This window comes from Sorex araneus, chromosome 4 (genome assembly GCF_027595985.1).
Source record: "Sorex araneus isolate mSorAra2 chromosome 4, mSorAra2.pri, whole genome shotgun sequence".
Lineage (NCBI taxonomy): Eukaryota > Metazoa > Chordata > Mammalia > Eulipotyphla > Soricidae > Sorex > Sorex araneus.
Window position 1 is genome coordinate 221758648 of NC_073305.1, and position 123764 is coordinate 221882411.

At 64.6% G+C, this 123764-nt stretch overlaps 11 protein-coding genes across 20 annotated transcripts; 1 reads left to right on the forward strand and 10 right to left on the reverse strand.

Annotated features, from left to right (window-relative positions):
• Positions 1-5612: 5612 nt before the first annotated feature.
• ZG16B (zymogen granule protein 16B) lies at positions 5613-7198 on the reverse strand. Its single transcript, XM_055137141.1, has 4 exons — positions 7175-7198; positions 6494-6569; positions 6272-6377; positions 5613-6164 (listed from the first exon to the last, which is right to left on the reverse strand). The coding sequence occupies exons 2-4, from the start codon at positions 6543-6545 to the stop codon at positions 5771-5773; spliced, it is 552 nt and encodes a 183-aa protein (XP_054993116.1). The 5' UTR covers positions 6546-6569; positions 7175-7198; the 3' UTR covers positions 5613-5770.
• Positions 7199-7403: 205 nt separating this feature from the next.
• Positions 7404-27425, forward strand: PRSS27 (serine protease 27). The gene is made up of 7 exons (XM_055136817.1): positions 7404-7645; positions 8289-8437; positions 24956-24982; positions 26113-26275; positions 26354-26625; positions 26716-26885; positions 27070-27425. Exons 1-7 carry the CDS (start codon positions 7404-7406, stop codon positions 27355-27357), a joined length of 1311 nt encoding a protein of 436 aa, XP_054992792.1. The 3' UTR covers positions 27358-27425.
• LOC101558138 (brain-specific serine protease 4) lies at positions 10971-14348 on the reverse strand. Its single transcript, XM_055134943.1, has 7 exons — positions 14279-14348; positions 13926-13949; positions 13420-13591; positions 13071-13348; positions 11908-12065; positions 11460-11832; positions 10971-10996 (listed from the first exon to the last, which is right to left on the reverse strand). Exons 1-7 carry the CDS (start codon positions 14346-14348, stop codon positions 10971-10973), a joined length of 1101 nt encoding a protein of 366 aa, XP_054990918.1.
• A 2516-nt stretch (positions 27426-29941) lies between the features above and the next one.
• On the reverse strand, positions 29942-34135 carry KCTD5 (potassium channel tetramerization domain containing 5). Its single transcript, XM_004604392.2, has 6 exons — positions 33880-34135; positions 31791-31899; positions 31415-31506; positions 31178-31273; positions 30958-31083; positions 29942-30846 (listed from the first exon to the last, which is right to left on the reverse strand). Exons 1-6 carry the CDS (start codon positions 34108-34110, stop codon positions 30817-30819), a joined length of 684 nt encoding a protein of 227 aa, XP_004604449.1. The 5' UTR covers positions 34111-34135; the 3' UTR covers positions 29942-30816.
• Positions 34136-34344: 209 nt separating this feature from the next.
• Positions 34345-67209, reverse strand: PDPK1 (3-phosphoinositide dependent protein kinase 1). 2 transcript variants are annotated; one of them, XM_055135456.1, is made up of 14 exons: positions 67105-67209; positions 48443-48703; positions 47481-47523; positions 47170-47307; positions 45222-45366; positions 44741-44838; positions 43456-43531; positions 40902-40970; positions 40684-40780; positions 40290-40463; positions 39702-39919; positions 38991-39048; positions 38662-38814; positions 34345-37919 (listed from the first exon to the last, which is right to left on the reverse strand). In XM_055135456.1, exons 1-14 carry the CDS (start codon positions 67126-67128, stop codon positions 37803-37805), a joined length of 1671 nt encoding a protein of 556 aa, XP_054991431.1. In that variant the 5' UTR covers positions 67129-67209; the 3' UTR covers positions 34345-37802. The 2 variants fall into 2 exon arrangements, with proteins under 2 accessions (XP_054991431.1, XP_054991432.1); XM_055135457.1 differs by lacking the exon at positions 67105-67209 and adding an exon at positions 61768-61925.
• A 325-nt stretch (positions 67210-67534) lies between these two features.
• On the reverse strand, positions 67535-75004 carry AMDHD2 (amidohydrolase domain containing 2). Its single transcript, XM_004604175.2, has 11 exons — positions 74800-75004; positions 74584-74720; positions 74367-74506; positions 72400-72454; positions 72095-72307; positions 71919-72007; positions 71703-71847; positions 71515-71622; positions 71365-71433; positions 71152-71250; positions 67535-71006 (listed from the first exon to the last, which is right to left on the reverse strand). Exons 1-11 carry the CDS (start codon positions 74880-74882, stop codon positions 70918-70920), a joined length of 1227 nt encoding a protein of 408 aa, XP_004604232.1. The 5' UTR covers positions 74883-75004; the 3' UTR covers positions 67535-70917.
• A 42-nt stretch (positions 75005-75046) lies between these two features.
• On the reverse strand, positions 75047-78274 carry ATP6V0C (ATPase H+ transporting V0 subunit c). Its single transcript, XM_055135501.1, has 3 exons — positions 78062-78274; positions 75758-75941; positions 75047-75677 (listed from the first exon to the last, which is right to left on the reverse strand). Exons 1-3 carry the CDS (start codon positions 78138-78140, stop codon positions 75473-75475), a joined length of 468 nt encoding a protein of 155 aa, XP_054991476.1. The 5' UTR covers positions 78141-78274; the 3' UTR covers positions 75047-75472.
• A 2266-nt stretch (positions 78275-80540) lies between these two features.
• On the reverse strand, positions 80541-92040 carry TBC1D24 (TBC1 domain family member 24). 5 transcript variants are annotated; one of them, XM_055135451.1, is made up of 10 exons: positions 91998-92037; positions 89489-89564; positions 85695-85804; positions 83178-84219; positions 82863-82880; positions 82528-82686; positions 81981-82044; positions 81703-81798; positions 81413-81635; positions 80541-81325 (listed from the first exon to the last, which is right to left on the reverse strand). In XM_055135451.1, exons 4-10 carry the CDS (start codon positions 84140-84142, stop codon positions 81171-81173), a joined length of 1680 nt encoding a protein of 559 aa, XP_054991426.1. In that variant the 5' UTR covers positions 84143-84219; positions 85695-85804; positions 89489-89564; positions 91998-92037; the 3' UTR covers positions 80541-81170. The 5 variants fall into 5 exon arrangements, with proteins under 5 accessions (XP_054991426.1, XP_054991428.1, XP_054991427.1 ...); XM_055135453.1 differs by lacking the exon at positions 89489-89564 and having other exon boundaries at positions 85665-85804; positions 91998-92040; XM_055135452.1 differs by lacking the exon at positions 89489-89564.
• Positions 92041-92128: 88 nt separating this feature from the next.
• NTN3 (netrin 3) lies at positions 92129-95073 on the reverse strand. 5 transcript variants are annotated; one of them, XM_004604394.2, is made up of 6 exons: positions 93911-95073; positions 93653-93841; positions 93401-93550; positions 93269-93319; positions 93121-93195; positions 92546-93039 (listed from the first exon to the last, which is right to left on the reverse strand). In XM_004604394.2, the coding sequence occupies exons 1-6, from the start codon at positions 94836-94838 to the stop codon at positions 92696-92698; spliced, it is 1737 nt and encodes a 578-aa protein (XP_004604451.2). In that variant the 5' UTR covers positions 94839-95073; the 3' UTR covers positions 92546-92695. The 5 variants fall into 5 exon arrangements, with proteins under 5 accessions (XP_054991410.1, XP_004604451.2, XP_054991412.1 ...); XM_055135437.1 differs by having other exon boundaries at positions 92546-93195; XM_055135438.1 differs by having other exon boundaries at positions 93269-93550.
• Positions 95074-97073: 2000 nt separating this feature from the next.
• TEDC2 (tubulin epsilon and delta complex 2) lies at positions 97074-100035 on the reverse strand. The gene is made up of 10 exons (XM_004604395.2): positions 99980-100035; positions 99798-99896; positions 99597-99667; positions 99221-99515; positions 98904-98957; positions 98546-98633; positions 98356-98452; positions 98178-98279; positions 97917-98095; positions 97074-97756 (listed from the first exon to the last, which is right to left on the reverse strand). Exons 1-10 carry the CDS (start codon positions 100003-100005, stop codon positions 97610-97612), a joined length of 1158 nt encoding a protein of 385 aa, XP_004604452.1. The 5' UTR covers positions 100006-100035; the 3' UTR covers positions 97074-97609.
• Positions 100036-100482: 447 nt separating this feature from the next.
• CCNF (cyclin F) lies at positions 100483-114349 on the reverse strand. Its single transcript, XM_055135439.1, has 17 exons — positions 114284-114349; positions 113415-113569; positions 112467-112573; positions 111062-111129; positions 107800-107993; positions 107678-107731; positions 107469-107573; positions 107205-107282; positions 106570-106721; positions 104364-104528; positions 103769-103892; positions 103508-103688; positions 103297-103384; positions 103087-103171; positions 102882-103009; positions 102396-102565; positions 100483-102154 (listed from the first exon to the last, which is right to left on the reverse strand). Exons 1-17 carry the CDS (start codon positions 114297-114299, stop codon positions 101736-101738), a joined length of 2289 nt encoding a protein of 762 aa, XP_054991414.1. The 5' UTR covers positions 114300-114349; the 3' UTR covers positions 100483-101735.
• Positions 114350-123764: the final 9415 nt, after the last annotated feature.

Genomic DNA, 123764 nt, shown 5'->3' on the forward strand with positions numbered 1-123764 from the left:
GGGGAGCTGCCAGTGCCCCTCAGGGCCCGCGGCCTGGACGCGAGGACATGCCAGGCTCGGCCTGGCTGCCACCTGCCCCCAGCACTGCCCCTTCGCCAGCGGCTGAGGGACGGAATGGCCCCGGCGGGGTCTGGGCTCTGGAGGGGGCCCCACCCGTGCCCCTTGTGTGCCGCGGAGAAGGCCCGGGGGTGTGGGTGCTGCCCCTCTGCCCCCCTAGGCACAGCTGAGGACTCGGTGGGAGGGACGAGAGACCCCAGGAACCTGGCGCCATCCCACCCCGAGCGCGGGGCCTGCTGATGGGAGTTGGGGCGAAGGGAGGCCTGACGGGCGGGATCGGGAGGCTCTGGGGGCGACCCTGGGGGCCCCTCCTGTGAGTGCTGGGGAAGATCGGCCACCCCCCGTCACACGTGCTCTGCCAGCCATCGAACGAGTGGGACAGATGGACAGGCCCAGCCAGCATCCGGCCCCGGGGCCGCAGCGCCAGCTGGACTGAAGGACTAGGAGCGAACCGGGCTCTGTCCAGGCGTGGGGCAGACCCGGAGCTGGTGCTGACCACCTGGAGCTCAGGCAAGGGGCCCCGAGTCCTCTGTCTCTCCAGACCCTCTGGCTCTCGCCAGCGCCCACCTCAGGCCTGGCCAGCCCAGGGTAACAAAGGAATGGCCACGCCAGGCCCCGGCGCCTGGGGAGGGGTCTGGCCTCCTGCAGGGACCCCCGTCGGAGGTGGGGATGGACGTGATGGGACACGGTGAAGCCGGAGGCCTCGGGATGCCCAGTGCCCGAATGTCTCGTCAAGGACAGGGAGCAGGACGGCTCAGCAGGGGAGGGAACAGCAGGCTGCCCGCGTGTGGGGACCAAGGCTGGGCTTACGTCCACCTGGCCCCGGACTCGGTGGGTCAATGCTCCTGCCACCGGGCGGCGCCCTCGAGCCACCTAGGAAAGTCCCGCGGAGGCTCCGCCCCGCTCGGGGCCAGCTGTGGAGGACTCAGCTTTGCCACTCGCCAGCGCTTCCCGCCCGCCCACATGCGGTTCATCACCCCCCCCCCCCATGGCGGTCCCGTCCGGAGTGGGGCCGGGGAAGGGGCCGGCAGGTAGGAAGGAGCTGGTGGGCACCTGGCCCGCCCTCTGCTGCCTCGCCCAGAGCCCGAGGGACAGGAGGGCCCTGCGGGCCAGCGGGCGCCCTCAAGGAGGTCGGGTCTCTGCGCTGGGCACAGCAGGATGACGGGGCACCCGTAAGCCAGTGCTCACCTGTCTCGTCCAAGCCCGCCAGCCCCGGGGCAGGCTGTGGTGCCCGCGCTCGCCCGAGCCGCACGCTGCTCCTTCCTGAACCCCCGGCCCCACTCCCTGCAGCTCCTCACCCTCCAGTGCCCCGCCCGCTCCTAGGGGTCCTCTCTTTCAAGCCCCATGTTCTGTCTTCAAGGACACACGCAGACATGCCTCCTCCTCCACGCTGGCCCCCACCTTGGAGCCCGACACTGTGCCATCAGGTTCTTGGCACAGTGGCCTCGGGCATCTCACACCAGACCCCCGATGGGGCCCTATTCTGCTCCGGAGAGTGAGCTGGCCTCCGTCTCTCCTCCCTCAGCAGCCCGTGCTCCTGGCGGGAGCACCCGGGGACTCCTGCCTCAGGGCCTTGGCTCCGATCTTCCTTCCCTCCCACCCCCAAGTCCTGCTCCTCAGGGCCAGGAAGCCCCTCAACATCCTGTTTACCAAACCTGTTGCATCCTGGTGTGACCCCATGAATCTTTTGTTTTGGGGGGCATCTGAAAACACCAGGCAGTGCTCAGGGCATAGTCCTGGCTCTCTCAGGGATCGCTCCTGGTGGGGATCAGGGGATCATATGGGGTGCCGGGGATCGAACCCCAGTCTGCTGCGTGCAAGGCCAGCGCGCTGCTGTCGTGTGGTCCCTGCCCTGATGGCGGGGCTGGCCCCCACGGTTGTCTCTGCGGGACAGAGACCGCACAGTCTTCCTCGGGCTGCCCCGCTTCCCTCCCGCTTGCTTCCTTCCGGCCTACAGAGAATGCTGTCGGGGCCGAGAGCGCACCCCTTATGGTGCCCGGAGCACCACCAGGGATGACTCCTGAGCACTGCCAGGTGTGACCCAAACTAACAAGAAAAGGATGGAGCAGGCGAGCGGCCGCGCACTGGCGTCAGGCCCCTTCTCCGCTCCCTCCCCACACACAGCCCACCAGGACAGGACGGGCTGAGAGGACCCCACCTGCCGGGAGAAGCCGGGCAGGGCTGCTGGCCGGGGGACCCAGCTCAGGGCTCACGGTGGATGCGCGTTCCCAACCTTCCGAGCCGTCACGCGGGGTCCCAGTCCTCGGGCGCTCCCACCCACTCTGAGGATTCACCCCTGAATCTCGGAGGGAGCCAACGCAGAGATGGACCTTTCCAGCCCGTGCCGGGGGTCAAGGTCAGGGGTCAAGCTGAGAAGGGTCTCCTGCCCTGTCTGCAGACATCCCGCCTCCTCCCAGCCAGGCCTCCCCGCTGTCCGCAGACCTTGGGGTGCAACACCTTTGGGGTGACAGTGCCCCCGCACAGAGGCCACTGCCTCCCGCCCGCGCCCACTCCCGGGCCTCCCCGTCTCACTCGGTGTCTGGGCGAGGGCAGACACCCCGTTCTTTCACTCTGTGTCCTCCAGGGGTGGCCGGGAGGGGAGGGCGCACAGGGAGGCCCTGCAGGGACAGGCCTGTCCCCCGTCCCGCCCTGCTGACTGCGCCACGGGCTGACCTGGCTCTCTGAGGTGTGTGCTATTTTGTTATTTTTTGGTTTCGTTTTTTTTTTTTTTTCTTTTTGGTCACACCCGGAGATGCACAGAGGTTACTCCTGGCTCTGCACTCAGGAATTACTCCTGGCGGTGCTCAGGAGACCCTGTGGGATGCTGGGAATCGAACCCGGGTCGGCCGCATGCAAGGCAAACGCCCTACCCACTGTGCTATCGCTCCAGCCCCTGAGGTATGTGCTGGACTGTTCCAGAATCCCTGGCTCCCTTCGGACACGACGAAGGGGCCGCTGGGGCCGAGGCTGGGCCAGCAGCAGCTCCTACCAGCACCCACGCCTGAGGGTTGTGGGGGCATCCACGCGGGCTGCGGTGGCCGGCAGGATCTAGGGCCATACCCGCCCCACGTTGGGCGCCACCTGTCCCAACCCGAGGAACCGGATAACGGGGTTCACGAAGAGAGGGTGCGAGAGTGATAGGGAGAGGGGAGACACACACACACACACACAGAGGTGAGCAAAAGCAAAAGCTACTTTATTGTAACTCCACAGCAGTGCTTATGTATGCTTAGGCCTCAGTCTACTTGCGTCACGGCCTTAAGGTAAAACTAGAAGTAACTAAGGCACCCGGGCAACTAGGGGAGATAACAGTAGATATCCAGAAGGCTGATCTGTCTGTTCCTGTTGGCTAACCATCCTGCTCTTGTAAAAATGTCCCAGTCCTCTGGTTCTTGTAAAATGGCTTTCTCCACCTGTTTATGCGAATGTCTGACCGCAAGCTACATACTGAAGGCCCGCTCACCACAGTCCCCCAGGAAGGACGGGGTCTGGGCTCCCCACTTACTCCCTCCTTGGAAAGTTTTTCTGGAACATTCCATGGAGGAGGAAGCCAAGGGGCCATTCTAGCCCAACTTCCAGAGGCAGAATCCTGAGCCTTGGGGAGAGGCCTGACGTAGGGCGTGGCGGTGGTGGTCCCCGGTTCCCAGGAAGAAAGATAAATGCTGAGGAATAAGGACGAGCAGACGCAGCATTAGGAAGAAAAAGGACTTTCCTGTTTATTTTTTTAAAATTAATTTCTTGTTTTGGGGCCACATCCAGAAATCAAACCTGAGTCAGGAAGAAAAGTTTTGGGGCAGGTGCAATATACAGCAGGTGCTTGGTTTGGTCCCCGGCCACCAGATGGTCCCCTGAGCCCTGCCAGGAGTGAGCCCCGAGCAACCCCGGGTGTGTCCCCTTGGGAGGCACAAGACGCCACCCCCGGCCCTCGACCCCCTCGGCCTCCAGACGGCCCAGACCCCCAGGAACTGCGCCCGGGAGAAGCCGGGGGCCTGGGCTGCCGGGGCGGAGCTGCACCCGGCAAGGGCGAGGCCTCCAGCCCAGCTCCCCTGCAGGCCGCCCTCCCGGCCCCTCCTCCTGCGCCGCCCCTTGTGCCCCTGCACCGTGTTCGCCTGCGCTATCGTGAGCCCCACAGCTCCGGCTTTGTCGCACCCGCTCCAGAACAGAGGAGAGGCACAGCTGGCACCCGGGTCAGCGGTCAGCCGGCCCCTCCCCACTGCACCCGCCAGGCCCAGCCACTGCTCTGTCTGCCGGAGCTGGTGTGAGGCTGGCCAGTGTGTGACCCCCAGTGTGACCGCCAGTGTCACTGTGTGAGTGTGCGAGAGAGGGATGGCTCTGTGTGTGTGTGTGTGTGCGTGTGTGTGCGCGTGAGCTCATGGGGGTGCATGTGACTATGCACTTGAGTGATGCCGTGTGACGCCGTGTGTGACGCGTGTGATGCCCTGTGTGACACCGCATGTGTGCACCCAGGTGCGTGCGTGCATCTTGGCCCACAGGCATCTGTCTCACCTCCCCGCTGGGATTCTCGGGCCAGAGCAGCTGCGCCGGGACACAGCCCCTTTGTGTCACTGTGGCTGCAGAGGCTGCCCCGGGATTAGGGTTCTGACGTTTCTGCTCCAAATCCCACCCAAGGCCGCCAGCAGGGGCCAGCGAGGGGGTGGGGCTGCCCTCAAGGAGCCGCCCCACAGCCTGGGCTGTCCAGGCCCTGTGGCCCTGCTGCCCCTGGGTGAGTGTCACTGCGGGCAGAGTGCAGGAGAGGGCGTTCCCGGCCACCCACAGCTGTACCCAGCCTGTGCCAGAACTGTCAGAAAGTGGCGCTCGGCCGCGTGGCAGAGACTGCGCCTGATTGGGCCCCCGGCTCTAGGAGTGGGGGACCAGGGATGGGCCTGCGTCACCTGCGCAGACAAGGGCCCCACCTGCTGGGCTGCGGCGCAGGCAAGGGCCCCACCCGCTGGGCTGCGGGGGCTTCTTTTTGGATTTTTGTTTATTTTTTGGGCCAGACCTGGTGATGCTCCTAGTCCTGTGCTCAGGAATTACTCCTGCCATGCTCAGAGGCACATATGGGATGTTTGGGCTTGATCCTGAGTTGGCCATGAGCAAGGCCAACGCCTCCCTGCTGTGTTTGCACGAGAGAGAACAATATTGTTGTTTTGTGTGTGTGTTGGAGCTCACCCAGCTGTGCTCAGCGCTTACTCCTGGCTCTGCACTCAGGGATGACTCCTGGCAGGCTTGGGACCACCCAGGGGGTGGGGATTAAATCCGGTGGGCCACGTGCAAGGCAAGTGTCCCACCCACTGTACTGTCTCTCTGGCCCCTGGAAAATAGTATTTGACACTTCCCTTGGGAGGCGAGTTGGCTCAAGGGTGGAGGCCATGGGGGCGGGAGGCGTGGGGGCAGGTTCCCCAGGCCCTGCCTGGACGGACTCAGGAGGCAGCAACCGGAGGGGCCTCCTGGGCCCAGTGCCTGGCCCCCGCTGGCGTCCTGGTGGCCTCCCCAGCGCCCCCGCAGCCTGCCTCTGGCTGGACGACCAAGGACGTTCGTGGAGACGCCGCGTGCGCTGTGCAGGGTTTGTTTATTGGCGCCCGGAGGGGCTCCTGGACATTCTGTTTGTTTCGTTTTGGGGTCGAAGCCGGCAGTGCTCAGGGCTTCCTCCTGACTGCTCAGGGGACCATGGTGCTGGGCCCCCTCGCCGTCCTAAATAGTTCCCTGCTAGCCCTCATTCTCCTGTGGTGCTGGGCTCTTGGTCGCCATCGTCGTTGTTGTTGTTGTTGTCGTTGTTGTTGTTGTTGTTGTCGTCGGCCGCGGGCTGCACCAGAGGGTAATCCCACTGGAAGCCAATGCCGGTGATGCCCAGGAGCCGGTGCTGGCCGAAGACCCCCGTGAGCACCTTCCCGCTCAGGTCACCTTGGGCTGTGAAGGTGTTGCCCTCCTCCTTCCCGAAGGGGAACCAGCGGCCCTGGTCAGTGTAGAAGACCAGGTAGCGGATGAAGGCCTTGCCGCTGCCGTACACGGAGGTGACGTGCTCCCCGGGCTGCAGCACGAACGTCTGGGTCCTCCCTCCTTCCACGCCGTACTTGGGGCCCCAGGCGCTTCCGAACCGGAGCCTGATGCTGCGAGAAACGGCTGCTGACAGGCGGCCCCTCCCCCAGCCCTGGGCCTGCCAGTGGGGTTGGGGGTTCCCGGAGGAAGCAAGCGTGGGACCCCCGGGCCGCCTCACCTCTTCATCAGGCCCGCGTCGCCGAAAGACGCCTCGATGGCGGTAATGTCGTTCGTGTTGTCCGGGGGGCTGTTGAAGTACCAGCCCCCTCCGGCGCCCAGCAACTCTGCAGCGGGAAGAGCAGGCGCGGGTCACCCACCCCGACAGGCTCCTTGGGGCCCGGGCGGCAGCCTGGGGGGGCCTGGCCTGGGGTGGGGGTGTCAGGCCTGGGGTCCAACTCACCGCCAGCCCAGCAGGCTCCACTGCAGAGCAGCACACTCAGCCACAGAAGCATGGTCGGTTCCTGGGAGTGGACAAGCTGAGGGGGACAGGCCTGAGGGGGACAGGCCTCAGGGGGACAGGCCTGAGGGGGACAGGCCTGAGGGGGACAGGCCTGAGGGGGGACAGGCCTGAGGGGGACAAGCCTGAGGGGGACAGGCCTCAGGGGGACAGGCCTCAGGGGGACAGGCCTGAGGGGGGACAGGCCTCAGGGGGACAGGCCTCAGTGGGGACAGGCCTCAGGGGGACAAGCCTGAGGGGGACAGGCCTGAGGGGGACAGGCCTCAGGGGGACAGGCCTCAGGGGGACAGGCCTGAGGGGGGACAGGCCTGAGGGGGACAAGCCTGAGGGGGACAGGCCTGAGGGGGACAGGCCTGAGGGGGGACAGGCCTCAGGGGGGACAGGCCTCAGGGGGACAGGCCTCAGGGGGACAGGCCTGAGGGGGGACAGGCCTGAGGGGGGACAGGCCTGAGGGGGGACAGGCCTGAGGGGGACAGGCCTCAGGGAGACAGGCCTCAGGGGGGACAGGCCTCAGGGGGACAGGCCTCAGGGGGACAGGCCTGAGGAAGGGGGTCAGGTCCGAGACGGGGAACAGACCCGAGACGGGGTGCCAGGCCCCACATGGGGACAGGGCAGTGGCTTTACCTGGACGGAGGGTGCGTGCCCAGCTCTGGCCCGTGCAGTCCGCGTGCTGGGGGCTGTCCACGGCCCTTTATACCCGCCGGCCCCCCTCCAGCAGGAAGCAGTGAGGGGTCACCCGGGAGACAGGAAGGAGCCATCGGTGGGGCTGTCCGGGGAGATCCCCAGCGCCTTCCCGGGGGAGGCGCCGGACGTGCTGTCCCTGGCCCCGGCCTCCACAAACAACAGGGCGGGCATGGCGCCAGGCCCGCTCCGGAGTCTCACGAGGGGCTCCCTGAGTCCTGGGGTCACTCTGGGGCCTGCGCAGCAGGGACGGGTGGATCTCGGGCCTCTGGGCACTTTCCTTGGCCGTCGGACGTGGCAGGGGCAGACTCAGGTGCCCACGGGGCATCTTCGGCAGGAAGTCCACGCTGGCTGCAGCCCCACACAGCCGTCTGCGGGCCCCAACTCCCGAGGGCCCCAGCCCGGGAAGAACCGGCAAGGCCGCACTGGGGGCCCCGCCTGGGCAGGCCTCGGTGTCCCAGGCCGAGGCTTCCCGCCTGTGTTGACACGGCCTGGACCAAGAACGCTTTCTACAGGAGAGCACTGGGGACTCAGCCCGGGTGTTCGGGTGCCCTGAGGTCCGAGCTGAAGCAAGCCCAGAGCGCCCACCCTCGGCGCTCTCTCTCACTTAGGTTTTTTTTGATTTTTTCCTTCTTGCTTTTGTTTGGTCTTTGGTTTCTGGCCCACACCTGAAAACGCTCAGGGGTGACTCCTGCCTCGCACGCAGGAATTGCTCTTGGCGGTGCTCTGGGTACCGTATGGGGTCGGGGATTGAACCCAGGTCAGCCGCTTGCAAGGCCAATGCCCTCCCCGCTGTACTGTCTCTCCACCCATGATGTTTTAATTTTCTTTTCCTTTTTGGGTCCCACCCGGCGATGCTCAGGGGTGACTCCTGGCTCTGCACTCAGGCAGTGCTCCTGTGAGAACTCAGGGCCCATATGGGATGATGTGGATCAAATCCGGGTCGGCCACGTGCCAAGCAAACGCCCTCCCCGCTGTGCTATTGCTCCAGCTCCCAAATGTTTTGGTTGTCATTTTGCTTAGGACTGTTTGAACCGAGAGCCTTTCCCCCCCGCAGTGCTCAGGCCGCGGGGCTGCCCTGGGGAACTCAGCCTCTGGCAGTGCTGGGAGCTCCTGGACCTCACCGGGCAGTGCTCAGGCCCCCGAGCGGGGCTGGGACGGAAATCAGCCTCACGCCTGGCGTGCTCCCCCTTTGCACTGTTGAAGGTAGGAGGCCGGGGACATGGCCGACCGAGCGTGGGCTTCTCCGAGGCCCCTGGCCCGTGTGAGCATGGCCGAGACAGGGTCCTGGGGTGAGGGGCGGAAATGGGAGGAAAGGAAAGCAAACACCACAGGGCCCAGGAAACCGAGACATGCCCAGAAGCAGCCCGAGTGGGCCAGTGGCGGTGACTGCGGGAGGCGGTGGGCCCGGAGAGGCCGCTGGGAGGTGGGGCCACTGTCCCTCCGGTATCCGGGTCCGTGCCCTGAGAGCTGAGGCGGAAGCGGTCGTGGGTTTGGCAGACGGGCCGGACCCGCACAAGGAGGCATTGTTCCCGCCCCGGGTGGGTGAGGTGCCAGGAGCAGGCGTGTGCGGGCCGGGTGGGGGGAAGGTGAGGCTGGGGGGGCACCAGCCACAATGTCAGTCAAGGGTGGGGGCGGGGCTGCCCGCAGGCTGCTGGGCCGGCCCGACTCGGACCCCTGCAACACCCTGATCCCTGGGCACGGAGGCAGGAGGGACCCCTGGGCAGCACTGGATGTGTCCCTCGTCCCTCAGACAAAGCACCAGCAAAGACACACGGCCGCCCACCCCATTCACGCACCTGCTCACACATGCACACGTGTACACATGCATGCACACTCACACATGCACTTGTGTGCACATACACCGGCCCACACACAGCCATGTGCTCGAGCGAGGAAGCCCTGAGCCCGGCCACCCCGCTTAGGGCTGGTCATGAGCCATGACACCGATCCTTTGTCCCCGGGGCTCCCGGGGTCACTGAGCTTCTGCAGAGCCCCGAGCCCCCCACGGGTGCACCCCACCCTCCGGCCCCCAGAGCCGGGACTCGCAGGGTCAGCAGGTCCGGGGCTGGCCAGGACACAGCCGACGCCTCTGTGCCAAGCCCCAGGCTGCCAGGGCTGGACGCTGTCCTGGCTCAGGTGCGACTGAGACCCCGGGGCCTGCACGGGATATGCTTCCTGCTTCCTCCAATAACAAAACACAGGAGGTGAGGCCGGCTCGCCCTTCCCCTCCCTCCCCCTCCCCCGCCGCTTCTCAGTCACCCGCATCCCTTTTCTCTTTGGTTTTGTCTACTCAGCAGCTTCACTTCCTCCTGTTGCACCACGGGGGGAGCACCCCAGCAGGTGACCTTCTCAGGGGGTGCTTCCGGCCTCAGGGGGTGCTCCCCGACCTCTGGGGGTGCTCCCGACCTCTGGGGGTGCTCCCTGCTTGCCGCTCTGGCGTTGCTTCTGGCCAGGCACAACCCCGCCGGCTGGCCTGAGGGCATCTCCTCAGCCCCCTGTGACCGACTCAGGCGCCCCCAAGACTCCAGGCAGCGGCAGTCTTCTTGTCGAGCTGGGCTGGGGGTCTGGGCCGGGGGTCTGGGCCCGCCCGCAGAGCCGGCCAGGGTCAGGGGCATCTCATGAGGCCGCTGCCCCCGCTTGCACTGTTGGGGGCTTTCCCCACGCTGCTGGGCAGTGCTGGAAAGGGCAGCGCCCTGCTTGGTCCAGCTGGGCCCGCCCCCTCCCAGGTGCAACGCTCGGGTGCCCCTGCGGGCTCTGCTGTGCTGCGGTTGCAGCAATCAACAGGGGGGAGAATTGTTTTTGCTAATAGTCTCACATGCCAAGAGCACTGAGCACAGAGCTGCTGCTTCACACAGTGGCCCCGAACCTGGGCTGCTCCTCCCTCCCTCCCTCCCTCCCTCCCTCCCTTCCTTCCTTCCTTCCCTCCCTCCCTCCCTTCCCTCCTTCCCTCCTTCCTTCCTTCCTTCCTTCCTTCCTTCCTTCCTTCCTTCCTTCCTTCCTTCCCTCCTTCCCTCCCTCCCCTCCTTCCTTCCTTCCTTCCTCCCTCCCTCCCTCCCTCCCTCCCTCCCTCCCTCCCTCCCTCCCTCCCTTCCTTCCTTCCTTCCTTCCTTCCTTCCTTCCTTCCTTCCTTCCTTCCTTCCTTCCTTCCTTCCCAGGAGCCCAGGTTGTCACCTATGTCAGGCCTGAGCTCCGTGCCCCCCGGCCTGTCTTCAGTTTGATTTTGGGGGGTCATCTGGCCACACTGGGCTGTACTCAGGGCTAACTCCTGGCTCTGGCCTCAGGGGATCACTTGAACCCATGTCTTTAGCTTTTCTTTCTTTAATTCCTTATTCCTGTTGCTTTGGGGCCACACCTGGCAGTGCTCAGGGATCACTCCAGGCGCTGCATTCAAAAGTCACTTCCAGAGATGCTCGAGGGGCCATCTGAGACCCTGTGAGGTGCCAGGGACCAAGCCCGGTGCGGCCAGTCTTCAGTGCCCTGAGGACGTGCCGCCCCGTTGCAGCAGTGGCGGCTGGTCCCCTTCAGGAGCCCTGGGTGGTGGCTGAGATCTGTGTGCCTCGACTGTTCCAACAAGGGGGGTGGCCGCGCCCTGCCCTGGCCTCTGGTCCACCCCCCACCCCCCCACCCCCGCCCTGCAGGGTGACACAGTGGCCCTGCCCCCAGACAGCCCCCGCCCCACCCCCTGCTCTGGTCGCCCGCGGCTTCAGGTGGGATTTGGAGCAGAAACGCCAGAATCCTAATCCGGGGCGGCCTCTGCGGCCGCTGCAGCACAAAGGGGCTGTGTTCAGGCCCCAGCGGACCTCGGTGTGCACGGCGTCACACACGGCAGTACACTCATGGGGGTGCACACATGGCAGCACACACCGTGTCACACATGGCAGCACGCATGGCTTCACACACAGGTGTGCGCACACGGTGTCACGGCGGCACACGCGCGCGTCGCCACGCGGCCCTCGGAGGTGGGCAGGCTGCCCAGCCGGGAACACACCTGCTCCCGCCTCCCCCCTCCCCGCCCGCCCCTGCCCCACACTCCGGAAAAGACGGGCGCCAGGGAATAAATAATTTATTGGAGACGGGGGAATAAATAAGAGAGTGCAGGTTACAAACGCGTAAAAATCACGAGTCCGCCGCCAGCCCCGCGCTCCAGGCGCGGGCGGGGCGGGCCGGGGGCGGGTTGGGCCGGGCGGGCCGGGGGCGGGGCCGCGTTGGGCCGGGGGGGCGGGGCGGGCCGGGGGGGGGGGGGCCGTGGGGCGGGCCAGGAGGGGGCCGTGTTGGGCCGCGTTGGGCCGGGGGCGGGCCGGGGGGCGGGCTCCACGGGGCGATCCTGCGCGGTTCGCGGGCGCCCCCCGGAGGCCAGAGGCGCAGGTGCGCGTCAGCGGCGCGGTCCCCGCGCCTCCCGGGGGCGCCCCCCGGCCCCCGCGCCGCGCCCGCCGAGCTGCGCGCCCCCCCACCACCCGCTGCACCCAGGCGCGGTGCGCCGCCAGGCTGATGTAGACGCCGGGCCGGTTCCGCTCGGCGCAGCCCTCGCCCCAGCTGATGATGCCCGCCAGCAGCCAGGTGCCCTCCACCTGGCACATCAGGGGTCCCCCGGAGTCGCCCTGCGAGAGGGGAGGTCAGGCGCGGGCGGGGCGCGCGGGGCGGGCGCGCGCGCGCGCGGGCGGGCGGGCACTCACCAGGCAGGCGTCCCGCTGGCCCTCCAGGTAGCCGGCGCACAGCATGTCCTCGGTGATGGCCCCCTGGCCCGCGCCGCGCCAGTACAGCCGCCCGCACACGTCCGCGTCGATGATGGGCACCCGCAGCTTCTGCAGGGTGCGGGGCGGGGCCAGGGGCACTGCGGGCGGGGGGCGCGTCAGGCCGGACCCGCCGCCCCGGCCCCCCTCCGACGCTCAGCACCGCCAGGGCAGCCCTGGCCGGCCCGCTGGTCACTGAGCACCTTTCAGAGAAAACGCCTACGGCTCGCGGCCAGCCCGCGCGGCTCAGGGCTACTCCTGGCGCGGTGCTCAGGGAGCACTCCTGCAGGGTGCAGGGGATCGCAGGGGTGCCCGGCAAGGCAGGCCCTGCCTGCTGAACTCTCCCTCCGGCCCCCTGTTTCGTCATCACACATGGTGGAACTCAAAGGCTACTTCCAGCTCAGTGACCTGGGTCGCCCCCGACACAGTGCTCGGAGGAGCAGTGGACTGGGTGTGGGAACTGGGACGGGCCTTGGCCAGCTCAGCCCTCTCTGAATCTGTCCCCCCTCCCTCCCTCCCCCCTTCTGTCTCTATTTCTGTTTCTCTGAGTCTCTGTCTCTCTTTGTCTCTGTTTCTCTGTGTCTGTCTCTGTCTGTCTCTGTCTTTTGTCTCTCTGTCTCTGTCTCTTCTGTCTCTGTCTCTCACTTCTGTCTTTTCTGTCTCTCTGTCTCTGTCGCTCCTGTCTCTGTCTGTCTCTCTCTTCTGTCTCTGTCTCTGTCTCTCTCTTCTGTCTTTCTGTCTCTCTGTCTCTGTCTGTCTCTCTTCTGTCTCTCTGTCTCTGTCTCTCTCTGGGTCTCTGTCTGTCTCTCTGTCTCTGTCTCTGTCCCGGTCCGTCTCTGTCTCGCCTGTCAGCTCTCTCTGACCTGCTTTGCGTTTCCAGGTGCTGCTTTGCGGGCGAGGCCAGAAGTCCGTTGCCCTCCGCGACCTCCTCCGGGGCCCCTTCCCGCCGTGCCGCGTCCTGCCAGCAGGGGGCGCGCGTCCCGCGGGGCCCGGCCCGGCTCAGCCCACCCGCGGGCTTCCCCGCGCCCGGGACGCCCGTGCACCGGCGACAGCGAAGCTGTCGGGTTCGCGCTGTCCTTCCGCCCCTGCGCCCCCGGCCCACGCACCTCCGTCGCGGACGCTGCCCCAGCCCGCGATCCAGCAGTCGGTGTCGGGGGCGAAGCGGACGGCGCCGTCGGGCAGGCAGATGGGCAGGACGCGCTCCGAGTAGTGGACGGGGCGCTCCAGGCGCACCAGGGCGATGTCGGCCCGCGTGGCATCCCTCCAGGAGTAGACGGGGTGGGGGTAGGCCCAGGCGACGCCCACCTCCTGCGCCCGCGGGCCGGGGTTCCCCAGCTGCCAGGCCCCCAGCAGCACAGAGAACTGGGACGGCTTGTTCAGGGTCCTGGAACAGAGGGAGGGGGTGTGAGCGGGACCCCGCGGCAGCGGGCGGGGGCGCGGGCGGGGCACACGCACCCTTTGAAGCAGTGGGCGGCGGTGACCACCCAGCGGCGGGTGAGCAGGGAGCCTGCGCAGTGGTGCGTTCCGTTCTTGCGGATGCTCACGACCCACGGCCACTCGGCGTCCCTGCTGTCCTCGCCCCCCACGATGCGGTTCAGCTGCTGGGGCTTCCCGCAGGCCGGGGGCGCTGGCAGGGGAAGGCCACGTCGGTCCTCGCCTCCTCCTGCAGCTCTGCCTGCCCCTACCCTGCCTTGCCTGACCTATTTCTCTTCCCACCCCTCCAGGCTGCCCTTTACACTCCCCTTCCAGCCTCACCCCTCCCGCCCTGCCGTGCCCTGCAGACAGATCCAGTCTCCGTGTCCTGGCAGCACCCCCACTCTGCAACCCCCCTGCAGTAACCCCCACAGCACCCCTCCCTGCAACCCCCCTGCAGCACCCCCGTAGCACCCTCTCCCTGCAGCACCCCTGTGGTAACCCCCACGCGCACCCCTGCGGCCCTCCCACACACCTCCGCTACTCACCAGGCAGTTCAGCAGTGCAGAGGGCTGAGGGCAAGAAACAGGGGGTCAGAGGGGGTGGGGAGCTGCCAGGACATGGAGACACTTATGGGGTGCAGGCCAGGGGTACCCCAGGCCTCTCGTCAGCCTCCCTTCTGAGGCACCAGCGAGCACTGGCTCAGGAGCAGCAGGCCCGGGCCCTCCCCCGGCCCCCGGGCCCAGAGGTGGCCCCCCAGAGCGGAGCACAGCCACTGGAGTGAAGGTGCTGATTGCCAAAGAGCGTCCTGGCGGGAGCAGGCAGGTGACAGAGCGAGCAGGTGCCGGAAATGAGGGAACATTCTGGAAAGGAGGGGCCTGGGTCACGAGCAGGGGCTCACCTGTGGGGCCCAGGAGCATCAGGGCGGCCAGGAGCCGGAGCCAGCCTGGGGCTCCCGCCCGGGGCGCCATGGCCCAGCTGAGGTGCGAGAGTGGCTGCGGCCTGCAGCTCAGCGGGTTTTATCCCCGGGGTGGGGGTGGAATGCCGCCCGACCTGTCCCCAGTGACTGTCCCGCCACCCCCGGGCTCTAGGTCACAGGGGTGGGGCTGCAGGGAGGAAGTGAGCCGTTATGGGTCTGGGGGGCAGCTGAGGGTCCCAGTCTGGGGGTGGTCCAGGGGGCGTTTGTCCTGACGCTGAGACCCCGTGAGCAGGGGAGGGCCCGGGCCATGGCCCCGACATGTGCTGTGCAGCTGGCGAGGGCAGAGGCAGGCGTCCTCACCTTCCCTGGGAAGGGGCTGGGCGGGGAGTTGGGGGGAGGCCTGCTGAGTCCTGCTAACACCCTCCGCCCCTGCTGTGGCTCCTGGGACCCCGCCCCAGGGCCCCTTCCGGGAGCAGGGGGCCCTGAGTCCGCACCGCAGGGGAGGGAGGGGCACAGCCTGGTCAGGCCCCTGGGTGGAGACCCTCAGCCTCGGAGAGTTGGGGTGGGGTGGGGGGCCTGGCCAGAGCACAGCCTGCCCCTGGTGGGCACGCCCTTGGCCCCTAGTCCTGCGGGCCAGCTCCGCACCCTCCGCCATCCCCCCTGCTGGCTGCCTGAGGTGCCCCGTGTCGAGGCCCCAGGGATGACTGTGCCGATGGCGGCGATGTTTGTGGAGTGAATAAGGGACCGGGGGAGGCTGCAGCCTCGTCCCCTCCAGCTCCGCTTTGCTCTGTCGCTGGACCCAAGGTGGGCTGCCAGGAAGGCACCCTCCGGGCCACGTCCTGGGCAGGGGCCCCAGAGACCAGCTCCCCAACTTCCGGAGGGGCCTTGGCGACCAGAGCCACCCACGCACCCTGGGGTGTCCCCTGCCTTCAGGGCCACAGGAGTGGAAGGGGCCAGGGGCTGGGGAGGCTCCAGCAAAGACAGTGCCCTGGACACGCCACATAACTTCCCGCGTGTGCAGTGTGTGTGCATGTGCATGTGTCATACTGTGTTTGCGTGTGTGCACGTGTGTATTGTATTTGTGTGCGTGTGCATATATTGCGTGCGTGTTGTGTGTGTGTGCGTGTATTGTGTATGCATGTGTGTTGTGTGTGCACGTGTGTTGTGTGTGAGCATGTGTGTTGTGTGTGCACGTGTGTGCACGTGTGTTGTGTGCACGTGTGTTGTGTGTGAGCACGTGTGCTGTGTGTGTGCACATATGTGCATGTGTGTGCACGTGTGTTGTGTGTGTGCTGGGGTGGGGTGCTGCTGGCAGGGAAGGAGCAGCTTTTCCCAGCAGTGCCGGTGCCAGGCGCTGACGGCTCCCGGTGAGCCTGAGATGGAGCTTGCAGCACCCAGATCGGCCTTGGCCCTGCTGGGCTCCATGTGTCCTGGCCCTGCTCTCCTGAACACACCTCAAAGCTCCAAGTTGGGATCTTGTGTTTGGGGTCACACCTGGCAGTGCTCACAGTGCCCCAGTGGAAGCTGGAGCGGGGAGGGGTGTCCAGTGCGATTCTGGGATGTGCTGGGGCGCCTGAGCCTCCCAGGACTTCTGCTGACCTTCGGGGGGCGGGGGGCCCCCAGCCAGTACCCCCAGCTCAGGGAGCCCCACGGGACGCTGGGGACTGGACCTGGGTCAGCTGCATGCAAGGCAGGAGCCCGCCCCGCTGCACCACCTCCCCGGCCTCTTCTGGTGGCTATTTTATTTTATTTTTATTTTTTTATTTTTTGGTTTTTGGGTCACACCTGGTGATGCACAGGGGTTACTCCTGGCTCTTCACTCAGGAATTACCCCTGGCGGTGCTCAGGGGACCCTATGGGATGCTGGGATTAGAACCCGGGTTGGCCGCGTGCAAGGCAAACGCCCTCCCCGCTGTGCTATCGCTCCAGCCCCTTGTTGGCTATTTTAATGGGAAAATCAAAATTCACACTGGAGAAATCTGACTCTGGGGAGTGGGGGGCGTGCACACGTGACGGGGGAAGCGTGCACACGTGACGGGGAAGCGTGCAGGTGGCGAGGAGCGTGTGAGCTCCCAGGCTCAGGCGGTGGGAGCACTGCAGGAGGGGGAGCACCTGCAAAGCCTCCCCCCGAGTGCGTGCGCTCAAGAACCAACACGCAAAGCGTGGGACCGCGTGCACGGGGCCGGGGCGCGCACGGCCCAGACGGTGGACCCCCAGACCCCCAGACCCCGCGCCCTGTCGCAGTGCGTCTGCGCGCCCGGGCCTCGAACGCGGGGTGTCCGTGGCACTGCCGGGTGCAGGGTGGAGCGTTCTCAACGGTTTGTCGGGAAGCGTGTTGTGGCAGCTCCTGCGTGGAAGGACGCGAATGGCGAGGTGCCATCCTGCGGCCCCCTCGGACTCGGGCCCAGAAAGGCTGGCCAGGCCCTCACGGCACCTGCACAGCTTCTGGCCCCGCTGAACCCCAGGACAAGCCGGGGGCAGAGACCCGGGCAAGGCAGGCCCAGCCCTCGGTGGTCACCCCGAGCAGTCCTGACGCCCGCCTGTCCAGGCACCCCCTGCCAGGCCCCGGGCCGCCCTCTGCTTCCCACCCGGGCCACATCAGGTCTCTGCCTTGTGACGGCGGCGAGCGCCCCTTTTCCTGGTCTCGGGGACCCTTTCTCAGACCCCTTCTACGTGCCCAGCTCCGTTTGCAGGGATGCACCGCTCTGGCCCGGGCCCCTGCTTCATTTCTTTGCAGGGGGAGGGGCACCCAGAAACACTGACCCGGAATTCTTTACGTCCTGGCAGTGCTTGGCCCGCGTGCTCCCACTGTGCCATCGCTCAGCCCCACCCCTGCATTCGGAAGCTTTTGCAGGGGCACCTTTGGGTGCAGGGACCCTGGGGTTAACGCGCGTGAGCTGGCATGTCCCCCCCAACCCGCTGCCTGGCCGAGTGTGGGGTTTCGGGGTCGCTGCCACTCTCAGGCCCCCTAGAGGCCCGGGCACACTGTCCCGGCCGCCATCCTTCCCCAGGCTCTCGCCCCCCCACACACTTAGGGGTGCTCACGCGTCACCGTGACTGGGGGTTCTGGTGGGAAACAGCTGCTGGGCTGGAAGCTGGGAGGAGGGTGCCCCGCCCTCCCGCAAGGGGCCCCTGCACTGCGCCAGACCCCTGCTGCTTCCTCAGGTTGGCGGAAACGCCCACCAAATCCCCTGTGAACGACGGGAGGTTTGGCCAGGCCACGGCTGAGTCTGCCTTTAAAGCGTGTTCACTGGGGGCCGGAGCAATAGCACAGCGGGTTGGGCGTTTGCTTTGCACGTGGCTGACCCGGGTTGGATCCCCAGCACCCAGAGGTCTCCCAAGCATGCCGGGCGTGATCCCTGAGTGCAGAGAAAGCCCTGAGCTCCACTGGGTGTGCCCCCAAAACAATAACAAAAACGTTTACTAGGGGACTGGCGCGATAGTCCGGCAGGGAGGGCGCTTCCCTCGCACGCCCCGGACCCGCATTCGATCACATACGGCCCCAGGAACAGTCCCTGAGCACTGCTGGGAGTGGCCCCCAAACACCGTGTTTACTAAAGGGGCCTCTCACGGCAGCACCTGCTGGAATCTTCCAGAACACGGTGAGTGCAGGCACCACGTCAGCAGAGGGCTGGAGGATGCACTTCCGGCCCACAGGGAGGTGGCTCCAGGCCTGGCGGGAAGCGCTGAGCGGGAGCAGGAAGTGGGCTCCCCGTGCCCGTCGCCTGCCTGGCAGCTTCCAGAAGTTTCCGTGACACATCAGTGACGGGCACACGGGAGAGGGCAGAGGTCACGGCCCTGCCAGGCCCCGGCCGGGCAGTGTGCGGGGCTGTACTCAGCTCCGGGCCCGGCTCACCCCCGCGGGGACCCGGCGTCCAAGTCAGGGCCTGGCCAGGGAGCCTGGAGAAACCAGTCCCGCCTCCCCCGCTGGGCGGGCCGCAGCCTCCCCCGGCCTGGGGCTGCGAGTGGCTAATTACTGCTAATGAGCCACAGCAGGGCTGGGTGCTCGCCAGAAGATGCTCTGGGCACAGGTGCTGGGGTGCAGGCACCAGCGGCGGGGAGCCCTGGCAGCCGGCTGCCGTGATTCACCCCGCGGGATCTCCCCGGCACCCCTTTGTTCCGTGCCCAGCGACAGCTTTCCGAGAGCTGGGCAGAGCCGCGTCCCTGGGGCGGAGGCCCGAGCCACTCGGGGATGAGTCGGGGCAGTTCCCGGCTGACACGGAAGCGTGGGGGCGAGCGAGCCGGGCGTGGGCTGGGCCTCCTGCCCGCGGACCCCAGGCTGGCCCCGTGTCCGTCCGCGTGTGTGGGCCCCGGTCCTGCGTGGGGTGCGGGGCGTGAGCCTGGACGTCAGCCTTCGCCTTGCACGGGACACACGTTGGCGGCGGTGACTCAGCCCGCCTGCCGCCCACCGCAGGGCTGCCTCCTGGCCCCGCCTCCCGGCCCCACCTCCCACCCCCCTGCCCCCTGCCCCTGGCCCCCCTGTCCCCGGCCCCCCTGCCCCCCGCCACCCTGCCCCCGGCCCCCACCCCGGGAAAAGAGCCGCAGGTCCGTGGGATGGGCAGGTGCCCCCGTGCCCGGGTGGGGGACGCTCGGGAAGCTGAGAAGGCCACTTAGTGGGGAGCACGGGACTCGGGGGTTGTGGGCGCGAGGGGAAGGCAGGGAGGCGAGGGCGCAGGCCGTGCTCGTGGGCGTTGCGGGCACTCCTGCTCCCAGCAGCCTCAGAGCCTCTCCGGCTCCTGTTGCTGTTTTTCTGGGCAACTCCCTGCTGTGATCAGGGCCAAGTCCGGGCTCTGCACTCGGGAATTACTCCTCTGGGTGCTGGGGATCGAACCCAGGTCAGCCGCGTGCAGGGCAAACGCCCTCCCCGCTGTGCTCTTGCTCCGGCCCCAGCACAACGGTTTCTAAAGGCGATTCCTTCTCGGCGGAGGAGCCAGTCTGGGCAGCTCGGCGGGGACCCAGGCCTGGCCCGAGGGACCAGCAGGACCTTCTTCAATCTCAAGCTCCCCGCTCACCCACAGGAAGGCCCCGGGTGGGGGCGCCCTGCCTCTACAGGGGAGCAGATGTCACACGTAGAAAGTGACAGAAACGCACATCATTCCTCCCTGACCATGCTGGCCGCCCGTCAGCCACCTCAGCCGACTCCTCCCCGGGACGGGCAGCTGCCCGCTGGCGTCTTTGGCAAATTCATTTCAATGTTCCTGATCACGTGTGGTACGCGAGACCCCGTGAGCAACTGCTCTCCCCGGGCCGGGTGTGGGCGGATCATTCCTGACGGCCCCAGGAAGTCACACGCCCCGCGCATCCTGGCCCTGTCTCTGGTCAGCCACGTTTAGGAACTGGCTTAGATGAACCTGGCCAGGGGGCTGGCCACCCAGCAGGCTGTGTCCTCTCTGCAGGAAGGCCGGTTCTGGGGGCAGGCGGGGGTGCCCAGCGGTCAGGGCTGTGGGCCCAAGGGGCTCCCGAGCACCGCAGGACTAACCCCTGAGCATCCCCAGGACCAAAAGCCCAAAGGAAAGGAAAAGAACAGAGGAGAGACTGCCCAGGAGCAGGGGTGCGGCCACCCCGAAACGCCATGCACTGCCAACGGTCAGGGGCCTTGCGGTGCTGCCCAGGGCAGGGCAGGGCAGGGCTGGGGCCCGCCACTCCTCACGCTGGCTGACTCCTGGCTCTGAGCGCAGGGGTCGCTCCTGGTGGGGCTCAGGGAAAGCCGCAGTGCCAGACCGAGCCCGAGCACGCGGCCCAGGCCAGGGGAGAGTGCGGCATCCCCAGAGGGTGCTCCGGGCCGCCCAGGAGAGATCCCTGCGCACCACTGGGTGTGGCCTGAACCAAACACAATAAAACCTGCCACCGGTTCACTTACTCGGGCCCCGGACACGCATTCTCTCTACTGTTACATGTTAAGTCTCATGCCTCCTTGTCCGTGACCTTTGAAAAATCCCGTTTCCTTGGCTAGGACAAAGGTCACAGACTGAGTTCCACTCTCAGTCCGGCCGTCCCTCCCCTCTGTCACCCGCGGTTCCTGTCAAGGCACTTCCTGCCGTGAGGAAAGACGCCCCTTCCCCACTGCTCTGAGGTCCGGGCGTCAGACCCCGTGAGGGGGACAGAGGCGCGGACCCCCGGATGGAAAAGGTGTAGGAGGTGGAAGCCCAGCATGGGCCCTGGAGGTCCCTGGAGCCTCTGGGCGGGGAGACCAGTCCCCAGGGAGACCGGCCCCCGGGGAGACCGGCCCCCAGGGAGACCCCAGCACCCACCCCCGGAGAGCCCAGCCCGGGCAAGGGAGATGAACTGCCACCAGCCACCACACCCAGTGCCCCCGCGCCCCGTTCTCCTGGAGGCCAGGCTGGCCCTTAGCTAGGGCGGAAGCCCAGATGAGTCACCTCCCAAGCCCACACTGTCCCCAGCCCTGGAACCTGAGTGGTAAGGCAGGGGCAGCGCGGGGGACGCTCCCGGGCTTCTCTCTCCCAGTCCCCCCGGTGCTCCCGCCCGTTCAGTCTGTCCTCCAGGACACGGGTCCCACCCGGGCCTCCCCAGCCACCAGCGCCCCACAGCGCACAGCCTGATGCTCACAGCAGCCGCCCTCCCCCACCCCCTCCTGTCCCGCTCTCACAGCAGCCTGTGGCCACTTCAGACACACGGGGATAGACTGGCCCAAGCGGCCTCTTCCCGGAAGCAGCCGGCCTGCAGGTGTGGGGACAGTCATTGCCCGGGGCTTCCCTGCCCTGGGGACTCACTCACACCCAGGAAAATCACATGAGGCCTCCGGGTCAAATAACAGAGGCGTGTGATAACAAGGTGTTGTGGGCCGCCTCCTCCAGGAAGCACGCAGGACAGCTGGGCTGAGCGAGATCCCTGGCACCCCCTCCCCCAAGATACGGCTCCCTCCCCCACCCCCTCGCCCCCTTCTGTTAGTCTGCCTGTTAGGTGGTTAGGTGTCCGTTAGGTGTCTGTGTGGGTCATCTCGGGAAGATCCTTGCACCAGGGCCGGGTCCGTGATGTCCGGCTGCGGGGGGGCATGACTGGCCAGAAGGGGCAGGTGTGGGGGCCGACACCGTCCACCGTGGCAATCACCAAGGCGCGACAGGGTCAGTGCTGTGCCCAGGCCCACGCAGATCGCCAGGGCACAGTCAGGCTAATTGCTGGGCAATTAATTACTTCCAGCCTCTCAACAAGCCAGACTCGCTGCGGCGAATGGGGTGGCGCGAAGGACGCCGGGAAGTCGGCGCGGGGCGACTTCTGCCACCCCTGCCGTCGGGGCAGGCTGACTTCCGCCACCCCCGCTGTCGAGGCAAACCGACTTCCGCCACCCCCGCCGTCGGGGCAAACCGACTTCCGCCACCCCCGTAGTCGGGGCGGGCCGACTTCCACCACCCCCGCCGTCGGCGGAACCCGGGCGCCCTGATCTTCTCGCGCCACGCGGGGGGTCCGCTCCGCGCCCCCGGCCCTGGCCGCCGCCCGTTGGTCTGGGATCCGCTGAGACCTAGTCCAGGCAAAGCGTCCGCGACGGACGGCCCCAGCTGCGCGCCGGCCTGCGTCTGTCGCCCCCTGGTGGCCGCGGGGCGATGGCGCCGGCGCACGGCGCGTCCCGCGGGCCCGGGCCCTCTCCCGCTGCTCCCCCGCGGGCGCAGACGCTCGTCCTGGCGGGGCAAGCGCTGCTCTCCAGGCCCCAGTCGACGCGTGCCAGGCTAGTGCCCTCGCCCCTGCAGCGTCCCGGGCCCGCACCCTGCATCTCACCCCTGCAGCCACAAACCGGACCCTGCTCTCCCGGGGGACGGCCTGGCGTGGGCGTGTCCCGCGCGTTCCCGACGCGAGTCTGGCGCAGGGACGACGGGCCGTGCCCGCCGAAGGGCAGCGCCAGCTGCAGGCTCGGGCTGGCAGCGCTCCTGCTCCGTCACGGTGCCACGCGGGGCCTCCCGTCTGCAGCCGCCCGCCCGCGCTCGGCGCCGTCCACGGCCACGGCGCGCTCCGTCTCGCGCGCTCACCCGCTCTTACAGTGCTCTCACAGTGCTCTCTCTCATGTGCTCTCACAGTGCTCGCTGTCTCTCACAGTGCTCTCATGTGCTCGCTCTTACATGTGCTCTCACACGTGCTTACTCTCACTCACGTGCTCTCTCACGTGCTTTCGTGTGTCTCTCACACGTGCTCGCTTTCACAGTGCTCTCACACAAGTGCTCTCTCACCTGTGCTCTTTCTCACATGTGCTCTTTCACATGTGCTCGCTCTCTCTCACACGTACTCTCATGTGCTCTTTAACACGTGCTCTCTCATGTATGCTCTCACACGTGCTCACTCACGTGCTTTCGTGTGCTCTCTCACGCGTGCTCGCTCTCACAGTGCTCTCACACAACTGCTCTCTCACTTGTGCTCTTTCTCACATATGCTCTTTCACATGTGCTCGTTCTCTCACGTATTCTCATGTGCTCTTTCACAGTGCTCTCTCATGTATGCTCTCACACGTGCTCGCTCTCTTGCTCTCACACGTGGTCTCTCACAGTGCTCTCAGGTGCTCTCTCGCGTGTGCTCTCACATGTGCTCGCTCTCGCTCTGATGTGCTCGCTCTCCCTCACACACGTGCTCGCTGTCTCGCTTTCTCACGCACGTGCTCACTCTGCTCCCTCGCAGTGCTCGCGCTCTCCCGCACACTGTTTGGGAAACCCATCAGCTCCGTCCTCCAGCTGGCGCCCTAACCGGCAGTGCGTCCCCGACCCTCCCTGTGCTGTCGCGGGGTCCCCGCAGCGTCTCCCCGCGGGCAGGACCACGGGGGACATGTGTTTGGGGCCCGAGGGCCTAGGGCGGCGCCTGGAAGTCTCCTCCCCCCCCCCCCCCCCGCACTCCGCCCTTCCCGCCCGCCCCGAGCCGCGGGGGGCCCGACTTCGGGGACCGGGAGGGGTGCGGGCGGCGCCCCGCCCCGCGCCCTGCCCGGCCCGGCCGCTAGGGGGCGGTGTCGGGCCGAGCAGGCGTCGGGCCGCCCGGGCCCGCTTCGCTCCCCGCCCCGCGGGACTGGCGCAGGGGGAAACTGAGGCCGCCCGAGCCCGCCGGGGAGCGGCTCGGGGTTCCCGCCTGTGACGTCAGCCCCGCGCCCCAAATAACTTCCTCCCGGAGCCGCTTCCCGGGGCACGGGGCAGGGACCCCGACGGCCACCCGGGCCCGCCCCGCCCCGCCCCGCCGTCGGGGACCCTCGGCCCTGCGCAAGGCGACCCCGGCCTCGTGGGGTCCCGCGGCAGGTCCGAGCCGGGAGCAGCGGTTCCCGGGAGCGCGGGCGGGGGAGGCGCCGGGGCCGGCCGCGGGGTCGGGGTCAGGGGGTTCGGGCCGGGTCACCTCAGCCCGCGGAGCCTCGTTCCTGCTGGGCGGCCGCCGGGCGGGCGGAGCACTGGGCCGACGGGTCCAGCAGCATAGCAGGGCGGGCGGGCATAAAAGCCCTTTCGCGCCCCGCCGCCGCGCCCGGCCAGCGCCGTCCACGCCATGAGGCTGCTCCCGGCCCTGCTCCTGCTGCTGCTGCCCCGCGGTGAGTGGGGGGCGCCGGGTGCGGGACAGCCCCCCCCCCGGGGCTCCAGGGGGCGGCCCCGAGGGGGAGGGCCCGGATGGGTGGGCGCAGGCCAGAGAGCGCGCCACCCCGGGCCCCCAGTGCGGCTCGGGTCAGAGGCCCCCTGGGGCTCAGCGGAGGGGGCTGGGCGGGGCTGGCGCGGGCAGGGTCAGCAGGGCCAGCCCAGAGGTGCCTGGAAACTCCCGCATTCCTGGGCCCGCTGGGCCAGCCTGGCCACCTCGCCTCACTGTCCTGATGTCACCTCCCAGGGCCAGGCCAGGCCGTCGGGGTGCCAGGCTTTACTCCCCGGAGGAGGACGCCCGGGGGCCCCCTGCCCCTGCAGGCTGGTCAGGGTGGGGACAGCAGCTGGGACCCTCCACACTGTCCCCCCCTCGCCCCCAGCCCCAGTGCTCAGTCCCGGGCCTGGATGGAGGGCCCACCACCCCTCACCACCTCATCTCTCCGCGGCAGCCGGCCCCCCGCGCCCAGGCTCCATTCGCCCCTTCTGGCGGTCTGCCACCCAGCTGTGCCCCTGCTGCCCCTCTGCCCCTTCCCGGGGCCCTTATCTTAGGCAGAGCTCTGGGAAGCCGGGACAGTGCAAGCACGGAGAGCTGCTTGGAGGTGGCACTTCCGCTGGGCCTTCGCTTGGATTTGGGCTTGTTGAGGGTGGGGAGGGCCTCCAGGGGGAGGGGTTGTGCACGAGAGGACTAGGAGGTCCGGGAGAGGGGGCTCGGGGGACCAGGATGAGGTTCTGGAAGATTGCCCCGGGGCAGAGTGGCCCAGGACATGCTTGTGGGAGCTCAGGGTCCCAGCCGGTGAGTGGCCGGGCCGGCGGCCCCTCGGGGACAGCAGACAGCAGCTTTCCAGGGCACAGGCTGGGGGGGGGTGTGTGTGTGGTCCCGGGTGCGACCCCAGGAAGCAGCTGGTGCGGGCGGCACCCGGGCCGAGCAGGGGGTCCTTAATGCCGAGGAGGAGGGGACGGCTGGGTCCTGGGCACTGGCGGGGCCCTGCGACGGTGGGGGTCGGGTCCAGAGGGCACTGCTGGCTCCTCGCACCCGCCCTCGCCCCCCCGGGGCTGGGATTTGCAGGGCGCCCAGGAGCAGACAGCAGGCGGCTGACGCCCCCTTTCTCATTTCCAGACACTCTGGGGGCCAACGCATCGAGAGGTAAGACCCGGCCCAGGGACAGGGACAGGGCAGCAGGGGGCACTGCCCTGCCGACCCACAGCGTCCCCTGGCCACTGAGCACCGCTGGGTGTGACCCAGAAACCAGGGTGGGAGAGAGAGAGAGAGAGAGAGAGAGAGAGAGAGGGAGAGAGAGGGAGAGAGAGGGAGGGAGGGAAAGAGAGGGGGAGAGGGAGAGGGAGGGGAGAGAGGAGGAGATTCCAGACACTTGATGAAGGGCAGCTTCACTGATAGGACACCAGCCCCTCACTCCACACCACACACACCACACACACCACACCATACACCACACACACCACACCATACACCATACACCACACACACCACACCATACACCACACACACCACACCATACACCACACACACCACACCATACACCATACACACCACACCATACACCATACACCACACACACCACACCATACACCATACACACCACACACAACACACCACACATTTCACACACACCACACCATACACCACACACACCACACCATACACCACACACCACACACAACACACCACACATTTCACACACACCACACACACCATACATCACACACCACACACACACACACCATACACCACACACACACCATACACCACACACACACCACATGCACACACCATACACCATATACACACCACACATTTCACACACACCATACACACACCCCACACACTGCACACAACACACCACACATTTCACACACACCATACACACACCACACACAAACCATACACACACCACACATACCACACACACCACGCACATCACATATACACCACCCCCCACACCCCACAAACACTACACACCCCACAGACATACCACACACACACCATACACACGCACACACATGCACACCACATAGACATCACGCACACAGCCCTCGCACACACACACTCGGGACGGCTGTCAGGGTCCCGGGAACAGAGCACAGACAGAAGGGCCAGGAGCCGCTGAGGCGGGGGAGGGGCAGCAGGGACCCGCCCAGAGGCTGTCTGTGTACCTGAGTGCCAGGCCCTGGAGGTGGCGTCGCTGATGCGGGGTCCCGGGGGCGCCCGAGCTGGTGGGCGGCAGGGACGCCCCCTGAGCCGCGCTGTCCTGGCAGTGTGCGGGCGCCCCCGGCTGCTGGCCCGCATGGTGGGCGGGCAGGACGCCCTGGAGGGCGAGTGGCCCTGGCAGGTCAGCATCCAGCGCAACGGGAGCCACGTGTGCGGCGGCAGCCTGGTGACGGAGCGCTGGGTCCTCACGGCCGCGCACTGCTTCCCCAAGTGAGCGGGGCCTGGGCAGGGGTGGGGCCTGGGCAGGGCCGAGGGCCGGGCTCTGCTCACCCCACCCTCTCCCCGCAGCGCCTCCGACACAGCCCTGTACCGGGTCCTGCTGGGGGCGCGGCAGCTGGCGCGGCCCGGCCCACACGCTGTGTGGCTGGGGGTGCGGCAGGTGCAGAGCCACCCCCTGTACCAGGGCATGGCCTCCAGTGCCGACGTGGCCCTGGTCCAGCTGGAGACGCCCGTCGCCTTCACCAGCCACATCCTCCCGGTGTGTCTGCCCGAGCCCTCGGTGGCCTTCGGCGCAGGCACGAGCTGCTGGGTCACTGGCTGGGGCAGTCCCAGCGAGCAAGGTACCGGGCGGGCTGGGGAGCCCCAAGAAGGGCCGGGGAGGGGCGGGGCTGAGCCCCGGCCCTCCCTCTCTCCCTCTGCCCTCCCGCCAGACCGGCTGCCCGCCCCGCGGGTCCTGCAGAAGCTGGCGGTTCCCATCATCGACGCGCACAGCTGCAACGAGCTGTACAGCAGGGGCGCGGAGGCCGGCTTCCAGCCCAGAACCATCCAGAAGGACATGCTGTGTGCGGGCTTCGCGGAGGGCAAGAAGGACGCCTGCAAGGTGGGAGCAGGCGTGGCTAGGAGGGCCGAGGGGCCCGGTCACGGGCAAGGCACACCCCCCGGGGACGAGGCCACCCTCGGGGCTTGGGGGCTCTGCACCCCCAAATGTGCCTGCGTCTGCTAGGAGGGGGGGACAGGCTGCTGGAGGGGCGTCTGCGTGCACCCCTGACACTGGCACCCTGCAGGGTGACTCCGGGGGGCCCCTGGTCTGCCTGGTGGGCCAGACGTGGCTGCAGGCCGGGGTGATCAGCTGGGGAGAGGGATGCGCCCGTCGGAACCGCCCTGGCGTCTACATCCGGGTCACCTCCCACCACGACTGGATCCACCGCATCATCCCCGAACTGCAGTTCCAGCCGGCACGGTCAGGGGGCTGGAAGCGCGACCCCCTCGGCCAGCAGAGCCCCCGCGCGGCCGCCTCCTGCCCCGTGCCCTGGGCGGCCGCCCTGCTCCTCCCTGCCCTCGCCTTCCTCTGAGTCCGGCTGCGCACGTTTGTAAATACCCTCTCACAAGCGCCCCGCTATTTTTATTTATGTTCGCTCCAATAAAAACCTCCCTGCAATGCCAGCTGCTGGACACCCACGCGGGGGAGGCTCGGGGCTGCAGGGCCCTGGGTGACCCAAGCCCGGGCTCTCGGGTCCTCTCCAGCACAGGGGTCGCTGTGGGGCCAGGGCGGGGGGCGCTGAGCTGGGGTGACCCCACAGCTGCGGACACCCAGGGTGGGCTGTCCCGACCTCACCTCGCAGGGGTGTGAGACTCAGCTAGGGGAGGGGACACACCCTCTGGGCGGGACCGGCCCCTTTTGGTTTGGGCCAAACGGTGCTCAGGGCTTGCCCCTGGCTCTGCACTCGGGAGTGTGGGGCTCGGGGGGCCCATACGGATGTGGGGGCGTGTGCAAGGCTTTCCCTGCGGTGCTCTCTCCAGCCCTGCTGCCCCTTCTGACACCCGTGGCTGGCCGTGTCCTCACCCCTCGGGGCTCAGGTAGCCAGGGGACAGTGGCCAGGGCACCATCAGCAGGGTTTGGCGCTTAAGCACCCAGGGGCTGGACCTGGTCACGTCCCCCGCTCACAGGTCAGTGCAAGCCTGGGGACTCCCTGGGACAGGGCTCAGGCCTCTCCCACGGTCAATGCTCAAGGCGCACAGGCCCGTCTCCCGCCCTGCCCCTCAGGCCGTGACCCCACTGGCTGGCCCCAAGGTTCGGACAGCTCTGTCTTCTGGCCAGCACTGCCAGGCTGGTTCCTGTGGCCTGCCGGGCTCTGACCGCAGTGGCAGGACACGGGAGGCAGGGCCAGCCTGGGGCCACCCCAGCAGACTCAGCTGCACCAGCGGGGCCACAGCCGCACCCACACACAGCCACAGCCACAGCCACACACACACAGCCACACCCGCACACAGCACAGACACACCTGCACTCACACAGCCACAGCCGCACACAGCACAGACACACCTGCACTCACACAGCCACAGCCGCACACAGCACAGACACACCTGCACTCACACAGCCGCACCCGCACACAGCCACACAGCCACACAGCCACACCCACACAGCACAGACACACCTGCACTCACAGCCGCACCTGCACACAGCCAGACACACCTTCACTCACACAGCCATACCTACACACAGCCACACCCGCACAGAACCAGACACACACACAGCCAGACACACCTGCATTCACAAGCCACACCCGCACACAGCCACACCCGCAGAGCCAGACACACCTGCACTCACACAGCCGCACCTGCACACACACAGCCGCACCTGCACACAGCCAGACACACCTGCACTCACACAGCCGCACCCGCACACAGCCACAGCCGCACAGCCACACCTGCACACAGCCAGACACACCTGCACTCATACAGCCGCACCCGCACACGGCCACAGACACACCTGCACTCACACAGCCGCACCCACACACAGCCACACCTGCACTCACACAGCTGCACCCGCACACAGCCACAGCCACACCCGCACAGCCGCACCTGCACACAGCCAGACACACCTGCACTCACACAGCCACACCCGCAGAGCCAGACACACCTGCACACAGCCACAACCACACACAGCCACACCCGCAGAGCCAGACACACCTGCACTCACACAGCTACACACCTGCACTCACACAGTCACACACCTGCACTCACACAGCCACACACCTGCACATACACAGCTACACATCTGCACACACACAGCCGAGCCTGCAGACACCCCTGTACTCACACAGCCGCACCCGCACCTGTGAGCACAGCCATAGTCACAACTACACAGTCGCACCTACAGACACACCTGCACAGAGCTCAAGCCCTGCGCACACGTGTTCATCCCCCTGTGCAGCCCCACACCCGCCCTTATAGCCCGCACGTGTGGAGCAGCGGTAATGACCACTGGTGACACCTGCTGGAGATGTCCTCGGGGAAAGTGTCTCCATGGGGTCCCCTCAGGCGGCACGTCTGGGCACGCCCCCAGAAGGGGAGCAGGGAGTCTGGGCTAGGAGTGTCCCACCCAGGAAGAGGACAATTCGGTTCCTAAGAGCCCGGGTGGAGCCTGCCCCACCAAGGGCGATGGCTGGGCTGGACAGAGGTGCGGGGGAGCACAGCTGTGCACGCGGCCCTGGGCTCTGTAGCCCCCAACAAAACACAACAGGGGCCACGGGGAGTCCGAGGAGGCGCGCCTAGGTAGTCGGGGTGCAGCAGACACCGGACAGACGGGAAGGCCCCTGGCCAGTGACCCCCTCAGGCTCCCAGAGCCCTGCTAGGGCGGGGGTCACTGCTGGTACCCCCCTGGCTTCTTCTCCCCCCACTCTGGCCAGGCCGGCCACTCTGGAAACAAGTGATGCTCCAGCCAGGGCAGGCGCGGCAGGGGGTGTCCTCAGAGTGGCCACCAGGGGGCGCCCAGGAGCTGCCAGGCTCAGTGCTGTCCCATCCCAGGCACTGTGTCCCAGGAGACCCAGAGACAGCAGAGACAGGGACGCACAGCCTCTCACCCAAGGGGGTCGGGACTCCCAGGCAGGGGTGGAGGGGGGACACCGCACACCCAAGACACAGCTGTTCTGTTGATTCATAAATACACAATTTTATTTGCTATTTTCAGGGGAAACTTAGGCATTAAACTGTAAGCTGATAAAATACGGATACCTAAAAAAGTATAAAAGTATAAATATCCCCTTGGAGTAGATCTTAGTGAATTAAGTTTTAATATCTTTAAATTAAAAAAAAAAAACAAAACAACAACAACCACAAGCCTATCTATTTTGTCAGGTTGCCAACAACAGCCTCGGGGGCCAGCAGTGCCCAAGGCCCCGGGGCCGCCCTCGGCAGGGGTGTGGGGTCATGTGCCCCCAGAGACACTCTGGAAACGGGGGCCCAAGGCTTAACAGCAGCTGCCACCTCCCAGGAGGCAGAACGAGTCCTGGTGGGGTTACTGGCAGAGGCAGAAGTCTCTGGAAGGTGGGAGTCGCGGCAGGCGGCTGCGGGTCTGCATACGGAACCCCCCCGGGGAGCGGGGGCTTCGCCGGGCGGTGGGCACCCCCGCACCCAGAGAGGAGTGCATAGCTACAGGGCGCTGAGGGGAGCCCCGGCCCCCGAGCAAGGCACAGGCGCCGGCCCCCAGCGGCAGGCCCGGCCCCCCACGCAGCAACACTTGCAGGAGACGGGAGAGGGACGGGGGTCTCCCCACTGGGAGATGAGCCGGAGAGGGACGGGCCACCCGCAGCAGCCGACCAGAACGGGGGCCTGGCCAGCGTCGCTTTGCCACGGACTGTGGATGTAGCACCAAGAACGCTGTCCGGGTGACCTTCGGGGGTCAAGGTCTGCCAGCCTTGGCCAGCCTGGCTCCCCACTCCCGCCGAGTACGCGCCGTCTCCTCGGGGCCCACGGCACGGCGGCTCCGGATCTCAGCAAGAGGGCAAACGTCGTCCGCCACGGCCACGGCCTCACATCCTGGAGCCCCGCTCCTGCAGGATCTGCAGACACCGGGGCTGAGGCCGGCGCGGGCAGGGGCCCCAGGTCCCTGCAACTCAGGACCCTGCAGAGGGGACACCCTCAGGCTGGCCCCCAGAGCCCCCGGCACCCACCTTGGCCTTCTCGCTGGGCTCGCTGGGGGCGCCGTAGGGGGCGTTGTGCAGCTCCTTGGAGACCACGCACAGGAACTCGGCCTGGTCCTCACTGCCGTAGTTGTAGGAGGAGCCGATGCTGACCAGCTGTGGGGCAGAGGCCACTCAGAGGCTGCGGCCACGCGCACACGCGCCCGCCTTCCCGCCCAGGGGAAGCCCAGAGAGCCCGCGGGCCGCGCACCTGCTCGAACCTCCAGCCGTCAGACATGGTGGACACCATCTGCGTGAGCTCCTCCTCCTGGCACTGCAGCACACGGTACACGTGCTTGGCCGGCACCTGGGGCAGCACCGGGAGAGACACCTGCTGTGGCGCGAAGCCTCGAACCCCCAAGGCTTGCGACAGAGATGCCCAAGGTGTGTGTCCACGACTCCAGGCGGGTCGGGGCGGGGGCTGCTGTGGTGCGTGTCCCGCTCTCACCTGTGTCGTTTTGCTCTCCCGCTCTCTGATCTTGTCCTTTACGAGTTTGATGAGTGAGGTAATGTTGTAAAACTCCGCTTCCTCCAACACCCCTGCAGCAGAGGGGAAGAGCAAAGCCCAGACCGGGCGTCAGAGGGCAGAGGCACAGTGGGCGCCGCGCAGATGCAACGAGGTGGGGGGTTTCACCGCCGGGCAGGCCCACGGGCAAACAAGGCTTCGGGCGTCCCTGTGGTATTCCAGAAGACTCCAGGGGAGCTTCCTGCAGCTCTGCCCGGACCCCTGGGGCCTGCGCCAGGGGAGCCAGAGAGGAGGGCCCGGGGAACAGTGCAGCAGCCTGGGCTTGCCCGGCTGGCACGCGCAGGCGGGCGCCACTCACCTTCCTCGGCCAGGTCTTTGTTGATGACCAGCTTGCCATGCCGCAGGTAGTTGAGCACGGGCCCGAAGTACGTGGGGTCTCTGTCGATCAGGTAGGCGCCCGTCTCGTCCTGCGAGCACAGCGGAGCAGCCATGAGCGCACGGGAGCCGGGGCGCCAGGGCCTGCCCCAGCCCGGGGGTTTCTGGGACAAGCGGTCAGACACCAGGCACCGGTGAGGGGCCCAGCACTCGGGCCCGGGACCTTGCTGGCCTCGGGGGCTCAGGAAGCCCCTGGCGCTCCTGCCCGTCCCCACACAGGACTGGGGACTCTGTCCCGCCACCTCAGCACAGGCTGCACAGTACCAAGAAGCAAAGGTCAAAGGGCGGCCCCTCCCATTCCCAGGCAGAACAGGGCGGCCTGGCCTAGGATCACACCCAGTGCCCCGCTGGGTGACACGCGTGTGCTGGGCCGCCCCGGGACCCTGTTTCCTTCACCGAGAACCTGCTCTCAGCAGGCCCGGAGCACGTACGTGCTCCACCAAACACCGTCTGCAAGCAGCCAGTCGGGACTGCGGCACCTCTACAGAGGGTCGGGGCACAGGCCCGTCCCTGGGGGACACACCCCAGAATCTGCCGCAGCCCCCATGACAACCCGGGGCCTGGGCGCGGGGATGTGGCTCAGGGCTTGAGCACTTGCCCTGCATATCTGAGTCGAGGCTCTGTCCCGAGGGGCCCCTGAGCCGCCTCCTTCTAGGCTCCTGGCTCAGGGACCCGGGGACTGCAGGCCGTGCTCAGGCCGGGCCGGGCCTCAACCGTGTGGCCAGAGTATCACCAGCAGGCAGCGGTGGGCGACCCTACACCAACCCGATCACTGACACCCACTACCAGAGCCCGGCCCCGGGGCCAAGCGTCAGCGTCCAGACCACCCTCGGGGTGTGGGCTCTGCTGCCCCCAGGGGAACACTGGCCTTTGACCTTTACCCGTGGCAGGTACAGGTCAGGAAACCGAGGCAGCTGCCTTGTGGGCAGCAGACGGGCGAGGTCACCCCCGTCAGCACCGCAGGTGAGCCTGCTGCGTCTGTGGGTGAAGCTCACCTGACCCACTGGGGCTGGCAGGCCTGGGGTCATGCGAGCAGGGCAGCGGGTCACTCTGGGGTGGGGACAGTGTGGGGCAGGTGGCCGGCCCCAGCACCACTTTCCTGGTCACAAGCTTGCAGGCAAGAGACCCGCCACCTGTCAGCTCCCCGCATCACCTGTGCCCGAGAGCTGTGGAGAGATGCCCCTGGCCTCCCTGGTGCCCAGCAGCTCCAGGAGACCAGGTGGGCTGTTTCCACGGCTCCCTGCCCTGCTGCCTGCGAGAAAGCAGCCCCAGGTCACCCCCAGACGCCGAGCCCTCCCCTGGCCTCCACTCCAGGGCGGGCAGTACCCGGGCCCTGGAAACCCCCTAGAAAGGCCACCAAGGGCGGCAGGGCAGACAGCCACGCCCGATCAGAGTCCAGCTAGGTCACCAGGAAAGGCCGCAGGCCCAAGGGCCCACGCTGGCGGGAATGTCCATGCCTGGACAACAGGCCAGGCCCGCACCCGCGGCCAGCACTGGTACCGGTACCGGTAGGGCCAGGGGAGGCCTGAGGCGGCCGTGCGCAGCGGCCCGGCCCCGATGCCCGCGGAGCTTCCTGGCCGACTGGGCACGTGCGGCCGCCGGCGCAATGCAGGGGTGCAGCGACGCCCCCCGGGGCTGGACCCTGAGACCAGACTGCGCCGGCCGGGCGGGAGGTGCAGGCGGGGTGACCTCCGCCCCCGCCTAGTTTCACCCCACCAGGTGGGGCCCCACCCAGTCCGGCCAGGTGAGCTGCCGGGCCTCTCACCTGTGAATCAGCATCCTGTGCCCCTGCAGGCGGCCCTGCCCTCGCCCGCCGCCTCCCATCCGGGAAGAGCTTTCGGGGAGTCCGCGGGTGCCCCCGTGGCCGCCGGGCAGGCGGCGGCTCCGCACTCGCGCGCCGCGTCCTCCCCGGGCCCACGCGGGGACAAAGGCCGGTCCCGGCCGCGGGCGGCAGAGCCGGGGCGCGGGGCGCGGGGCGCAGGGCGCAGCCACCCCCCACCCGCCCGCCTCACCTTGTCCGAGTCCAGGTCGGGGTCGGCCTGACACAGGCGGTAGAGGAAGGACCGGGGGTCCCGGCACAGCGTCTGCCGGGTGGTGAGGAAGTAGGTGCCGCCCACGTTGAGCCGGACCCACTTGGCCGCGCCGACGCCCGCGCTGCAGCGGCGGCACAGGCCGCCCCCCGGCCCCGCCCCGAGCCCGCCGGGCGCCGGCGGCAGCGCCTCGCACGGCTTCTCGGCCGCCATGCTCCCAGCAGGCCCCGCACCGCGCGCGCCGCCGGAAGCGTCCGGCGCTTAAGAGGCTCCCCGCGCCGGCCCCGCCCCCGGAGCGGCACGCGGACCGGAAGTTCCGACCCCGAAAAGGGCCGGCCGGGCCGCCTCCCGGTCGGGGCCGCAGGCGCGCGGCTGGAGGTATGCTCGCCAACTTCCGCCTGGCTCGCCCCGCACCCCTGGCCCCGGGAAGAAGCACGCCAGAGCGGCTACACGCTACATGCTTTTTATTACAAGACTACCGAGCATACGTGGAAAATTCATTCGGTATCTACGTCTAGGGCACAAATATTTGAAAAAAAAAAAAGCATAAACATATTCATTAAATTATGACTAAATCATTGACCAATAGAAAATTTATATAATAAAGCCAGGAAAATGTTGTAAAATATAGTTTACAATAATTATTCACATTCAAGGCTGTACATCAATACATACAACAGCGTGGCCCCGAACATGAATTCCATTCAAATAATTCATATATTAGATTTTAAATAACACAGACTGAACTAGAGGCCAACCAGAGTCAGCAAATAACCTTATATAAGAATAAAAATACAAAAGTGTGTATCCTAGTATCATTGCATTATTTGTTTCCATATGGTTTGAAGTTCCCGTTGCCTGTACATCACAGTCACTGCACAGACCAGGTAGAGATTATTACATCTTCTCACCGACTGCCACCCACCTGAAAGCCCCAAGTGTGACTACTGCCTCCTCCTAGCCTGGTGTCGAGGGTCAGCTACGGCAGCTGCAAATACTGTAACACTCATTCTGGTGACATCCATTCACATCCATTGTGACAGAGGGTCTCCACTAGCCAGGTGACCCCCAACTCGGTTTTACTAAGCCAGATGGGTTAGATCTAAGTGGGGCACAGCAAAAGATGAGTTTGTGGGGCTGGAGCGATAGCACAGCAGGTAGGGTGTTTGCCTTGCACGCGGCTGCCCCTTGTTTGATTCCAAGCATCCCATATGGTCCCCTGAGCACCACCAGGAATAATTCCTGAGTGCAGAGCCAGAAGTAACACCTGTGCATCGCCGAGTGTGACCCAAAAAGAAAAAAAAAAGTCTGCTTTAAAAAAAATTCTGTTCACTTTCAAAATGAGTTCTGGGGCTGCTCAGACCCATGGGGCTGCCACACTGGGCAGCACAGCACTGGCCAGAGACCAGTTTGCCAGGGAGCACGGAGCAGCCTCAGCATGGAAAAGGCCTAGTGGGTGTGCTCCCCACTGTGCTGGTACCTGCGCCCCCTCAACTCTGGGCAGAGGGCAGATCTGGTTCTGCATAACTCAACAGTCCAAGGGCACTGACCTCGACAACAAAGTCTCCGGTGCACACCTCCCGAGCTATCAGGACTATGTGTGACAAGAGGCGGTGCCCTGGGCTGCAGGGGCCCTTAGACTGCTTTCACGAGTCCAACCTTATCCTGCACACGCCTCTGTACTAGACACATCTGCCCCCAAACCAGGACCTGAAGGGCACACTGCAGGCAGGTGAGCAAGCGACTTCTGCAACACCCAACCGTCCTAAGGTTCAGTTTTCAAGGGAAGCCTTGACTCTCAGATTCCACAGTCTGATGGACATTCTGAGACCAAGCTTACTTACAAATCAGCCGCTCAGAGCATGGCAAGGTCAGTCGAGCACTTGAGGTGCGGACGCAGTCAGTACCATGAGAGACACACAGGGCAGGGTTCTGGGGAACCACCAGCACCTGAGAGCCTCCGCAGCCAGGATCAGAAGGTAACTAATATACAAGAACGACCAGATTCTTTCTGGAAATATAAGGAGCTGGCTTCTGAAAAAATCGGTCACAAATGGTTTGCAACAATGACATCATTTCACCACTGTGAGAACAACCTACTGCAGCATGAGGAGCACACCGCTGACACAGGACGGGAGGACGTGCTCAGAGCTGGGGGCACAACTGCAGGTGTTGGAGAGTGAAGGACTCTTGTCACCTTTAAGATGGATACTCTGACCCACTTCTGGGAAATGTGGAGGGTAGGGCTAGAGACTAAAGTTCAAATACTTATAAGGACATTAATCACAGCATTATTTAGTGAAAACCGGAGACCATCTGAATGTTGTAAGAGGGAATTGGTCAGACAAGTCATGAGAAACTGTGATCTACTAAACTCTGTAATAATTCAAAGTTCTTTCGTGCGGAGGGAGTGGGAAAACCCCACATCTGACAGTGCTCAGAGCTTACTTCTGGCGCTGTGCCCCGGGATCGTGCGTGGTGCTGAGGACGGGACCCGGGTCAGCTGAGTGCGCCCCCCTTTATTCCCTCCAGGCCCGAAAATAACGGCGGCATCACTGCTCACAGCCCGGGAATGCAGGGGGCAAGTGGGAGGCAGACGTGCATGGCACAGGCTGCGCTCCCGGATTCGGTCAAAGGCCCACGGGACGGGCAGGGGCTCCAAATACAACTGTGTTCTCATGGCTTGTCTGGGTGCTGTGTCCACTGCTGACTTTCCAGAAAACAAATGCTTTTAACAAAGACCAAAGCCCCCCAGAATCCCTCTCCTTTGGCGGACCTCCTCCCTTGGGGAGCGTGTCGCGGTGAGATGGTATGTGGACCCCCCTGCCGTCCTGTGCCCGAGGGGGCCATGCTCCTCCTGGCTGCCTCCCTCTCCCTTTCCACTCGCGTGCGGCTCCGTGTCTGTCTGAGGCAGGAGGGGCTGGCGAGCTAGGCTCTGCTAAAAATGCCAACTCTGCTAAAATGACAGAGACGCCACCGGTGGCTGAGGCACGGTCTCCAGAGGGCTGCGTCCCCGAGGCTGATCCCTGTCTCAGGTGTGGATGCTGGGGGGAGGAAGGGGTGGCGGCGGCACCCAGGAGGTAGTGGCACTGTCGGCTAGAGGCCGACAGCCCAGCTGAGTGCCCCGGGGACCATCCCCGTGCGGCTCTGGCTTGCCTACCTATCCCCACGTGCCTGACACCCGAGGGGCAGTCCAAGTTCCGGGCGAAGGCCCGGACGGGGTTCCTGATAATGAAATGGCCACGTGCGCCTCACTACCAAGAAGGCAGGAGCGTGCGGGAGCAGCAGCCCGACTGGCGAGGCAGGGCCTGCCCAGGGGACGCCCCACGCCGTGCGCCCAGCTGCCAAGCAGCTCAAACTGGCCTGAGCTCTTCGCCCAGTCAGTCGGGAGCATCTTTCCTGAGCCTTTGGTTGGCGGGTACCTGTGTCACGTCTAAGGAGCTGGCAGGGCCAACTGTGCCCTGGGCAGGTCACCATCAGTGCTCAGGGCCCCAGAGGGTCCAGCAACAGGAGGCCAGGCTGTCCCTGTGCAGATGTGACCCAGAAGCAAGGCTGTGACACGGCGGTGCTCCCCGCACTGGCCACCCGGGGCTGGGCAGTGATGGCACCCTTCTCTCCACTGCCCACTGGCCGCGGCGGGCACCGAGCTGGGTGTGAGGGTGGGCAGCGGGTCTGGGCCGGGGACGCAGGGCCGGGAGAGCGCAGGACAGGGGCTCGGGGGCAGCCCCCGCTGAGGCAGCTGCGTTCCTTGTGCGGAGCAAGCAAGCAAGCGGCCCCAACGGCTGTGGTCCGGGTGTGTCCTTGGGGAGGGGGCGTGTCCTTTCCTTTTCTTTTTCTTTTTTTTTAAAAAAGGCTGCACAGTCCGCCATGGGCGAGGCAGGGGCTCTGGGGCACAGGGGGCGCCGTCACTGCACGGCACCATCTGGGGGGCTCTGGTACTGCTGCCGCCACACCTCCTGGATCTTCCGGCACCATTTGTGGGCATTGCCGCTCGGGTCCATCAGGTAGTATGTCCTGTTGGGCTGTGGGAGCAGAGGACACGTGTGCTCAGGACCCTAGGGGGGGCGGGGGGAAGAGGACAGGGAGAGAGGAGAGAGGGAGAGAGGAGAGAGAGAGGAGAGAGGAGAGACAGACAAAGGGGGAGGAGAGAGAGAGGAGAGAGAAGGAGAGACAGACAGAGGGGGAGGAGAGAGAGAGGAGAGAGAAGGAGAGACAGACAGAGGGGGAGGAGAGAGAGAGGAGAGAGAAGGAGAGACAGACAGAGGGGGAGGAGAGAGAGAGAGGAGAGACAGACAGAGGGGGAGGAGAGAGAGAAGAGAGAGAGGAGAGACAGACAGAGGGGGAGGAGAGAGAGAGGAGAGACAGACAGAGGGGGAGGAGAGAGAGAGGAGAGAGGAGAGACAGACAGAGGGGGAGGAGAGAGAGAGGAGAGAGAGGAGAGAGAGACAGACAGAGGGGGAGGAGAGAGAGGAGAGAGAGGAGAGACAGACAGGGGGAAGAGAGAGAAGAGAGAGAGACAGACAGAGGGGGAGGAGAGAGAGGAGAGAGAGGAGAGACAGACAGAGGAGGAGGACAGAGAGAGGAGAGAGGAGAGACAGACAGAGGGGGAGGAGAGAGAGGGGAGAGAGAGAGAGGAGAGAGAGAGAGAAGAGAGCAGAGGTGGGAGAGGGGAGAGGAGAGGAGGGCATGTGCACAAGCATCCCGGGGGCGCGTCAGTCCGTCAGTCCGACCCCCACGGGCACAGGACAGCCGGGCCCCACTCACCGTGTGCACGAAGAAGGTCTTGAAGTTCTTGGGCTCGGGCCGGAGCTCCTGCGACCACGGGATCTCCCCTTTGAGGACCTTGCTGACCGGGTCCACGTAGTACAGATGTGGCCCTTCCGTGAGTAGCAGCTGCCGCCGGCGCGCAAACAAGCCCTGAAGCCCAAGGGAAGGCCCACCGTCAGGCCGGCCACCGGGGACTCTTACCCGCGGGGAAGGCTGGCGGTGCCTGAGAGCCAGTACTGGCTGCCACAGCACGGGGAGGGCACCAGTCTCCCGGGCGGGGCCAGCCTGCAGGTGGACAGGACCCAGGCAGCAAGAAGCCAACATACCTTTCGCTTGTCTACTGGACCCATCTTTAATATTAAATTATTTTCTACAAATTGGTGCCTATAAAAGAAAACAAGATCAAGTCAGAGACACACTTCCTGAGCGTGTCCTTCCAAACCACTCCCGGACCGCCCCTGCTGGAGGCTCCAGTGGCAACAGAAACACCATGTCCTACACCTGCACCCGCCGCTACCACCCTCCCCGCCAGAAGGAAGCAGCACAGCTCCTGGCCCGAAGTGGACGGCCACAGCTGGCGCAGGAGGCACTGACTGAACCAGAAAGGGGAGAGCGGAGGCGGAAGAAGCTTCCCTGCTTCTTTCCCCGGGACAGGCCCCACTGAGGTCCGGCACCACCGGGGCGGGCACCTGACGCTTGTTCCCTGCTGCAGAAGAGCGGGTGTCCACTGACACGCACCCTGCTGGACAGCTCTGCAACAGCCCCTGGGTGAGTGTCCTCAGAGGGGGAGGGAGGGGAGAGGAGAGAAGGGGAATGTTAAATGAAGAGCACGCACTCGAGGACACAAGCCTAACAGGCCTTCTTTGTTTTTGGTTTCGGGCTGCCCCCGGCGGTGCTCAGGGAGCACTCTGGTGCTGCGCGGGGGGCCATGCGGGCTGAGGGGCTGTGCTCGCTGTCGGCCTGAAAGGCCAGTTCCTAAGCCTCATGTCACGTCAGCACACCAACACCAGCTCCTGCCCTAACCCCTGCGTCCTCACCAGGGGTTCCCGGTCGCCTGCTTCTCCAGCAGCAGCTGCTTCTCCTCCGGGGAGAACTGCAGGTCCAGCTCGAAGGAGTTGGCGTCCAGGCCGTGGATGTATTGCTCCACGCTGCTGCCGGCCCTGGGCGCGGGGCCCGTCTCTGGCCCCGACAGCGAGTGGGAGGACGCGGACGAGGAGACCTGCATGCAGCCGAACTGGCTCAGGAGGTTGTCGTACTGCAAGAGAAGGGCAGTGAGCGGCCACCCGCTGGACCCCAGGAGGCAGCAGCAGGCTCAGCGGGCGTGAGCGGGAGGATGGACGCGCATGGCCGCCGACCCTGCTGGAGCCTTCCCGGGGGTCTGTGTACGGATCTGCGCAGCCGGGCCCTGGGGGGCACTGGCAGAGGCTGCTGCTTCCCAGGGAAGCAAAGACCCCGGGACCGCATGTGTATCCCACGGGAGCTCAGAGCCAGGACCCGCTGTCCCCAGGCAAGTCTTGGTGTGTGGTCCCCCAGGCCTGGCACCAGACACCTCCCAGAGTGGCAGCACCCTGCCTCCCCCTCCCCTGCACCCCTTCGTGCCGAGAGCCCGGCCCGCACGCACGCACGTTTCCGTAGCAGTCTTCGTCGTCCTCAGACATGGCTGGCAGGTAGGCGGTGAGCTTGGGTGGCGTCTGGTGCTGGAGGTTCTCCCAGGTGATGGACTCGAAGAACGGGTGGGCTTTCAGAGGGCCGTAGCCCCCCAGCTCCTCACAGCCCAGGCGCTTGGTGGCGTCCAGAACCTGCGACAGGAAGGCGAGTCTGTGCTGGGGTGAAAGCCTCTGAGGCCCGTGCCCAGGGGGATGGACGCGGCGTTGTTCCACAGCCAAGCCCTGCCCGGGGGACTGCCACAAGTGCCACCATGCCGGGAGCCAGAGGCCCTGTCTGTCCAGGGGAGAAAGCGGGAACTGGACGCCGTCTCCAGCCGTCTCCAGACAGAGCCAGCCCGCCCGCCAGACTCACCAGAAGTTTCTCCACAAGGTCTCTCGCTTTAGGGAAGAACTTTTCAGGAAAGTCGTACTCTAACTTAATGATCTTCTGAAATATAAGATACTCGTTTCTGTGAAACACAAGAAGGCAGCAGTTACCCTGGGGAGGAACACCCCGCCCCAGCGAGCCGTGTCTTTCTGGGACGGCTCTGCCTGCCCCCCAGCCCCCAGCCCGCCCCGGGCGCCTCTTACCCAGCCCGGAACGGCGGGAGCCCGGCCACGAGCTGGTAGATGATGCAGCCGAGAGCCCAGAGGTCGGAACTTGAAGGGGAAAACAGGAAAGTGGTGTTTGTAACAGCCCCCGGCACTCAGGGCATCTGCTCCAGCCGCTCTCACACCCGCTCCCTTCTCCCCTGCTGCAGCTCAGGGCAGCGCTGAGGGCCAGCTCCACAGCACCACGGGGGGAGGGGAGGAGACGGACGGTCAGACGACGAGGGCACTCTCAGAGCTCAGTGCTCACACTGGCATTCGCAGACTGTGGAGCGTGCGTGCAGAGCGAGCGGCTCTCTCCTGCCCGGACTGGCTGGGCGCCCCGCCCGCTTGGTAAACACCGTAATTACACATTTCCCAAGGAAAACACTCCAGGCCTCAGCTCCCCGGCCCAGAGGCGGCCGGCGGGGGCTTGCGGGCTTGCTCGGGGCTGCAGACCCAAAGGGTACTGCAGCCTGACTTCCCATGTGCTGTCCTTGTCTTGATGACCCAGACTGTCCCCCCAGGCACCGGGGGACACTACATGCCAGCATGTCCAACTCGGGGCCAGAGCCACAGGACACGCAGAGGGTACCTGCCTTGCAGGTGGCCGACCCGATATCAAGTTCTGGCATCACACACGGTCCCCTGAACCCCGCCAGGAGTGATCCCTGACCAGAGAGCCAGGAATAAGCCTGAGCGGGGTCCCCAAACCAACCTCCTAGCCCACCCCCAGCTCTAGAGTCGTGTCGCAACACAGCTGAACCAGGCAGCAGGAGCCTGTAGGAATCTAAGCAGCTCCCATCCTCCTTCCTGCACGCAGAGCCTCGTCACAAGGAAACGGGCACAGGAAAGCAGCCCTGGCCCAGTGCAGGAGGCCAGAAGGGCAGGCCAGGAGGGCAGGCTCTCCACACAGGCCTCGGGCGACACCTGCCCTGTTTATAAGCAGCAGGTACCACACACTAGATGTTTCTTACTGTAGCTAGAAATAAAGCGAGGGGGTTGGAAAGCAGTGCAGAGGGTGTTTGTCTTGCACCTGGCCAACCACGGTCCATCCTGGTGCCACCCACGGGCCCCTGAGCAGCTCCTCGGAAGCGAGAGCCCAAGCACCTTTCCTGGAGCTGTCCCTGGGCACGGCTAGGAGGGCAGCAGTGCCTGGGCCTGCAGTGAGGGTGCTCTGGCCAGTGGTGTTGGGGGCCCCAGGGCCACCCATGGGCAGTGCCTGAGGGCCCTGGTCTGTGCAGACACAGGCAGGCCCTGGCAGACACATGTGCCTCCCGACCTTGAGTACAGATAAACCAGGAGTTCTAGGAAAGTTTTTTCCCCCCCATTAGGGGGATGCCACACCTGGTGGTGCTCAGGGCTTATTCCTGACTCTGGGGGCAGACACACAGCCCTCCCGGGGCCAGGCCAAGGTGGCTGGGCCTCCCAGCTGTCTACAGCCTACAAGGGAACAATATGGGCAAACTCCCTGCTGCAGACCACGGAGGGTCGGAGATGCCCTCAGATGCGGCCGGCAAAGTTTGCGAGGAGCAAAGTTTGGAATGCCCAGTCGGTGTGACTCCAGCTCGACACTAATTAGTAAACACAGAAAAAAAAAATGACCAAAAAGAAAAGGGACTGGAGAGTCCAGTGGGTAGGGCGCCATCAATCCCCGGCACCCCACAGGGTCCCCAGAGCACTGCCAGGAGTACAGGAGAACTTCACTTTCTGAGCGCAAAGCCAGAGGGTATGGCCCACCCCCTGCTCCCCAAAATAAACGACTGAGTGGGGAAGGGAGGGCAGGAGGGGTTCTGGGGACACCGGGAGAGGGAGGTGAGCACTCTGGTGACAGACGTGGTGTTGGAATAATGTCCGTGAAAAGCACGATTATCGGCAGTGACAAACCAGCCCTTGGGTAAGAACGGCTGGACCAGAGCCAGCCCCAGAGCCCCCGACTCAGACACGTCCGGTCTCCGTCTCCCTTGGGAACCAACATCACACGACTCAGCCAGCACTGGGAGATGGCAGCCCTGTGCCCTGTGCTGGGGAGCCCCTCGGGCGCACTCTGGGGCATCCTGTCTCTTCCTGCATCAGGCCGTGGGCACACAGCGCACCTGCAGCCAGTACCAGGGTCTCCTGACTCTAGACTGGAGCAACAGTGCTCCCTCCTGCCCATGTGGGGTTCCCCTACACACCCCGGCAGCCACGCTTGGCCTGCGTGAAGGAGGCCGGGTGGGGAGGGTGGAAACCGTGGGGGTCATCGTCTGTGAAGCCGGAGTCCCCCCAGCGCTTTCCAAGGCCGCTGGACTCGGAGGCCAGTGGTCCTGCCTCAGGATCGTCAGCGCTAAGCTGTGGCCCCGGGGCCGAAGTCCACAACAAAGCTTCACCCACAGAACCTACCTTCAACCTGACACCCACCCTCACACTCAGCCCCAGAATGCATCGCCCGTGCCGCCAGCCGCCCCTCCGGACTCGGGCCCCGGGCCCCCCTCTGCCACCCGCCGTGAAGAGGCCCGACAGTGGGGCAGTGGGGCGGCGCTGCAGGAAGCGGGCAGCGCAGGGCGCGGGGCTTCACCTTTTACAGGCCGCCTTCTCGGTGAGCAGCTCCGGAGAGACGTACTGCGCTGTCCCCACGAAGGAGTTGGCTCTGGCTGACGAGAGGAACAGAGAAGGCCACTGTGGCACGGCCACACTCCCCGCCATCCCCAGGGTGGGGGTGCCCGGCGCCCACTACACACGTTCCCTCAGAAGCGGAATGTCCCGGGCTCTCCCTTCCAGGACAGCCCCACTCTGCCGCTCTCCGTGGGGCCTGCGCTGCCTGCCCACCTGGCTCGGGACTGCAGCCGCCTCAGCACCACAAGAACGGCCAGGGGGGCCCAGAGCCAGCACCCCCAGATGGCCAGGAGAGAGACCTGGGGCCTGCTGCCTCCCACTGTTCTCTGGCCTCCTCCGAGATGGCAGCCTGGGCCTGCAGGATCCTGGGCACGGCAGGTTGGCTGTGCCCTCTCCCGCCCCACCTGCCCCAGGGAGATGCGCGGTCACACCTGCGCCCTGCCAGGACTCTGGGGCACAGCTGAGAACAGAGGTGACTCGTGGGAGCGCACCAGCGCTGGGCCATGACTCAGAGCAGCGAATGCGGAAGTGAGAGTGGCCGGGGAGAACAGCAAGAGGGCATGGCACCGGCAAGGCAGTCTACGGGGACCCTGCATGGCACCCTGGCTGCGGGCACTCCAGCGCCCAGACCATGCAGACACGAGGGCCCAGGATTGGGAGCTGCAGCTGGGAGCAGATGCCCTTCAGAGCCAGAGAGCAGACTGCGTGGGACCCCCACACCCAATCCCACGGGGCTATGGCAGCCACCGCCAAAGGCGGCAGATAGTGCAGCCGTCCAGGAGACGCACGCCCACAGCCCAGAGTCCGCCGCGGCCGGGCCCCAGGGGCCACCATGATACTTTCTGACTGACAACCAAGTGTTCCTCTCAAGAGGTGCAGAAAAAAATGAGCTAAGTGACAAACTTAGCCACATGAGGTGCCGGGGACTGAGCCCAGGCCAGCCGTGGGCAAGGCAATGTCCTCCCCACGATGCCGTTACTGCTGCTAATCCCCCAGCTTCCCCGCAGCAGCCCAGGGAGTGAGGCCTCAGGAGTGAGCTGAGAGGACGTGCAGCCTTGAACCACACACGCCCCGACTCCGCCACCATCACAACCCCAGGCGGGTGGCCACAATCAACGACTGCCCCAGCTCACTCCTGAGTTTCTGGGACCCTCAGCCGATGGCAGAGCATGGGCCAGAGGACACTGCTCCCCGTCACCAGAAGAGCCCTGGGTGCCGGCACACGCCCTCTCCGGCAGCTCACACACCTTGCTTGCTCTCGGGAGACAGCACTTTGGCTGTTCCAAAATCCGTAATCTGAATGTGCATGTCTTCATTCAACAAGATGTTCTCCGGCTTCAGGTCCCTGTGGAAGCAGAGCATTTGTGACGAAGGGTTTTCGAGAAGAGCACCGTTAACACACACGCAGAGTTCCGCTGGGCACAAACCAACCGACCCATGCTCTAGGTCTACAGACAAGCAGGCACGCAAAGCGCAACCCACCGGGACAGGGCCAGCGGCAAGCGCAGAAGACACGCAGCCCAAAGCCCCTCCCAACCACACCTTGTCACCACCAGAGTCCCACTCGCATCACTTTAACCCACGGAGAGCTTATTGGAAGTTTCAGTTTGACAGTATCAGAAAGTCATGGCAAATGAGAACGGGAATAAAAGCTACAGAAAACGGTGACTGACAAAACAGACGAAGCTGATGGGGCCTGTGTGGGGCCGGCGGGTGCCCAGGCGGTACCTGTGAATGACGCCCTTGCCATGCAGGTACTCGAGGGCAGACACCAGCTCAGCTGTGTAAAAGCGGGTGCACGTCTCATCGAACGAGCCGATTTTACGAATGTATTTAAGTAGTTCTCCATTTTTGGCATAACTGAGGCCAAAATCTAAGTGTTGCGTAGTTAAGGAAGCGCGTGAAGGTAGTGTTTAGCCTCAGCAGCCCAGGAAGAACTCTCCGGTAAGAGCTGGGGGCCGAGGCCCCTCTGGCAGCCACCCAGCTGTCGCCCCAACACCCCTCTGCGGGCTTTAGCGCGACGCTAGGCTCCCGGCAGCACTGAGCATGGGCACAGGGCCGAGTCCGTGGGAGTCACGCAACGGGTGCCCCGCCTCCTCCAGCAAACTCTGAAGCCGCAGCCCACACTGCGCGCCCCCAGGGGCCAGTGTCACAGTCTGCTCTGTGGAGGCTGTGGCCAGGGGCCCACTGGAACTGCTACCTGGGGACCACAGTGCCTATCCTGACATCCCTGCCCTGGGACAGTAACTTCTATCCTTTGTCCCTTCCCCAAGTCCGGCCAAGGCTGCAACCACACACGAGAGCAGCCCCCTCGGTCACCTGGGAAACCCCAGAAGCTCCGGCACATAGAGAAGCAGGACTTCCGGGAGCCAAGATGCCCCGGCGCCCTTGAGGACGGGGCCCACTGCAGCCGAGTCTGACGCCAGCCTCCTCTCCAGGGAAGGCGAAGGGTCTCAGCCAGGCCACCACGAGCGGCTGCAGACCTTGGTGGGGCCCACGACCCCACATACCCCCTCCCGCCTCTGGGCTGCAGCCTCAGCAGTGAGGAGCTGGGCCCCAGCCCCCACACCTCTTCCGGCTGTTCCCCTTATCAGCCGGTTCCCAGTTCCTGTTTCCTGCCAGACGCTGATGCTGGTGGGCTGCGCACAGCCACCAGGTCGGCACCACAGATGCTGGAGACAGTGGCTCCAGGCTCCAGACCCTCCCGGTGACACGCTGTGTCCACCCCCCCAATGCCCAGGGGCAGGGAGGAAGCAGCTGAGTGACCCTGAGCAGGGAATCCTGGGGAGCGCACATGCGATCCAAGCCGCAGGAACCGCACCCGTGAACCGGGTCAGTCCCAGCTGGCCTTTGGCGGGGAGGCCATTCCCGAGAGGGTGAAGAGCAAACTGGGGTCCCGGGCTGGCAGAGCAACCCGAAAACCCTCAGAACTCGGCTCCCCCCTTCAGGAGGGGCTGAACCGAGGCTATTCCTACCCCTTCCCGCCTGCTCGCCCAGGCTCTGCCCCACCTGGCGCTGCTGAGGATGGGGTGTACCGGAGGCCCCCCGCATCCGAGCCCTCTGGCGAGTGCTCGTGCAGTCTCCATGGGCCCGGGAAGTTGTCCTAACGGTGGAGAGCGAGAGACACCGGGGCAAAGGCTTCAAGTCCCTCCACCCCTGACTCTACAGCTCCGAGCGGAGGGAACAGGCAGACATGAGGCCCCCAAAACCCGCCGGCTTCCGGCACGCGTGGGCCAGGGCCAGCTTCATCCGGGGGACAGGGAGGTGGGAGGCATCAGCACCCCCTGCCCCTACACCGATCGGGCCTGGTGGGCGGGGGCAGAGACCTGGGGCCGGAGGAGGCCGGCGAGAGGACAGAGTCGGTGAGCCGAGACTGTGCAGGAAAGAAGGCCAGAGCTGTTGGGAGGAAGGGGCCGAGCCCCCACCAGAGAAACAGCCAGAGGAGCAGCTGGCAGAGCCCCAAGCCAGAGGCCACAGCAGTGGAGAGGGAACACCCGGACCACGGGGCAGGCCGCAGCCCAAGGTCACCCTCTCTCCCCCTGTCCTGCTCTGTCTGGCGGATTCTACCAACAGCCACGGGCACCCGGCCCTCAGCTATCTGCTCTTGGCAGGCCCAGGGCCGACCCGAGAAGCTGCCTTCCCTCTCGGGGCGGGGCCCCGGCTGGCTGAAGGATACACAGCTTTTCGTCATCCTGAAACGTGAAGTAGAGCTTAACAAAGAAGGGGTGATCCAGGCGCGACATCACGTCTCTCTCTCGGGTCACGTACGGGACCTTGTTCTCCTTGATAATGTGCCGCTTCTCTAGGATTTTAACTTGAGAGACAAGTGAGTCACCCCAGTTGGAATCAAACACACGAGGGTCGCAACGCACCGAAGCTGACCGGAACAAACCCAGGTCACAGACACCCACCGTGCCCTGCCCTCCGGCACAGAAGCCCCCGAACCCAGCAGCACCCCTCCAGCTCGCTGCTAATGGCAATACTTACTAGCATATTCTCTGGAGGTTGCCAGCTCTCGGGCCAGGACCACCTGGTTGGGGAAAGACAAAGTGGGAAGAGAAGAGGAAGCCCAGCGAGGCCAGATTACCGCTGGGTGTGACAGTCCCTCTGCCGCCCACCACAGACACCTTGACACTAGGAGTCAGGGCCCCAGGGTGCTGGATGTCGGGGGTCAGACAGTTCTCAGAGTTAGCAGCAAACACTGTGTCCCCAGCTGTTTCCAGAAGGTTCCTGACCACGGTGCAGGGAGAGTCCTGCATCCAAACAGCCGCCTCACCAACAGGAGACACGGCAGCTCAGAGCCCCTCCCTGCTGGGTTCTGGCTAGAACCTGCCTGGGGGCCGCAGTGACAGCACACGGGGTAGGGGGCTGGCAGGGCACACCCAGGGTCAACCCACAGCATCCACATGGTCCCAGGCAGACCCCAGAAGACTGGCCCGAGCGCCTCAGCAGTCAGCCCTGTTCTGCCTGGGCGTCAGCTCCAGCCCATGTGGTGCGTGCAATCCGGGCCAGGAAAGCGCGGGTCCCGGACTGGACAAGGCCGGGCACATGGGGTAGGGCCCAAACCCTCCCCCGCAAGAACCTCAGAATATTCTATTTTTTTTTTTTAAATAATAGCACAGAAATAGTGAAACTGTCCAGAGTTTGCTCTAAACCCTGAAGAAATACTGACACTTTCCGCCCAAGGCACAGACAGGCTCCTGGGTCCCGGAAAGGGGGCAGCCGGGACACAGGGCACGGTGGCTGGGGGACGGGCCAGCGCCCGTGTCCGGCTCTGGGTCTCCGAGCAGAGGAAGGCTCGCTCTCGGGCCCGCTCTCCTCTGCACACGCCTCTCTCCCCCTCACGTTTTCTTCAGTAAATTCTGTTCCATGGAAGACACAGAGATCCCTCTGGAAGCTTCCGGCGACCAACCTGCCACTTCCTGGGCAGCCTGTGTGGAGGTACTCACGGTGGAGAAAGAGCCTTCTCCCAGAATCTTCCCGAACTTGAAGTCCTCAGGCCGTTTCTTCCGCGGCGGCGGCTGTGCGGCGTGCTGCAGCGAGCTGGCACTCGGCCGGGACTCGGTGGCGGTGCCGTCCATGGCAGGGCCTTGCCTGCTACCGCCGCTGGGAACGCCAGGGGCCGTGCTGGAGTCCGCGTGGGTCCTCACCATTGATGGGGACGGGCAGGAACATAGCACCACGCTGGGCTGAAGGGGAACGGCGTCATACTGGCGGGCACAAGGAAGGGGGCGTGAGAGCAGGGAGGCGAGTGTGTCCTTCTCAGAGGGCTCCTGCGGCCCGTCAGAGTGGCCACGTGCCGGGTGTGAATCCCCGGCTCCAATCAGGACAGACAGCGGTGACAGTGGTCGCCTGAGCAGACGCTGAGAGCCCTGTCCTGCGGGCGGCCATCTGTCCCCCTCTAGCACGCTGCGCGAGTCCCCAGCACACGCCCCATGCCGGGCCCTCCCCGGGCCCAGTGTCTCCCTGCCTGAAGCCGTCACCCCTCACCCCTCCACACCTGAGGAGTCTGCAGATGGGAGGGGACTCAGCTGGCTGGAGATGGTTTCCCCAGCAAAGCAGTGTCCGCTGCAGTCTCAGAGCACACACGGCCTGGCCATGGGAAGGGGCTCACGCTCGCCAGTGGGGAGGGCCTGTCTGATCCTGACCTCCCACGTGGTCCTGAGCCGGGGGGATTCCAGAGTGCAGAGCACCGCCAAGTGTGGCCCCCAAACAAACAGAAAGAACAAATCAGACTTCCTGGGGCCAGAGCCATGGTCCAGTGGACAGCTGCCTGCTGCATAGCGTGACCGATTCAGGTTCAACCCCTGGCATGCGCATGGTTCTCCCCGCCCCCGAACCCTGCCAGGAGTAATCCCTGAGCACCCCGTCACAAAGTAAGAAATAACGTCCAGTGGTCCCCAACCTCCTTCGTCCCGCTGCCCCTCTGGCACGTGAGGCTCGACACCAGGGGTGGGAAGCACAGCCAGGGTGCAGACGCTGAGAAGCCGGAACCACACACCCCTACGACGTGAGCGCACAAACACCGTCACACTGGCCAAAGGACATGAAGCGGCAGGCCAAGTGACACCGGGCTAACGGCACACTCCTCAGGACGAAAAGGAAGTGGCTTCCCAGAGAGGTGGTGCCAAGGGGGGCCCTAAGTCTAAGCCCAAGCGCACTCGGGAAACCCGTGAACAAGGGGTCAACAGCAGCGACACTCCGAGAGCACCACCGAGGCAAGCTCAGACAGCAGAGCTGCCGGCACAGGGGCCTCTTCTGAGGACGGGGGCTGCTGGGCCTCTGAGAAACAGGACTGCGGCCGCCCTGTGTCGCAAACACACTCAGAGCCAGGGGGTTACAGACTGCAGATGGGGAGCGGGCACATGCTTTGCACGTGGCTGAGCCAGGTTCAATCCCTGCACCCTATATGGTCCCTCTGAGCCCTCCAGGAGTGACCCTGAGCACTGAGCCAGGTGTACGCCCTGAGCACTGCACGGTGTGACCTGCGGAAAACACATATTTGAATCAAGACTTTTACCAACAAATGGACAAAGGGTAGGCCCCAAAACACCTTAGGCACTGAGAGGAATACAAAACCCAGGCCCAGAGACGATACCCGCTCTACGTGACGAGGGGAAGTGGGGCGCAAACCAGCGGGAAAAAAGCTGCTGAAACATGCCAGTGACACGCAGATGCCCACTAATGCCAAGACCACTCAGAATACGGCACCCACACAGCTGCTCTCAAATGTTTCTGGAAAGGAATCTGGTAAGCTGTCAAGAAAGGACGACAGAACACTGCCGAGGAGACACAGGAAGGCGAGAGCAAAGTCAAACGCGTAGAAATACTGCCCGCCGCTGAGGTGGGCACTGCGAAGGGATCAGAGGCCCAGCGGGAGCGGGAAGAAGTTTCTTTCCTGGCTCTGAAGCCGGAGTCTTCTTGCTGCAGGAAGCTGCTGCCAGGCCCCATGAGGTGAATTCAGAACAGTCAGGTCTGTCCCCAGCTGTGCTCATTCCCTGTCCCCGAGGCAGGGGAAGCCTGGCGCCAGTCCTGGGAAGCAGAAAGACTGACCCTCTGCCCCAGCACACAGGGAGGACACAGGGCTGTCAGAGGCCCTGCAGACACGCCAAGGAGAGCAGCATCGCCGCTCCGTGCAATCAGTAGAAACGGGGAAGTCGTGAGTCTGCAGAGGGACAAGAAGGCTGACACAGTGGACACCATGAGGACCCGGAGGGAAACGCCAAAGACACGCTACAGGGCGCCAGGCTGACCACCCAGCGAGCCAGAAGCTCAAGCTTCCTAGGACCCTGCCCTGTGCCTCTCAGCATCGACCAGAGACACAAAGCCTTCCTGTGGAGCAGCAGATGGGCTCCCGGGGTGCGGCCAGACACAACGAGACAACACAGCCGCAGGACTGCTTCGCTCGACCCGCCGCAGCATGGATGGAACTGGGGGGAGTCGTGTTTAGTGAAGGAAGCCAAAGGCAGGTCAGACACGGAATGAGCTCGCGACCTGCGGGACCAGAGGCAGCAGAGTGGGGCAGACCCTAATGAAAAGGCCGAGGGAGGACGAGGGGGAAGGAAGCAGGGTCCAGGGGCCGGGCCTGGCGGTGTGCAGGTCAAGTGTGTGCCTCCATCACCACCCACACCGCAGCCTACGGAGGAACTCCGGAAAGCGACCCTCTTCTCCAAAGCCAAAGTATGGTGTCCAGGAGCTGGAGAAAACGTACAGAGATGGGCGCTTGCTTGGCACGCAGCCAGCCTGGTTTTGCTCCCCAAGCAACGCCAAGCCAAGGGTCCTCCCTGAGCAGAGCCGGGGCAGACGCTGGGTACTTCCCTCCTGCACTCTCTCCATCCCCACCTTATTAGGTTTGGGAAGATGGTAAACCCACTAGATACATCTGTTGGTTGGCTTTGGGCGGGATCACACCAGGCAGTCACGCAGAGGTGCCCTGTCCTACAGCCCGGCCCGGCCCCTACTGCACTACGAACAGCGTCACGGGGTGGGCCAGCTGAATGCTGTGAGGGGCCAACTGAGAAGTGCCCAGCCAGCCGCAGGGGGGCCACTCCGGTACCTCCGTGCCAACTTTCACTTTCTGCAGTGTTTCCAGCTCAGGAGACAGGTGGAAACCCAGGAAACCATCCTGAGATCCACAACCAAACGCGGTGCGGGGAGAATTCTGGACCTGGGGCAGGGTGGTGCCATGAGCTGTCTGAAGACCCATGGCCCCAAGGAAGCCAGCAGGACCTCCTCGGCACCACGGCGCCGGGCCTTGGTACGGCCACACTCCTGTGGGGCATGGTCAGTACAGGGCCCTGTCCAGGAGAGGAACCCCTAGGGGCCAGGCACAGACCTCAGGGGCCTTAAAACTACCTTTCCAGGGGCTGGAGAGATAGCACAGCGGGTAGGGCGTTTGCCTTGCACGCGGCCGACCCGGGTTCAAATCCCAGCATCCCACATGGTCCCCTGAGCACGGCCAGGGGTAATTCCTGAGTGCAGAGTCAGGACTAACCCCTGTGCATCGCCAGGTGTCAGGTGTGACCCAAAAAGCAAAAAAAAAAAAAAAACAAACAAACAAACAAAAAAACCCTACCTTTCCAGGCTCACGCCAGGTACCCCTGCAACACCGTGGCCTGGGGTGGGGGGGCAACGGAGTGTAGTCTAGCTGCCCACCAGGAACTGGGCCACCAAATGCTGCTTCCAGTCGTGGGGTGCGCCAGCCTTGGGGTGCGGAGGCAGCCAGCCCAAGAACCAGAGACCCGGGGTTCGAGGCTGAGTCACTCCCCGCCGGCCCAGCCCCGCCAGCTAGCCACCCACTTGGTGACCCAAAATCAGGGAACAGAAATATTTTGGAATGTGACTTTGAGCCTGCAGTCCTCAGGGGCCCGTGGGAATCGGGTAGGCACTGCTCCATGTGGCGACCCTGAGTTCCGGCCGGCAAGGCCTGTGGTCCCTTGGGCACCGTCAGTGGCACAGAGGGCCCAGCAGGAGGACAAGGCCCGGCCGGGCTGTGGCCGAGCGCAGCGGGCGAGAGCCCAGGCTCTGCTCCCCACAGCACGGCCAGGGTCTCTGGGAAAGTGGGTTCCTCAGCCTGGCACCCCCACCACGGTCTGCTCCTGCTCCTGTCCGAGTCGGGAGGCGGCCTGGGGGTCTCTGGCAGGGGCCAGCGACCTCGGGAGAGCTCCTGCCCTGCTGGACACCCCAGGGCCACAGGGACTAGAGACCTGAAGACTCTGGGGCGAGGAGGGAAGGGCAGGAAGCGAGCACGCAAGACCACCCCCAGCCGCCAGCTCCTTCCGGCACTGCCACTCCCAAAAAGAAAACCCCAAGGGAAAATTAAGGTGCGATCCACCAAAGACAGGGCAGTCCGCCCCACACAGCGTACTGCTCGGCCATCAGCAAACCGCGCACAAGATGCCGTCAACATGGCCTGCGAGGGCGCTGGCCTTGCGTGAGGCCGACCCAGGTTCAATCCCTGGCACCCCTCATGGTCTCTGAATCCTGCCAGGATTAATCCCTGAGCATCGCTGAGTGGGAACCAAACATAAAAACCAAAAAATCCCGTAAGCATCACTGAAAACTGCTGAAACGTAACCACCATTTGAGGAATGAACCCAGGGACGAAGGAAACACGCCCACCTCCTGGTGTGACCCTCCCACAGCTCAGTCCTCTGGAGACTGATGCCAGGGAGACGAAGCTGAACCCGTTTCTACAGCTGCCCGTTACCCGATTACCTGGCGGTAAGACACCGAGCAGACGAAGTGCGACAGGATGCCCAGGCAGGGTTCGTCGGGGGACGCCGGGGCCCTGCTGCCACGGCACAGGACGACCCTGGGCTCTGCTCTATTTTTCTTTTTCTTTTTGGGTCACACCTGGCGATGCACAGGGGTTATTCCTGGCTCTGCACTCAGGAATTACTCCTGGTGGTGCTCAGGGGACCCTATGGGATGCTGGGAATCGAACCTGGGTCAGCTGCATGCAAGGCAAACACCCTCCCGCTGTGCTATTGCTCCAGCCCCATCTGCTCCAGTCTTTTGAGACTGTTATAAGAGCGAGTCCCGGTTCCTTCTGTGGACAGACCACGGGGAGCACTTAGGCGGAGCCCTCAGCCTGGCTCGAGCCAGCGAAGGGCAGCACTAGGCCAGCCCCGAGGGAGGGACAGGAGTGGACTCTGGGGACCAAAGGGGGCAAGACTGAGATGCTCAGAGCCTTTGGAAAGAGAAACTGGGGGATGCACTGGGACGTCCGCAAGCCTCCGATCCGGGGCCAGGGCTCGCCACCCCCCAGGGGCCAGGCAGGGCCCCTCTCTCCGGACCTGAGCACTTGTGCCTAGAGTCTTTCAACAAACAAGTATTTCTGAATTTCTAACGCTGTTAAGGAAGACTCAAGAAGACACACACACCCGAGGCTTCATCAGCAGTCACCAAGTGCCGAGTGTGGGCGCGTCTGGGGGACCAGAGAGCCTGGACGACGCACGTGAGGCCTGGGCCCTCCCGCGCCTCTCTGGCTCTGCACAGAACACCCCCAAACATCTAGTTGTGCCCACCCCCTGAAACAGCAAAAAGGGAATGAAGTGTAGACGCCACCTGAAGACCCAATTCTTTTCCTTATTTTTGGGCCACACCCAGCTGTGCTCGGGGTGGGCTCCTGGCTCCCTCTGCGCACGCCCCTCTATGCTGTGGCTCGGCCCCCTCCAGCCCATCTCCCCAGGGCTGCAGACCCGAACGCTGAGTGGCCTTCCGGGCTGCTGCTGCTGAGTAATCCCCCCAAGTTCTAGACGCCCACAGTCCCTCACCAGAAGACCCCCAAAACCAAACAGCTAGTCCCCCAAAGGACACGGCCCTCATGTCAGCTCTCACTGGAAAAGAAACTCCCCAAAGTTAGGCTGACACAGAAGCCCAGGCCAGGCAGGCACCCCGCCTCCCACGGGAGCCACAGAAGCACCCAGTGGGGCGAACCTCAGCCGAGGGCACACGAGCTGCGTCCACGAGACAAGTCACCGCCAAGCTCCTGTGGGGCCGCTCGGGGACAACAGCCAGAGGGGAGGAAGACAGCGAGGCCCCCACTGCTGAAGGGCCGGGGAAACCTCGCTGCCACCATCGCCCGGGCCTGGCCTGTCGCAACACTGCCCTCTGCACAGCACCAACGCGGCCTAGCCCAGCCCCGGCCACACTGCGCACCCCGTCACACGCTCGCTCCCCGCAAGCACACCCCCTCACACTCACTCCCCACACACACACCCCTCACTCACTCCCCACACACACACCCCTCACACTCACTCCCCACACACCCACCCCTCACACTCACTCCCCACACACACCCCCTCACTCACTCCCCACACACACCCCCTCACTCACTCCCCACACACCCGTCACACTCACTCCCCACACACACACCCCTCACACTCACTCCCCAATCACTCCCCCCCACACCCCCTCACACCCCACAATCACTCCCCCCACACACACCCCTCACTCACTCCCCACACACACACCCGTCACACTCACTCCCCACACACACACACTCCTCACACTCACTCCCCACACACACCCGTCACACTCACTCCCCCACACACACCCGTCACACTCACTCCCCAATCACTCCCCCCCACACCCCCTCACACCCCACAATCACTCCCCACACACACACCCTCCCCCCACACACACCTCACACTCACTCCCCACACACACACACCCCTCACTCCCCACACACACACCCCTCACTCACTCCCCACACACACCCCTCACTCACTCCCCACACATACCCCCTCACTCACTCCCCCCACACACCCCTCACACTCACTCCCCACACACACCTGTCATACTCCCCACAGGAACATCCCTCACACTCATCCCCACACGCACATTCCCTCACACTCATCCCCACACACACCCCCTCACACTCACTCCCCCTCACTCCCCACACACCCCCTCACACTCACTCCCCACACACACACCCCTCACACACTCCCTCACACTCACCCCCCCACACACACCCCTCACTCACTCCCCACACACACCCCTCACACTCCCCACACACACCTGTCACACTCCCCACAGGAACACCCCTCACACTCCCCACACACACCTGTCACACTCCCCACAGGAACACCCCTCACACTCATCCCCACACGCACACCCCCTCACACTCACTCCCCACACACACCCCCGTCACACTCACTACCCAGCACACACCTCACACACTCAAACGTTCTATCCCACCCCCGCACACACCCCTCATATTCTCATACATCCCCTCACACATCCACCACACCCCCTCACACGCATAACCCCTGCACCCCCTTACATGCACACCCCCTCACACCCTCACATGCTCTCACCACACCCCCCACACGCACCCACACACCCTCAGATGCACACCCCCTCACACACACACCCCCCTCACACACTCAAACCCCCCTCGTGGACACCCCCTCACATGCTCTCACACACACTTGCTCACAGACAAACACCTCCAAGGACGGGAAGAGAGCAGGGGCCTCTGGATGGACAGAGATGCTCCCATCCGGCTGGCCACAGGGGCTTCCAAGACCCCATTTGAAGAGCAGCGATGGGCAGGCTGCTCTATGTTCACTCTTCAGATCCCCACCAAACTACACGACACACACCTGGATGCAAGCTGCGGGAGAGGGAAGAGGCGTCCTAGTCACACCTGGTGAGGCTCAGGGGTCTCTTCTTGGTGCTGAGGACAAGCGGCGTTGGCTACGTCAAGGCCAAAGCCCGACCCCCTTGTTATCACTCCGCAATTTAAAAACGAATGTTTCAAGGGCCCAGAGACAGCACAGCTGGCAGGGCACTTGCACGTCACTGGGCCAGGGTCATCCCCAGCACCCCATACGGTTTCTCCGAGCTGGACCAGGAGAGATCCCTGAGCACGCAGGAGAGAGTAAGTCTCAGCACCGCCGGATGTGGCCACCCTCCCCCTAATAAAATGAAGCTTCGAAGCAGACGCGCCGGCTTCCTCTCCCGCAGAAGCAGCACTGGGCTGGGCAGCTGGCACGAGGCACCAGAAGGCGAACACTCCGCACCTGATTCTGGAGGCTGCCAGCACTGCTGGGGAGGCCCAGACCCCCAGGGTCGAAGGAGCGTTCATTCAGCACCTGCCGCTTCCATCTTATATGTATTTTATTTCTGTTGTTTAGGCCACACCCAGAGATGTTCAGGGATTACTCCTGGCGGTGCTTGCCGATGAGCAACTGCGCGCAAGGCAAACGCCCTCCCCACTGCGCTCTCGCTCCAACCCCTGTACAGATATTTTCAAGGTTAGTCCTCAAACACCTCTCAGGTGAGGACCATGGCGAGCAACTTTTACAGATGGGAACACAGAAACAAAGTCCCCTGCCCAGTGCCACAAACCCAGCACTGCGTGAAGCCACCTTAACGTTCCACGCAAGTCCCTCCCGGTTGGCAGTGGCAGTGTCTGCCAGGGACCCAGGCGGCGGGACCCAGGCAACCAGCTGGAGTGAAGAGCATGCGCCCGGTGCCCCCGGCACTGCCCCGCGGTCTCCCCGATCCAAAGTCTCGACGCAGGATGCAGCCGAAGGAGTTAAACCTGAAAGGAATCGAGTGGGTTGGTCCAGAGTCCCTGGAGGGCTAGGGACAGGCTCTGCCCAGAGAGGCCCAGGGTCAACTCCCAGCACCACATGGTCCCCCCAAGCCCCTGCACTGGCAGGGGTGGCCCAAAGCAAGGAAGAAGAAATGACCGCAGCAACAGCTTCAGTCAATGTCCCACCCGAAGCAGGGGTCCGAGTGCTCCCACAGAAGGGCGAGTGAATAGCAGCAAGGCTCCGTCAGCACCCAGTCAGGTCCAAGGGGAATGGACGGGGCCTCAAGGGGAAGGAAAGAATCTCCTGGGGGGCTCCTTGATCATTTGCCAGGCAGGCTGCCAAGGACAGATGCCCTGCGCGTGGGCACCGGGGAGGCGCGGAGGGCCTGCCTCTCCCGGGAAAGGGGTCCCACAGACCACGCCCAGGTTCACACATGCCTCACCCCGGGCCCCCAGACCTTCTGAACTGTCATCCAAGCTCATCAGATCACTGGTGCCGGCGCCTGCGTTCCAAGGAGGGTCTGCCAGTGAGCAGCCCGCCCAGCATCTCTGAGGCGAATGGGACAGAGAATCACTGCCAACGGGGCCCTGGCAGAAACACACACTCGGCTTTCCTGTCCACGCTGAGGCCCAAGGCAGCAGCTACGTCTACAGCGCCGGGTCCAGCTCACGGCCATGCTGCTGCGGAGCAGCTCCAGGGCACACCCAAGCCCCTCGCCCGAAAGTCAGCAGCAGCAGGCTGCCGCCTCCCGCACTAAGGGGCGGCTGCTAGAGCCGGAGACACACGGCGCGTAGGACCGAACCTCCCCTTAGGAATTCAACTCAGGGCGCAGCTACAGCGACAGTAGGGCATCTGCCGGGCACGTGGCCGACCCAGGTTGCTTCCCCGGCATCCCACAGGTCCCCTTCTGCAGCACTGGACAGGGAGTGGCCACGTGCCAGACCAGCGCCCTAACCCCATCCTCTCGCCCACTGGGTTTTGTTTTGGGCGCACACCTGGCAGTGCTCTGGGCCTCTGCTGTTCTGGGGTTGAACCCGGGGCCCTCTCCTTAACCCCCCGCCCGTGAGCCCCCAGTAAAGGACACGCGCCTGGCCTGGATTCTGTTCCCATGCACCACGTCACTGAGAAACACGACCGCAGTGACACGAGTGATTCTCCTGGCAACTGACTGGCAGGAGCTTCTCCCGCCCCGCAGGGGAGGAGCCCGCTCGGCCCTGCCCACAGCGCCTGTCACCTGAGACGGCACCACTGGAACGTGCCCCTTATCAGCAGCTCAGGGACAAGGAGTTTCTGAGGGGAATAGCAGCAGCCGGGCAGGCCGGGCAGCTCCCTCCCACCTGGACACGGGGGTGCCAAGGGAATGGCCAGCAGGGCCTTCCCGGGCACAGGGCAGGAGGGGAAGCACGGAGCCGCGAGTCCCTGAGCACCAGCACGGGGGGGCCCCAAACCCACCCACCCGACCCAAACAAGGCGCGTTCTAGAGGGGGCCGTGCCCTGGCCCTGCGCTCGATGCCAACCTCCCACCTGCCTGACGTCTGCTGGTCTCATGGAAGGAAGACGAGAGGGACTCGTCCCGGCCGGGGTCTCCGGAAGCGCCGTCCTTGGAGACGGAGCGGAGCCTCGGAGAAAGCCCACAGGCAGAGATGCTTTCTCACATGTGCCCGCATTTCCCCTCTCTCGGTTTGGTTTTGTCTGGGGCCGCACCCGGCCATGCTCAGGGAGCCATTCGGGGTGTCGAGGTTCGAACTCGCGTCAGCCGCATGAAAGGCCAACACCCTACCCGCTGCACTACCACTCCGCTCCCCTCTCTTGAGATTTCGGCTTCCATACTTCCGGGCACACTTCCCCCCTTCTGCCGGACATGGACTCTCCTGAGGGCACATTTCCCTGTTCGGGGGGAGGGTCTGCACACCACGCTCGGGAGTGTACTTGCCTTTTCTCTTTCGGAGAAGCCCGTGCTCTCTCTTGCACAGTACCTTTACCGTCTCCTTCCCTCCCTTGATTTCCCAAATAAACTTTCCACTTAAAAAAAAAGGGGGCGGGTGGCTGGAGTGAGAGCACAGCAGGGAGGGCGTTTACCTTGCACGCAGCCGACCCGGGTTCGATTCCCAGCATCCCATATGGTCCCCTGAGCACCGCCAGGGGTGATTCCTGAGTGCAGAGCCAGGAGAAAACACTGCATCGCTGGGTGTGACCCAAAAAGGGGAAAAAAAAGGCAAAAATCCTACCAAAACCCACCCCATTAAGCTCCACTGAGAGCAAACAGCTAGAGGAGACCCAGAAAGCGGGCACGAGGCCGGGTGGCTCAGTCCAGGGCCTCTCCCACGACCAAGCCGATGGCGGCCAACACCAACAGTTCACAAACAGCACCCTGGGTTCCACAGGGCCACGGCCTGCCCCTGCCACAGGAGACCCGCTGTGCAGCGGGGCGAGGGCAGGTCCACGGGAGCCCGTGGGCTCCGACCCACAGCCAGCGCCTCCGCCAGTAATGACGCACCCGCGTCCACACAGCATGAGAGCAGAGGTCGCTCCCACGGCCTCTGCCTCGCCCTGCCGCGGCCACCCCAGCCACCCCGGGGTGGAGGGGCGCAGCATCTCCCGGCCGTCTCCCCCAGCCTTCGCACACCAGCTGCTGGACAGACCGAGCCGCAGGACAGCTACACATACTCACCAGCTCGTGAGGAGCCTGCCCGAGGCTCGCGGACCGAGTGGCGCTCCTCCATTAGCCAGGGGACGCTGGGCTGATGGGGGGGCCCACGGGTCCATCCCTGGTACTGCCTGGAGTAGCCCCAGCAGCACTACGTGTGGTCCATGAAGAGGAAAACACCCCTTTGCCTGAAGGTGACCTTGAGAGCATAAAGCAAACGGTTCTGAAGAATACTCGAACTCCCTAAATGCCAGCCTCAGAATCCATGCTCAGTGGAACACGGGGCTGACGGGAAATAAGAAACTTGGGGGGCTGGAGCCACAGCACAGCATAGAGGGTGTTCGCCTGACATGTGGCCGACCCGAGTTCGATCCCTGGCACTCCATACAGTCATAAGGTCCCCTGAACACCGCCAAGAGTAATTCCTGAGTGCAGAGCCAGAAGTAACTCCTGAGCATCGCTGGGTGTGACCCCCCACCCCAAAAAAAGCAAAAAGAGAGAAAAGTTTGAAAAACTTCTAAAAGATTAAAGACCTACTAAGCTGCAACCACTGGCTTTGTAATGTGCCTGTCAGGATGACAAGCAGGGGATGGAGCAGGGTTTGAGGGTGGGGACAGAACATGGGGACACTGGTGGTGGCATTAGCCTGAAACTCAACTGCTAACCTTCACTAACTTATTAATAACAATTAACTTTTGACTTTAATCAACTTATAACTTTGTAATAAGTTCATAATTCTTTAGATTAAATTTTTCTTTCTTTGGTCACACCCAGCAATGCTCAGGGGTTACTCCTGGCCGTGCTTTGGGGGACCATACAGGATGCGGGGGATTGAACCAGGGTCGGCCGCATGTAAGGCAAGTCCTACCCGCTGTACTATCGCTCCAGCCCCTCAGCAGGTAGGCACTTGCCTTGCATATGATCCACCCAGGCTTCACTCCAGCACCCCGAATGGTGCCCCAAGCCCTACCGGGAGTGACTCCTGAGAGCAGTCAGAAGAACTGCTGGGTGTGAATCATTCCCCAAAAAGACACTTGCCTTGCACACAGCTGATACGTTCAGATCCTAGAACATGGTCCCCCAAGCACCACCAACAGTAGCCCCAGACGGGACCCGAGACAGCACAGCAGGGAGGGTGTTTGCCTCGCACAAGGCCGACGCAGGTATCTGGTATCCCATATGGTCCCCGAGTACCGCTAGGAGTAATTCCAGAGTGCAGAGCCAGGAGTAACCCCTGAGCATCACCAGGTGTGGCCCAAAGACAAAACACAAACAAGAGGAGTAACCCCAAAGCATGCATCACTGAGTATAGCCCAAAGCCCCTCCCTCCAGAAAGTTTCCCAGTCTGGGAAAAAAAGTGTAGTATAAATTCCCTGGGCTGGGCTGGAGTGGATCCTCCAGAGAAAGCCCTGGGCCCTTAGGGCACAGTGCCACCTCCCCACCCACCCCAACGCCACACTCTGGGCAGGCGTGTCCGAGAGGAAGAAAGGGAGAAGGCGCCTGCACTAAGGGAGGTCCAGGCAGGGGTGTGCGTGGATGGAGTCAGGGCATCCACATTCAGGGTCTACGCGGACACTTGAAAGCTGCAGGCTGCTAATAACTGGCTGTGTACACACCATCAGCCGAAGACTGTAATTTTGACCAAAAAGGAAGAAATGCTTGGGAGTAAATCCCAAACAACAGGAAGGAAAACTGTGTTAACAATAGATACAGAGGGCCGGAGAGATAGGCCTGCACGGGCCCGCCAGGAGTGAGCCCTGAGCACAGCCAGGTGATGCCCAAGCACCCAGAAACAAACGCGGAACTCCCTTAGGCCAGTGTGTCCCGAAGTGGGTGGTGCCGCTCCCGGGGCACCCCGGGACGGGTGGCAGACGGGTGGTAGGTTCGGCCACAATAGAGGGGTGCCTCTTGTCCGCTTCTAGCGGGCACTGAGTGTTTCTGTCCTCCCCTGAAAACAGGGCCGTCGCCAAAAAAGTTCGGGAACCGCCCCCCCCCCCCCACACACACGAGGGGACACAGCCCAGCTGTGGCCCCGGCAAGGCAAGCACTGCACCCCGTCCGTGTATTTGGACCGTACCCCGCGTGCTCAGGCGTTGCTTCTGGTTCTGTGCTTCGACGTGACTCTTGACAGGCTCCGGAATGAAACACCGGCTAGGCGCAGGCGAGCACCTTCCGCCCTCTATTTCCTCTCCAGCCCGTGACTTGTCCTGGGGTTTTTAAACCGTCTGACTTCTTCCTGGTCTGAAATGCTCATGAGGCATCAGGTAAGAACAGTTCGGTGAGCGCCTCTGCTCTCCTGCAGAACCTCTGGACGTGGGTCCCGAGTGGTCCTGGGACCGAGCGCGGGGGTCTGCCTTGCGCACAGACCCATGCGTCTGACCCCAAGCACTGCCCAGCCATGCCAGTGCGGGGCTCCTGAGGGCACCTCCCCATCTCCAGCTCTGCCAGCGAGTTCAGGGAGTAGGGAAGCCAGATCCCCAGAACCAACGGTCCCCTAAGGACAGTCAGGAATAGCCCGACCACCACTGGACGTGACCCAACGGCCCCCTAAGCATGCAAGCTCCAGCACACCCCACCCGTGTGTGAACAGCTCCTGAAGCGGGACACCCCACCCCGAGCACCTCAGCCACACCTACAGGTCTGAAGCACAGCGTGCGTGGCTCCGAGTCATCACGGGGCAGCGCCACAGGACAGTGGGAAGGCGCTGGCTTGCATGCAGCCAGCCTGGGTTCAACCCCCAGCATGCCACACGGTCTCCCGAGCACTGTCAGGAGTAATTCCCGAGTGCAGAATCAGGAGTGACCCCTGAGCATCGCCAGGTGTGGCCCAAGAAAGAGAAAGGAAGCCAGCCGGCCAGGGGCCAGGGGTCGTGACCCCATGGTGGAACTCTTGCTCTGCCCACAGGAGACGCTGGGCTCTGGGCAGCAAAACAGCAACAGAAGCAAAACCAGGGGCAAATGCGCCACAGGAAGCTCAGCAGGTGGGAGGGCGAGTGTGGAGGGCGGCACCGCAGGGTCCCCTTCAGCACGGCCAGAACAGCCCCTGAGCACCAGCGGGTGTGGCCCCAAACACACACAGAAATCCAAGGCTGTGACACAAACCTCCTAATGCTGCGGCACAGATACCAGTAGGGACTCTGGAGTTGCCTCAGACGAGAGGAACGCTTTTTGGCCACGTCCTCCCATGCACACATCCCGCCGGGGCTCAGCCCCCGGCTCCCCTTCCGGTTCCCCCAAGCCCACCAAGAGTGACCCCTGAGAGCACAGCCAGCAGTAAGTCCTGAGCACCACGTGGTATAGCCCCTCCCCGAAAGGACCTGAAGTGTCCTGGCTGCCAGGGAAGGGGGCTGGCCTCGGGTGTACCAGCAGCACGGCGCCCAAAGGAGACACAGGGCAGAGCAAGCCCGCGCAAGGGCACTAAGGTGGAGGGGGCGCCCGGCCCCAGGCCCCCAAGACGCGACTCCGGAGATGACCTCCTTGGCACACCTTTGAAAGTCAGCCTAGAGTAGTCCTGGCGGCTGAGAGCACCCGCCGCCAGCCCGAGTCCCAGGGCCACACCGCCAGCTCCGCAGCCGCCAGCCCGAGCCAGCTCACTGAGGGCCCAGTGTGAACCCTTCAGAACAAATCGTCTCTTACATTCAAAACAGCTCAAAATTTCTTTTCTTTCTTTTTTTTTTTTTTTTTTTGCTTTTTGGGTCACACCCAGCAATGCTCAGGGGTTACTTCTGGCTTTGCACTCAGGAATTGCTCCTGGCAGTGCTTGGGGGACCATATGGGATGCCGAGGATCGAACCCAGGTCGGCCGCGTGCAAGGCAAATGCCCTACCCGCTGTGCTATCGCTCCGGCCCCACAGCTCGAAATTTCTGGAAGTAAAAATTTCAGTTTAAACATCAGGGAAATGTTCCAGATTCAGCTGATGGAAACAGACGGTGTAACTGTATCAACGGAAGCAGCATCAGGACTGGGTCGTCACAGCCCTAACGGCCTTCCTCCACTAGGACTATCCCCAGGACGCGTGACGCTCGGCTACTCTGTCTGTCGGCCTTTCTGATCGGAGTGAGGACCGCCCAGTCTCAGCACTTCGTCCTCCCTGGGACGCTGTTACCCGAGGGTGCATGCAGGAACTGTTGACTCAGCCAGTCTGTGACAACGATTCTAGAATCTTCGTAGCACCGCGGGCTGAACGCAGGGCCTGACATGCACACGGCCACATTCCCCGCTCCAGTAACGCCAGCACCTGACACTGAGCCACCTGGCATGCGGGGCTGCCTGCCAGTTCCCTAGTGCGGCTCACTCCCAGCAGTGCCGAGACGAAACTGGGGCCGGCCATGTGGCGAGGGCTCCTGCCCTCGAGTAACTGGTGAGTGACCTGCTACCCCAGGGAGCACGCAGAGAAGGCGCGCTGAGAGGCCTGAACACGGCCCCCCAGCACTTCCTGCCCCTGACGTGCCCTCTGAACCTCCCTGCACACCACCCGGCTCCACCCTGCAGTCCGCATGCCAGCTGTCACAGGGTAGGCAAGAAGCGGGCAAGAGCAGCGGCAGCACCTGCATGGTGGTGCCCAGCTTGAGTCACAAAGGCAAAGTACCACAGGAGGCCCGCCCCGGTCCAGCCCAAAGCTCCCTGCAAGGAGCGCCCGTGCGCCACACGGTCCTGGCGGGGGCTCCCTCGCTCTGCAGCCGTGCCCAGCTCCTCCCATGCGACCCCCTCTGAGGTGGGGCTGCCACGAAGGCGGCCCAGAAGCTATCAGCTGCTTTGAAGAGGGTGGGCCGGGGAGAGGGGATGGTGAAGGCGCACGGGGCAGGCAGGAGCAAGCCCTGGGCACGGCAGGGTCTGGCTGCTGCCAGGACTGTAGGATAACATGGGTTTATCCTTTCCGCTTTGCCACAGGAAGCTTAGGTTTATTGGGTTACTCCCATCACAGTGCTCCCATTCCTCTGTGTTTATTTGTAACTTCTTTCTTTGTGCTGTTAACTTGTAAATACTGTTTTCCTCTTCTCCTTAAGTCCTCCGCATAGTTAATTCAGAGCAATGTCCTTTTTGCATGGGCACAAGAAGCCAGTTAATGCTATGCTTTAATAACTTGGGAGTTAACGGACTCTTGATGATATTTACCTCCTGGGCATCTGTTCTCTTGACTTAAGCCTCAGTTGGCCTAACTTCCTAGCACCCCCCAAAGCAGGGTCCCAAAGAGGGACTGGATGGACCCAGGGCAAGTGGTGAGCTATGTGCTACCCTGGCACCAAGATGGGGCCTGGCTAAAGTGCCATAATGCTTAACTATAAAGCAAGTGCATGGTCATGGACAAATTCTGTCATGATCCAAAAAGTAATAACTAGATTCGAACCCTGCTAGGGTTAGGAACGATTAATCTGGCCTGAGCACTGTCGTCTGAGTCTGTGGCAAGATGCTCCCAGGAGAGCTGCGCACAAGCCTCAATGTATCTCTTACTGTGTCCATACAAAAATAACTAAGATGTTAATTAAGTTATTGGATTAAGGTGAAGAGGAACACCCTGGGTGGTGTTTCCACCCTTGAGCCTGGCCGGCGGTCAGGAAGGGTTTGCTTATGTTGATTTGCTAGGGACTGGGTGTAGGTAGGCCCAGAGTGCTGGGAGCTGGAGAGTCGGAGGAGCTGGGGGAGAGAGCGGGGAGCAAGACGGAGCGTGGAGAGATGGGCGGGAGGCAGGAGGGGACGGGAGCGAGGGGCAGTGTGAGGCTGGAGTGGGGGGCTCAGAGGGACTGGAACAGGCGCGGGGGGAGAAAGGAATAAATGGCACCTGATCAGCCAACCAGCTTGGCCTTCGTTTCCTCCCCCGTCTGCCCCACGGCCCGGTCCGCCCCGGCTGGGGGAGCCGCCCGAGACCACCCAACCCGGGCGGCGAGGGGGAGAGCTGCTGGGGCCTCCCCTGGCCGCCCTGGAGGTCATACACGCAGCTATGGGCCAGCTGGGGATCAGAAACCAAGACGCAGCTGCCCCGTGAGGCGGCTCCACTACAACCCAGCCTGTGCCACGGTCTGCTTCCCACAGTGCTCCCTGAACGGACCAAGCCCCGGCCGAGGGGCGTGCCACCAGGGCGTGGAGCAGACGGCCACACGGCCTGACCGCCAACTCTTCCCGGAACAACACCTTGCCCGGGTCCAGCTTTCAAGGGAGGACTCCGAGCCTCACCCTTCCCGAACTGAGCCCTGCACAGGGGTCCGGCACCAGGTGCGCTCCGGAGATGCCTGGGCACAGGCGACTGGCGGCAGGAAGGGTGTCTGCCCTCCGCATAGGGGCGCCCCTCAGCACCCATTACGCGGAGCACCCCAGTGTGGCCCAAATCCAAAAAGAAAAGGAAAAAGAGAAAAATAAACGAGAAGTTTTCGTCAATGAAAGACTGCCCCGAGGGCGAGCGACAGTGCAGTGGGGAGTGCATCTGTCTTGCACGCGGGGACCCGGTATGCCCTCCGGCACCCAATACGGTCCAGAGCACTGCCAGGGGAGTGCAGCGTGCAGAGCCAGGAGGAACCCCCTGGGCACCACCCGCTGTGACCCAAAAAGGGAAAAACTTTAAAAAGACAGCCTTGGGCGGCGAGCCCCAGGGCACACCTGACCCGGCGGGCAGAGGGCACCGCCGCCTCCCGCTCAGAAAGGAAGCACCGAACCTCTCTGCACCTCAGTTTGCACACTCGTGAAATGGGAACAAACGCCCCCTGGCCCTCCTCAGGGCCACACAGGTTTAGCGAGGCGCAGGGAAACCCCCCCAGGCCGGTAGAGAGACCCCTGAGCACTGCCGGGTGTGGCCCCAACCCCAAACCAACCAAACAGCAGGGGCCGCGGACGAGGATGCACCCTGGGGGCGGAGCAGCGGGGCTCGAACCCGCGCCCCGCCAGGACCCAAGGGGAGGCTGCAGGGGCCGCGCTGACAGGCCCCCACGTGCGGGTGCTGCGGGCCGGGTCCCGCGTCCCGCCGCAGGGAGGGGCAGGGATTCCCCGCGGGACGGCCGGGGGCGGCCCCCTGCGACCACCTGTCCCGGCCTCCGCGGGCCCCGCGCCTCGCGTCCCAGGACCCCGGGTTCGGCCCCCGGCACCGCCTGCGGGCCCAGCGGGCCGCGGACGCGCTCTGCGGGCGGGAGGCCCCGGTCCGCGCACCGCGGTGACCCGGGCCCGGGCGGCCCCGAGCGGCGGGCGGGGCCCCAACGGCGGCGGGAGACGCGCCCGCCGGCCTCGCCGCGGCGTCGGGGGCTCCGCTCGCGGGCCACTCGGGGTCGCGCCGGGCCCGCGGGCCACTCGGGGTCGCGCCGGGCCCGCGGGCCACTCGGGGCCGCGCCGCGCCGGGCCGGGCCGCTCGGGGGTCGCGCCGCGCCACCCCAGCCCGCCCGCGGGCCGCCCCGCGCCCCCCAACGGCCCCGCGCTCCCGCCGCGCGCTCACCAGCTGGCTGGTGGTCCTGGCCATGGGCCCAGCGTCCCGCCGCCGCCGGCCCAGCAATGGCCGCCCTCCTCCGGCGCCCGCCCCGGCGCCCGCCGCCCCCGGCGCGCCCCGCCCCCGCACGACGCCGGGCGGGACTTCCGGCGCCGCGCGCGCGCCCACTGGCCCGGCGCGCCGTCGCTCCGCCGCCGCCCGGGCCCGCCCCGCCGGCGCCCCCGGGCCGCGCTTCCGGGTTGGGGCCGGGCGGTCGGGCGCCGGCCCCCGCGCGAGCCAATCCCGGGGCCCGCGAGGCGGGGCCGCGCGCGGGCGGGGGGGCCGAGCTGTCAGCCCCGGCGCGCCGACCCGGACCCGCGCGCCGCCGGGCTGCGGCCGGCCAAGGTCACGCGCGGGCGCCCCTCCGCGCCCCCGCCGGGGCCGGCCACCGCGTCCCCACGCAGGACCCCGGCCGGGCGCGGCGCACCCAGGGCGTTCGCGTCGTTGGGCTGTAGCGTTGGGCTCTACCTGGTCGGCTGGGGGCCCCGCCCTGCACGCGGGGCCCGGGGCTCCTCCCCGAGAGCCTGGGGTTCCCCCTTCAGGGCTCCAGAGCCCCTTGACACAGATTAGAATCACGCTCCTGGGAGGTGGGGTGGGGGGTGAGCTGAACCCGCGTGCCCAGGGCCTGCTCGTGGCCCTGCGCCTTCCAGGCAGGGCTATGGGACCTTACAGGGTGCTGAGGAGTGAGCCCGGATCAGCTGCGCGCCAGGTAAGAGCCTTAACCCCTGTACTAGCTCTCCAGCCCCAAAGCAGAAACCTTAATCCTGATAACAAGGGGGAAAAAAACCTAACTGGGCCGGAGTGATAGTACAGCAGCTAGGGCACCTGCCTTGCACACAGCCAAACTGGGCTTCATCTCCAGCATCCCATATGGTCCCCGGAGAGCTCCAGAGGTAACCCCTGAGTACTGCCAGGTGTGCCCTAGACACACCCCCCTAAAAAAAAGTGTAACTGGTGATGGTTGTTAGACTAATTGTGTTGATGGTCCCACAATATACATATACTGACTCGGGGGCCAGAATAATGGCAATAATCCAGAGTACTGCGCTTGCCTTCCCTGCATCCCTGGCATCTAAGCACCGCCAGGAGTGGCCCCTGATATCGCTAGCTGTGACCCTAAAAGAAAACAAAATATTGAATCATATTCTATACCTAAGATTAATGTTAATCATATCCCAATTGAACAAAGCAAAACTGGAATCAACCCACAACCCATCGTAGGTGGACAACTTGAGCTGTTTTCCTTTCTGGTCCACACTGGGGGCTCAGGAGACCATAATGGGATTCCAGGGTTCAAAGCTGGGTTGGCCACGTGCAAGGCAGCACCCTACCCTTTGTACCATCGCTCCAGTCCCCTGCGCAGTTCTTGAACTCTTCTGTCGGGGAAGGGAAAGGAGCATGTCCCAGCTGCAGGCAGCGACACTGGGATGACTGGGAGCCTCATGGAGACGGTTGGGCAGTGGGCAGGGTCAGCCAGGGACCAGCTGCAGGAGGGACGAGGGGTGATTCACAGCTGCCATGGAGCCAGAGCACAGTGCCCAGAGCAGGCAGGCCAGCTGTCTGTCTGGGCCACAGCCCAGGGGAGATGGACTCACCTGGCCCAGCCCAGCTGGTGGGCACCCTGGCAGCAGGGAGCTGGCCCGGCCCCGCTCGCCTCTGTCCTGACCAAGGGCAGCCGGGTCAGTGCTGGCCTTACATTGTGAGGTCACGTTCCTCCTGGGAGGGGCAGAGGATGCTGGCGGGCCCCTGGGAGGCCGGGGAGCTATGGTCCTCCAAGGAGGACATCCCCGGCTGCTAGCAGTGACACCCACAGACACTGTGTCCAGCAGGGTCCCCTGAGAGCTGAGCCAGCGGCTTCACCAGGTGGCGGGTGGGACCCTAAAGGTCTGTGGGGCTGGAGCGCCACAAGACCGCCAGTGTCACGCGGAACTGCTGGCTCGTGGCTGCTTGCTGGGGGCAGAGTCCTAATCTGGTCAGTGTGAGCCCCGCCAGGCCCGAGCAGCCACAGAGGGAGGCCGGCCGCCTGCCCTGAACCCCAACTTCTCCCCCAGCCGCGTGCCGACTCAGGACAGGTCCCGTTGCAGGCGGGAAAACAGCTTCAAGGGCAGCCCTGGCCACCAGAGGCAGAGACTGGACAGTGGGAGGACACGTGCCTCGTTTGTGGCCAACCTAGGCTGGACCCCTCCACCCTACAGGGCTACCGAGCACCAGCGAGTGACCCTTGACCACCACCAGGTGTGACCCCAAGAGGCAACAAAGACCCCCCTGCAGAGGGCTGCCGCAGCCCACCCGCACACAGCATCCGCGGCAAGGGGAGGCAGGCGGTCCGGCAAGCTGGCCTTGAAACAGAGGTGGGGGTGATACGGGCTCAGTCGGGGCCCAGAGGGAGGGGCACCACCCCACACGCCATCTCGGGGTCAGAGTGGAAGATGGTCTCTCCTCTCAGGCTCAAGGGAGGAGCAGCCCTGCTGCTGCCCTGGCCTGGCCTGCTGGCACGGCATCTGTCACCTCCGGGCCACGCTTGCCTAGTTTATGTCAGGGGCTTATTTCTTGGTCACAGGGAGTCTCCCTCCTGCAGGCCTTGGCTCCACCTCTGACCCACAGGAAGAGGGCTCTAGGGAGCCCCCACCTCAACTCCCCAGCACCAATATGAGCAGAGAGGAAAGGAAGGGCGCGTCCCCAGCTCCCAGAATCCAGGCCCTCAGGTTCACTAGACCGGACCACCTAACTGGGCCTGTGCTTGGCCCCAGTTCAGCTCCAGGTGTGGCCACCAGATGGCAGCCCTGGGGGTGAGGTGCCCCAGTAAGACAAAGGCTGCGCTTCTATGGGGCCACTGGGGGTCCTGGACTACCCCTCTGGGACCCCTTTAGCAGAAGGCACCCTACTTAACAGGGCCTCTGACACGCTTCCTTTCCCCCTCCCCTGTAGACGCTCCCCCTTGGGCGAGGGAGGGCCTTGTGTTCAGCCCCGGCCCTCATCAGGGGCTCCCTATTCTCGCAGCAACTCGAGGGGACCCGAAAACCCCAGCATCAGAAACACCTGGGTGAGCTGTGCAAGTGTAGTGCGTGCTGGTGTGTGTGGGCTGTGCGTGTGTGGTGATACATGTTTTGTGTGTATGTGTGGTGTGTGGTCGTGTGTGTAGCTTTATGAGGGTGTCTGCCTGTCCTGGGCAGGCGAACTGGTGTTTAGTGTGGACACTTTCCACTGGGGCGACAAAGTCGCAGAAGGAACTGGATGAGAATGCAGTGAGGGACACAGGGCGGGCCCAGTGGGCAACACAGGCGGGTACCTTGGCGCCCCATGGAGCAAGGACATGGCTCTCTACAGCCAGGGTCATCCCCACTGACCACGCAGCTCCAGTGTCCTTCCGGACAGGGACCCAGGCAGCCCAACCCTGGCTCAGTGCCCTAAGACGGGGCACCTCTGAGTGCACAGGAAGACTCGCGAGGCAGGCAGGCAGTGCCCGCGGGGCTGTGGGCTACAGGCCAGTGACAGGAAGGCCAGCACCAGTGGGGGACAGAGGCCCTTCCGGGTACCCCCCAATCCTGTGCTGGTTCTGACATGCCAGAAGACACGTGACCTCAGGCGCCCACTGGGAAACCTGGGGTGTGGGGGCTTGTGCACCTGTGTCTGGCCACCCACCCTGACCCTCAGCCCCGGGGGCAGCAGTGAGTGGGCAGCCACTTCGAAGCAAGACTCAAGGCGACCAAGTCCCATGGGTGCACATTTATGGGGGTGTCCCGGGCAGGGCCGCTCCTGGAGACCAGCTCCTCGCCATCCTGGTCACGGCCCGGGCTCCTCCGCCTGCCACACCAGCTCGCCTGAGATGTAGGTGGCCCTGACGTGGAGCTCGTCATCCAGAATCACGAAGTCTGCCAGAGTCCAGAGTGCAGGGGTGAGGGGCGTCCCCCATGGTGGGGAGCAGGGGAAGTCCCGGGTGGGCAGGCCCTGGGTGTAGGAGCCCAGCACCGTGTCCCTGGCGGCTGGCAGAAGCCATAGGGCCCGCCCGGTGCTGACCTGCATCGGCCCCGACGTCCAGGGTCCCTTTGTGCTTCAGCCCCAGCAGCTGGGCAGGGTGCAGGGACGCGGCTTCCAGGGCCGATTCCACACTGCAGCCTGCAGGACAGCGGGGCCCCCAGTGAAAGTCCCCCCCGCCCCGAGCCCCGAGGCGCTGCCCGCCACAGGCCCAGCACCAGCAGGGGGATGTGGGGGCACCAGCTGCCCACTGACCGGTGGCCTGTCGAAAGTGCCGGACACACACATCCATGGGCGCGATGCTGCCGCTCAAAGTCGTGGTGCCTGGTCAGCAGAGAGAGCAGTTGGGAGCTGGCCAGCAGGGGTGGGGGACACCAGGGCCCCACAGGCTGGGCGGTCACTCACCTGCCACATAGGCCGTCAGCCCATCCACCTCCACCTCCTGCTGCCCCAACGTGTGGCGGCCATTGCCCAGGCCCAGCGCAGGGACAGCATCCGTGACCAGCACCAGTCCTGAGCAGGGAGGGGTCTCAGTCCCTGGGGGCGCCCGGCCCCTGCCCCCTCCTCCTCCTCCCTGCTCGCCCGCCGCTTACCCTGGGGGTGGGCGCGGTGGGCGATGCGCAGGGCGGCAGGGTTGGTGTGGATGCCATCCGCGATCATCCCATAGAAGATGCGGCGGCCGGGGGGCAGCTGGTCACTGGTCAGGAGCCCCACGATGCCCGGGTCGCGGTGGTGGAACTGTGCCAGGGCACGCACTGAGCACGATGCCCCGGCCCCGCCCCGCGCCCGCCCCGGGCAGCCTGACTCACTGGCAGCATGGCGTTGAAGAGGTGCGTGATGAAGGTGGCCCCGCTCTGCACGGCCTCCTCGGCCACCCGCAGGTTGGCCACCGAGTGCCCTGCGTGGGTGGCCCAGTTCAGCAGGCCCCTCCCGGCCCTGCCGCCCACCCCCGGCCTGTCGTCCCCCCCACCCCCGCGCCCCTCACCTAGAGACACACAGATGCCGCGCTCCGTCAGCGCCCGGATCACCTCATGGCTGCGGCCCAGCTCCGGGGCCAGCGTCACGATGCGCACGTTGTCCAGCGGCCCGTAGGCCGCCAGCACGTCGGGGAAGGCGCGTGCCTCGAAGGAGCGCAGGTGCGCCTCAGGGTGTGCGCCCCGCTTCTCGCGGCTGATGAAGGGGCCCTCCAGGTGCACCCCTGTGGGGAGGGCGCCATGGTTCCAGCCCCCACCCGCTCTCCACAGCGGGGCACGGCCCACCGGCCCCCATGGAGCTGGGGTCAGCACTCACCGAGGACCCCCGCCCCGCAGGGCCCGCCGCTCTTCACGGGGATCTGAGGCAGGACCTGGGAAAGCAGCTGTCAGAACCCTGGGGACCCCAAAAGCAGGCCAGGGGCAGGCGGCGGCAGGCCCGGCACCCCACTCCTCCCCACCCCAAGAAAAAAAGGCGCTTTCCAGAGGCGTGGAGCAGAGAGAAGGCACTGTCCTGGCATCTGGCCACTGCATGAGGTGTCAGACCTGGCCTGAGCACTGGGTCTGGGGTCAGAGCTACTTGTATCTCTCCCTGCCCCCTCCCATGGCACCCCCTGACAGCACCCCCAACTCTACAGCTGAGGAATGACCGGGAGTGACAGGAGTGCAGGAGCACTGAGAGGTGAGCACTGCAGGGCACCCCCCGGGAGACCAGCTGGCCCTGAAAGGTAGAGGGGGAATGGCTCGGCGGCCCGGCGGGAAAGAGGCACAGGAGCAGAGCACCGCGGCCCCCGATTCAAGGGCCAAGCCTCAAACCCCAACCTGTACCTCCAGACAGAGGGGGCTCTGAGGCCCGTACTGGTCACCCTCAGTCCTCTTGTGGGTCACGGAGGCTTTGGGCCCAGGGATGATGGAAGGTTCCAGAAGCTTCCTGGAGGCCCAGCACAGATTCATGGGGGAAAGCTCCCGCCCCCAGACAAGGTGAGGGCTGACAGCTGGGACAGGGACAGAGGCCCCAACAGGTGAGGCAATGTCAGGGAGGCACAAGGCAGTCAGAGCTGGGAGGGCAGGTCTGGAAGGTTCCAGGAAGACATCTCAGGAGCCTTCTAGGGCAGAATGGAGCTGGCGAGTGGGAGGAGATGGGGCTCAGCTGGACGGAGCCTGGCCCAGAATCTTCAGGGCAGGGAGGGATGCCGCAGAGGACATAGTACTGTCCCCGAGTCGGGACATGGGGCTGAGCAGGACTCCCAAGTGCGAACTGGAGCCACGCTGGCCGCTTCTGCTAAGCTGCCAGGACAAGACCACGAGTGATCGAGACCAGACAGCTGACTTTCCAGGACAGTCTCAGGAGGAAAGCAAAGGAGTCACCAGGAGGGACTCAGGGAACAGGCCGGCCAAAGGCTGGAGGGCATGAACGGTTCAGACGGACGACTAGAGGGTGTGTGGGATCAGAGGCCAGCTCAGAGCAGCGGCCTGGCCACCTGGGCTCGGCCAGGACAGCGACGGGCAGAGGCAGGAAGGGGAAGCAAAGCCCAGCACGTCTCCAGCAACCCAAGAGGCAGTGACCACCTCTTGCCCAGGAGAACCGGGGTGGGGAGGGGGTCCCAAGAGCCCCAGGCTCCCACTATTTTCCACCAGCTGCCACCCATTCTCTGCACCCTCCAGGGAGAAAGGTCAGGGCAGAGTCCTTCGGGCTCAGATCACCTGCCTAGACCCCAAAGGCCCCTGAGAGGATCACCTGGAGCTCTGGAATGTGCCCAAAGGGCTGGGAAGGGCCTGATATGCAGATAAGGCAGATAAGGGGCTCTGGGTGAAGCACCAGAGCCTCTGGCAGGACCCCGCGGGGGAGACCAGCACAATGGCGCTACTGGCCCGTGGCGGACAGACACAGGAACCGGGTCCCATCAGGCCACTAGCTTGAACCCAAGACAGAACTTTCAGACGCCTGTCCCGCAGGCAGGTGCGCCGCCAGGCCAGCATGGACCAAGGACCCCGCAGAAAGGCCCCCCAGTCACCGGGGAGCCCGGACACAGGGGCAGGGAGGCGGGGCAGGCGCGGGGGAGTGGGGCTTCCTCTGCAGGGTGTGGCGCATACCCGGGAGGTCAGAAGGCCCAGGAGCACTGAATGTGGCAATCAGTGGCGGCGCCGGCCTGGCCAAGGTGCATGGCGGGCAGGGCAACGGCACCCTACCGAGAGGGGCATGGGGCGCGCAAGGGCGGGCAGGCACCGACGACGGCGCGTTGGATGGGGGTCGACTGCCCTGGGAGGGTCCCGAGCCTGAGTCACCTTGTGATACACCTCCGGGGGCGAAGTGACCAGAGTGGGGCAGAAGGAGGTGACTCCGTGCGCAAGGATCTTCCGGGCCACCAGGGCGACCCCCGAACCCACATCTTCCGTCGCCTGGGAGAAGTCCACGCCGAATCCCCCTGCACCCACAGCAAAGGGGGGTCGCACCAGCACTGGGCGCCGCGCCCGCGCCCCCCCGCCGCGGCCCCGCGCGCACCGTTGATCTGCACGTCGATGAAGCCGGGCGCCACGATGCAGCCGCCGCAGTCCCGCTGCTCGTCGGCCACGCGCCGCTCGTCAAAGAACAGCTTCTCGGGGTCCAGAATGCGGCCCTCGCGCACCCACAGGTCCTCCCTGCGGGCAGCGCGCAGGGGGCTCGGACCGCGGGCGCGCCGCCCCCGCCGCCCCCGCCGCGCCCCGGGCCCGCGCCCACCTGAGCAGCTCCCCGGCCCGCAGCAGGCGGCAGTTGGTGAACTGGAGCACCCGCGCCCGCGCCGCGCCCTGCCCGCCGCGCATCGTGACTCCGGCCCGCGCCGCGCCGCGCCGCCGAATCCCGCGCCCGGTTCCGGCCCGCGCCCATGTGACCCTCAGCTGACGGCGCGGGCGCACGTGACCCGCCTGCCCACGTGACGCGCCGCCGCCCGCCCGCCCGCGGCGCACACAGCGGTCACAGCCTCTGCTCACATCCGAGAACTTTATTGGCCACTTGGGCGCCGGCTGCAGGCCAGCACTTGGCGCCCCGGCGGCAGGCGGCCTCCCGGGGGTCTCAGCGCGCGAACCCCGCGGGGCGGCACGCCAGGAGGATGACTACATAGCTGGGAGCCGTATGAACAGGTCAAATCTTTATAAATAAACATCCAGTGGAGAGAAACGGGCGCTACGGCCCTAGACACAGCACTCGGGGCGGGGGTGGGGCGCGGCATGGCCTCCCGGCCCGGCGGGGCGCGGGCCGGTGTCCAGGGCGCGGGCGGGGCGGGGCGCACGGACGACGGGCACTAGGACACTGCGCATTTACAAGACCAGCTACTGGGGGGCCCGCGCCTGGGAGGCGGTTGCTCAGGAATGAGGGGGCGGACTTGACTGGTGCGGCTGTGGGCGCGGAGGGGCTACTTGGTGGAGAGGATGAGGGCGACGATGAGCCCGTAGAGGCCCAGCACCTCGGCGAAGATGAGGATCAGGATCATTCCCACGAAGAGTCGGGGCTGCTGGGCGGTGCCCCGCACCCCTGCGTCGCCCACGATGCCGATGGCGAAGCCGGCCGCCAGCCCGCTCAGGCCCACGCTCAGGCCCGCTCCCAGCTGCAGGAAGCTCCTGGGGGGGAGGACATGGTCAGGCCCCGCTGCACCCAGCCCCGCCCCGCCCTGGGGTGCGTGCGGGAGCCCGGCACCCACCTGTACAGGGTGATGCCGTCATTCAGGGAGTTGGCGATGAGCACAGCCACCACCAGGCCGTAGATGGCGATGATGCCCGCCATGACCACGGGGATGATAGACTTCATGATCAGCTCCGGCCGCATCACCGACATGGCAGCGATGCCCGTGCCACTCTTGGCGGTGCCATAGGCCGCCCCCAGGGCTGAGAGGAGAAGTAGGTGAGGCCCGACCCAGGCCAGCAGGAGGCGCTACAGCAGGGCCCCACGCCTTCCTTCTGGACAGAGGTTTCTCCGAGTGCCTGTCTGTGCCCCCAGACCTGCCACATGGCCCTCAAGGTGGTGTGTGGCGCCAGCATCCCTGTCCAGACCCTACTGTCCTTGGCCAGAGGTCAGCCCAGGGCCCCATGCAGCAGGCCTGGAGCCTGTAGGCCTTAAATCAAGGAGGAGACCAGGACAGGAAGCAGAGATGGCTCAGAGGAGGGCAGGACCCTCCCAACCTGTAAAATCCTGGTTTGGCCCTGCAGCCTCTCACTGGCTGTCTGCGGCTCCTTGGGCCTGTATTATATGGCTCAAGGCATGGCCCCAGGCAGAAACAGAGTTCCCAGCCCTGTTCAAATGGCCTCTCAGGCCGCTGTGGCAGAGGACCCTGGGAGCCTGCCCAGGTGTCTCAGTTGGGCTGGACCTGAGCAGGGGTGCAGAGGAGGTGGCGGGCAGGCCTCAGACCTCTACCTGGCTGCCACGGCTTCCTTGGGCTGTGCGGCTGTGTGGGTGTGGGAGCATGCATGTGCCCACAGGTGTGCGCACACCGCGTGAATCCCTTGCAGGGAGAGGCAAGCAGGGCGGGAGGCAAGACACCTGCACCCTGTGTGTCACATGGGGGATGGTGGAGACGGGGCAGGTCAAGAGAGGGTCCTGGGCATCACCGGGGGGCCAGGCCGGACAGCCTGCACAAGCCGGGAAGCAGGAGGCAGTTCCTGGGAAACAGCACCTACCAGCAGCTGGGAGGAAGTCAGCAAGCGGGGAGGGAGAGCGAGGAAGAAAGAACAGTTGGGAAAAAGGGGAAACTGGAGCAGGAGAGGATGGGGACTGAACTGAGTCAGTCCGTGACCAGAGCCTGAGGGCTGACACGAGGTCAGCTGGCGCAGAGGTGGCTGAGAGCAGCCCCGGGCCGGGTTTCCATGGGGAAAGGAGGTCAGAAGGCACCCCATGGCCCACTTGGCCGCTGCAGGAGCATCCCAGCCTTGGGGAAGGGAGCCCCAGTCCCCCGCCTGAGCGGGTCTATCCCAACCGTCCTGGCCTCAGCCACGTCCCAGTCTGATCAGACCGCATGGGAGCATCAAAGAGCTTCGAGGAGTGGAGAGAGCTGGGCCCGCCAGAAAACGGCAGAGCCCCGTTCTGTTCACGGATGCTCCCAAGGCTTGCGGAGGGGGGGACCCAGAGGGGGCCGAGCCAGCAAGGGGCAGCAGTGGGAGGGGCCTGGCAGGGAGGGAAGGGGAAGTGAGGCCCACGGTCCCACCACAAATGACCCCTTGCTCACCCATGATGGGAAGGGCAGGGCTCAGCAGCTCGTGACTGTCAGGCAGGCCCAGGCAAAGGAGGCCCCCGAGAGAGCGGAACCCCCAGCCCCCCAGTGCTTACAGTCAGCAGAGGCTGTTTGGAGTCTAAACCTCCACATACCTGCGGAGCCGGCCACCCCCGGGCAGGCAGGGCGCGGCAGGGCGGGGTCAAGCGAGTCCCAAACCAGATCGACCTGAGAGGGCCCGGTGCAGGCCAGGCCAGGCCAGGCCCGCGCCGGTCACGCATCCCACCCCAGCGCCCTTCGCCCAGGGCGAGGGGGCGGCGCGCCTGCCCACACCCCCGCACCGGCAGGGCCCGGTTTCCAAGGAGGGTGCTGCCGGGAAGCCTGGGAGGGTGCGCCCCCCTCCCGCGCCTGGGGAGAGGAAGGTCATTCACGCTTCCCGCGACCCCCGGGCAGCTCGGGGGGCACGCGGCCCGGCCTGGCGCCCACCTGCCCGCGCCCCCGCCCTCCACAGCCACCCGCGCACCCCGCCCGCGGCGCCGTTGGGAAAGCCGGGCCGGAAGCGCCTTCCCCGGGGTCCCCGCGCCGTGACGTCTCCGGCCCCGCAGAGCGGGGGATGCGGGGCGCGCGCGGGGCCCTCCCCCCGCTCCGGGGGCTACGATGGCAGCGGCGCCCCCGGCCCCCGCCCCGGGCCGCCGCCGCGGGGTCGGCACCTGTCGGAGCCCGGGATTGCGTCAGCGTGACGTCACAGCCCGGCCCGCCGGCCGCGGCGCCCCCCGCCCCGGGCCCCCGCGCGGCGCTCACCGCTGAAGACCATGGCGGCCGAGGCGCCCATGACCGCGAAAAAGGAGGCGTACTCGGGGCCGTTCTTGGCCTCGGACATGGCTGCGGGCGGCGGCGGTAGTGGCGGTGGCGGCGGTGGCGGCGGCGGCGGCGGCGGTGGCGGCGGCGGCGGCGGCGGGCGGCGGCACGGGAGACTCGGGCGCGAGGCGAGGGGCCCGGCAGCCGCTGCGCTCTAAATAGCAGCACCGCAGAGCAAGATGGCGGCGGCGGGCGCGTCACGTGACGCGGGCCCCGCCCCCGGGCCGGACCACTCGGCGGTGGGGGGGAGCGCGGGCTCGGCGCGCGGCGGCCGGGCCGGGGGCCGCCGCGGAGGTCGCCCCGGGGCCCCGTGCCGCGCGCCCCGCCGCCCCGCGCCGCCTGGGGTCCGCCTCGGGCTGCCGGGCGCCGCCGGCCCGCGACTGCCGCGGCGAGAGGTCGCGTCGCCCCCCGCGCCGGGGCGGGGCGGCGGCGGATATTAGCATGCGGGGCGGGGTCTGCGGCCCCGCCTTCTCTGCGGCTGCGCGGCGGCGGCGCGGGTTCGGGCCCCGCGGCTCCCTTACCAGCCGTCGCGGGCTGGACGCGGCCGGGCTCCCCCCAGCCGGCTCGCTCACGGCCCCGGGCAGCTCCGAGCCCCCTCCCGGCACACCGAGCCGGAGCGTCTGTCTGGCGCCCGCGCGCAGCCCCCTCCGTCCCCAGGCCCAGTCTCCGGACCCCATCGGCACCGAACCGGCAGCCGGTGACACCCCCAGTCCCGCTGCTCGGGAAGAGGCCCCGCCCCGCGGCTTTGGTCCCCTCCCGAGGGGCCCGCACGTGTGAGAGGTCCGGTCGTCAGGCCGCTCGGTGTGGCCCCTCGGGGTCCCCATGCTGTCTGTGGCGTGTGTCCCCGCAGGGCCACTGCGTTTCTGAGTCGCGTCCTGCGGTCCCAGGCCAGGCAGGAGCTGGTGCTGCTCCGCTGGGCCGCCAGCTCGGGTTCCTTTCAGCCCTGGGTCCTCTGCCTTTCAGGACGGGGTCCCCAGTGCCCATCCGGGTTCCCGTGCATGTCCTCGGGGCACTGGGTCCCCTCTCCCGCCTCCCCAGTCAGCGGAACGTGCTGCGGCACAGCAGGGTCTTCCCTGAACCCCTCGGTGGGTATGGGGGCGTCTGCTGCTTGTAGGGGAGCGAGCCTGTGGACCCCCCACACACACATTGGCCTCTCACTTTTCTGAAGCCCCGTCTCCTTGACCTTGCCAAGGTCGTGGGTCCCCTCAGTTCTCTGAGCAGGACACTCATCAGGCTGTCTCCAACCCTACCCTTACGCCTCTGTCCCCCTCTCCGTGCCCTGTCCTCTCTAAGCCCCTGGATGCATTCAGGACAGAGCCAGGCCTGGGGGGTGCCCAGGGCCCCCCACCAGCTGTCCTATCTGTGGCTCTTACACCCTCTCCTTGCAGTCCCTCCACCAGCAAGCAGGAGGTCCTGGCTCAGAGACGGCACCCCAACTTCTGAGGGGGCAAGGCCAAGGGCACGGGGCAGGGCAGGGCAGACTGCACCCCCAGAGGGGAACCAGCACCGCCTGTGTTCTGTGCTGGCCAGACACAGAACAGAGCAGCTGCCTGGGGCCTGTGGAGGCTCTTCCCTTGGGGCTGATCCTCTGGGTCTGATCCCAGGTTCCAGGGCGAGGTGGGCACCCCAGGTCAGCACAGCCCTCCAGCGCTGCTGTTTATCGTTCCCCTTTTCGGGCCTGACTCCTGGGCCAGGGCCCCTCACACAGGCCCGGCGCCTCTCAGGCTGTTCCGTGGGGGTCCCCGGGCCTGTGCTGAGGGAGGCTCTGGGGGCAGGACTCCTGCCTCCCAAGCTTGCCTTTGGAGGGGGTCCGCAGGGATCAGGGAAGCAGCCCTAAAACTAAGACATCCAGGTACCCACTTTATTTTACTGTATTTTTTGTTCCTGGACCACAGCCAGCAGTGTTCGGGCTGACTCCTGGGTCTGTGCCAGGGTCACTCCTGGTGGGGCTCAGGGAACTCTGTAGATGCCGAGGATCAAACCTGGGTCACCCACATGCAAGGCTAGCAGCTCCCTGCTGTCCTCTCTCCAGGCTCCCCAACAGACACCTCACACCCTCTCTAGCAGTCCAAATATATGTTTAAATATTTCTTTTAAAAAATAATAATTGTGTGATTCCATAAAACTGGCTTTTTTTTTAACTGCAAGAGATAATGACAAAAATATAATGGCTGGGGGGGCAACCTAACAGCAGATAATCAGAATTGGAATTTTTTCACTGACATGTGACTGAGGTGAGGGGGAAAGCATGAGAAAGGAAGTTGGGAGTAAAGCAAAGACGCCAGTTATGAGCCGCGAGCGTGTGACGGGGCGGTAGTGACTCAGCTGCCAGTGCTCCCTGGGCTGGTTTCCGGGGAGCAGGGAGAAGGTGACCCGGCCTTCCCCAGAGGTGCCCATGCTGGTTGAGAGAGCAGGCGTGCACTCCTGGTGATCACAGACTGTTTAATGACACTGAGCTCAGGGCGGGCCAGGGCAGTGGGCTCGGGGTCGCCCTGCTGTTTCCAGCCCTCAGGGCTCTCAATATTCACAGGGGGACAGCGGGGCAGGGTGACTGGTCCCAATTCACAGCTGGGGAAACCGAGTCCCAGACAGGCTCGCTGGCATGTCAAAGTCCACCGGGCTGCTGGGCTGTCCTGCTGGGCTCGCGGGGTGGGGGCAGGGCCCCTGGCAGTGACTACCCAGCCCCACTCCATGCTGGGGTCGGGCGTGACAAGCAGCAGCAGGGGGTTCAGGGGATCAAGCCCGTCACGGAGCTGCCGGTGGAGTCCCTGAGCCGGGGGGTGCAGGTGTGAAAGAAGGGAAGGGGTGTCCCGGTGTCCTCTGGCCACCTCCACCTGCACAGCCTTGGGGACCCTTTCCCTGGGGTTGGTGCGGCGCCACCACCAAGCACCAGCAGGGGGCGCAGTGAGCGCACCGGGGTTTGGTCCACTCCACCCCGGGTCAGGCTCAGGGACGTCGCAAAACGGGGGGTCGGACCTGGTCCCCCCACACTGTCCCAAATGCCTACACACGTGGTGGTCCCCCACTTCCTCTCCTCTGGGAGGAGTCCCGGTCACTGAGTGTCAGGGTCCTGGAAGCCCCAGGCCTCCACGGCGGCCACCAGGAAGTTCTCGGTGCAGAGCGGCTGATTGTTGAAGGTGTCGCAGTGTCCGGTGCGGCCACGGTTCAGGTCCCCATCAATGTAGAGGGCCTGGCCACCGCCTCCTCCTGTGAGAGGCGCAGGTCAGTGGCCCCAGCACTGGCCCGGCCCCCCTCCCGCCCACTGCCCGCCGGGAGTGGCTGGACCGTCCTCACCGATGATGAGGCACTGGCTGTCCCCGGCCATGAACATGGACTCGGTCTTGGAGGGCAGGTTGAAGTGGCGAGTGGCCAGGAAGGGCGAGAGGCGCTCGCTGAGGTCGGTGGACCCCGAGGGCTGCAGCGGGGCGGGGTCAGTGCAGGCCTCCAGGGCTGCGGGCCGGGTCAGCTCTGGGTGCTTAATGACCACCCACTCGTAGCGCTGGACCTCGGGCTGCAGCTGCGGGTGAGTGAGGTCAGTGAAGCCGCACACAGGCCAGGTGGGGCCAGGGGTGGGGGACACTCACCCTGAACACGAAGCACTCGCCGGTGCCGAAGAAGCCAAGCTTGCCCCCAAACTTGTTGCGCTCCCCCCAGTCTGTGGACAGGTAGGCGCCGCACACCTGGGGAAGGCAGGGGGTCGTGAGGAGCCTGTGTGGGGATGAGTGGCCCACAGAGAAGCCCTCGGGCCTAAACTGCCCTGGGGCCACTCTGGGGTCCTGAAAAGGGATCCCCGAGCATGCCTAGAGGGCTCAGGGGCTGAGAAGAGGCGTTTCTGCGGGGCCCCAGCTGGCGGGATGCTCACCTCCTTCTGCGTGGTCTTGACAAGCAGCACGGTGGGCTCGTGCCCTTCGCACTGGAAGTAGAACCTAGGGCAGAGCACATGGTCTGCTGCGGGGACGCCCGGGCGGGCGCTGTCCTGGGCACCTGGACGCAGCGCCCAGGGGCTTCGGGGAAGCCAGACCATGGGAGGGGGAGTCTTGTGTCCAGTCAGGAATGTGGGGCCCGCTCAGAGCCGGCTGGCAGTGACGGATAGTGATACAGCTCTGGCCGTGCCCATGCGCCCACCTGCTGGTCCATTCTACTGTCTGTCCATCTGTTCACCCATCCATCTGTCCGTCCGTCCGTCTGACAGTAATGCTTGTCCCGGCCCTGCCAGGTCACCTGGGACCCAGCCAGACCTTCTGCACCCCTGCCATCAGCGGGGCCCTGGCAGGGGGCTGCTGGGGGCAGGGATCGGAGAGCCCAAGTCTAGGGGGCAGGGCCTCCTCTGTCCCAGGGGGTCTCTGTCAGGGGAAAGGGCACAGGCAGGCCTCAGCTGTCCCCGGGCAGGGTGCGAGCCCCCCCCTCACCTGGCCAGGCTGTAGCCGTGCTGCAGAGAGGAGAAGAGCAGCAGAGGCTGGCACAGGGCGAAGCGCTCGGGGACCCACGACCAGATGTCCCTCATCTCCTTCACGCTGACAATCTCCGAGTGGAAGTTCTCCGCGTGGACGGCCAAGTGCACGAACTGCCTGGGGGGGGGGGTGGAGAACGGGTCAGCAGCGCTGTCGTGGGGGCGCACAGCCTCCTGGGAGCTGGCCTGGGGGACGGGAGGGGTCCTGAGGCCTCTCACAGGGCAGACAGACAGACGGAAAGGCAGCGGCCAGGGCTCTAGGTGCAGAGGGGCAGAGGAGAGGGGCAGACCTACCTTCTAGAAAGCGAGACACTGAGAGCAGAAGGAAGCAAGGAGCAGAGAGAGGAAGAAAACAGACGGGCAGGTTAGTGGGGGCCCAGGCCTGGGGAGAGGTCCTGCATGCTCGGAGCCTGCGTGGGGCGCTGGCGTCCTGCCCTGCGTGGTCCCTTGCCTGCCCACCCACCTCTTTTTTTTTTTTTTATTTTGGGCCACACCTGGTGACGCTCAGGGGTTACGCTCGACTCTGCACTCAGGAATCACTCCAGGCAGTGCTCAGGGACGGAACCCAGGTCAGCCGCGTGCAGGGGCAGCGCCCTCCCCGCCGCCCACCTCTTCTGCTTGACGGTGATGCCCTTCTGCTTGAGCGCCTTCTCGTTGGCCATCTGCAGCAGCTGGATCTCCTTCCGCGAGAAGAGGCGGATGGCGAAGGCCTTCTCCAGCAGCTTCTCCGGGGACACGGTCCTGGCGATGTCCCTGACGAAGGCGCGGATGTCCTGCCGCACGTTGTCTGGGCCCGGGGGCTGGCCTGACTGCACCTTGTGGAAGAACTTGAGGAGGGCGAGGGCCACGCGGTACAGGACCTTGTAGCCCTCCACCAGGAACACGTCGAAGACTCGGGCGAAGTAGCCGAGCGGCAGCTCCCCAAAGAGCCAGCGCTGCCAGTCGGCGTACACCTGCAGCACGTCCTCGGACACAGCCACCATCAGCTTGTGCGCCGCCTGGCAGTACTTGTTTACCAGGTCCCCGAAGGTCATGCAGGAGGACTCGAAGGCCAGGAAGCTCTGGTCGATGAGCCGGCGGCCCGGGTCATTGCAGGCCAGGATGCGGCAGGCCATCTCGAAGCACTGGGCCTCATCGGCGCTGTAGTGGAGCAGCAGCGCCACCACGGCGGGCAGCGCGGGGCAGAAGGAGATGTCGGGGAACTGGTTGGCGATGCACAGCAGGATCTTGCGGACGGCGCCCTCGCCCTGCGCGTTCAGGCAGTAGCTGGGCACCTGGGTGTTGTCCACGAACTCGGGCAGGGGCAGGCTGCCGGCGCTGTGCTGGCCCACGATCTTGCCCACGATGTCGCTGTACACGCTGGCGTCGGGCGTGACGGTGCGGCAGGGGATGTCCTGGATGAGGCGCTGGTACACGCGGCCCCGCAGGCGGTAGCTGTGCGCCCAGTAGCCCTGGCGTGCCAGCTGCTTCAGCTCCTGCAGCTCCAGGCAGCTCAGCTCCCGGGGCCCCAGGTCCTGCACGGCCGCCTCCATCTTCTCCCGGTCCACAAAGCAGCTGTACGTCGGGGGCTCCATGGCGTGGGGCGGCTGGGCAGGAGCGTCTAGACTCCCCTGGGCCCTCTCTGGGGCCGCTCTGCAGGCTGCTCCGCCATCTGTGTGTGGGAGACAGGCAGGGCTGAGCGTGTGGTGAAGCCAGCGGGGCCTGCCCCTGTGCGGATGCTCAGGGCTCACTCCTGGCTCGGCACGAGGGGGGCCATATGGGATGCCAGGGATTGATCACGGGTTGGCTGCGTGAGCAGGAAACGAAGTCCCCGCTGTGCCATCGCTCCGGTCCCCCGAAGGTCATATTTTAAAGGACAGATTTTCCCTTTTTAAAAAAATATTTTGGGGCTTGGGGCTACATCTGGTGATGCTCAGGGCTTACTCCTGGCTCTGCACCCAGAATCACTCCTGGCAGGGCTCAGGGATCATACGGGATGCCGGGGATCGAACCCAGGTCAGCTTCATGCAGAGGAAACACTTCTCTGCTGTACTGTCTCTCCGACCCCAAAGCACAGATTTTCCCTTCATCTTCCTGCCAAGCCTGTTTCCGTTTATTTTTGCCAGGGGCCACACCTGGCAGTGCTCAGGGCTTACTCCTGGTTCTGTACTCACTCCTGGCAGGGTTTGGGGGACCTACGGGATGATGGAGATTGACGCTGGACTATCTCTCCAGCCCTTCTTCCTTTATAAAGTCTGATGGCTGAGCGGATGGATGTCCCGAAGTTCCCTACAATGCCAGTGTCCTTCCATGGGGCTCTGGAAGGGATGGGCGATGCTCGGAGCAACGTCAGACCGAAGATGCAGCCTACTGGGGGCTGACGGTGCAGAAACAACTGTCAGGTTGCGGGACAGGCCTCCTGACTCCGCACACACGGCTGTTTGACTCCCTAAGGCCTTGCCCTGCACACAGCTGGGAATCGGGAGCTAGAGCTAGCTGAGTTTCTGCAGGCCCCTTGGAGAGGGAGAGCAGGCATGCACGCTGAAGAGTGAAAGGGTAGGGGTCGGAGAGACAGTCCAGGGGATAAGGCGCTTGCCTTGCCCGAGGACTACCTGAGATCAATTTCTGGCATTACACAGGGTCCCCTGAGCCCCGTCAGGAGTAGGCCGTGAACACTTCTGCATGTGGCCCCAGTAACAAAAAAGAATAAAAAAAGAAGGGGTGATGTTATACCCTCACAATCAGATCTGGTGGGGCCTAGCTGGGAAGAAATTAGGGGGTGTCACTGTCTCCCCATTATGAGCAAGTAAGCAGTAAGCTTTGGGCACATGGAAGAAAAAGCCATGGGGGTCTGGAGCCATCGGGCCACACGACCCAAGTGGGGTGTAGATGCCACCATGCATGGCACCAGGCCAGGCACTGACTTGTAGAGAAGTACAATTCCTCTCACGCACGCCTCAGGGACTCACCATTCCTCTCTCACACACACCTCAGAGACGCACAATTCCTCTCACACACACCTCAGAGACGCACAATTCCTCTCACACACACCTCAGAGACGCACAATTCCTCTCACACACAGCTCAGAGATGCACAATTCCTCCCACATGCCCACACCTGAGATTCACATTCCTCTCACGTGCACACCTCACACAGCTCCCTGCAGCGCACGGCAGCTGCAGAGCATCAGGGGATCATTTCAGTAGGTTTTGGTAAACTCGGGCTCATTCCAGCTTCTCCTGCGTTGAAACCTCCACCTGAAAATACAAAACATGACGTTAAAAACTCATGGGTAGGCTGGGGGAGCTCAAAGGGCTGAGTGCAGGCTTAGCATGTGGGAGCCCTGGGTTCGATTCCCAGCGCATATGGTCCCCTGAGCCCTGCCAGAAACAAACGCTAAACGCAGCTGGGTGTGGCCCCAATACAAACAAACAAAAACTCCAATTTTGCAAGGTAGAGATGTGACTTAACTCACGTAGTCTCTGCCCTAAACGTGTGAGGCCCCACGTTCCAGCCCTGGCATCACCCGGCTGGCCCCAAGTATCACAGGGGTTCCACCCCAAGTACTCCAGAATGCCAGAGCGGAAATCCACCGTGCCAATGCAAAGCTGGGCACGGGAGCAGCCGTGGAAGCAGACGCTGTTTCCATCATGACATACCAGGAAACCCCCCTGCTGGGGCTGCAGAGTCGGGTTCTCACAGGGGGACAGGACTGGTGAGACCCAGAGACTCGCTGTTTGTTTGTTTTTTGCTTTTTGGGTCACAGCCAGCAATGCACAGGGGTCACTCCTGGCTCATGCACTCAGGAATCACCCCTGGCGGTGCTCAGGGGACCATATGGGATGCTGGGATTTGAACCCGGGTTGGCCGCGTGCAAGGCAAACACCCTACCCGCTGTGCTATCACTCCAGCCCCCCCTAGAGACTCCTGTGTTCGGGGGCACTGGCAGAGCCCAGCAGGGGCCGTGAGGAGGCGCCCAGAACTGCCCTCTCTGGCACACCAAACCTTTTGCTTTTTTTTTTTTTTCCTTTTTGGGTCACACCCAGCATTGCTCAGGGGTCAGTCCTGGCTCTGCACTCAGGAATTACTCCTGTGTTGCTCAGGGGACCCTATGGGATGCCGGGGATTGAACCCAGGCCGGCCGTGTGCAAGGCAAATGCCCTACCCGCTGTGCTATCGCTCTGCCCCCCTTTTTTTTAAATTAACTTTTCATTTAGTTTTAGTTTTGTTTTGGGGCCATACCCGGCAGTGCTCAGGGCTTACTCCTGGCTCTTGGCTCTTTACTCAGGGATCAAGCTCGAAGGACAGTTGGAGGTGACGGCCTTGAGCCTGGGTGGCCGCACGCAAGGTAAGCGCCCTGCCCGCTGCACTGTCGCTCTGGCCCCCTTCCTGCCGACCTTTGCCGGCGGTGCTGAGATGACTGGCCGGCCCCTTGTCCCACCCAGAGGCACAGTTCAGTGGTGTGCTTGCAGAGGTCGGGAGCGTCCAGCAGCGAGGGCACTTGCTTTGCAGGCAACCGACCTGGATTCAAACCCTGGTCCCCCATTATAGCCCCCGGAGCTCCACCAGGAGTGAGCCCTGAGCACGGCTGGGTGAGGCCCCCACCCCCAAAGGGCTGACCCGTTATTGCGAGATCGCCCAGTGTCCCGGCCGCGCCCCACGGGGAGGAAGTGTGTGCCACGAGCCTGGGGGCCCTTCCAGCTCCTCGTGCTGGCTCTGTGGCTCACAAAGTGCTGCCCGGCCCTGTCCTGGTCTCGTCAGGTGTGGGGGGGAATGGGGGGGAATGCTCTCACCCTCGGGGCGGGGCTTCCCTGCACTGCACCCCTACCCCCGAGGGGACCTGAAGCCCCGCCATGGGGGTAGCAGGGGGGAGGGCGCCCCAGCCCCTAACCCACCCGCGGGTGACGCCTGCAGCCAGGCCCCAGGGCACCCCCACAGGCGCGAGGCAGTGAGGCAGCTGCAGGGGAGGGGCGGCCCGCAGCGAGCTTCTGCCACGCAGTCCCTGGAAGTCCCTTGGCTTGGGGTCCCATCAAATACTGCCCCCCCACGTTCCTCCAAGGTTGCACGCATGATCAGGCAGGAGACGGGGCCGGGCGCCCCCAATGTGGGACGGGGCAAGCACTGGGCAGGAGGGAGGCAGCACGGGGGCGGGGCGAGAAACAGACACGCGACATGCACGGCCGCGCTGCCGGGAAGAGGCCGCCCTCTTCCTGAGGGCAGCAGAGGGTCCCTGCCGGAGGCTGGACCCCCGCCGCCTGCCTGGCCCACGGGACTGAAGAACAGCTGAGTCAGACGTGCTGGGCCTGAGTCACAGCCAGAGCTGGGAGCACCCACCTCCGCCGGGAGCGGGAGGAAGCAGGGTGCGGGAGGGTGACCCGAGGCGCCTCACAGGCCAGGGGCAGGGCTGAGGGGACAGACAGACCCAGGGACAGGGCTGAGGGGACAGACAGACCCAGGGACAGAGCTGAGGGATAGACAGACCCAGGGACAGGGCTGAGGGGACAGACAGACCCAGGGACAGGGCTGAGGGGACAGACAGACCCAGGGACAGGGCTGAGGGACAGACAGACCCAGGGACAGGGCTGAGGGAGGAGACAGACAGACCAGGGACAGGGCTGAGGGGACAGACAGACCCAGGGACAGGGCTGAGGGACAGACAGACCCAGGGACAGGGCTGAGGGAGGGGACAGACAGACCCAGGGACAGGGCTGAGGGAGGGGACAGACAGACCCAGGAACAGGGCTGAGGGACAGACAGACCCAGGGACAAGGCTGAGGGATAGACAGACCCAGGGACAGGGCTGAGGGGACAGACAGATCCTGGGACAGGGCTGAGGGAGGGGACAGACAGACCCAGGGACAGGGCTGAGGGGACAGAGGACCCGGGGATAGCCCCGAGAGGGGAGAGATGGACATGGGGACAGGGCTGAGGGGAGGTAGCCAGGCCCAGGAGGTGCCAGGGGTGATGTCACCCTTCCCCACCAGCAGAACGCGCCTCAGCCCTCACACGGACCCCGCGTGGAGTACCTCAGGCTAATCACTCCTGGCACCGCTGAGCCGCGGCCTCGCCTCTGGGGCCCAACAGCCCAGCAACACCCCCAGGACCCTTCCTCCTCCACACGCACACAGCAGGGTGGGTGCGCACTCAGGCTCAGGAGGGTTCCAGACACAGGGAGCTCCCACGCCCAGCCCCCAGCCCCGGCACTAACCCTCACTCACTGCCCTGGCCCCATTCCTGGGCACCCCGGCTCTCTCCTCCAAGCCCGCCCCTGTGCTGGCCGGAATCCTCCTACACCAGCCCTGCACATCTGCGCCAGCCTCCTGCTACACTCGCCACAGGCTGCTCAGTCCACACGCACACGCACATGCACATACACGCACGGCAAGCACACGTGCAAGAACACACACACTCGGCAAGCACACACATATGCAAATGCACTACAAGCACACACACATGCACATATACGCAAACACTGCAAGCACACACATGCACACAATGCAAGCACACACATATACACATGCACTGCAAGCATACACACATGCAAGCACACCATGCACATATACATATGCACACACATACTGCAAGTACATACGTACACACACGCATACACATATATACACATACACATATACACGTATGCACCGTAAACATACAGATGCATATAGACAGTGTACCGCAAGCACACATGTGTACATATACATATACACATAACTGCAAGCACACAATGTACGTGTTAATCTACATACAATGTAAGCATATATGTACACACGTGTGTACACACATGCATTGCAATCACACACATGCATGGCAAACATACTCACATGTACGTTTGAGTGCAAACATAAATGCATGTACTTCAAGCATACAATGCGCATATACATATTCACACACATATGCATGCAAGCACACATGCACAGACAAGTACATCTGTGCACACACACCTGCGTGGTCTGCCCTGGAGGATCAGGGTGACAGGTACATCCCTGACATACCCGCAGTCCCTGTGCAGCTGCTCAGCTGGAGGCACAGAAGGAGACACGCGTACTCGGAGGCCCCAGGACTGGGTCGAGGAAGGTTTAATTCTGAACAGTGACTGGCGTGGCGCCAGTGGGACTCCCCAGTGCCAGCCAGCAGGAACGTGCCTGGTGTTCGGGGGTCTGCATTTCCAGTGGGGAGGCCCCCTGGCTGTAGTACTGGGCCTGGCGGGTACCGAGGCCTTCTCCCGAGTTCCAGGGTGCCCAGCACTGGGTGGGTTCCGAGGAAAGGGCCAGTGGCAGGGCACCGGGCAGCCTGCAGCGGCCACCGTCCTGCAGGTCATCGCAGTCCTGGGGACAGGGCTGGACAGTGGGGCTCTGGGGCACCGGGAGACCCGTGCCACAGGCAGGGGGCACCCCTGGGCCAGCTCTGAAGGGAAGGGACAGCAACAGGGACCTTCCTGCCGAGGAGTGACGGAGGCAACCGAGGCAGTGAACGAGCTCCAGGAAAGGCGCAGTGGGGTCCACGGCGCCGGGCTGCGAGGGCAGGAGCTGGGCACTCCCGCTGCACCGTGTCCTCAGTACGACCATCAGGACCTGGTCTCGGGGCGGGAGAGCAGCCCGAGGCCTCTTCCGAGCAGCGCTGGGGCAGCCCTGGCCTAGCGGTGCCTGTTGTCTCCCGGGGGCCCCGGGCCCATGCCGCTCCGGGAACAGCGAACAAACCCTCGCCGTCCTGACACGGAGGCCCGTCTCCCGGCCCCCGGGGAAGGTCACCCCTTCCCCAGCCTCCAGGGACTCGAGCATGAAATGTTCCGAAGGGCACCCCCAGCCCCCGTGCCCCCCAACACTCGCCCAGGCCCCATGACCCTGCGCCCCACACGAAGGCCCCTCCTGCAGCCTGCCCACCCCTGCGCGGTCACCCACCCAGAGCCCTCCTCAGCCAGGCTGCCCTCACCTCGGCCCCTCAGGGTCCCCCTTCCCTCCACACACTCAGGCGCCCCACGGCCCTCAGGGCCCTCGACCCGCCCCCACCCCAACGCCCTCAGAGCCGGCCTCGTGGGCAGGACGGACTCCGTGAACTCGCCCGACTGCGATCAGACCGTTGATAAGGGCCCAGAGGGCGCAGACGCCGGGTGTGCTGTTTCTGCTGCTAGCCGCTGGGAAAGTGACCCTCCAAACAGCCCCCAGAGCGCTGCCTCCCCCGGGGCGCAGTTGTCAAAACAGAGGCGCGTGGAGGGGCCACCTCGGAGCGGGTTCAGGGCTGTGTTCGGTCTGACCTCCCTCGGCCTCTTGCCTGAAACCAGCCCAGAGCAAACATTTCTAACGTGTCTTTGGAAACTGGCCCTGGTTGGGATGAGAATCAGGAACACACACACACACACACACACACACACACACACACGCACGCACGCACGCACACGCAAGGTCACGAGCCCGGCCAGTGCCTGTGGGGGGAGGGGAGGAGGGGGGATTAGTTACCGTGCGGACCCTGCTGGACGACTCAGTCCATCCCAGAAGGTCACCCCTGACCCGGATGCAAACGCCACGCTACGCCAGCACCCTGGCACAGAGAGGCCCCCACAGCTCCCAGGGACACGGTGACCGCGCTCAGCTCCGGGCTTTGGAGCTGAGCAGCTTCCAGGGGCTGGGTGGGGCCCGCAGGGGCGGCTGGATAACCCAAAGCCCTTCCTTTGCCCGCTCTTATCTGGCTCCTCCTCTCAGCCCTGTCCCTTTGGACGCAAAGAACTTGCTGCTCCTCAGGGAGCGGCTGACGTTCAGGGTGCTGGGCACAGCGGGTGGCCCCACGCCCGGCCCTGTGGCCGCCGCACAGGACAGCCGTGTCCAGCAGTCCCTGCCACGGTGGGGCCGGACCCAGGGCGAGTACCACCTTCTTCCAGCGGGAGAGGCGCCCGGCCCGGGCAGGGGCCCGGGCAGGGGTCCGCGGAGGACCGGAGCACCGCCAGCATCCCCGGCTCCCGCAGGGCGCGGCCAGGTGCTGCCCAGACAACCCCCGGTCGTTGATGACAGCCCGGCCGGAGCCAAAGGAGGCCTGGAAGGTCAGCGATGGACCACCCCGCGGCCTCCCGGGGGCCGCCTGGCAGCCGGGGCGGGGGGGCACGGAGCTGTTAGGGTGCCCGGGCGGCAGGTGTCCGCCGCAGGACGCGAGCGGGGACTCGCTGCAGCTCCCGTCCCGAAGAGGCTCTGCTGCCCCGCAGAAACGGGAGCCCCGGGGCCGGCGCGTTCCGACCACACCGCGCCCGGGGCCGGCGGCGCGCGAACCGCGGCGGGCCGGGGGGTGTCCGGCGAGCGGGGGTCTGCGCCCGCTCCCGCGGGGCAGCGCCGATCGGATGGCACGGGGCCCCCGCCCACTCTCCCGCCCGCGCCCCGGCGCGGCGCCAGCCGCCGACCCGGCCAGCGGCCCCCCGCCCGCCGCCACGCCCCCCGCCCGCCGCCGGCCCGCCGGCCGCGCACCCACCTCCGCCCGCAGCCTCTCTCGCCTCCGCTCGCCGCGCGACTGAGCGGGGACACAGTGCGCACGCGCGCCCGCCGCCCGCCCGCCCCGCCCCCCCGGCCCGGGCCCGCCGCCGCCGCCCCGCGCATGCGCGCCGCGCCCCGCGGCCCGCTGGGGGAGCATGCGCGGCCCGGCGCTGCGGGAGCCCATCCGCGGGGACCCGCGCCCTGGGGGCTTGGGTCAGGGGTGCCGGGACCCCGGAGGGCCGCCCGCGGGGGTCTCCGGGCCGTGGATGGCACGTGAGCCCTGGCAGCGCGCGTCCGCGTGGCGCGACGCCTGGCCCGAGCACGCGGAGACGCGGCGCCAGGACTGGGCTGGGGGTCTTCGGGGCCGGAGCTGCGCGCGGGTGCCCGGCGGCGGGGCAGCGCCACGGGCAACGGCGACGCGGATGCGGCAGGGGCACCGCAGCTCCTGGGGCTTCGGCGTCGCCTCGGGGGCCTGTAGGAAGGGGTCGCGCTCTGGGGGAGGGGGTGGCCACGGCGGGCTGATGCGCGCAGAGCCCCCCAAGTCCGTGGCCTCTCGGAGGCGTTCACGGCCTTCGAGGCTGCCCGGGACCCCTGAGGAGGGGCGGTCGTCCGCGGAGGCCAGACGGGGCTCCGGGCAGCTCCAAGGAGACGCCGTCACGTCCTGTGGCGGAGGCGCGGGCGGGGACACCCCACGGCCTAGGCCGCCTCGCAGCGCCCCCGCCGCTCGCGCCGCTGCAGCCTCCGCAGGCGCCGCGTCCACGCGTCCCGCCACGGCAGCACGAGGCTCCCGCGGGTGGCGCTGAGTCCGGGCCCCCGGGCCCCCGGCGCCCCGGAGCCCGGCCCGCCCCCCAGCAGGAGGTAGCGGCGCCCCGGCAGCAGGCGCGGGCACCCGCAGGCCGCGTCCCGCGCCGGCACCCACAGCGCGCTGCTCCCGCGCCGCGCGCGCTCCTCGCCGCTCCGGAACACGGCGAGCACGGCCACCGGGAAGCGCGTCCACGCGCCGCGCGCCTCGCCTGCCGCGCCCACCGCCACCTGCACCGCTGCACGGAGGGGAGAGGCGGGGTCAGGAGGGCGGGCCCAGAGGGCCAGGACCGTTGCGGGCAGGGGCGCGGCGGGCCTACCGTAGTCCTTCCTGCAGAACTTCTTCAGGCTGATGCGGTAGCTGCCACGTGCAGGCTGGCAGTGCGAAGTGCAGTCTGCGGAGCAGGACACGCTGAGCTCCACCCTCCCCGCGGCCCGCCCGCGCCCTCGGCGGGATGGAGCACTCACCCTGGGGCTTCGTGGGGCTGCTCTCCTCCGTGGGCCTGGGGTCCGGGGTCTCTGCAGAGAGGAGGGGTACGGCCGCGTTTGTGAGGGCGCGGGCAGTGGGGAGCTGCGGCGGCTGGCAGAGAGGCCACTCACTGACACAGGGCGCCACCGGGGAGCGGCTCTGCTGGAAGCCAGGCGCACAGCGGTCACACGTGAGGCCGGCCACGCCGTCCTTGCAGGGACACTGGCCTGTGGTCTGGTTGCAGGTTTTGCCAGCGGCACCAACAGGGTGACAGTCACAGGCTGAGGGCAGAGGGAGACAGGCCAGTCAGAAGCCACCTGGGGCCGAGGGTGTCAGAGGGCGGGCAGGGGGGAAGGGTGTGGGGGGTGCGTGTGCAGGCTCACCGCGGCAAGCGCGGCGGTCACTCAGGGGCCGGCCCGGGTCCCGGTAGAAGCCCTCCCGGCAGTAGTGGCAGTGGCGGCCGGCGGTGTTGTGGCGGCAGTTGAGGCAGACGCCCCCGCTGCGGCGGCCCGAGAGGCGGAACAGCTCCATGTTGAAGCGGCAGCGGCGGGCGTGGCCGTTGCAGGAGCAAGCTGCAGGGGGATGCGGGGGTCAGGGCCGGCCAGCGACCCCAGCTCCCCAGGCCTAGTGCCAAGTCTCACCCAGGCAGGCGTGGGCTTCCCGGGCCGTGGCACGCTGCCATGGCCGGTCACAGTAGAAGGGTTTGCAGCGGCTGCAGTCGGGGCCTTCGGTGCCGTGCTGGCAGTCACACAGCAGATGGCCCTGTGGGTCCGGGCGGCACCGCGCCGCGTGCCCATTGCATTTGCAGCGCCCGCCCACCTGAAGCTCCGCGGCAGAGTAGGAGTAAGTGCCGGTGGCTGTCGAGTCCCACGTGTCCCCTGTAGTGGCAGGCCTGGTGAGCACCACCTGGATGTCGGTGGCTGTCACCCAGTCCTGGAGCACCGGGCTGCTGTCCAGGTCCAGGCCTGGCGGGCTGCCGTCCTGCACACTGAAGGCCAGCAGGCCACCCCCTCCAGGCAGGGCCTGGGGCGCTGGGAAGCACAGGGCTTCAGGTCCTGGCCCAGGGGGACCATGGGCGGGGGCCGGCGGGCGGCCAAAGTCGTGACCGCAGCGGGCGGAGAAGAAGCCCAGGGGGGCCCAGCTGCGTCCGTGGTCCTGTGACTTGAGCAGGGCCACGGCGGCCGGCGGTGCAGAACAGAAGCGCACACTGACGAACACCAGCTCGAAGGCCTTGCCCAGCGGCACCGTCAGGGTCACGTTGAGGGGTGACTGCGTGAGCGCCTCGGAGCGCCAGCACAGGGGCCCGGGCGCGGCCCCCGCCGAGGTCAGGAGGGCGGCGGGGTGTGCCCGCCGCGGGTCCGAGGCATCGCAGGTCCGCGAGGCTGGCCGGCCGCACGTGCTGGACGCCCGCACCTCGCGGCCCAGCGCGGCGTTCACCAGCCCCGGCACGCAGCTGCGGGGGGCGCCGCCCTCGTCGTGGCACGGGTCGGGCTGGACCGGCGGGCCCGGGCCCAGCGCGGCCGAGAGGGTGCCCGCCGCCAGCAGCAGCCCCCAGGGCCACCCTGGCATGGCTGGAGCCGCGGGGGCTCAGGCGGCCGCCGGGACCCCGCGCCGCGCGCCCCCCGCAGGCGCCAGACGCTCCGGCCGCGGCTCTGCCCACTCCGCCGGCCCCCGGGCCGGGAGAGGCCACCGGCAGAGTCGGCGAGTCCCCGCGATGACAGGCGGCGCCCCCCTCCCGCGCCCAGCCGCGAGGACCCCGCGTCCGCCCCGCGCTCGCGCACTCACCCACCGAGGGCCGGGCAGGGCGGTGGGCGCCGGCGGCAGGCGGGCCGGGAGGGCTGGGGGGCCCCGGGCGCGAGCGGGGACCCAGCCGGGGGCGGGGCCGGCGGCCGCCGAGGGAGGGGAGGGGGCGGCGGAGCCGGAATCCGAGGCCGATTCAGACACTGGCGGGCCGGCGGGGGAGGGGCGGGAGCCAGGAATGCGCCGGCGGGAGGGGTCTGGAGGGGGCGGCCGAGCCACGCAGCCCGTGGGGGACCACCCAGCAGGGTCCCCGGCTGGCAGCCAGCCCTTCACTGCTCCTGGGGCCGTGCCACGCGCGGGGGGCGGGGGCGGGCTTCCCTCCCAGGCCCTCAGGAGGGCGGGGCTGCGGGTGGGGGGGCTCCGATCCCTCCTGACACACTCCCGGCAGGGGCTGCCCAACTGGGGCGCCGTGGTGGGGCGACCCCAAGACAGCAGCCCGCGGCAGTACGAAGAGGTGCAGCTGGGACCCATCTGCTTGAATCCAGCCCCCGCCCCCATTTCTGCGTGTGGCTCGGATTCCCGGACTCATCGCCCCGCATCCCTGCCCTGCTCGGTGCCCGGGCTCTGATGAAACCCTGCAGGTAGCGAAGGGCACCCGCCTACCTGCCCGCCTGCCTCCGGAGACGGGACAGCACCCTGAAACTGGGCTTTGCTCTGCTCCTGAAGGCCCTTTTGGAGGAATGTGGGGCTCCACCCGAGCAGGGACTGGTCCCAAGGGAAACCGAGGCAGAGCCCAGCTGGGCATTGGGCTGCTGCAGGCCTCAGAGACCCGCGCCGTGAGAGCACCGCCAGCAGGGGCAGCGCAGAGGCCTCCAGCTTGGGGGGGAGGGGAGTGGACCCTGCTGGGGTGGGGTCAGCGGCCTCATTCCCAGCCTCAGGTAGCTGCAGAAGGCTGGGGTGTCCACACCCCACTCCACAGAGCAGTTCCAGGGGTTACCTCTGAACCAGCGTTTCCCAACACCCCTCAGGGTGCCTCCCCGCACCCCACCGCGAGATGGGAGGGGCCTGGCCAGTAGGGAGGAGAGTCGGGGTCCCGGGCCGATGGTGGGCTGGTCAGAGTTCCTCCCCGGCAGATGGTGTGGCCAGGGAGGCATTTGCACAGTCGGCGCCGAGCCCATCTCGGGGGACCCTGCCATCTGCCCCTGCCCCAGGGGCCCGTCCCCCGACTTCTGCTCGGGCCTCGCGTGCCCCCACCTGCGTTTGCCCACACACGCTGGCGAAGTCAGGGGCTCCCCTTGTCAGCTGACCTGGCCCCCACCCTAGGTCACGGCGCGGCTCACAGTTATCGCGCCCCTAAGAGCCGTCGGGGACCCCCAACCCCGCGCAGACCCCTGAGACAGGCGGCAGGGGGGCGGGCCAGGGGAGGGGTTCGGAAGGGGGGGCGGAGGCGTGGTCAGGGCGTTCCGGCACAGGGGTGCGCCCAGCGCCCAGCACCCAACCCTGGGCCAGGTCCAGGTGGGACCAGGCAGCGAGAAAGTGATGGCCAGCAGGGTCACGACGCCGAACTGCAGGACGCAGAGCGGCCAGGGAGCCCGGGCCCTCGGGCGCGCTCAGGCCAGGCCAAGGGCGCGGCGCTGCTGGCGCTCGGGTGGTCTCCGGTCACGCCGCCACGTCAGAGGGGGGCGGGGACTCCCGGAGGCCCCCGCCTAGCGTGCGTAACCAGGGGCGCGCTGCCCCCCCTCCTTTCCGGCGCCGAAGCCTCGCTGGACCAGCCTTTCTTCAGCGGGGGGGGGACCCAGGGGTGGGCGGCAGGGAATGGACAGGTCCAGCTGTGAGCGGGTGGACGCTGACGCTGGGGGCTGGCACCAGGACAGACTTGCTCTGGCAGGGTGAGAGCTGTCAGAGAAATGGAGCCCCTCCTCCTGGGGGCAGGGAGCTGGTCCTGGCCTGTGCCCTTCACAAAGTTCACCCCAATATCTACCATCTGGCCAAAGTGGGGCAGAACTGGGGTGTCAGGAGCCATCTGGGGGTACAGGGCTGGGGGTGCAGGAGGCAGTGGGCAAGCGACCACCTATGGGCAGGCATGTGGCTTTTGTGCCTGTGGAGCGTGGGGAAGCTCTAGGTACTGGGGGTGGCCTCAGGCCCCCTCCACCTCCACAGAGAAGAGATGGGCTCTGTGCCCAGGAGTGAGCCCTGGCAGTGCTCGGGGCCTACACTGGTGCTGGAGACATTTCCGCTACTGTTTCAGGCCCCAGTGGGTTGGCTTGTTTTGGGGGAGGGGTCACATCAGGCAGTGCTGGGGACTGTAGGCAATGGTGGGATTCAGACTCAGGTGAGCCCCCTGCAAGGCAAGGACCTTAGCCCCTGCGCTTTCTCTGTGCCCCCAACATGTTCCAGAGAAACAAAAAGAAAGAAAACAGCCAGCAGGGCCCTCCCAGGACGGAAGCGCAGACACTCTTCAAGGCGGTGCTGACATGGTGGCTTTAAGTAGTGAGAGAGAGAACAGGGCTGGGAGACCCTCGGGGCTCTGCCTCCCAGTGCCCACAGGGCCAGCCCTGCTCTGCCAGCTGCTGCACGGAGCTGCGTGGTCGTCGTCGGGCTCAGTCGGCAGGCTCGTCCCTCAGGGTGGACACAAAGCATTCGCCCCCCTCGCAGAGCAGGCTGTGTGCGGCCCGGTACAGCACCAACCCAGGGGGCCCCGAGGGCTGCTGGGCACGCAGCAGGGGCAGGAGCTGCGCCATCAGGACCTGGGGGAAGGCAGGGCCGAGGTGTCGTCAGGAGCCCGCCCTGTCCCACTCGTGTCCCTCTTTCTCCCCACAACAGAATCCACACGGCGGGTACTTCTTGGTGGGCCAGGGCAGGCCCCAGCAGTTTGTGTCCCTCAAGTGAGGGCCCGGCCCTGTGTACCTCCTGGAGGTGCAGCTGCTGGTCCAGCATGGCCACGTGCAGCCGCAGGGCGGCCAGGGTCTGCAGCTCCCGCGGGCTGGAGTAGACAAGCAGCTGGGGGTCCCAGGGCGGCTGAGCTTCCCCTCCGCAGCGGGCAGGGCCCCCGGCAGCTGTCCCTTCCGGCCGAGGCTCGGCAGCGGCTGTGAGATGCAGACACAGATGCGGCGGCAGCCCCCACGCCGTCAGGGCCGCTGTCCCCCCCCAGAGTGAGTGTCCGCTCACCGGCGCGCAGCTCCTGCAGCCGGCGCAGACAGCTGCCGGCCGCGTCCCGCAGCCCCTCCAGCGTGAGCAGGCGCCGGTACTCCTGCCTCGGCTCCGCGGGGCCTGCGGGGTGCGGGGGCGCTGGGTCCGTGGCTGCCCCGGCCTGCCCGCGCCCCCACCCCGCTGGTGACCTGCTGACCTGCCGCGAGCTCCTGGCCCAGGCGCAGCCGCAGCAGCGAGCAGGCCTTGCGCAGGCGCCGCACCTCCGCCGCGCCGGGCTCCGCGCCCGAATCTGTCTGCGCTCGCCGTCAGGGATGGTCGGAACAGGGGTGGCCCTGGACACCCTCCCCGCCTCCCGTGGGAGCCAGAAGCCCCTGGGGCAAGGATACTGCAGGCGGCATCTGCCGGAGGAACTGGGCCCTGGCGCTGGCGGCATCCGCGTGCCCACTGGCCTGGGACTTCAGCTCGGCCCACAGGCTGGGGAGGACACTGGTCAGTCCAGGAGGGCTGGGCTCGGGGAGGGGGGCGCCCGGGGGCCACAGCCCCCTAAAAACACAGGCTGCCTGGCAAGGCCCCAGGGCCCTGCCTGCAGGGCTGACCAGCGGTCCGGAGACTCCGTAGCGGGTGCAAACGCTGGCACATGCTCAGGTAGGACAGAGGGGAACACAATGGTCCCCGCGTGGTACTGTGGGGTGCCTCCCTCGGCGGAGGCCTGCCCGACCTCCCCGCACCCCAGCCCTGGCTCACCGGGAGTTGGCGGAGGCCGCTGTCCTGAAGGCCGCGGGCAGGCGCAGCAGGGTCCTGTGGACAGACACAGCTCAGCGCCGCCCCGCCCCCAGGAGGAAGCGTGGCACCCCCAAAACCCTCCGGGTGGCTGGATGAGGCTGTGCTCAGGCCACACAGGGCGCCAGCTGGGCAGTAGGAGGCCAGGCCACTGTCCTAGAGCACGGCAGGGCAGGCCCAAAGCTCAAAGGGGACCCTCTCCAAACCCCAGACAACTGTTGCGACCATGGTCCCCCTGGGCAGAGAGGGGTGTGGCAGAACAAGGGGCAGGAGGGACCTACCCCTTGTCCTTCAGCGTGAAAGCTTGGGGGCCCGGGGTCTCTGCAGGGCTGGCCCGCGGGGGCCTGTGCTCAGCGGTCCTGCTGGGCAGGGGAGGCTGGCGGCCGTCCCGGGGTGGCTTGCTCCCTGCTGCCCGGAGGCCTGGCCGGCCGGGGGCCGCGGTGCAGCCTGCCTTCTGGCGGGGCGCCCTGTCTCTCGCTCCGGGCCGGGAGGCGCCTCTCCGCACGCGGGCTGCCTTCTCCAGCGCCTGGGTCAGAAGCTGCAGCTCCTCCAGCTCCCGGGGGCTGGGCGTGCATGCTGCGGAAGTCCAGGGGGGTGACCCTGCGGGGAAGGGGGCCCCCTGGGAAGAGGGCGGTCCTGGGTCAGGGGGCGGTGTACCTGGAGTCGGGGGCTCTTGGTCAGTTTTGCACCCTGGGGTTGCTTCCGGAGCGGGGCAGTCGACAGGGTCCCTACAAGACAGGGGTCAGCATGGCATGACCGTGAGGCAGGGCCGCTGAGGCTGCCCGTCTAAGCCCACAGGAGGCGACGCGGGGCCCTGGGGCGGAAAGGGATTCTGAGGGGCCTCGGGGGCCCACGAACCATGCACGCAGCAGCCGCCGGGATATGCGCAGGCTCTGCTCCAGCTCCCGCTGCCGCTCGGCGCAGGTGTCCAGGGCGTGCTGCAGCTCGGCCACGAGCCTGGAAGAGACGCGCCGGCGGCTCAGCCCTCGGCCGCGCGTGGCCGCGCGTCCCCCGCCCCCAGCCCGCCGCCCCCGCCTCACCCGCGCGAGCAGCCGGCCGGCAGCATGAGCACCACGGCACCCGGCCCGCAAAACTTACCGCCCTGCGGCGACCCCGCCCCTTCCCGGGCAAGGACCGCCCCTTCCGGCCAGGCGCCCAACCCCGAGCCTGGCTGCGGCCCAGCTCCCGGCCCGCCCCCGCCGCGTCTCATTCCCGCGCCCGCGAAACTGCTTGATTTCTGGGGCGCTGCCGCTCCAGGACCCCCAGGCGCCTGCGTTTGGTCCATCCCCCGCTGTGCTCCAGGCTTATTCCTGGCTTGCGGGCATCTATCCTGGCGGGGACACGTCGGGTGCGGGGGAGCAGGCTCGTGCGCGTGCACGGCAAGGCAAGGGGAGGGTGGGTCACACCTAGCGATGCTCAGGGGTTACTCCTGGCTCTGCACTGCTGAGGGACCCTGTGGGATGCCGGGGATCAAACCGTGTGGAAGGTAAATACCCTCCCCGCTGTAGTCGCTCTGGCCCCAACCGCGGGCAGTTTGGAGGAGGGCAAGGCGCGAGGGGGACCAGGTAGGGCTTTTGACTGCAGGAAGGGGCGATCCCTTTGCAACATGCTGGAAAAGGTGATGTCATACCGAGGGGGTGTCCAGTGGGTGCCTGGGCTCCATGAACATAAGCTGGCCATGAGGGAGGGGTGAGGAAAAGGAACCCCCAGTCGGTGGAGGTGAGCTCAGAAGCCGTGAGTGCAGGGTGCCAGGGAGAGGGGAAGCAGTGGACAGAATCTGCTTCCCAGGGATGCCAGGACAGTGCTGGGGGTATGGAGCAGGAAAGGGATCAGGCAGGAGCCCTGCCAGGCTCCTCAGTGTCCACCTAAACCACCGGGGTGGAATGAAGAGGTCCCACATCCACTGAGGGTCTCTGGAGGAATAGAGGAAGGAGCAAGCGCTTGGATGGCCAAGTGACCCCTGGGCCATCAGAGCCCCCATGTCAGTCCGACAGCATTGGGGGCTTGGGAGAGGCTGGTGGACCCCGGAGCTGGAGCAGCTTCTGAGCAGGGCACAACTAGGCTCGTGTACCCGCACGCAGGCGCAGGGAGTCCACTCACACACTTCCCTCTGCACCACATTTAATCCTCACCACCCGGGAGGTAGGTATTGGGGCCCCTCGGACGAGGGAGCCGAGGCTCATGCAGGCCCAGGCACATGGCAGGCAGGGGCTGCTGTCCACAGCTGCGTCCCTGCCCCAACAGGCCCAGCCTGGGGTCTGAATTCTCACAGCAGCAGAAGTCTTGACGGCGACAGGGGAGGGCAGGGACAGGGCACTGGGGCACACACGGCGGAGAACTGCAGGAGGAGCCTCCAGTCCCCTCAGGCTGGGGCTCCGGGCACTGGGGGTGGCGACCCCACCAGGGTGTCCCATCACCCAGAGTTTTGTGGGGTCAGGACGCGCAGAGGTGCCTGAGCAGAGCCCGGATAATTGAGAACCTCAGGGGCTCTCTGCTTTGTCTTAAGAGGATTAAGGCTGGAGGGCTGGAAAGACGTGAGGCACTTGCCCGGCAGGTGGCCAGCCCCGCTCCCTCCGGGTACCTGGTCCGACTCCCCAAAGCACCACTGAGGAGTGACCCATGAGCACCACCGGTCGAGGTCCCCGCCCGCAGAGAGGACCCAGGGAGGACAGCGGTCAGGCTGCAGCTGCTGGGGGGACATAGGAGTGGGGGGTGTCGGTGCTGACTCAGGCCCCCAGACGCGGGACAGGAGCATCTGCGCTTCCCTCCTGCCAGCTGCCAGTGGCGGGGCGAGGCTCACAGGCGCAGGAAGCCCAGGGCCGCATCCTGCTCATCACAGGCCGACAGGTTCTTCCTCTTCACCTGCCGGCGGGGAAAGCCGCTCTCGGGGGCCCAGCGCTGTCCACAGGGCCGTGTGTATAGGTCACTGCCCGGGGACAGCACGGAGGTAGATTGGGGAGGGCCGCCCATGTCCACCGAGTTTGTGGGGCTCGTGCTGCTGACTGAGGAGTACCCCGAGGTGGTCACGTTGCAGGCTAGCTCTGTTGCGCTGCACAGAGGGCTGGGCAGTCCCGGAGCCACCGGGGGTGTGTGGCGGGCTCCCTCCTCCTCCGGGCAGGCCCCGTCCTCGTCCTCGTCGCTGGAGTCCTGGCAGCAGTGCTGCTGTGCATTCAGGCAGACCACGGTGACGTCGAGGAGGCCACTGGGAGCCGTCACTGCGGGAGACGGGAGGGGCAGATGAGGCCAGCGTCCACGCTTCGGCGGTGACCCCGGGTGATTGGCTCTCAGCCACACCTGTGGCCGCCACCGGCCTGGCCCTGGGTCTATCACCACCAGGACGTGAACTTAGGCCGCCCCAACACAGCACAACCCAGTGTCTGCACATGTGCACACCGCAGAATGTTCTAGGAAGAGCCTATCATGCCCTCCAAGGCTGTCCCCACAAGGCAGGCTCACCGTCACCCTCCTTCTCGCCCTCGCTCTCCTGGTCGCCCTCGTAACCCGAGCAGTAGTCCAGGCTCCAGTCCAGGAAGCTGCCCAGCAGGGTCTCCTCCTGGCTGGACAGCTCGGCAGTCGGCGTGGTGACAAAGCTGCCCCTGTCCTCCTGTGGGCTGTTCTCCCGTTTCCTGTGGGGCAGAGCTAGTCACAGGCGGTAGCGCTGGGGTCCTGGCCTGTGGCTGTGCCGGCGAGTGACCATCAACACCCAGGCTGCCGCTGGGAAACTCGGGGTCAAGCCACTGGTGCCAATGGTCACATCCTGCCCACGTGGGTTTTGGGCTCAGGAGGACACTCATGGGGGAAGGCCAGGAGGTGGAGGGAGGAGTCCCTGGGACCCACAGGGATGTCAAGAGGGCTCAGAGGCGGCCAGGGCAGGGAGTGGGAGTGTCAGCGCCAGGTCACAGCAGGAGGAAGGACAGGCCGCAGCGGCCCGGGGTGGCTCACCGCTTGGTTCTCCGGCCTGAGGGCGAGCTGAGGAAGCTGTGGATGTCGCTGGCACCGAGGAAGGACGTGGGCTCAGGGCTGTCCTGCTGCACGCCCAGAGCCGCACACAGCTGGCCGTAGCTCAACACCTAGAGAAGCGCAGGGTCAGGGGACAGGCCAGCCGCACCCAGCCCTGCAGAGCCCCGAGGACGGGAGGGACGGGCACCTCCTCCTGGCTGATGTCCTCGAATCGTTGCCTCACGGCAGCCAGAGACACCTGCCGGTGGTCCTTGGGGGCGTCGTCGTAGAAGCTGCACGGAGCGTCACGGGGCACATTCCAGGAACTGCGTCCAACCCCACGCACGGGAAGCTGGGGTGCCCAGGGCCTGCCATCCCTTCCCAGAGCAGGCGTCCCGGGGGCCCTCCCGTCACTCACCACTTCTGATGGAGGCTCAGGACACAGGGAGTGAGCGCCTCGCAGGAGAAGCCCGTGAGGTCCCACAGCCGGGGGCTCCAGGGCTGTGCTGGGGTGGGGGGGAGGGGAGTTGCTCAGCAGGGGGCGAGGGGTGCAGTCGCTCAGTGGGACAGTCAGGTCCTCCAGGAAGGGCCCAGCCAGCCCCCCGCCCCCCGCCCCAGGCGCCCCTTACTCTGGCTGTGCGTGAGCCGGGCGAGCAGTAGGGCGGCGGCGGCCAGGCAGGCGGGCGAGTAGGCGGCCAGCCCGGGGTGCAGCAGGGACAGCTCGCACAGGAAGCCGCAAAGGCGCCGGGTGCGGGGCGCCACGGGCACCAGGGTCAGCAGCACATCCTTGTAGTCCACCACGGTGGGGACCTGGACAGCACGGCACGTGGGGCTCGCACCCCGCAGCCCGGGCCCCCCGGACGCCCCCCCGCGGCAGAGCCCACACTCACGCGGATCCTGCCCTCCAGGGCGGCGACCACCTCGCCCATCATGCGCACCAGGTCCTCGTACTTGTACGTGTTGTCCGTGAGCCACACGGCCTCGCGGATGGTCAGGATCTCCTTGCTGATGAACCTGGGCGGCGAGAAGCTGCTCACGCCGAGCACGGCCCACGGGGCCCACTAGGCTCTGGGCCGCGGGGCGGGGGGGGCCGAGGGGGCCAACGGGACCTGGTGAGTCATGGGCTGGGAGGGCAGGAAGGGCCGTCGGGCTCACAGTGCTCTCTGCATATGGCTATGCCGGACAGCCCTCACCCAGGGTTTGTCCCTTGCACCATGCCACTGGGCAGGGGACAGAGCCACTGGGCAGGGGACAGAGTTGGCCGACCCTGGACCTGTCCGAGGGCTGCATCGGTTGGGGTGTGGCCAGTCACTTGCCCCAGGGGCCAGCATCCTCAACACTGTACCTGGGCCGGCCCAGGTCGGCTTCCACTCAGGCTGCACTGGGGCTGACGGCCACCGCAGTTCCGGGGCCTCTGCAGCCACCCTGTGCGCGGAGGGGCCGAGGGGACAGGGAAAGAGGCTGTGGGCAGCGTGGGCCGCTCACCGGGTGCAGATGACCATGCAGGCGATGCCCAGCAGCTGGAGCCGGTGACGGGGGACTGGCCGCCTCCGCAGGTAGCGGTCCACACACTCCACGGTCAGGTGCAAGCACAGGCTCGTGAAGTCCTTCATGGTGGCCACTTCCACCAGCCAGTCGATCAGGATGTACCTGAGGACAGTCACCCCAAGCCTCAGCGAGCGCCACCACACCGCAGGGTCCCGCAGCCTGCAGCCGCCATCCAGCCCAGGCGAGGGTACAGGTGGGGATGCTGCCAGGGCACAGAACTGGGGAGGCCACGGGCCAGGCAGGGTAGGGGCACCCACAGGGCAGGACCCACGCTGTGTGGGAGAAGCCTGTCCATTTGATCATTAGTATTTTTTTGGTTTTGGTTCAGGGTCACACTAGTGATGCTCAGGGCTCAATCCTGGCAGTGTCTGGGGGACCCTATGGGGCGCTGGGGACCAACCTGAGCCAGCCATGCCCAGAGAGTGCCCTCCCCACTGTGCCTCTCTCGGTCCCACTTCATTAGCATTGGCTGTGGTTTATGCGTCACTTCCAACAGGGCAGTGGGAGTAACCATGAATGTTGGGGGTCAATTCGGGGTCCCAGACGCAAAGCCATCTCACGGTACCAGGCTACGAGTCTCCCCGAAGGGGCATGCTCCCGGCACGCCAGGCACAGGGCCGTCTTTTCAGATACAAAGTGTGTTTGCACTTCCTCCAAGAGGACCCGACAGCCCCCGGGCAGTGGAACAATGGCCACGTCACTAACATCGGGGACCCGAGAGTGACCAGTGAGACTGGCACAGACCACCAAGACCAGAATGCCCAGACATGGCAGGGGCGTGGGGAAATGGGCCGGCCCTGCACCCAGGAGTCAGCCCTGGCAGTGCTCAGGGACCATATGGGATGCCGGGGACGGAACTGGGACAGCCGCCTGCAGAACAGATGCCCTCCCCACTGTGCTACTGCTCTGGCCCCTGGTCCGGCTCTTTTTGAGAACTACATGGACACTCCTCAGAAAACTGACCACTTCATGGCATCTACCCCAAGAGCCCAAAATCTCCTCAGAAAAGCCACTGACTCCCACGTCCACTGTAGCACGACTCCTAACAGCCCAAACCAGCAACAGGTCAAGTGCCCAAGCACAGAAGACGAGTAAGGAGACTAGGGTACAGGGGCAAGGAGAGAACAGCAGGTAGGGCATCTGCCTCGCACGCAGCCAGCCTGGGTTCGACCCAGCACCCCATGGGACTCCCCCAAGCCTGCCAGGAGTAAGCCCTGAGCATCGCCAGGTGTGGCCCAAGAGCCAAAGAGAAGAGGAAAGCCGAAGTACACAGACACTGGGGTCACTCGGCTGTGAGGGGAGACGGACTCTGCAGCTGCGGCCCTGGGGGGATGAAGGCCGCATGCAGATGGTCAGCCTGCAGAGGGGCATGAGCAGTGACCGCTCTCCTCTGTGCGACAGAAAACACGGCAGGGGAACGAAGGCAGCAGACACAGAGAAGGTCTTCAGGAGGAACGGAGCACAGGTAAGGGGCGAGAAGCGGGGACACTGGCCCAGCGGCGGAGGGCAGCACCCCTGTGCAGGAGGTGGGCGCTGGCACGTGGGAAACCCGACCACCAACAGTGCTGTAAACCACACAGCTGAAAATGATTTTTTTTTTGCTTTTTGGGTCACCCCCAGTGATGCACAGGGGTTACTCCTGGCTCTGCACTCAGAAATTACTCCTGGCGGTGCTCAGTGGACCATATGGAATGCTGGGAATCAAACCCGGGTCGGCTTCGAGCAAGGCAAATGCCCTCCCCGCTGTGCTGTCGTTCCAGCCCCAAAAATAAAATTGAAAAAAAAAAAAAAAAGTATCAGGGGCTGGAGCAACAATACAGCGGGGAGGGTGCTTGCCTTGCCTGGGACCGATCTGGGTTCAAACCCTGGCACCCCAGATGGTCCCGCGAGCCCGAGTATGAGTGATTCTTGAGCACTGAGCCAGGAGCATTCCTGAGCACTCTGGGTGTGGCCCAAAAACAAAAAACATCCTCTCACACTACAACTGCAGACTGCAGGCCCACGCCTCCGCAGGCATAGCCCGGTCTGTGCAGGGCATGGCCCGAGGCAGCCCCTCTGGGCGGGTCTCAGAGAAGGCTCCCGGGCCCACAGCCCGCCGTCCCTCCCCCCCCCCCCGCCCCTGAGACAGAGGAAGGGGCCTCACCGCATGGTGTCGCTGAGCCCCTTCTGCACAGAGAAGACGCGCAGCTTGCTGACGGCCCGGGAGCTCTGGAAGAGCTGGCTCACCGCCTCGCTGGCCGCGCTGGCCTCCAGGCCCAGCTGCTTCCAGTGTGCACAGGCCTTGGCAAGAGCGAGCTGCGGGGACACGGAGGCGCCGGTCAGCCCACGTCCGAGCTGGCCACAGAGCTCAGTGCTTTCTGGATGGTTCTCTCACCCGCCGCACCACCTTGGGGACTGTCCTACTGCCCGTACCACCAAAGGGGACAAATGCGTGTCCCGCACTCAGCTGCTGCAGCCCCTGGGGACAGGCAGTGTGCCACTGGGACAGCGAGGCAGCATCTCCAGGCTGACCCCTGCACCCTGGATCAAAACTCTGGGGGCCGGAGAGACAGCACAGCGGGCAGGGCACTGGCTTTGCATGGGGCCACCCTCCCCGCCGGTTCCCCGCCTCGTGCCAGAAGGCATCCCTGAGCACAGAGCCGGGAGTCAGCCCTGAGCACAGAGCCGGGAATCAGCCCTGAGCACCGCAGGCTGGGTTGGCCCAGACTGAAAACTAACCACTACCACTCTCTAAAGACCCGGCGCCCCGCAGGGCGGTCGGTGGGAGGCAGGCCTCACCCGGGCTTCCCAGCAGCCCTTGGCAGCGTAGTCCCTGAGTTTCCGGAAGCTGTGGAGGCATCGTCCAGGGTCAGACATCTGGCAAGGATAAGAGAAACTCTTCAGCCTGGCCCCTCTCGGAAGGAGCCGGCCACTCTGTGCTTGGGCCTGGATGCCCCGAGCGACAGGTGACCACTGACCACCAGCTCCTGGGGGTAGAAGCGAACCTTCCCCAGGGAGCACTTCTGGAGACCATGCTCCACCCCCCCCACCCCCGTCACTCACATCGGCGTCCCTGTCGCTCTCCCACAGGAGGTAGGAGCTGGGCAAGCAGCCCTGACTCGCAGACGCCTCGAACAGGTCCCGGGCCTGCCGCCTCTTCTCTTCATCCTGCAGGACAAGCGCAGCCGCCCTTGGTCCCGCCTCCTTCCCGGCCACCGAGCTGCGGGCAGGGAGCAGTGCACACCCGGCACCCACACGGCAAGGGGACCCACCTCGAAGAGACTCAGCACCCGGCCCAGACAGTGCAGGATGGATGCCTTGTGAGCCTAGAGGGAAAGAAGCTGTGAGCGCGCTGCTCCCGGCCCCCTCGGGGCCGCCCCGGCCCGCGACTCACCCCCGGCAGCTCGCTCTCGGCACGGAGGCTCTCGTGCACCACGGCCTTGCAGCAGCTCCCGGACAGCGACCAGGGCGGCCGGATGAAGAGCCAGATGAAGGGCGCGGCGCCGGAGCTCAGCCGCTCGGCCAGGCTGAAGAAGCGGGAAGCCTTCAGCCCGTTCACCTCCGCACGGGCCTCGTCGGACACGGACACTGCGGGGACAGAGCCAGGTGACGCTGGGGGCGAGACGCTCCTCTGCTCTCTCCGCCCTTCTGCCCTTTGCAGGAAATGACTTATCCACTGAAGTTTCAGGTCTCAGGGCTCGCTCCTGGCTCTGCTCGGGGTTCAGGGGACCGAACCATGGCCGATGGTGCACCAGGCAAGTGCTCGACCCACTGTAGCATGGTTTTAGCCTCACTCCATGCTTAAATATCTGAAATCTTGGAGCCGGAGAGACAGTACAATTGACCCAGGTTAGATCTCATTATCCCACACAGTCCCCCGAGCACTGCCGGAGTGATTCCTGCCCGTAGAGCCAGGAGTAACCCGTGAGCATCACCAGATACGGCCCAAAATCAAACACACTAAAATCTTTTCTACTTTTAAAATTCTAAGTTTATCCCAACCCCTCAAATATATGATCACTTAATGTTTGCTAAGGGAGCAAGAAATATGAAGTGGAGCAAGGAAAGCCTCTTTAACAAGTGGTGCTGGGAAACTGGAGAGCAACATGGGAAAACAATGCTGTCAGACTCTAACGCCAGGCACAAACGTCAGGTCAAAATGCATTAAAGACCTCAACATCAGACCTGAGTCCATAAGGTACATGAGAGAAAATGTAGGCAAAACCCTACATGATACTAAAGCTAAAGGCATCTTCAAAGAGGAAACACCACTGACCAAGCAAGTAGAAGCAAATATTAACAAATAGGACTACATTAAACTATGAAGTCTGCACCTTAAAAGAGTGACCAAGATACAAAGACAGCTTCCAAAATGGGAAAAAATATTCACCAATACCCATCTGATAAGGGGTTAATATCAAAGATATACAAGGCGCTGTAGACCTTTACAAGAAAAAAAACATCCAACTCCATAAAAAAACGGGGAAAAGAAATGAATAGAAACTTCCTCAAAGAAATTCAAATGGTCAAAAGACACATGAAGGGGCCAGAGCGATAGCACAGCGGGTAGGGCGTTTGCCTTGCACATGGCTAACCCGGGTTCGATCCCTGGCATCCCATATGGTCCCCCAAGCACCGCCAGGAGTAATTCCTGAGTGCAAAGCCAGGAGTAACCCCTGAGCATCGCTGGGTGTGACCCAAAAAGCAAAAAAAGAAAAAGACACATGAAAAAATGCTCTCCAGGGGGCTGGAGCGATAGCACAGTGGGTAGAGCGTTTGCCTTGCACACAGCCGACCCGGGTTCGATTTCTAGCATCCCATATGTTCTCCTGAGCACTGCCAGGAGTAATTCCTGAGTGTAGAACCAGGAGTAATCCCTGTGCATCGCTGGGTGTGACCCGAAAAGGAAAAAAAAAGAAAAATGCTGTCCATCACTAATCATCAGGGAGATGCAAATCCAAACAATAATGAGATACCATCTCACACCACAGAGACTGGCTCACATCAACAAGAACAAGAGCAACCAGTGCTGGTGCGGATGTAGGGAGAAAGGGACTCTCCTTCGCTGTAGGTGAATGCCGGCTGGTCCAGCCTTTTTGGAAAACAATATGAACATTCCTCAAAAAACCAGTAATTGAGCTCCATTTGACCCAGCACCCCCACTTCTGGGAATATACCCCCGGAGGCCCAAAATCACACAGCAGAAACACCATCTGCACCCCTATGTTCACTGCGGCACTATTCACCATTGCCAGAATCTGGAAACAACCTGAGTGTCCAAGAACAAACAACTGGATAAAGAAACTATGACACATCTACGCAATGAAATACTATGCAGCTGTTAAGAAAAATAAAGTCATGAAATCTGCCTATAAATGGATGGATATGAGGAGTTCTGTGCTGAGTAAAATGAGTTAGAAGGAGAGGGACAGATACAGAATTACTGCACTCATTTGTAGGATAGGAAAACTGGGGCCAGAAGGACAGGTCAATGGCTGGAAATTACCAGCAGGGGGTGGAGGGTAGTTAAGGTAGTGGAGAGTCCAGTGTGACAAGAGCTGAAATGATCATGCTGGCCAAACGAGTTGAGAGACGGTAAAGGGACATACACAATAACCTTTCAGCGTTTGTATTACAAAACGTAACGCCTGAAAGTGAGAGAGCAGAGCAGAGGCTGCCATAGAGGAGGCTGGGTGGCGGGGGATTTGGGGGGTGGGAGGGAAACTGGGGACTGGTGGCGGGACGGGTGTTGAAACACTGTATGACGGAAACGCAATCACGAACAGCTTTGTAATGCTCTATCTCACGGTAATTCAATTAAAAAAAAGAATAAAAAAAATTCTAAATTTGGTTTGGGGGGGTCGCACCTGGTGGTGCTCAGGGACCAGCCTGGGGCAGAGCCGGCCCCCTGCACGCCAGCCCCGCTGTTCCTCCAGCCGGTCTGACATGTAGAGGCGCCCCTCCCCGACCACGGGTCTCCTCGGCTCGGGTGCAGGGGGCGCCCAGGGGCTGAGGGCCGCTCGCAGAGCCCCCGCTCTCTGAACGGCATCTCGCCTGTCTGCCGCTCCTCGCCTGTGCCCCCCCTAGAGCCCGTGCTCTCTCAGACACACGTTCCTCTTTCTTTCCTTCCACAGCTTTCTACACAAGGTTTACTCGATAGCTACCTTGCTTCAGAAAATAAAATAATAAAATAAAAACCACGGGCTTTTCCTGGAAAGCTGCGTGGGAGGAGCCACCGTGGTGGACCCTGACGCCCACAGGGCCCCGCTGCCCCCTCAGGGCTCCAGGGAGGTCCTTCACAGATGCCGAGGACAACGGAACTCAGCCGGGCCACCCCTGGGCCAAGGGGCTGACGGCGACGGCTGGGCAGCCCACCCCCCAATAAGTCTCCACTTGGCCACTGAACAGACGACAACTAAGGGGCTGGTAAGGGGGACAGCAGAGGGTGGGGCTCCCTGGAACCCACACGGGCCCCTGAGCACCGTCTGGCTGGCCCCAAACACTGGATCTTGCAGACTCCCAGGGGATAGGAAGGCGCATGCTGGCCCCTGTGGGAGGGCAGCCTGGCAGCAGGCCCCGCCCACACCACTCTGCCCCTGAGCCCATCCGTAACCCCACATCACCTCGTGTCCCCTGCGCCCGCCCACGGCACTCACAGCCTTCGTTGTAGAGGTAGGCGATGCCCAGCTTCACGGCAGCCTCGAAGTTGCCCTTCTCCGCGGCCCTGGAGTGCAGAGACAGCCGTGACTCCTCCAGCCGCACGCATGTGCCCCAAGAGAAAGCTGCGCAGTCACCATCTGACTGTGCCCACGACCTGCGGCTGCACGGGGGCCTAGACACATCTTCAGGCAGAGAAACCTGGGCCCGGGCCCCCAGCCGGCAGCACCCAGCAAGGTGGACCTAGGCTCACGAAACACCTGACCGCCACCCGTGGCCACCAGGGGCCGAATGCTGAAACTGTGGGTCGTCACCCCACGTGGGCTCACAGAACTTGAAAGGTGTTCTAAGGTTAGCAACGGAGGACCAGAGCGACAGGACAGCGGGGAGGGCCCTTGCCTGGCACGTGACCAACCAGGGTTTGATCCCCGACACCCCAGCTGGTCCCCAAAGCATAGCCAGGAGTGATTCCAGTGTAGAGCCAAGAGGAAGCCCTGAGCATCGTCAGATATGCTCCTCCCCCAATAAAGATTAGGGGTTGGAGAGATAGTCCAGGGGCTAGGGTACCTGCAGCTGACATGGGTTAGATTCTTGGTGCCTCATATGGTTCCCAAGCCCAGTCGGGAGTGAGGCCTGAACACTGCCAGGTGTGGCCAAAAATCAAAAGTCAAACTAGTGTATTTAGGGATCCCGTTTGTTCACCTCTTTGGGTCTACGTACAGCAGGTCCCGTAAAACTGTCTCAACAGAAGAGGGCTGTGAGACTTAAGAGCTCTGGGTCCAGGGGTACAGGGAGGAAACCCAGGGGCATGGGGTCTCACCGGGGCCACTGCAGTGCACCAAGTTAGGGAGCGGTGATGGCCACTCCAGCTGGAGGACAGACTAAACAGGCCACGGGGGCTGGGGACGCCCAGGAAGTGCGAGGGAAGTTTGGGCCCTCGAGCTCACGCCCAGGCACGTGTGTCGGCGTGTACCTGAGCCAGCTGCTGCGGCTGAGCTGCCTGGTAGGGCCCTGATGACACCGGCCCCTCGGGGCTCAGCAGGTGTGGAGCCCCCCGGTTCCCACGAGCCCTGGGTGGAGGGCAGCTGCCCTCTCTGCTGACCCGGCCTGAGCCCCGCAGAGAAAAAGCACGCCCACCCCCCAGCCGGGCCGGCAGAAGGAAGGCTCAGCAGGGACAGGACGTGGGCAGAGGGGGACGCAGGGGCTACTCTGGGTGCTTGACGCCAGCAGGAGGCGAAATTGGCTACGGAGTAAAACCACCAGGAACGGTTCCACACGCAGTCAGGGCAGGAGCCGCAGGGTGGGGCCCGACCAAGAAGGACTTTGAAGCCGCTCCTTGAGCCGAGCCTGTGTGTGCCCCGGCCCTGGGGACGGCACCTGACAGCGGGGGCAGGAGGGACGTACCTTTCGAAGAGCTGCAGGTTCTGCAGGGAAGGCCAGAGCTCCTGGAAGCTGGCGCTCGCCCACACGCTGCTGTGATGGTCCACCAGGGCCCGCAGGTGAGAATGGACCTACATGGGGAGGGCAGTCAGCGCGGTGCAGGCTCACCGTCTCCACAACAAGCACCTCGCCCCGAGCAGACCAGAGGGGCCCACAAGCCCCATCAGCAGAGGGCAGGGGGCCGCGCCTGGTCTGGGGAGCCCAGCGGGAGCCTACGGAGTCCAAACTCAGGGTCCTTCAGAAGCCTCTGCCCGCGGGCAGGGTGAGTGAGGCCCGGGGCCTCCTATGAGGGCCTGAGGTTTCGGTGCTGAGGGGACCAGGCAGAGCAGCCAGGGGCAAGCAGTGCCTCCGCCCCAAACTCTCTGCAGTCCCTGTGGGCATCTGAAAGGCTGAGGCGCCCCCTGGGGAGGAAACTGCCCACCCTATCCCCAGCGGGGGCCGCCTTGGGCCTGCCCTTTCTCTCTGGCGGGAGCAGCCCGGTCCTGCGCCCGAGGGTGTGGTCACTGGGCGGTGCCGGGCTCCTAGCTGCCTGTCCAGGCTGAGCACTGCGGGCTGTGTCAGGAGCAGACTACTTTACTGATACCATCTTTCCCCCCTCAGGCCACACCCAGGAGTGCTGGGGGCCTGGCACACCCAGCCCTGTCCAGATGGCCCTGGGGTCACGGGCAGAACGTGTGGGGGGCGAAACTCAGGGTGGCCTCCAACACAGTCGGCATCTCCCGGCTTCCCTGCGGAAACCTGGCAGCAAGCAGGTGGCACCCGGGGCTACCGGGAAGCTTCTCGCAGTGGACGCCCTCCGCATCTACCCCGACAGCAGCCTGTCTCCTGGGTCACCCAGGTGTCGCTCTGACCCTGAGATACAAAGCCCATGTAGATCACACCAGGCCCAGGCCCTCGCACCCGGCAACTTACAGCGCGGATGGCGAGGATGTCCCCCACCGAGAGCCACTTCAGGATGTGGAAGAGCACGTCCTCGGGGAGATTCAGCAGGCTCAGGGGCCGGGGCCGCCGCCGCAGCCTGCGCTTGGCCGGGTAGCAGAAGCACTTGGCACACCTGCAGTGGATCACTGCGAAGACAGGGGAGCGCTGATGAAACGGGGTCATCCCACCACCCAGAGCACGGACCCTTCCCTTGGCTGTGAGGAAACGCGAGCAGAGCCCAGCACGGCGGGAAGAGGAAGGAAGGGGGCCCGCGGCTGTACCTGCGGCTGCGCTTCCCTCCTCACGGGGCAAGCGCCAGTGCCCCAGTGCGGCCCCGTGTGCCAGCAGACCCGACGGGGCCAGGCAGGGCTGGGCGCCAGGCCAGGGCAAGTGCCCGCGCCGCGCTGTCAGCAGCCCCTGGGATGCTCCCACTCCAGCGTCTGCGCCCCGCGACCCCCCAAGCCTAGGCCACCGTCGGGGCAGACCCTCCCGGTGCGCGCCCCTCTTCCTGCTCGTCCCCCGGCTCATCCCTGCCCCTCTCGGGCCCGGCTGTCCGCGGCAGCAGCTCGTCGCCGACCCGCCCTCGAGGACCGACGCTGGAAACTCTGGGGGCCGCGGCGGGCACCCCGAAACCACCTCCCCGCCCCCGCCCCGGCCAGGCTGCGCGAGTCCGCGCAGAGCAGGGCGGCAAGAGCGCGGCCCCCGGGAGCTGCCGGGCATTTAAACCGCGCGCCGGGCGGCCGCCGCCGGGACCCGCTCAGCGCCGAGCGCCCTCCCGGGCCCAGGGCACCCCTCGGGCTCGGCCGACCCCGGCCCCGGCCCTGCGCCCCCGCGCCCCCGAGCCCCCAGCCCGCGCTCACCGCCGCCGCTCCCCATCGCTGCGCGCCCGCCGCCGCCGAGCCCCTCTCGCCGTGTGCGCCCCGAGCGTGCGGCCGCCCTGCGCACGCGCGGCCCCGCCCCGCCACCGCCCGCCCGAGTTTTCAAACGCGCCCGGCGCTCCCATTGGCCGGCCCGGGGGGTGCGCGCCGCGGGGGTGCCGGGCCCCGCCCGCCCCACACGCCCCGCCCACCTCGTTCGCGCGCGATTGGTCGCGGCAGGACGCGAATTCGAACGCGCGGCTCTGATTGGCGGAGGCTGCGCGGCCAGCACCGCCTCCCAGGCCCGGCGGCGGTCCGGGGTGCGGGCCCGCAGTGTCTCCGGCTCCTCCCCTCGGCCCGTGCGGACGCGGGCCAGCCGGGTCCCGTGGGTCCGCAGCCGCGCCGCCCCTCGCCTCCGTGGACACCCAAGGGTTGCACGCCCTGCTGCCCGCCGCGCGCTTCAAGCGAGGGGATCGGCCTTCGGGGGCGACCCTCTGCGGCATGGACCCGGGTGTCGAGGGGGGGATCCTGCCCTGGGGCCCACCCTCGACGTCTCCTCCCTCCTGCCCCATATATCTGCGCTGTGTCCCCGCAGAGGTGTCGCCCCTCAGGATCCTGGCTCTCATCCCACCTCTCAAGGGACAGAGCTGCCCCAAGCCAGCCTCCCCCACCCCGCTGCAGCAATGACAGTCGTCTCAGTCTGTCCCTGCTTCCTCCTGCCACTGGGACCCCTCACATGCTTGGTCTGTGCTGGCAGCAGGCACAAGGAGGCGCCCTGGTTCCAGGGCACCAAGGCAGTCTACATCCAACACACAGAGGAATGGTCTTTGATGCCTGTGTCAGGGCATTGAGGCTCTGCAGGGAGGGGGGCACCAGGCCTTGTGCAGCAGGGGCCAGTGAGCTGCCTCTGACTAGGCGCAGAGGTTACTGTTTCCCTGCCACCAGTCCCAACTACACTGATACTATGTATCAGTCTCCTCCAGGACAGAGCTGGGGAGCATGAAGGGCCTCCCACACTGCAGACCGAGAGAGTATAAAGAGCCAAGGTTCAATCCCTGCACCAGCGCCCTATATTGCAAGGCTCATGCTCTCCCACCGCTGAGGACTGCAGTGGTGCCCAAACCAGTTCCCTGGCCCCACAGCCCCTCTGCCCTGCTCATGTCCCCATCCCTCCTTCTGTTTGCCCAGATCTCAACTTTCCCGGGCGTCAGGAAACCCACATCCTATCTGGGTTCTACTGCAATTTGTCTCCCTGTTGTGTATCACCCCTGGAGCCAGGAAGAGGGGCCCAGCCCAGAGGGTAGGAGAACCCTCTCTAATGGGGCTGTGGGCAGGAACCAGCTGGAGAATCTATATTGTTGGGAGCTCAAGAAATTCCCAGCTGAGCGTGTTTTGAAGGTGAGTGAGAAGGTGAGAAAAGTTCAGTGGTGGTGGGGTGCAGAGGGAAGGCTGGGAGGGGGGCAGTCAGCGGGGTCCAGAGAAGAGGGCCCGGGGCGGAGAGTGGTACAGAGGTATGGCACTTGCCCGGCAAGCCAACCTGGGCTCCATCCCCGTCTGTTCTCTGGCACACCATATGGTCTCCGGGCCGCCCCCGGCCCCCCTCCTCAGGAGCTATGCCTGAGCAATGCTGGGTGTGTCTGAGAGGGAGGAGGGCCCAGTCTATGGGAGGGGCTGTTGCCAGGTGACAGAAAAGGGACACTGGGACTCTGCTGAGCTGTCACCTGGAAAAACAGCATATGGCAGCCAGAACTGCGGCCATGGTGTATATGGGGTGACGGCAAGAGGCAGGGGGACGGAGAGCACATTGGGGAGAGCATTTGCCTTGCATACAGCTGACCTAGACTTGACCCCAGGCACCCCATATGGTCCCCTGAGCACTTCTAGGTGTGGCCCAAAATTTAAAAAAAGAGAACAGGTAGCAAGTGGGAAGGGTGGTGTCTCCCCCATGCCCCTTACCCCATACGGGGCCGCATGCTGAGGAACTCGGGAGCCTAGAGCCAGACAGATTCCATGTCTGGCCACACATACTGATGCCTCTGCAGCCGAGTCCACGGGTGTTAGGGCCACCTCTGCACACAGCTGCACAGAACCCCATACTGTCTGATCCACTAAGGAGGCTGGCCCAGGAGTCTGCGCTTCCAGCTAGATTTAGTCCTTCCAGCCTCCGGGGGCCGCTCTTGGCATTGCTGCCTGGGGAGCTGGAGAACTGACAACCCACCTGGGAAATGGGGGGTCTGTGGTCAGGTTGGTGGGAGGAGGAATGGGAAGCAGGGGGCATGCAACGAGTGACACGGCAATTCCCCATGTGTCCCGTCACAGCCACATGCACCCCACCACCCCTTGAGCGTACACGAGAGGGACCCTTTAAGTTCATGTCCTGTCAGGACTAGCGGGGCCACGGGGCGCACCGGGCGCCTTCTCCAGTGAGGGACACAGGGGGTCTCCAGGCCACTGAGGTGACAGACGTGGCAGAGCAAACCTCCACGTCCCTAGACGAGCTCCCAAGCCCAGGACACCCCTGGCCGCCAAGGAGACTGTGGGCACAAAAGCTCTGCTTCCGGTGGCACAGGCGGGGAGGGACAGGGCTGGCCGCAGGCAGACAGGAAGACGGTGTCTGGGCGGGCCAGTTGCAGTGCATGCCCAGCCTGTACTCACGGCCGGCTCCAGTGCCAGAGGTGGCCAGTGGAAGAGGGTGCAGGGGAGGGTGGGATCAGGCATCTCTCTCTGTCTGCTGCCCCCAGGGCTGCCAGCCAGCATGTACCCACCGCACCGTCTCAGGTGCAGGCAGACCCCGGGACGGGAGGCCGAGGCTCTGCTCGGTCCGGGCTTGCTGTGTGACCCTGAGCTAGTGGCCAGCCCTCCCTGGGTTTGCTCCCCGCTCTGAAATGAGGGGGTACAAGGAACAGAGCCCCATGGAGGTCCCTTCCAGCTCTGCTACCCCAGGTCTGTGTGGGCATATGGTGCAGATGTCGCCATGGAGACGGCAGCCAAATACAAAGACCTATCCCCCAGAAGGAGCTGAGTCAGGGGCGCCCCCACGGCGCTCACCGTGGCCCAACTGAGGTCCTCGCCGGGCAGGTGGTAGTGGAGCATGCCTTGGTGCTCATCTTCCAGGACGCTGCCTGCGCAGGGAGAGGCGGGGTCAGGGCCCGCGGGTGGCTGTGGGCGGGCAGATGCGCCTGGCCAGGGCACGCACCTGGAAAAGTCAGGCGCACGAAGGCCTTGAACTCCTGCAGCGCCTCGTGCCGCCCGTGGCTCCGCACCTTGGCCCGCAGGCCGTAGCCGCTGCCGAACCTACTCTTGAGGTGCTGCGGGCTGCCCAGGCACCGCAGCTGGCCCTGCGCCATGATGGCCAGCCGCGTGCACAGGGCCTCGCACTCCTCCATGCTGCGGGCGGGGACGGCCATCATGAGCCACTCCCGCCTCCCCCGCCACTCATCCCCCGCCCCGCCATCAGCGCTGTCCTCAGAGGCCGCTCAGGGAGCAGGTGGGGGCTGGTGGCCGGCTCGAGCCGGCTGTCCCACATCAGTGCCCAGAGCCCAGAGACGCCTCATGCTGCTGCCCCCGCCACAGACGGGTGTCGTCCACCACCGGCCCCGCTCCTGCCCCGAGACCCCGCCCCTACCTGTGGGAGGTGATGACGATGGTTTTGCTGGCCTCGATGGCGGGCATGCACCACAGTGTCCCAGAGCAGGCGCCGGGCCACAGGGTCCATGCCCGGGGACGGCTTGTCCAGGAAGCTGACGGCGGGCTCTCGCAGGAGGGCGATGCCATGCTCAGCTTCCGCTTGTTGCCACTGGAGGCAGAGGTGAGAGTCCCACCAGTGACAATCGCCAGTCTGCAGTACCCACCCAATTTCTTTAAATTCCCTTCACTGGTCAAAAATGGCACAGAGGGGGCTGGAGCAATAGCAGAGGGTAGGGTGTTTGCCTTCACGTGGCCAACCCGGGTTCGATTCCCAGCATCCCGTATGGTCCCCCGAGCACCACCAGGAGTAATTCCTGAGTGCATGAGCCAGGAGTAACCCCTGTGCAATGCCAGGTGTGACCCAAAAAGAAAAAAATATGGCAGGGAGGGCTGGAGCGAGAATGTAGCGGGTAATCTCTATCTCCGGCATCATATGCCCCCTCGGCCCCTGCGGGAGTGATCTCCAGGTGCAGAGCCAGAAATAAACCCTGAGCACCACTGGGTGTGGCCTGAAGAACCAAACAGTATAACTGCCAGAGAGGTTACTGGGGGTCCTCAGTGACAGGCTGCCATCCGCCCTCCCACGGCCTGGCCCCAGTGTCTGCTCTGAACACAGAGGCTAGTCCAGGCCAATGAGGGAGCCTTCTTTTCTTTTCTTTTTTCTTTTTGGCTTTTTGGGTCACACCTGGTGATGCTCAGGGCTCACTCCTGGCTCTGCACTCAGGAATCACTCCTGGCCATCTTTGGGGGACCATATGGGATGCCAGGGATTGAACCCGGGTCGGCCACATGCAAAGCAAACGCCCTTCCCACCGTGCTATCGCTCTGGTCCCTAGGGAGCCTTCTTCTTCTTTTTTTTGGGGGGGGTCACACCCAGCAATGCACAGGGGTCATTCCTGGCTCATGCACTCAGGAATCATCCCTGGCGGTGCTCAGGGGACCATATGGGATGCTGGGATTTGAACCCGGGTCGGCCGCGTGCAAAGCAAACGCCCTACCCACTGTGCTATCACTCCAGCCCCAGGGAGCCTTCTTGAAGGACCCTATTGGACTATAAGAACGACAATTTCTACGTCCTGTTGGATGCTGCTAATTTGTGTTTGGGGCCACGCCCAGCAATGCTCAGGGTCTCTCCTGGTTGTGTTCACAGGACCATATGTGGTGCTCAGGATCAAGCAGGGCTGCCTCATGCAGTCAAAGACCTTCCCCCTGCACCGTCTCTTCAGCCCCTCTGCTAACTTTGTGTTGGTGAACACACAGGGCATTTACAATGTAAAGTAAGCTGCAAATGTCCATTTATGTAATTCTCAAAAGATGCAAGGGACGTGAAAACTGGCTTGAAATGGAAGAAAGCAGAGAAGAACCAGGAACGGGATCAGGAGTCTCCTGACCAATACCAGTGCAAGCCTCAAGGGGGGGCTGCACACTGCCAACAGGCAGAGTTGGCCCGCTCAGGTGAGGCTGACTGGAGGGAACGCTGGCTGGTGCCTCTGCCCACCCAGCACTGCAGGAGGCCCATAGACATTTTGGTTTTGGCTTTGGGCCACACCCAGCCTTACACTGGGTTTACTCCTGGCTCTGTGCTCAGGGATGACTCCTGGTGGGGTTCAGGGGTCCATGTGGGGTGCTACTGACGGAAATGAGGTTGACCATGTGCAAGGCCCTATCAGCCCTATCAGCTGTGCTATTGATCCAGTGCGATATATTTATTTAAAAAAAAAACACTCATGTATATATACATACATATGTTGTTTTGAGGCTGGAGCAATAGCACAGCGGTGGGGCGTTTGCCTTGCCCGTGGCCAACCCAGGTTCGATTCCACTGTCCCTCTTAGCCCGGCAAGCTACCAAACGTATCCCACCCGCACGGCAGAGCCTGGCAAGCTACCCGTGGCATATTCGATATGCCAAAAACAGTAACAAGTCTCACAATTGAGATGTTACTGGTGCCCGCTTGAGCAAATTGATGAGCAATGAGATGACAGTGATACAGTGATATTGTTTTGGGTCACACCCAGGACTTCCTCCTAGCTCTGCACTCAGGGATCACTGCTGGTGGCCCCTGGGGGACCATATGGGATATTGGGGATTAAAGCCGACTAAGGTGCATACAAGGGAAGGGGTCTAGCAGCAGCACTATCTCTCTGGCCCCCAAGTTAGCGTTTCTTGTTTGTTTGTTTGTTTGCTTTTTTGGGTCACACCCAGCGATGCTCAGGGGTTACTCCTGGCTTTGCACTCAGGAATTACTCCTGGCGGTGCTTGGAGGACCATATGGGATGCCGGGGATCGAACCCGGGTCGGCCACGTGCAAGGCAAACACCCTGCCCACTGTGCTATCGCTCCAGCCCCTCCAAGTTAGCGTTTTGATGTCACACAGTCACTGCACCTTTAACAACAGATGTAAAAACAAAAAATTCTAACTTCTGGGCTACAGTGCATGGTCTGTTTCACAGTGAAAGATAAAATACACTTTTTAGGTAGTAGATTTAGTGCTTTAGTCCTTCCTCCTTCCTGTGAGAGGAAAGACTGTGACCTTTTCCCATGATCTTTTCTGATGCTTTCTCCCCTGGTGCTCATCCCGCTCAGTCTGAGCTGAGCAGAGGGCACAGTGCTGCCAGCTGCTCCCAGCCACTCTTTCCTCTTTCCTCTTTTTCCCTTCAATACTGGGCTTGACCCGGGGCCTCAAACACATAAGGCAAGTGCTTTATAGCTGAGCTATATCCCCAGTCTCAGATATATATATCTATATATATATATATATATTTATCCATAGTATCTGAACTATTCTACTTCTGGAAATTTGTCCCAACAATACAGTAAACTGTGGCAGTAACTTTTCCCTGACAGCTCTGTAAAAGGCAGTGCATTTTTTACCTACTGCTACGAGCACCTCAAAATTTAGCAGCACGAACCCACAATAAGTATCTGATCTCACCCAGTTTCTGTGCGTTGGGAATCCGAGAGAGACTTAGCTATATGGCTCCGTCTTTGGGTCTCTCCTGGGGTTGCAGCCAAGCCATCCGCCAGGGCTGTCACTGTCTGAGTTTATTTGAGGTCAGAGGAGCCACCTCCACGATGGCACCTTCACATGGCAGTTCGCAGTGGGCTGAACACTGATTGCTGTGAGTGTAGCTCTGGCAGGAATGTTGGTTGGTGTTTTAATTAACTTCAAGATTAAGAGGAAAGTGAAACAACAGAGACATCAGGTGTCAGAATGCTACTTGCTGGTCCATGAGGTGAGCAAGTTTGTTTTGTGGCCCCACCAGTGGTCACAGGGACTACTCTTGGCAGAGCTCGGGGGACCAGGGGCAATGCCAAAGATCAAGCGTGGTGGGCCATGTGTGAGGAAGCACCTTACCTGGTCTCCCTCCTGCCTTGAGTGGCGTACGCTGCGGTGTTCACTATAGAATGTTTCTCCCAAGCCTTGAACTTATCTTAGTGAAGTGGCGTTAGGGAGTCCATCTGAAGCTTCACCAGAACACAGAGGGCAGATGGATGCCCCTGCCGCCTAGCTTCTATCTACAACCTTGGGCTGGAGAAATAGTCCAGTGGGTAGGGTGCTTCCCTGGCATGCAGCAGGCCTGGTTCTATCCCTCGAACCATATATGACCCCCCAGAGCACCACCATGAGTGAACCCTGAGAGCAGAGCCAGGAGTGGCCACTGAGCGCCCACGGGTGTGACCCAGAATGCCCCAAGAGAGCCGTTCTTGGGCAGGCGATCTCAAAGGAATGCAGAGTGGGCGAGTGGGAGGGGAGTTGAGGTAGGGGAGGGTACAAATGGAAAGTGTTTCAAGGGAGAAACTGGAATCGTTTATGCCAAGAAAACCACAGTACTGATCCCCGGTGACCCCCTTTCAATATTCACTGTGGCAGCCAGGAGTGGACAGTCACCATCCTGAGACCTGTCACCTTGATCTTGCCAGCAGGCGTCCACACGGGCCTGAATCTTCCCCGCTCACAGGGAAGCCTGCTTTCTGCCTTAACACGTTTCCTTTTATGTCTCTTCTCTTTCTTCTCTCACATTTCCTAAATAAAACTCTTTCAGTTCACTAAAAAAAGGAAAAGACACCACCTTTATATGCTAGCAGCAGCCTGGGGAGAAGGGGCCTACTGTGTGCGGTGCTTAGAAGTGGCCCCAGCAAGTGAAAAGGAGTATTTCCTTCCTGGCTGGCTCCTTTTACGCCCAGCAGGGTCAAGTCTTGAGCCGGAGAGATAGTGTTCGGGTAAGACACTTGCCTTGCTCGCAGCAGCACACCTGGTTATGTTTTTTTTTCTTTTTGGGTCACACCCGGCAATGCTCAGGGGTTACTCTTGGCTCTGCACTCAGGAATTATTCCTGGCAGTGCTCGGGGGGTCCTATGGGATGCTGGGAATTGAACCCGGGTTGGCCGCGTGCAAGGCAATCCCCTACCCGCTGTGCTATTGCTCCAGCCCTGTTTTTTCTTTGTGCCACATCCAGCAATAGTCAGGGCTTACTCCTGGCTCTCTCTGTGCTCAGGGATCATCCTGGAGGTGCTCAGGGGACCTTATGGGATGCTGGGGATCAAGCCTGAGTTGGCCCCATGCAAGGCAGGTGTCCTGCCTGCTGTACTCTCTCTCTACCCCCGAGACCATTTTCTATTTTCAGGTAGAGGAAGAGCATTACCAGTTCTTAAGAGAAATACTGACCAGCTGGCGGGCTGGAAGAAGGCAGACTCATGTCCTCAAGGTGATAGTCTCTAAAAACAACAGTCTTACTTTTCCGCCAGTGACCTTACACCCTCCCAAGGTCAGGATTAGGATAAGAATCCATTGCAAATCATCCTAGAACATGGTTAACAAAAACATACAAATTAATACTCTGCAGCTATCTTGATCTGTATGGTTGTTTTTTCAATATGTCCCCTCTTACCTGCTATCGAATGGAAATTCTAAGTCAGCTGGCTCTGCTCTTGGATTCAGTAATGCAGAACCAGAATTAGATTTAGGAAGGACTGAGAAAAAATTTGCCAGCTATAATCATCTAAGGAATTGTGTGGGATTTCTCTTTTGGAGGGGGGGGTGCTACAAAAAAGTGTGTGCAGGGTCTATTCCTGACTCTGGTCAGCTCAGCGGTCACTCCTCGTTTGCTCTGCGGACTGAATGTGGTGCTTGGGATGGAACAGGCAAGGCAAGCACCTTCACCTTAGTCCTCCCGGAAGAGGATTCCTTAGCTTTCCTGCCAGATGTCAGGAGACACTTCAGCGATGCTCCAGCATCATTCCTGGTGGGTCTCAGTGAATCATATGTGGTGCTAAGGATCAAATCCTGCAAGGCAAGCACTCTAACTGCTGTACTGTTGCACCTTCCTGAGACACTTCATCTTAAACCACCTTAAAACTCCCATCCCTTGGGGCCGGAGCGATAGCACAGTGGGTAGGGCGTTTGCCTTGCACGCGGCCGACCCGGGTTCGATCCCTGGCATCCCATATGGTCCCCCAAGCACCGCCAGGAGTAATTCCTGAGTGCAAAGCCAGGAGTAACCCCTGAGCATCGCTGGGTGTGACCCAAAAAGCAAAAAAACAAAAAACTCCCATCCCTTCACTGCCTTGCTGTCTAGTGCATGTCTGCAAATTGCTGCAGAGAGCAGAGCCAGAGACACAATTTACAATTCTTTGCAGACCAAGGCAGGGAGTCAACAATCCTCCTCAGCCAGAAAATGCAAACAGTCCAGAAAGTATCAACCTCCAAGGTCTCTGAGCCAGAAGCAGACCCGGCAGCTTCCAAAGGACTCAGTTAAAAGTCAAAACAACATTGGCCCCGAGTTGCAGAAGTATC

Excerpts from the sequence above, each read along its gene's own strand:
- ZG16B (XM_055137141.1), bottom strand. The coding sequence starts at position 6,545 with ATGCTTCTGTGGCTGAGTGTGCTGCTCTGCAGTGGAGCCTGCTGGGCT. Across the intron at positions 6,378-6,493 it reads TGGAGCCTGCTGGGCTGGCG|AGTTGCTGGGCGCCGGAGGG; the intron begins GTGAGTTGGACC and ends TTCCCGCTGCAG. Across the intron at positions 6,165-6,271 it reads GACGCGGGCCTGATGAAGAG|CATCAGGCTCCGGTTCGGAA; the intron begins GTGAGGCGGCCC and ends CGTTTCTCGCAG.
- PRSS27 (XM_055136817.1), top strand. The coding sequence starts at position 7,404 with ATGGCGCCAGGCCCGCTCCGGAGTCTCACGAGGGGCTCCCTGAGTCCT. Across the intron at positions 8,438-24,955 it reads CCCCCTTTGCACTGTTGAAG|ACACTCTGGGGGCCAACGCA; the intron begins GTAGGAGGCCGG and ends TCTCATTTCCAG. Across the intron at positions 24,983-26,112 it reads GGGGGCCAACGCATCGAGAG|TGTGCGGGCGCCCCCGGCTG; the intron begins GTAAGACCCGGC and ends CTGTCCTGGCAG.
- LOC101558138 (XM_055134943.1), bottom strand. The coding sequence starts at position 14,348 with ATGGCGCCCCGGGCGGGAGCCCCAGGCTGGCTCCGGCTCCTGGCCGCC. Across the intron at positions 13,592-13,925 it reads CTGCACTGCTGAACTGCCTG|CGCCCCCGGCCTGCGGGAAG; the intron begins GTGAGTAGCGGA and ends TTCCCCTGCCAG. Across the intron at positions 13,349-13,419 it reads GCCGCCCACTGCTTCAAAGG|GACCCTGAACAAGCCGTCCC; the intron begins GTGCGTGTGCCC and ends CCTCTGTTCCAG.
- KCTD5 (XM_004604392.2), bottom strand. The coding sequence starts at position 34,110 with ATGGCGGCCGAGAAGCCGTGCGAGGCGCTGCCGCCGGCGCCCGGCGGG. Across the intron at positions 31,507-31,790 it reads CAAAGACCTGGCCGAGGAAG|GGGTGTTGGAGGAAGCGGAG; the intron begins GTGAGTGGCGCC and ends CCTCTGCTGCAG. Across the intron at positions 31,274-31,414 it reads GGGAGAGCAAAACGACACAG|GTGCCGGCCAAGCACGTGTA; the intron begins GTGAGAGCGGGA and ends GTGCTGCCCCAG.
- PDPK1 (XM_055135456.1), bottom strand. The coding sequence starts at position 67,128 with ATGGCCAGGACCACCAGCCAGCTG. Across the intron at positions 40,971-43,455 it reads GAGAAGGCGGCCTGTAAAAG|TTCCGACCTCTGGGCTCTCG; the intron begins GTGAAGCCCCGC and ends TTCCCCTTCAAG. Across the intron at positions 37,920-38,661 it reads AGACCTTCTTCGTGCACACG|CCCAACAGGACATACTACCT; the intron begins GTGAGTGGGGCC and ends CTGCTCCCACAG.
- AMDHD2 (XM_004604175.2), bottom strand. The coding sequence starts at position 74,882 with ATGCGCGGCGGGCAGGGCGCGGCGCGGGCGCGGGTGCTCCAGTTCACC. Across the intron at positions 72,008-72,094 it reads CGGCATCTGTGTGTCTCTAG|GGCACTCGGTGGCCAACCTG; the intron begins GTGAGGGGCGCG and ends CCACCCACGCAG. Across the intron at positions 71,251-71,364 it reads GCACTTTCGACAGGCCACCG|GCTGCAGTGTGGAATCGGCC; the intron begins GTCAGTGGGCAG and ends GCTGTCCTGCAG.
- ATP6V0C (XM_055135501.1), bottom strand. The coding sequence starts at position 78,140 with ATGTCCGAGGCCAAGAACGGCCCCGAGTACGCCTCCTTTTTCGCGGTC. Across the intron at positions 75,942-78,061 it reads GGCCGCCATGGTCTTCAGCG|CCCTGGGGGCGGCCTATGGC; the intron begins GTGAGCGCCGCG and ends TTCTCCTCTCAG. Across the intron at positions 75,678-75,757 it reads GACGGCATCACCCTGTACAG|GAGCTTCCTGCAGCTGGGAG; the intron begins GTGGGTGCCGGG and ends CCTCCCCCCCAG.
- TBC1D24 (XM_055135453.1), bottom strand. The coding sequence starts at position 84,142 with ATGGAGCCCCCGACGTACAGCTGCTTTGTGGACCGGGAGAAGATGGAG. Across the intron at positions 81,636-81,702 it reads GCGAGTGCTTCGTGTTCAGG|CTGCAGCCCGAGGTCCAGCG; the intron begins GTGAGTGTCCCC and ends ACTCACCCGCAG. Across the intron at positions 81,326-81,412 it reads CAGCCAGTGCCTCATCATCG|GAGGAGGCGGTGGCCAGGCC; the intron begins GTGAGGACGGTC and ends CGCCTCTCACAG.
- NTN3 (XM_055135435.1), bottom strand. The coding sequence starts at position 94,838 with ATGCCAGGGTGGCCCTGGGGGCTGCTGCTGGCGGCGGGCACCCTCTCG. Across the intron at positions 93,842-93,910 it reads GGAAGCCCACGCCTGCCTGG|CTTGCTCCTGCAACGGCCAC; the intron begins GTGAGACTTGGC and ends ATCCCCCTGCAG. Across the intron at positions 93,040-93,120 it reads GTTCTGCAGGAAGGACTACG|CGGTGCAGGTGGCGGTGGGC; the intron begins GTAGGCCCGCCG and ends CCCTCCGTGCAG.
- TEDC2 (XM_004604395.2), bottom strand. The coding sequence starts at position 100,005 with ATGCTGCCGGCCGGCTGCTCGCGCGG. Across the intron at positions 99,668-99,797 it reads CGGCGGCTGCTGCGTGCATG|GGACCCTGTCGACTGCCCCG; the intron begins GTTCGTGGGCCC and ends CCTGTCTTGTAG. Across the intron at positions 98,634-98,903 it reads GCGGCCTCCGCCAACTCCCG|CCTGTGGGCCGAGCTGAAGT; the intron begins GTGAGCCAGGGC and ends TGTCCTCCCCAG.
- CCNF (XM_055135439.1), bottom strand. Across the intron at positions 107,994-111,061 it reads CTACCTCTACAACGAAGGCT|TGTCCGTGTCCGACGAGGCC; the intron begins GTGAGTGCCGTG and ends CTGTCCCCGCAG. Across the intron at positions 102,566-102,881 it reads TCAGGCCGGAGAACCAAGCG|GAAACGGGAGAACAGCCCAC; the intron begins GTGAGCCACCCC and ends TCTGCCCCACAG.